Source organism: Rhea pennata, chromosome 25 (genome assembly GCF_028389875.1).
Source record: "Rhea pennata isolate bPtePen1 chromosome 25, bPtePen1.pri, whole genome shotgun sequence".
Taxonomy (NCBI): Eukaryota; Metazoa; Chordata; class Aves; order Rheiformes; family Rheidae; genus Rhea; species Rhea pennata.
Genome location: NC_084687.1, coordinates 5,563,511 through 5,685,808, shown reverse-complemented (window position 1 = coordinate 5,685,808; position 122,298 = coordinate 5,563,511). Strand labels below are relative to the sequence as shown.

At 45.7% G+C, this 122,298-nt stretch overlaps 4 protein-coding genes across 12 annotated transcripts; 3 read left to right on the top strand and 1 right to left on the bottom strand.

Annotated features, from left to right (window-relative positions):
* The first annotated feature begins 19,517 nt into the window (after positions 1–19,517).
* Positions 19,518–45,641, top strand: SLC45A3 (solute carrier family 45 member 3). Its single transcript, XM_062595069.1, has 5 exons — positions 19,518–19,597; positions 37,429–37,863; positions 38,125–38,952; positions 40,476–40,741; positions 44,409–45,641. Exons 2-5 carry the CDS (start codon positions 37,692–37,694, stop codon positions 44,859–44,861), a joined length of 1,719 nt encoding a protein of 572 aa, XP_062451053.1. The 5' UTR covers positions 19,518–19,597; positions 37,429–37,691; the 3' UTR covers positions 44,862–45,641.
* A 4,955-nt stretch (positions 45,642–50,596) lies between these two features.
* Positions 50,597–58,590, top strand: LOC134150893 (Krueppel-like factor 15). Of its 2 annotated transcripts, XR_009960736.1 has the most exons (4): positions 50,597–51,334; positions 51,653–51,847; positions 54,376–54,470; positions 58,183–58,273. XR_009960736.1 is itself a non-coding variant. In XM_062595057.1 (2 exons), the coding sequence occupies exons 1-2, from the start codon at positions 54,483–54,485 to the stop codon at positions 58,358–58,360; spliced, it is 1,134 nt and encodes a 377-aa protein (XP_062451041.1). In that variant the 3' UTR covers positions 58,361–58,590. The 2 variants fall into 2 exon arrangements, 1 of the variants encoding a protein (XP_062451041.1); XM_062595057.1 differs by lacking the exons at positions 50,597–51,334; positions 51,653–51,847; positions 54,376–54,470 and adding an exon at positions 54,483–55,438 and having other exon boundaries at positions 58,183–58,590.
* Positions 58,591–70,023: 11,433 nt separating this feature from the next.
* On the top strand, positions 70,024–99,163 carry ELK4 (ETS transcription factor ELK4). 7 transcript variants are annotated; one of them, XR_009960787.1, is made up of 11 exons: positions 70,024–70,129; positions 79,255–79,470; positions 80,961–81,884; positions 83,050–83,166; positions 84,465–85,267; positions 93,339–93,506; positions 93,631–93,730; positions 94,938–95,000; positions 95,129–95,260; positions 96,418–96,602; positions 99,087–99,163. XR_009960787.1 is itself a non-coding variant. In XM_062595318.1 (5 exons), the coding sequence occupies exons 2-5, from the start codon at positions 79,264–79,266 to the stop codon at positions 84,561–84,563; spliced, it is 1,347 nt and encodes a 448-aa protein (XP_062451302.1). In that variant the 5' UTR covers positions 70,024–70,129; positions 79,255–79,263; the 3' UTR covers positions 84,564–91,777. The 7 variants fall into 7 exon arrangements, 1 of the variants encoding a protein (XP_062451302.1); XR_009960789.1 differs by lacking the exon at positions 99,087–99,163 and having other exon boundaries at positions 84,465–85,230; positions 93,432–93,506; positions 96,418–96,678; XR_009960788.1 differs by lacking the exon at positions 99,087–99,163 and having other exon boundaries at positions 95,146–95,260; positions 96,418–96,678.
* On the bottom strand, positions 93,704–114,584 carry MFSD4A (major facilitator superfamily domain containing 4A). Of its 2 annotated transcripts, none has more exons than XM_062595316.1 (10): positions 114,309–114,581; positions 108,011–108,209; positions 107,622–107,861; positions 101,886–102,054; positions 100,061–100,179; positions 98,822–98,995; positions 96,809–96,956; positions 96,058–96,128; positions 95,710–95,830; positions 93,704–95,018 (listed from the first exon to the last, which is right to left on the bottom strand). In XM_062595316.1, exons 1-10 carry the CDS (start codon positions 114,536–114,538, stop codon positions 94,954–94,956), a joined length of 1,536 nt encoding a protein of 511 aa, XP_062451300.1. In that variant the 5' UTR covers positions 114,539–114,581; the 3' UTR covers positions 93,704–94,953. The 2 variants fall into 2 exon arrangements, with proteins under 2 accessions (XP_062451300.1, XP_062451301.1); XM_062595317.1 differs by having other exon boundaries at positions 93,706–95,018; positions 100,061–100,176; positions 114,309–114,584.
* Positions 114,585–122,298: the final 7,714 nt, after the last annotated feature.

The window sequence follows — 122,298 nt, the reverse complement described above, 5'->3', positions numbered from 1 at the left end:
CCACTTAATATATATATATATATATATTATATTTTTTTTCTAACAAAGTTAACTAATGTTCAGGCTGTGGAAAAATACCTTCCCATTGTTCTCAGTTCAAGTTTTGGACTGTGGATTATTTTGTGCCTGGCAGTTTTGACCCTGTATCTTGTAAAATTATTTTGCTTTCTCATATGTTCTTCTCTAATGGCAGTTACGGGATGCATGATACTTACCTTTGAACTTGTGTCACAATCCAAACACTATGTAAATCCTATACTACTACTGGGATTTTGTAACTTTTTCTATATCTTTTTGTTTCGCTGATCTTTGCAAACACTAAGCCCAAATGGTCTCTTTCTTGATTACTCTGTTAGAAATACAGCAGTTTAAATTTTTACAGATTGAAGAAAATTGTGAAGGCTAACTTTTTTTTTGGTAGTACAAAACATTTTTCAGTAGTGGCAGACGTAACATTTTTAAATGTCCTTTTTAATTCTTTTTTATTAAGCATTTTGATTTCTTGAAGGAAAGCTGTAAAAATGCCTTTCTTTAGGAGCATGAATAGTTCTTCGTGGAGCAGGAAGTTTCATTTGCAGAAAGTGACTTTGAAAAGATTCTCTTCTGTTACACAGCTGTAGTTTTGGAGCCTTTGCAGAGAGGTAAATGGATTTATTCCAGAGTTCAATTAATCTAGTGCCCTGCCCTGATCTCACTCTTCAAATGATATTTTATCACTAACTTCCATTAAATGTCCTTTTGTACATTCTGTTTCTGAATCCAGACTACAACATTGTTTAATATTTGTGTGCAATTCATACTACCTTTAACTGACCACAAGGCTTGATCAGCAAACAAAATTTCGGTTGAGATTTCATGTTAAAGATTATTTGCTTTGGTTTCTGTTTGATCAGCATGAAGATACCAAACGTTAAGCTACATGCATTGTGGGTAAGAGCAAGACTTAGGACAGTCAAGAAGTTTTTAATTTTGTTGTTAAATAGCTTCCTTAAAGCAGAAGAGCGTGCGGGAGGAGAAGTGCACCTTGTGTGCTTCCTGTTAGAGAACGCCTGGAATGCTAGGTAAGGGTTCTGTGCCTGCTCGGCACCTGTGCCACCACGTGGCTGCATCCGCAGGTGATGGACTACCAGGGCAGTGGCAGAAGATGCATTTGATTTTTCCCTCTGGCCCCCCACGCCCACCCCACTGGTGACGGTCACAAATGTACAGTAGACGCTGAGGCACCCAGGTTAAGGAGGGAGGGAAGTAAACTAACATGCTGGAAGCTTTTGGGCTGTAGAAACTGGTGCTTTGCTTTATGTAATTTGTTTGTGAAGTGTTTATTTTTATAACAGATCATATTGTTGAACACATGGTTTTTAAAAACCACAGACTGATCCATGAGTTTCAATATTTGAGAAGTGGATGTTCATCTGTTGGGGGAGGCAGGATATGAAAATGTAAGCAGATGGATGTTTAAAGGGACACTGTCGCAGAATAGCTGCTGGGATATGGGATATGTTAGTTTGGGGGGGTCCCATATATATGTGGAAATATATATTCTTTATGTATATGATCAAAAAGAAAATTTTCCTTGAACTTTGAATACTTTCCTATAATTTTGGGAAGTTTAAATACAAGTTCTGTGCATGAAACTGGGAAGCAAACTTATTTGTTCATATTGTCCATGGTGACATTTTTTTTCTTAATGTACTATGAAGAATTTGAGAGTTTTGAAAGATGACAGTGTCCTTTCAAGAGCACCTCTCCCAAATAAGTGTATCCTTGTTTTAAACTTCCCACTTCAGTAGATGAATGGCATTTGAATGTCTTTTTCATTAAACTCTTTATATTAAAATTGAAACATAATATTTCTAAGTCTAGTCAAGTTCTCACTGTGCTGACTCTATGTATCAACCACTATTAAAAACGACTCTGTAAACTGCCTGCCCCCCTTCAACTGCAGTAAATTGAATGGTTCCATCAGTCTGAGCATGCTCAGTGTGACTGCAAAACACCATTGTGCATATGCTTTGTATATTGGGGCAAGGGTTTTTTATATATATATTTTGGGAGGGGTAGTGGGTGGGATGGAGAGATACTCAAATCAGCTTAAGCCAGAATAATGTGTGTAAAAGCCCCTGAAGTATTTTGTGTGTGAGTGCGCGAGTGTGAGTGCGCGCATGGGAGTGTCTGACATCTTATTCCCTTTGTTTTCTGAAAATTTGTGAGTTTTACTTTTTTTTTTTTCCTGCAGAAGCAGTTGTTACAAAACATTGTAAATAAGAGCTACATAATTTTGTTTAACCATGAACATCATGTCACAGCAAACCCTGAACAAGTAATTTTAGAGGAGGAAGAGACTCCAGGTAGGGCTTTTGGCCCTTAGCTATTAGCAAGGCATCATTAGATGGTATGCAGTGAATATTTGTCTTGGGTATTTGCAATCCCCAGTTGCGATTTTTTTTCAAAAAATCAGGCCCTTTGCAGTTCCCTTCCCCACCCCTTTTTTTGTTTATTCGATTGTTTCGTTTTAATCTGAAGAGTGGTCAGAAGAAGGGGCAGCTACAACTAAAGTTCCATTTCTGCTGGCCCATGATGGCTGTCATCGCTGGGCCTGATAGGATTAACAACTCTTGCAATACCTTGACAACACTGAGATCTACAGCATGGTACTAGGAGTTAAGTTTGAATGTAACATTAATGCTTTATTTAAAATAAAAACAACACTTTTTTTTAAGGGGTTGAAGTGAACATGACTTTGTTGACCATGTTCGTGAATTTATAGATGCAACGTTCATTGGTAGAATTGTGTGATGGTCTTTTGTGCTACTTAATTTTACATATTCCAGTCTCTGTATGTACCTGCAAAGAAAGAAAAAAAAATAACAAAACCTTGCTTTGCTTTTATTGAAGGGTTCCCAGGATTGCATACCTGCTCCTGAGCTCTGTTTTAAGTATGTGTATCCTTCGCTTGTATTTTGTATTTAAAAAAAAAAAAAAAAAAAAAAAAAAAAAAAAAAAAAAAAAACCACACACAAGGAAAAGAACCCTTTATTGTTCAGCATGTTGGAATTGTGTCCCCTCTTTTATTTTTCTCCTTTTTGGAATATATTAAGCAACTCATTCTTCTGTATCTTTTATTTTCTTTTGTAAACTTTTGGTTTTGTTTAAAAATGGCTTTATAAAAGGGCTTTTATAACCCATAAACATGACTTGTGTAATTTTTCTGCTATTTTAAGGTACTCTGTGATTGCTTTGTGTTGTTACTTTTAGCAAAGTGTAAAACTATTCACCTTTTACAATGTCTCCTAGGTTTGAAGTTAATTCCTTTTTAGACCTTAGGCTTTCCCTGAAGAAGCTAGTCAGGTTTTGGCCAGAGCAGTTTGGCAAGTACGATTTAATATTACTACTTATCAGTTATGGGAAAGATTTAAAGAATTAAGTCATCTTGGTAATAAAGAGCACGATCTTTGGTTTCATAAGCTGGTTCAGCCAATGTGTACACTGACTGTTCAGGTGGGTGTCATTTCAAATGCAAATAAACTGACCCGCTGTACTGATTCCTTTCTAGATGTGCCATCACATGCACTAGAGGCTGTCATGCCTAGCAAGTTTGTGTTTTAAGAAATCTCTTTTGGTAGGTCCTACTTACTTTTCCTACAGTCTGTTCTATGTTTTCTGTAATAACAGTTATAGCAGCTAAGATGTTTAAAAAGCATTTGGTCATTGTGAAGTTCCACAGATGTTCTTGGGGCTATATAATCCATCAACCTTTGGCCCTTGCCTGGTGGGATGATGGAGCCAAGGTGACGTTGCAGCGATGGAGCGCAAATGTTGCTTGTGAGCAGCAGAGGGCGAGCCTGGACCTTGGTAATATGTGTCCCACTCCCCCCCTCCCCTCGGAATATCCTGAGCCATCACAGTTAGAGTAGCATTGTAGTAACGCTTGAGTACTCATTTGAGACGAGATGGAAAAAACTTTGAACTTTGTTAAAGGCTGTTCTTAACAAGCGTCAGCTAACAATGTTTTGTCATTGTTGCCTTGATAACTTGGATCTTGTTTGCGTTTTGCTCATGAATGTGTATCTGTGCCTTGAAATTTTTGTTTTATTAAGGTAAATACCTGAAAGCATTTGTTTCTGCTAGAATTTGGGGTGAAGCTTCTTCTGGAATCTTATTTTGTTAGAGTTTAAGCACTTAACGCTTGTAATTCTATTGAGCAAGCACTTTCAACATGTCTTGTACTTGTTCTGATTTAGCAACCCACTTAACCACAAGGACACAGTGGTCTCTGAGCCATTTGGTGGTAAGTACAATTGAATAGGAGACCGCATTTGCCTAACCCATTCATGTGAGCTTATATAGGAGTTTCTCCCCCTACCCCCAGTTGCAGCATAGTGTAGTTAATATATCTGCTTTCAGATGCTGTTGTGAACTGCCATGTATGTTGCCAAACACCACAACAATACTGTATACTTGCAGACAGCTATAAACTGGTGTCTGGCTGCAGATTCTGTTACCTTTGCTTGATCTGTGTTTATTTTATTCTATAGTGTGAGGAAAATCAGATCCTTTAACTTCTGTGTGTTTGGTATAAGGATTTTGCTATGAAAAGTGGTTCTCCAGAGTTCTGGAGCTCAGTGGTTTAGTGCACAGCTTATAGCATTCCTCCCTTTCCTTTTCAAACATGCCAGCCACTTAACCCTGAAAGGTATTCCTAACTCATGGCTGAGATACCTGCAGTTGTGTGTTGCAGTCTTGACGTGGATTCTCTCTCTGATACAGATACAAAGTTACTTTCAGGTACTGTTGCAATGCTTCAGTTTTAAAATTGATTAGTAGTGATGCAATTAGCAGGTACGGCACTTGTTTTGTCCCAAAATTGAATACTACTCTAGTCTAAGAAATGATGCAAGACTAAGATCTGTGAACTCTCAGAGCTACTTTTCTTTACCCTACCACTGATCTATCACTGCACTTTGTCCTATTAGTCCACATGCAGCCTTTGGCTGCTGTTATCCCCAGTATTGCTATTGTACATGTTGAACACTTTTCATCCAAAAGTTCTCTAGCAAATGCTCTGCCAGTGTAGTTAAAAGTTCCCATGTGTTCACAGGGAATTGGTAGCAGAAATGAATGATTTTTTTTGTTGTTGTTGCATTTAATGGATGCATATCTGGAAAGTGTGGGCCTGTGTACAGTTTTGTAACTGCTGTGATGACTGCTGGCAAAATAGAGGGATAATATTTCTCTGACAAAGAATCTGATACTAGCTGTCCAGTTTCAAATTAACAGAATTTTGCCTCAGGAATATCCTGTTTGTATTTCTTTGGTAGTGTTTAGTTATAGGATCAGAAAAAAGTCAAAAGGCGAAATTGAAGACCAGATCCATTTCTTGCAGTACAGCATACTTTGGCCCTGTTGGTGTGACCTTGAAAGAGTAAGATTTTTTTTTCATTAAATGGGAAGGAATTGATTTTTAAAAGCTTCTGTTCTGTTCTTGTCCTCCTTGCTTCCATGTTGAAGGAAACCTGAAAGTACCCAGAAAATTCCTTGAAATTTGAAAACTGGTATTTTTAGGTGCAGTTTTGATGCAGCAGAACACAAAAAGAACCATCTAATTATTTCATTCGTATTTGGGGTCTCTGGAAAGTGCAAAATGGTAAGTCAAGCCAAGATGCCACCAGTAAGTTAAGCTTCTGTAGTATTGGTAAAAAGGCTATCCTGGGTGTACAGAGTAAGGAGAACGTGGTATCTGTTCCATGTGCTTATGTTCATATGTTGATTTTAAAAACACTAAACATCTGTAACCTGATACATGTTTGACTCATATTTGGTCTGGGAGTGCTGCTTGTTAGTTCGTAATAACCACATCCTGGACTAATACACATCTCCAGCGTCAGAGCTTTATGTAGACCAGGAAATGGTTATATATGTGTGTGTATTATATATATTTTTATATATACACATAAACAAAATTTCACTCTCCTGTTTCTGTAGATACAGATCAAGTTGAAGTGCTTCTTCCACTGTAGGTAGGCTTAGAATTCATTCTCTATGAAAGAAAGACCAGTAAGGGACAACTCCTTTCTAAACTGAATACTGAATTAAAATCTTTAGGTCAAATTCAGCCCTCGGCCTTAATCTGTGGTTTCAGTTTGGTCTCCTGCCCCTGCATGATTTTTTGACAGGCAACAAATTTAAGCAATCTTGAACAAAGTCAAAGGAGTGTTTCCTGTTGTATGTCTCTTCCATAATATTTCATTTACCCTTCAAAACTTTTTTGTTTTATATTCAAAGGTTTGCTTTATACAGAATTTGAAATTAAGTATTTTGAAAGGAAAACGATAATTTACTTGAGTAATCTCTTGCCTTTCAGATTGAATAACGTTTGCATTTTGAGTAGATAAGACTTGCAGCAACAACATTTTGTGTTGTCACATTATCTTATTTCCTTAGCATTTCTAACTAAGTAGTTGGCTTTGTGAGGACACTTTGGTTAACATTTTCATTTAGTGGTTTTCCTTAACAATAAATAGGGTCTGTTAACTTTGTTACAAACATTTCCCCTTTTAAACATTTCTGATGAATTGAAGTATTTGTCTCAGAACTATTTTGCCTCAGGTCATATTCTGAAGTGACTTAAGTCCTTTCAGTCTCATTCACATTAAACTAGAACTGGTTTTTGTGCCTTTAATATCACTTAAGTGACTTTTTGAATATTTTCCCATTTACTACCTTTTTTGAGCAAGGACACCAAAAGGGAAAAGAAAATATCTTGGGATATAAGTCCTTATTCTCACTCTTTCATCTCCTTCTCCCCACACTACTAATGCTTTTTAACTGTAAAACACTTAAGTTGCAAGATTTTTTTTTTTTTTTAAACAACTTATGTGACCACTTATATTTCAGTTTCCCAACACTGTTAAAGTCAGGCATAAATATTCCTAACATAAATGGAGCACTTTGAAAGAGAAGTATTGTATAAGTGAAAACTATTACTACAAGGTGAGCTTGTGGGATTTTTCTTTCTTTCCAAAATACAGCTTGATCTGCTTTAAATTCATGGACTTTACCTCCTACTGGCCAGGTCTTTGCTGAATGGCTGTGCTGAGAGTAGGTGAGAGCAAAAACTATGAAATCTGCTGTAAGAGGAGCCGAAACCTTGTACAGCTTGGACCCCAGGACACTTCTGGGAGGGGACACCAGCATGCTTGACCCCTGGTAAATATCTGGCTGAAGATGCAGTGGTCCTGTTCGTGTTAGTGCTGCTTTTGTAGGTACAGCTTCAGGTAGATCCTCTGATGCCCCTCAAGATGGCCAGAAGGCCAGTGATGGAGACCAGTGTGCCTGACAGGCCAATAGGGAGGTAGGCTATGGGGAGGAAGTGTCACCTGGGGCTGCCTGGGAAATGCTGGGGCCATACGTGACAGGTGAAGAATAGTCTGTGGAGCCATTTGAAGAAACATGGGGCCATCCCATAAGATACCATGGGAAATTACTTTTTAATGTAATGTTTCTGTGCCTCAAAGTGATGGTTATTATATCAGACTAGCTGATATAAAAGGCAATTCTATTATTTCTGTCTACATCCTTTTTTTCTTCTTCTTTTTTTTTTTTTAATTATTACTGGCCTGTCTTTATACATACTTCGTTTATATTAGAGCCTAAAATGTGTACAATGTAATAAAAGATTCTTTTTATCCAGGATTTTTAATACACAGTCAATAGGATTTGTTGAGCTGCTACCTGGTTAAATGGTTTGCTCATGAAAGTGCCATGTGGTAGATATAAATGATCTTTTTCTGTTTTAGTTATTTAACTAAATAGCTAAAACTGTAAAGTTATTTTAACAAAAGAGTTGGATAGTTTTAAATACTGGAGCCATTACAACTTGGCTTCTAAGGCATGCTTCTTTGAATTAAGTTCTTATTGCCGTGAAGATATAAAATGAACTGAGGCTTTGGGTCTCCTCAAACATTCTCAGTCTCATTATAGAAGCTGGAAGTTGGCGTATACTCTGTTCTACAGATTGTTAGAGTGGGAAAGTGCTTGAGAAGCAACTTGCTATTTCATCTGAAACTTCTCTGGGATTTTTCTCAAATGGCCAGATCTTTCACTTCTCAGGGAAGTTGTATCTACTGTTACTATCTCAGGTTGCCTTTCTTAGAGAATCACCTCTTCTGAAAACTGCACCACATTGCTCTGTTTTCTTAGGCAGAAATTTTTAGAATCTTTAGCAGATTTCTAAAATGAAAAACAACTAGCTACTCTGTAACTTTACTCCACAAAGAAAAAAAAAAATGTATATGTCAAAGATCTTTAAGGACAGTGAAACCACTTTGATTCTGTCTAACATAGGAGCAGAAGTTTTTCTTATGCAAAATATCCGTTCTGTTACCTCTTTCTGTTTCTAGGCAAGTCTGTTCAAATAAGACTGCTTCAATTATATTGTTGCATATTTAGTCATTTTATTTCCAACCTGACAAGGAAGAGACCAATTTTCTGATCTGATGATAGGACACACATTTGTTCATTTTAATTAATAATGATTTTTAAATGCTTGAAGGTGGTGCTGACACTGCAAAAGATAATCAGGATTTAAATATAAACCCGGTCTTGCATTGTTGGCAGGATAGCTGTTGGCGTAACATTAAAAATAAAAATTTTAAAAAAATCCTCCTCCCCAGTCATATTACAACATTTGTCAAAACCTTTATTTTAATCTCCAGGCTCATCTCTGACCTGAACCTAGAGCAAGGGCTGGCAGGGGGATTCCTTCTCTAGGCATATGTCGTGTCTGATGTCAGGGGCTATGCTTGTAGAAGAATTGCAAAAGAATTAGAGGCTTGTTAATGTAGACAAAGCTTTATCCTGGTGTGTAATAAGCCTTGATAATAAACTCATATTGAATCAGCTGCTTGTTCCAGAAGACTTCTTGTTGGAAAATATTTGCAGCTGACCTTGACACACACACACACACACACACACACACCAAAAAAAAAAAAAAAAAAACTGCCCCCAACTGTCTGTTCTTGGGGATCTTCTCCATGGAACTGAAGAGCAGGTTCTTGATGTCAGCCCCATGCACAACTTCCCTTTTGCTACAGCTGAATGAGAGTAGCTGCCCTTCTTTTTTCCTCTGTAACTTGGGGTCATGGGGTGGAAAAGTTGAGAAATACTCTATAAGATCAGAAAAAGAAGAAAACCTTAAGGCGATTTGTCCTTGTGAGGTTGACTCAGACTGTCTGAATCATGTGCGCTTCTAAGCATGTGTGGTGCCTCTGCAAATGGCTGGAGCACTTTAAAATGTTCTTGTGAATTGTCTTGACAAGTGACTATGGCCAACCAGCTGTTGACTTTTGAGCAACCCTATGCTAGAAGAGGTGTGGTAGTGAACAGTCCTAAGTTAATTTTGGTGGCAGGGCTGCCTGACTTTTTCCTGCTCAGTTGCTCAGGCTTCTACAAGAGAGAATTTCCCCTATAATGATCAAAATGAGCAACAGCTAAATCCACTCCAGAAGAGGTTTCTCTGCCCCTGAAAGAAGGGAATAAGGGAGATAGCAGATTGTCCTCTGTAGCTGATCCCATTCTGACAGTGCTCATTACATCAAATTTGAGCGTTCAGTCTACCGGACAGAAAAAAGGGGACTCTGTCTAGGACTACTGTGGGGGAAGTCTCCAACGATGCTTGCGTGTCTTGACCCCAGGCAATATTCGCATTCTTCCTTTGTTAAATCAGTGATTTGTTGAATGCCACTGACCCTATAGTAGGTCTCCTGGGCTGCTGAGGCTGAGAGTGACTCAGTATTGTCAATAACAGTGCCTAGGAGGGTTCATCATGAAGAAATTTTTGATGTTCAGGTCAAATTCATCCCTGGGATTGAAGATAGTGAGGCTGATCAGGAGGTGAATTAATTATATAGTTATCACAGCATGTTCACTGTTAGTATTTTTTTTTTGTTTGTTTGTTTAAAAATAGCTTAATGTCTTGGCTGGTGCTAGAATACCTCCTTCCTGACTCCTGGAACTGGGACTAGAGCTCGATTCTTCCTAGAGGGCTGTGACAGAGAAAGAAAAATAGCTTTTAGAATGACTAAAAGGAGAGAAGAGAAAGACTGGTGAAGACAGAATCCTAGGATGATGGTAAGCAAATGAGATAGCCGTATTTGTCCCGTTTTGTCATTTTGAGATTTGAATGAAGAACTATGCTTCTTATGATGATTCCTTCTTGTTTTGTTAAACAAAGTAGTATCCAGGTTCTTCCAATCCTGCAGAATCACTTTAATGTGTTTTTTGCAGACAGGTGTATGGCCTCATTCTTCCCCGTCTCTAGTACCTCAGACCCTCTAAGGCAGAATTCATCGTCCAGCAAAGATGCAGCTTATCTAACAGCTGCTTCCAACCAGTGCTTTGGAAAGGAGCATAGCTGGCGTCTGTCTTCTGCAATCGCTTCCTGTCTGTACAGTACAAGCATTTCAGAATAAACATGCTAGGAAATATTTGCACTGTGTGCTATAAACAGGGCATATGTTGTTTACCTTGAAGCAAGTATCTGTCTGCTAGTTATATAATAAAATAGTCAAGAAAGGGGAATTTTATTCTTACAGTTTCACAGATAAGTATTCTTGATCAGCTGGTTTGACAAATATTTATTACAGAGAGTATGGCCAGCATAATCCTATAAATATTTTGTTATTGATTCCCTGTTTCAGGTTTTTTTTTGCTTCATCCAATAATGATGAATCTTGGTTGTGCTCTGCCCTCTTCACTACCACTCTTACAGCTGAACTGCTGAAGCAAATATCCCTGGAAATCTATTCATTACTGTCCTTTACTCCAGCAGTATCGACATCAACACACAGTTCCTTATCACCTGAGTGGAGTTTGCTCTCAGTATAGGCATTAAAATTCATATTTTCAGATACATAACTATTCCAGCAGCCACTTCAGACTGGGAGTGCAGACTTTGTTCAGTGTAGCTGACTGAGAGCTAGTGGATGGGTTGTGTCACCATTAGGTTTGTACCTGCATGTGGTGTTCTGCGCATGGGCATGGGGATGCTTCTGTGGCTGCTCTGGTAACAGAGCCTTGCAGGTCAGTTTGCAGTGATGACAAGTGTGAGTACTGCCTAAAAAAAATTAAACGTGTTTTATTTAGGCTGTCTGCACTGTTTCTTGACTAGAAGGTATGCATTCAGCTACTGGAGAGGTAATTCCTTCTCTCAGCCTGAGTATCTACTCAGGAACTCGGGAACAGCAAGTTGGGGGAGATTTGAGGGGTTCTAGAGAAACTGATGACAGTTCAGACTTCACTACAACTTGACTTCAGAGTATATGGGGCTTTCACCTTCCCATTGCTACCCTCCTTACTGGGCTGTGATCACCCGTTTTGGCCATCTGCTACCTCACAGGGTGATAGATGAGCAGTGTGCTGCAGTGTAAGTGTTGGCTCGCAATCAGCACATGCTTCCCCCATCCCGTTTAAAGAAACAGTTCATCTTCGCAGCTCCTCGTGTGCGCTGCTGCTGTGAGAGATGACAGGCTAGGCAGGAGGCTGGGTGGTCTGATACGAGCTACGTATTGGGACCATATCCCAAACTGTGCTTGGGATGCAAGATTTATTAATTAGTCTGTTTCTTGTTTGTTTTTACTTTCATCAGCTTCATCTCCTCTTATGCTTAGATAGTAAGATCTAGGCCTAGAACCATCCTTTTTTGCATGTGTTTGGACCTATGCTCTGGGAGTGTGCAAGTCTATGATGGAGCCAAAGAATTACTCTAAGAGAACGAATGCTGAGCTCTGTACAAAACTCTGAGGTGGAGCTGAACAGAACTGTCATGCAGGCAGCAGGACCTGCTGATGCAGAAGCTGAGGACATTGATTAGTGGAGTTGTATATCACTGTGTGAGAAAAGAAGGAAAAAAGTGTGGGGCAGAAAAGCCAAGGATACAGCCAGGACAAGCAGCTTACAATGTGAGCTGAGTACAGTGGGATTAAGCACTGCCTGGAGAAAGGGTTTGGATCTATGATAAAAGACACCATTTTTCATTGTTGGGTCCTGCTTTATTCAAGGAAATGGAACTTTTTGTGTCCATTTGCAGATAAGTAGGATTTCATTAAAGAAATTAGGAGGCCCCCAACTGGAATAAACAGAAAGACCTCTTTTTCATCTAATCGCCCTTGTTCAAGAAGGGCTATATTAATAGGTGATTGTTCAGGCAAGGTCCTCAGCCTTTTGCATAGTGGAGCTGCCAGTTCCATCTGTTACCTGCCTTGTGTCCCAGGACCCCGTGGCCAGGGCTCTTTGCTGGAGCTCTCTGGGGAAATTGGCTGGATGGCTCATGGGGTGCACCATTTGCAAGTTGGCTGAGCAAATATGTTGCAGGAAATGGCTTGGAGATGGAACAGGAGCTGACAGTTTCCTTGGCACCTGAATCAGAAAACCCCCTTGCTTTTTATCTAGCTTAGCAGAACAAAAGGGAGGCAAGGAGGAGAGTAGCTTTAAGCTGCAGGTGCCAAACATGTGGATTGATAAAGAGCTAATTTCATAGCTCCCTTTCTTTAACCAGATTTGAATCGAACTAGGCTATTACATGAGGAAGATGTGAACTGGAAATCATAAATTGACACCAGAATTGGCTGCTTTACCCCTTAATGATGTGGCTCTTTGCCCTGAAATAAAATTTACCTTTTGTGGTAAGAGTGGAAAGGAAGTAGACAGGATGTGAGCAATTACCTCATACTCTGATGAGGAAAGCTTGGGGGACATCAGAGGACAGTGGGAGTCTTCCTAGCCTGACTCGCACTGGGACATTGCTGAAGGCTCTTGTTGGGTAATTCTCATCCACCTCAGTCCAATAAATGAGGCAGAGAAGTGATGTATTAGAGCAGAGGCAGCAAAGTGCAGTGTGGTATCAGAGATGCACTGTGAATTGTAGATGAAGGTGGTGCAAAAGGATGCTTATCTTTACAGTGGCCTTTCTAAGTGGAGAGTGGTGTCTTTGGGGTGCAGAGGGCTAAAGAATTCACAGCTGCCAGAGGCAGTTTTGGGGTGCTTGGCAGTGCAATGTTCGTAACTGCCAAGGGGGTTAAAGTTCAGAGCAGCCAAAGGTCTGGAGCGTTCACTCCTAGAGGCTGTGGCTGCTGTGAGACAGCCGGCTGTGTCTTCTGGGGACAGAAACAGAGCCATGCCTTCCACCTCACAGAAGGGAAGCTTGAGCTTACCTGCAAAACAGAGGTGAGTGCTAAAGATTGCAAAAAATGCAAAGCAGTGGTGGAAGAAGAGGATTCAGCAAGGCCGTTGGTCAGTTCCTCTGTAACTTCCCCTTAGTTGTTTGGATTTTGTGCCGCTGTTGTGGTTGGCCGTTTCTGCTTGCACGTTCACAGCAAGGACGTCCCTCCCTGCCAGGGCTCTTCAGTCTCCTGCTGGCAGGGCAAAGGGCAACCGCAGCTCGCTTGGCGGATGGCAGACGTTTCAAAACTCTAGCTACATCCCTGAATGTCAGGGAAGGCAACTGAGCATGTGACATTCTGTGCAGGAAAGGAAGGTGGGTTGGAAGAGGCAAGAGGTTAAGAATGCAGCCCAGAGAACGGCAGGGGGAATGCTAAAATGTTTGTCTTCTGCTCTGTAAATATAGCAGATATGCCTGGATTTCAAACCCAGTTTAGCAAGTCATACACCCAGTTTCACGAGCAACTTCTTTCTTTCTGCATTGCCTGCAGGAACAGTAACAGTGACGCTAAATGGCAAACAGTGGGAGCTGTTCCAGTATCAATAAGGATTTTGACGAGGGAGTGAGTTTGTTTGCTCGGCTGCAAAGGCCTTGGAATCCAGTAAGTGGTACAAGCTGACCCCGTATCCCTACCAAACAACAAGGAAAGCTTTTAAGCACATCCAGCCTTTCCAATATAAGCCAAACTTCGCAGTGTCTCAAAAATCACATAATTACTTAATTCTTGGTATTCCCATTAAAAAATTTTGTCTTCTGTTTTGGTAGTTTATAAACTTGTTTTCAAGTTTATTTCTGAAGCCAAAGGAGGCAGAAGCGGGCTTTAAAACAAACAAGCCATATCCCTCAACCCATGACTACAAGAGATGATGTTTTGGGATTAATTATAGAGAAACTTTTGACAAAACCTGGGAGTTAAAAATACTTCAAAGCCAGGTTAGTGCTCATAGTATGTTTTCCTTGCAGTCCTCCACAGAGAAAATAAACTGCTTGCGCTGTTAGTTGGGGTGACAGTGCTAAGCAAGGAGGTAGTAAACCTGCTGGATGTTGCAACTCCAATTTTTTTAATCTTCAGAATTGGGTGGCTCCTAGTCTGGCATTATTCCAGCTAGAATTAATGGGTTTCTGCCAAGGAACCCCTACTGCAGGCCTTTCACTGGTAGCAATTGCTAAAGTCTGGTGGAAAACACAGTTTCTGTAATCTTCCTGCTGCTGTTTCTCCCTCTTCTCCCAGTTAGGCTGCCTGTTGCAGTTTCTGGACAAGCACGAGAGCTGAGCTGGCAGCCCCAGTTACATCCCTTCATTTTCCTGAAATGCGGAAATACTGCTTCAGAGAGCAGTATTGGTGACCCCTGGAGCGCACCTGGGTCCTGCAAAGCTCCTGAGCTCTGGAAGTTCCTCTCACTGTGGTTAGAGGAGACACTTCAGCTGTTTGGGGTGCCAACCCTTCACACTGTTGGTCTTTTTAGGGAGTCGAAGTGCTCATTTTTGGCACCCCATGTTCTGGAAGTTCTACCTTTGGTGGCTTCTCCTGAAATGCTTCAGACAAAAATACATTTCCTGTTTAGAAAGAGAGAGAAGATAAGCCCTAAAGTGCAGCCGTCTGTTCTGGCTAGCTCAAGTATAAACAGCCAGCACAGCCGGGCGCTGCTTTTGTTTGTTCTAGTGGCTTTTTCTCTTTAAAGGTGCATTAGACACAATTATACACACTCCATTTTCTGCGAGCATCACTCCCAGCTGGCACAAGAGGTCCGAGACTGTCAGCACATCACGAAAGATCCTCCTAAAAGCTTGGAGTGTGCAGGATGAATTCTAACCTTTGTTCTTGAGGGAACAGCATTAAGCACCACCAAAGTATGTTTCTGCTTTGTATTTCTCTAGCACTTTTCCAGCTTGGTATCTGAGTGCTCTGTAAATAGTCGCTTCTAACCTCCGTCCCTGGGTGTAGTGCTGAGGGAAGGTTTATTTTCTCCACTTGCAGAGAGCAAAAGGTTGTGTTACGAGTCAGCAGAAAGTTTGCAGTCAAGTTTGGAACCCACATTTTCTGTAATTGAAGTGCAAGATGGGCTTACAGCTGCTTTTGGCCAGTTTGGGGCTACTGTGGCTTCCAGAGTAAATTAGATTAGCCATGAGATCCCTCTGTGCAGCAGAATTAAGATCTATAGAGGAGCCTGGGACTGAGTATCCCCATCTCTGAGAAGCTGCTGCAAGAGTCCGAGCTGCCATACCACACCCTGGAGCCAGGGTCAAGTTGCGTGCACAGGCGCTCTCCTTGTGCTCTCTGGCTCCTTGCTTTATTTGCCACATGCGATGGGGTCTAGTCCATGTCAAGATTCTAGCAGATACTGTGGGCTCCGCTTGGCTGGGTACACGAGATAGAGATAAGACCAGGGCAAATCTGTGCTGTGATCTAATCGGGCATGAGCAGCTGAGGCAGCAGTTGACTCTCTATTCCCCCTCTTGATAGATTAATCTAATTTGCTGATTCCCATGACGACTCAGTCCTACAGAGTTCTGAGTCTTCTGGCCCTGCTCCAGCAAAGTGATTGCCTCCATTTATAAGCCCAGGATTTTGCCTTCTGAAGCCAGTGATTTGAACAGTCAGGTTCCTACTTACATGGTTAGGTTCCCAAGTATGTGGTCTGATTTCCTCACTTTCTCTTCCCCCTCCCCAAGCTGATCCCGTGAAAGATCTCATAGGACTCTTGCCAAAGTGCTTCTCTGACAGGCCTGGGGTCCTCAGCAGCTGTAAGCATTGAACCCTACAACAGGAAAATGTCTACTGTGCTCTGAAATTCTTGGTTGGTTGGTAAAAGAGTTACAGGAGTGTGTAAGAGGGCTCAGGAAGTGCCTATTCCTTCCAAGCACAGTCTTGTTCAGTAGTGGGCAGTCACTGTTGTCTGGCAGGCCTGAGGGCCGTAAAACTGCAGTGAGGGGAAAGAGGACCTGAGTGGGGAGGACTGGAAGTTCCATATGTTGCCTTAAGTATTTCACTCCCCCAGGTAGAACGTGCCTTCTTTCCCTCTGGCAAAATTATGAACTGACTGTAGAAGGCCTCAGCTCAGTCCCCTCAGGCAAGCATCAGTATCCTGGAAACCGCCACTCCAGCTCTGCATAGGGATATCCATTTGTGAGAAGCGGAGCAGTGAGAAAGCTCTTGTTGCAGCTGTCCCTGTCTGGGACGCTGGCTGTGCTTGCACACAGCTATGCAAGTGCTGTCACTGATGTGCTGCTGCTCCCTTAACCTGTCTCATGTATGTCTCTGACTGGCTGTAACTTCCAGTGTTTATTCCTCCACAGGATTCCTTTTTTTTTCCCCCTCTCCCCCTTCATCTAAACAGAACTGATGCCTTTCTGTCAACTTAAAAGAAAGCATAACCATGGACAAGAGGTAGTAAATGAAAGCAGCGACAATATGTAGAGGAAGGGGCAAAGGCTGTGCAAAGAAAAACCATGCGGAAGAGCGCTGAGTTCTCTGCGCATGCCTCATACCAGGCAGGCATCCTTCAAGCCCCAGCTTGGCATGGCAGTCATCATGGAGCTAGTCCTGTGCAGCAGAAGGGCAAACTAAAGAGGTGGTTTAAATTAAGCTGAAAATGCCCTGCTGAAGAGGGATGAAACAGCTGCATTTACCTGCATTTAGAATCCATGGATGCTTCCTACAGAAAGGCAGAGTGCTGACTGGAATTCCAAGAGGGATTATTGCAATAATGATACCTTGTACCAACTAGAGCCTTTATCAAGGAATTACCAAGTGTTTGTTTGGGTAAATACAGTTATCACTACTTTACTAATGGGAAAATGTGATAGATAGGAAGGTTGAAATATATGAGTAGCCATTAACTTATATGGGGCCTCAGTTTATGGGAAATTCTTCTGGCCTGGTGGTCATAGGTGCTAGGAGTCTATGACTGAGGCATGAATGAGCTAGTGTGGAGTACAGCAGAGTATCACTTGTCCTCATCTGTTCTGTTGTGACCCAGAATCTCATCTTTCATTAAGACATAGTTAAACCCAATTTCTATCTGGTAAATCTAAGGAATGTGACCTGTTAACAGTGAAAGGACTCCTGTCCCTAATCTGGACCACTGATTGAGAGGCACAAACTCTGTACATCTCCAGGAGATCTTGGCTGTTTGGTACTGCTGCTGAACAGAAATGTTCATCTAGCTCGTGACTTTTGAAGGTAATAAGCAATGCTTTCTGTGACCTGCCCCGTTACTAGTGTAGAGTAGATGATATATTAAGCTGCTATTATGCTCTTCCTACTTGCAAAGCAAGGGTTAACAGAACTGGTCTATGCAAACGGTGCTGATGCACTGCAGACAGCACTCTGAAATGAGCAGAGCCTCCGTTTGGTGACTGTCCATGAATATGCACCATCGCAGCCTCCAGGGTTGGTGGGGGTTTTTTGTTTGTTTGTTTTGTTTGTTTTTAAATTGGCTGCTTGTGTTTGAACCAGTGTCACGCAGTGAGTCAGGTAGAGCTGGGAATAGAAGATAGAAGGCCTGACCGCTTGTTGCCTCTCTAACCACTGAGCCCTGCAACGCTAAGCTTCCAGAGCTCAGATACTGCAGGCTCGGTATTTGGGAATCCACCTACTTAATCATATGCTCCAGCCAAGAGTGTATCATTCGGTCACTTCAGAGGAGGGGAAAAAAAAAATACTGGTAGCTATTTGGTTGCTTGTGAATTCCCCTGACTAGAAAATGGGAGCAGCTCTCCCCACCCAAATTTGGGCTCTGGCATTTTACAAACTTAAGCCATAACCTAACTCTTTAGGTTTGTTTTTAAATGAATTTCTAGCAGCATCCGGACTGCCAAAATCTTTCTGCAGGAAACAGCAGTGGCATTTCTCCTTGTCAGCCACCCAGGTGAGTGAGTGAGTTGTCATCGGTTCAAGTGACAACAAATGCAGGTGCTTCTCTGCTTTTCTCATGTAGGGAGAGTCCTTTCAGCAAAGTTTAGGAGGGAACAGCTGCTTATAGTGAAAACAAGACTGTCCTCCTGATCCAAGCTGAGATGTGACAGGGAAGCAGGGTTTTTAACCTTGAAAGGTACAAAGTCACTCAAAGGAGGGACCGTGTGAAGATTAAAAGTAACTAGAACTGCTAGAGCTGGATGAGTTATGTTGCAAAACAGAAAGGCTGAATCTTTAAATAGTGCAAACTTGCACAAGTCTTTTGATGACCTCTCAGCTGAGGAACTGTCCCTAGCATTTGTAAACATCAGTTTAAGAACAGCTGGTTTTGTCAACTGCATTCTTGTCTCATTTTTCCTATCCTCTGCTCCTGACTGTTCACACAAAAAGACATTTGTAGATGCAGATGTTTAAGGAAGGCTGCTCCTTCTAAGGGTGCTCATCTCTGAGGCTGTAAGCACGAATAATAGCATTCATTCTTCCTCCAAATCATTCTGTTCAGCCATTATTGGACAAATTGGAGAGATCTAGTCAGTATGTAGTATCTATGTGAGTGTATAGAATGTCCGAGAAGGAGAATTTATGTGATTTTTAAGCAGTCATCTACCACGAATAATGTCTGGGGGCCAGGTCATGAGCTTCCCAGAGCACAGGATCTATTTGCATACAATCCAAGCAATTACAAATAATGAATAGATTAGGAAAACCAAACAAAACAAGCAGCTACTTACGCTGTGGGTAATTAATTCCCCAGCAAGACAAAAGAAATGTTGTTTTTTGTTTTTTTTTTTCTTTCCCAAGCTCAAGTTAGTGATGTTCTCTCTAGGAGTTCACCGCAAGCGTGCCCGCGGCTCCCTGCGCGCTTTCGCCCCCCCCCCGCCCCGGGGCAGAGCGCGGCCCGCGGGGGAGCCGGGGGCGCCCGGCGGGAGGGAGGCGGCCGGGGGGGGGAGCGGGCAGGGCCCCCGGGCGCCCCGCTCCGCCCGCGGCGGCGCATGCTCCCTGCCGGGCCCCGACCTGCCCATTTAACCGGCGGCGGCGGCGGCGGAGCGGGGGCCGCCGAGGGAGCCCGCGGGCCGCCCGGAGCCCGAGCGGGGATGCGGCTGCCCGGCGGCCGCCCGCGGCTCCGGCTCCCGCTTTGACGGGCGCTGCCCGGGGCCGCTGCAGCGCCGCCGCCGGCCCCTGGACGCGGCTCCGCCTCGGCTGCTGCCCGCGGGCCGGGCGAGCGGCGTTAGCTCGCCGCCGAGAAGCGAAGAGCGGCGCGGGCGGGAGGCGGCGGCGGCAGGTGGGGCCGCGGAGCGGAGCGGGGCGGGCGCGGGGCGAGCTTTCCGCAGCGCTTCTCCTCCTTACAGATTCTCCTTGCTGTCGTGACCGAGGTGATGCTAAAGAGCATCGAGCGGCAACAGTGCTTGGGAAGCGTGCGGTGAACGTGGACTTCCAGAAAGCCAGCAGCCTTGCAGGAGCAGGTCAGTCCGCGCCTGGAATCAGCGGAAGCAAGCACACGACGGGAAGAAATTCTCGTTGTGCCTAACTGTAAGCTCTGCTTAGATTTGCTAGCGGGATAGCCTGTCCCTCTCTTTCAGCTGCAGAGGGAGCTTGAGGAGGCTGCCGCCTTAAACTTGGTGCCTAAATGTCACAACGTGAATATTTCATAGGGTTGCTAACTTTGGTGCGATCGGAGACTTCGATGGTAAAGATGCCTTAATTGTTCGTGGTACAAACCTGTCTCCCCATGACATGACAGTTTCGAGAAGAAGAGAAAAGCATTAGGATAAATTAATACTTTCATGCTGGTGGTGGTCAGACTTAACACTTGATTTTGATGTTTCTGTTAAAAAAAAAAAGGCAAAATTGGAGGAGAAACATTTCAGGAACTGCTTTTCTGTTCCACATCTAGATCCAACAAACTTGTGAGCAGTACAGAAAAATTGACCACACTCAAGCCAGATCCAGTTCTGGTACTGTTGTAGTCCTACTGTTGTAGACGTGGGTTGGAGAGAACGGGATTTGTATGTGTAACAGTAGCATCATTAGGAATTTATAGAAATAGAACATGAGTAAGAACTTCAAAAGCACCCAGATTACTTGGGCACTGAAATCAAGCAGATACACCTGAAAAACACATACTAACCTTTAAATGTTTTCTATTATTTGTTTATTTATCTTCTTATTTTAATGTGTGGCGCTACCTGGACTTTCTTGCATCATGTGTAGCTCCCTGGTAGTTCTGCCACTCCACAGGGAGTGGCTGCAGCAGAGGAGCCAGGAATTTCAGATCCCCAGCCCTGTGCTTAGATTTCAGGCTCTGCATTAAACTCTGGAACTTATTACCACAAAACATTGTGGAAGCCAAGAGCATTGGCTTATGGGATTAGAAATTTGATATGGATAAAAAAAGAATCTCTAGAATTAATAGTAAATTAAATGAGAGCTTTGTAAGTGATATAAATCCCTGCATTTCAATGCATAAACTGGTCTTAGGATGTAGTATAAAACTTCTTGTATAAGAAAAGCTTGAGGTTTTTTTCTACACTGACTGCTGGTGGGTGTATTTCCATACAGCTTGTCATGCACACAGCCTGTGCAATGTTTTCCATGAGACTGTCTTGCCATCTTTTAAAGGTTCTGATTAAAGCACCTGAACTTCAAGGTGTCTCATGACATCTACCTGTTGCTAGAAGGTCAAAGCAACATGGCTCTCTAAAGAAGCTGCCCAGAAGAAATGATAACATTATATGAGAACAAAACAGTATTTTAACAGAATCTTATCTCAGGTTATCATCACTGTAATATAACAGATTAATAGTAGCTACTACAATGTGTTCCAAACAAACTTTATCAGCGCCATCTTTGTGAAAGTTTGCAGTCAATTTCTGTCAGCAGTGAGGTGTACTGTATTCGTGGCAGGAGAAGCTGAAATTGCTGAAATGATTGCTGAGATAGCAAAGATTTTTTTAAAAAGACCAAAGGCTGTATTTTCTAACCTTTTCACCAAATCGTTTATTTCTCTGAAGCTCTCAAGTGGCAGTGTTTTTCTTCTGAGTTACATCTCTCCTCTGACTGATGTCTCCTTATGGAATTTATTTTGATGACTGGACTCATATGGTTGATGGTATCGTGAGTGCTCCCTGAAAGAACAATCTTAGGGGTTCAATTTTGTAGCGAAATTTCCAGTAGAAGCTTTGGTCCAGACTATGGACCAAAGAAAATGGTCCTAAAAGTGTCAAATCTATGGAACAATGAAGCGATGGGGAAAAAACAGCTCTTCAGACATGTGGAGCTGCTTATGTGTCATTTTGCAAAGCCTCTTTGGAAATATCAGCCTGTCTGTGATATGCCCGTTTCACTCGGAGAATCCTAACCCAGTGCCTTTTGTGTTGAGTCCCCAAGGAGCTGTGAGGGCTTTGTGAATTACTTCTGAGGAAAATACAGAAGAAAGGAAAAACACAGATGTGCTATGAAAGTGGTCTTTATACATGATGTTTTTAATCTACCAAATTATATCAGTTTTAATATTTAGCTTTCATAGTTCTACCTTGGTAAGAATCGGCATGGAGAGTTATGCCTTGAGTAGTTTCCCAATTACTCCTTAGAAATATTTTTGAAGGAGTACTGCAGACTGCTGATGTGGCAGAGAACTTGAGAATATGGCTGAGTATATGTATTTCTACCTAGACTTTACTAGTGGTAGGTTTGATCTAGGCTGACTATTTGTCCATTCAGTTTAGGATCTAGGGTTGACCAGTGCTAGGAGCTTGCTTAAATGAGAAGAAAATCAGGTAATGGACATTACAAGGTAACTTGTTAATAGGCTTTTTTTTTTTAATTTTATTTATTTTTTAATAGATGGTGTGTGCTCTTCGGCAGTTTAAATATATTTCATATGCAGCAATGGATATAAGTTAGGCCTCCTCTGACTTCACTTTCTTCAGGGGTTTATGCCATTCTTGTCACAATGATATTGGAGAACTTTTCAGATGAGCCATAAGCAGTGTGAGTAACATCTGTTTGTGTCTACCCTTCACCTTTTTCCACGTTGGAGCAGTTCATCCAAGGAGTGTCTTGTTTTGGTAGTTGACTGTTCTGGGTTGTCTTTAATGTGTGTGTTGCTATCTCCTTATCTTGGCTAAGGCAACATAAAGAAAAACGTTTGACCTATTGGGTGAAAGTTGTGGAGAGTTGCAATGGATTCAAAGCTAGAAGGGAGCAAAAGCAAAAGTACCAGAGAGACTGCAGACAGTGGCAGGGGTGACCAGGCAATAAGAGGTGTAAAGCCTTGTAGTTGTGGAGAAGGAAGTGGCAGATGGGTGTGGAGACAGATAGGCAGAAAGAAAAAACTTTTACGTGGCAAATCTTTCGCCTCTGCTTGCCTCTTCCAAATAATTCCATCATATGATCATGCGCTGTGGCTTCTGCAGGAGGTGGAGGACAATCAGCACAAGACAGCTACTTTTAACTGCAGCAAGCCCTAGACAGCCAAGCTGCAGAGCCCTGTGACCCTTCAGCTGTGCAGCAAAACTCATAATCGAGTTTGTGCTGAGTGTGGCAAGGGAGTCACGAGGAGCTTTTAAACAGTTGTCAAGCGTTTTCAATGTTGACTTGATTAGTTCAATCAAACTACATTTGTCTCTGTCTAAGACTCTGAATGTGTTGAGCCTATATAGTCCTTGAAATCTGTTGGGTTTCTTGTGCTGCTGTTGCTTTTTGCTGCTGTAGGAATCTTTGAATATGATCTTGTGTTACAGAGCTGCAGAAAGTTGCTGATGTGTCCAGCAACTTAGCCATTGGGTTGCTTGTTCAGAAAACATAACTAAATGGGTCTATAAATCACCATTTTATTATTATTTGTATGCACACTGTTCCTTGGAGGTCCTCAAATTTGTGCCTTTCCTCCTTGTTTTCCTATCCTGAAGTGTCAGTTCCTCTTGCAGTTCAAAAATATTTGTTTAACATTTTGCCAGCCTGCATAAGAGGAGAAACAGACCCCCATGAATATTGTCTGGCAAAATAAGAAATGCAGTGTAGGAATGTGGCCCGAATGGCTTCTTTGTCTCAGTGTTGGAGGGAGGCTGGAACGCACACAGCAGTAAGCAGGTGCTTGAATTGTGGCTCTGAACAGCTTTTTTCCTCCTCTTTATGTTTACTGCACATGCAGTAAAAGAAGCTGTTTCTAGTCCAGTTGCCAAGAGCCTATGCCTGCCTTAGATCTAAGGGAAACCTTGCTAGAGTAACACGCAGCACCAACACTGCCTATTTCAGAAAGAATCAACTTTGGGTAAGTTGCAACTAAATTCATGTAATTGCTAATTTTGGGGTAGTCAAGAGACGTAAGGATGGCCTATAGAAAAATAACGAGGTATATTAAAAAAAAAAAAAAAAAATTAAAGCAATGATGGACAGCCTTTCTGGTTTGTGAGGTCTGTTTTGTTCTTTAATCAAGGGAATCGATTTTTTTTTCCCTCCACCTTCATTCTGTTGGAGGCTGAAGTTCTTCATGATTGCTTGCCTTGGTTGCTAGGACTTCAAAAAGGAAAAAAAAAAATATATATATATATATAATGAGTGTAATGAGTGCAGTGACTCAAATCTGTGCAAGTTTTCAGAACTCAGAAATCATTAATATTCTTGTGGAACAGGCCAGAGCCAATTTCAGGAATGATGTGTTCTTAGTTGTGGATAACATCTGAATCTCGCTTTAGATTTATGAGTTAAGATTTTCTGTGAAATGGTGCATGCAATAAAATCCAAGGATCACGCTTTCTTTTTTGAAACATTAGGGGTAACTCCTGCTGGGATCTGACCTGCTGCGTCAAAGAAGCTGAAGTGGTGGTCAAACCTCAAATCTAATGCTATTCCTCCATCTCCTCCCAATTGCCTGTTTCTAACTTAGAAGCAGTGTACTGAACTGGCTCTTCAGTTGGATTTGAAATGGATGTAAACATACTCACTCTGTTCTCCTCCTCCTCTGAGTGGAGACTAAAAAACTCCATGTTACTCGAACCTGTGCGTGAGTTACCTGCTGGTGCTTTTGTGCTGTTTGTGTCAGCGATACTCTGGAAGTGCTGGGCTGTACTCTGCCGTTGGTAAGGAGAGTCTGCCGCAGATCCAGGGTGTCAAGCTGCTCTTATTGCACCCCAAGGCAGAAGGCAATGACAGTCTTTGGTGTGATCTTCTGTTTGAAGAAGGGGAACCCAAGATGTTTCAGGGATCTACAAAGCTTGGCTGAAGCTGCTCTTACCAAGTGTCCTCTGTTAGCGCTCATCCTGCCTGCATGGTGTACTTATGTTGCTGTGCTGGATTCTGGAAAAAATTCTCACTTTGCTTGGAATGAGGCAAACAAAATAAAGGATTGTTCTGCTCATAGAGAAAGCTTCCCTGTAGGTCGGGGCTAGAGACGATTCATAAATACAAAGAGAGGGAGCACAAAGGAACAAGGAGATGACAGTGGCTTTCCAAGGCACTGTCTGTGTGTACCAGGTACTGGCTGTTGGTGCGACAGGAGAGGACTTTGTATGGGCGCTGTTGCTTTTGGACTCCAGAGGTGCATTTGGGGATGTTTATGACAAATGACTCCTATGTGTGAGGGGCGGCGGAAGCAGCTGGAGCAAGGCTAGAACAAAGGGCTGCTGTGCTACGGCCAAGGCCGACTGAGCAATTAATGAGCCAGGAAGGGTGGCTTTTCGTAAGATGTGACTAAAGCTAGGGTTAGAAGTGTGGCTAAGTGTGGTCAGGAGAGGGGCCTGACCATGCATATGAAAAGGAGGGCAGCGAAATTACACAGGGACTGACATAAGAACAGGGGAAGTTCTTGCAACCTTAGTGCTTGAGATCCATCCAACTGGACTGGACAGATCACTGGAGAATGTGCTGTTGGGAACAGTCCTGAGGCAGCCTCGGGGAAGATGATTCAACAGGGCCTCTTTCATCTTTGATTTCTGTGAACACAGCCTATATTTGTGCTGCCCCCACGTACTCCCATTCATCACTGTCTGCAGCCGATGTTGATAGCAGCAAACAAGCCTTTTGGGCAAGAGCAGGGAATGCTAGCTATCCCCTCCGCGAGCAGGAAACCACCGTGAAGGCCAGTTAGCACATGCTGATGTGCAGCTAGAATGGCCTAGCATGCTGCTGGTGATAACCCCTTTCCAGGCTTTTGCTGGGCAAAGGCAGCACTGTGCCTCCTCAATGCACTCTGGCTGTTGGCCCAAGGCAACCCAGAGCACGCTGCGGGAATGCCACGGGGCATTCGGCTTTACTCATAGCTAACTAAACTCTACACCCCAAAATATGGGCAGGAGATAGCCCAGTGTGGAGAGGCCCCTGCTTTTTCTCAGATAATCTGAAATGCATGACCTCTCATTTATCTTCTGCTATTGCACCAGAGATGTTCGGTGATTGCTAGATAACTTCAGTGCTCGGACCTGTTTCCTGCCTGTCTATCTTGATAGATGCTGTCTGTAAACTGTATCAGTGCGAGAAACTAACCGTGTGCAACAGGAGGCCTGGTTCCCACCCCTGCTCGCAGTGCTCTGTAAAATCCAGGGAGCTTTGAACTTGAACTCTGTTAATTACTAAAACACTAATAATTTAAGGTTGATACTCTTCCCAGACCTTAAAATAGAAGCTAGGTGCCTGTTCCTGGAGGATTGCAGGGGAGTAAAATGCCATGTTCTCTTTTTCTCCTGTAGGAATTTCAGCTTTGTCTTTTCAAAAGTGGAAAACTCCTCTTCCAGGTATTCCATGCTGCTGCATGCTCCGTGTAAGTGTTTACAGCTCAGTGCTAAATCCGTATATGCTCAAAGTCCATAATAGCTTAAACTGATAATGAGAATAGGAAAAACAAAAGGCTTTTTTCTTAAATTTCCCATAAAGATCTTTCAGTGAAATTTGCCTTTCTCAAGAAGTAAAATCTACTTGTTTCTTACCTTGACAATCTGAGGAAGAAACAAAACTGTAGAATTTCTTGTTTTCAGACCTAGAGCTCATGACCAGTCAGTGTCAGAGCAGGGAAGACTTTCAGCTGCAGTAGTGACCCGAGCACCTTCATTAACAGCAGAGCAGTTGGTGTGCTACAAACAGAGGTCAGGGCTTGTGCAAAGTTTTTGCTACTTTAGGCAGATAAAACTGCTGTTCTAATAAGAACGACTTCAAGAGTCTTACGTGTGCTCTTTAAATATGACCCTAAAGTGCCCTAGAGAAGCGCTGTCTCTCTCGGTTTGCATGCTCTTCACCTGTCCCTTTGGCAGAGGTGCTGGCCTGTGGCTGCTGTGAGAAGCGGGACCTTACTGCCCTGCGACGGGCCGGCGTACAGGCGTAAACCCACCTCTGCTGGCAGCTTAAGCCGAGAGGGTAGATTGTGAGCACGGGTGGCTGAGGAGCCGGCATGCACGATGGAAAGGGTAACTCTGCCAGACCGGCAGTCAGAGAGGACGGTGATATTTTACAGCAGCTCCCAATCCAAAGTATTCGGAGAGTTTTATTCTATGCTCTCCCCCTTACTCTATTCTCTACCACCTTTCTGGGTGGCCGCCTCTTCCGCATTCGTTCTTGCACCAGCTCCGGTGTAAGCAGTTGTATGATCCCTTCTCAGAGCAGGGGGGTGAAGTTGTTCCCAGGAGAGCCGTGGGCTGTTGCCCTGCTCGCTTGCTTCTCATGCACTCAGAGTCTGATGTGACTGATGGGGGTTCTGTACTCACAGCTGTCTTGAGGCTATTCCTCACGCTGCAAAGGCTCTTTGTCCCATTCAAAGCCATGACCTCATTTTAGAGACAGAAAACAGAGAGGGAGAAACCCACCAACCTGCCAGTGGAGGTCAAAGGGCTTGCTGAGAGATATGTTAGCATCAAACTTCTCCGGCAGGGACACAAATAACTGGAATTGCAGACCAGAAAATTACCATGAAAAAATGGACTAACTACCATGTGATTACAAAAGAGGCCATTAGTTCTGTGTGTGTCTAGGATTCAAAGTATATCCTTTGAGGAAGAGCGTGAGGTCGTGCTCCTAAAACTTGGAGTGAAAGGGACTGTATGGCTGCATGCCTGTTGCCTGATGCTCTCTAAGGATTTCCACGCATGGAGTTTTAGCTGGTTGTTCTCATCCCTCTTTTCTAGGCGCTGGCCTCAGCACTGTGGATGGCAGCAAATGTTACTTCTGGCAAAATGAAGGAAGGTTTGATTTCACTGTTAGGTGGTAGCAGCTTCTGCTGTGGTTAAATTTGTCACAGTGTGAGCCAGCCTGTAATCAGCCTGTTCGGGGTGCTGCTTGGGCTAACGAACACCCAGGCAGCACCTTGGCAGGGCGCAGCAGGTTCTTTCTGGCCAGGGGTCCTTTGATAATCAACTCGATTTGTGGTCTTGCGTGTCTGACAGCCATGGCCTTTGCCCTGGCAACTGATTTTTGCTAGCGTATAAGAACTACCCTCTGCACCCCCAGGCTGGTCCTAAAGACCTGACTGCTGCCATGGCTCTTGCAACTTTCCAAATAAAGCTAGAAATCACAAAACTCTCCTGTGAGAGATGTCGCAGCCTCCCTAGGAGCCACAGTGTGCTGGAGCGTGGAAGATTCAAAGTACCATGTTGGCTTGCTGCTGAGTCAGGCATCCTGTTATGCAGCATCTGCACTTTAGCTGGAAACGAGAAGTTCTGATTTTGATTCCTATTTTCTCATCCCTTGGAAAAAGCGTTGCAAAGTGGACACAATAAAACAGCTAGTGCTTCTGCTTTCCCATGTCTGCTCTGTAACTGCTGGGAAACTTTTCTGCTTCTCCTCAGCGCTAGTGATTATATCTCAAGTTGCGTGTCACTGTTTTGGGCGCTCAGGTGACCTGTGCAGTGGGGCAGCCATGTGCTCTCTACGGGTGGTGACTTTCCATCAGAACTGGTTTGCTCTTCTCTTTGCCGATTCCAGGTTGCTGGGGTAAGTGCTTTATTGTCTGCTTTCCCTGTTTTGCTCTGATAACAATTTCTTCGTTAAAAGGCTTGTAGTAATGTAAACCTATGAAATCCCACATGCTTGCTTAGGCATGGCTGAGGACAGGGGACTTTGTACCTCAAAATAGGGCAGTGATGACTAGCAGAAAAACTGTTGTGTAATTAATTTATTTAGATAGCTGCAGTAGGGGAGAATATTGCTTAAATGTCCAAGTATGCACCCAGAGGCTTCGGAGTGTTTTGTCGAGTGTGATGTTTTCCTTTGGCTTTGCTCTGCCTGCGTGGGCAGCGGGCTGCAGGGCTCTGGGGCTGCGGGAGCCTGTGGGGTGACAGCGTTAGAGCCGCTCGGCAAGGGGCACCGCGGGAGAGGGTCGGACTCCCCTCCGCGACCGGGCGCGGGCTCCGCCATTGGTGCGGTGAGGCCGTGCTCCCCGTCCCTCCCGCGCGGGACCAGCGCGTCCGAACGCTCCCCGGGAGCGCGGCGGCCCCGCGGCGCGGTGCAGCCCGGCGGCCCGGGATGCCCCCGAGCGTGGCCGGGGCCGCGCCGGGATGCCGGGAGCGGAGGAGGGGGCTGAGCCACCTGTTGGATTTTCGCGCATGGGGAGGCCGCTGCCCTTTTTAACAGCGTCCGTCTCTTTTTCCTCGCTCCCTGCTCCTGGTATTCCCTTTACAACCAGCCCATTGTGCTGGGGGTTAGAGCAGCTGGGTGGAGTGTTTCAAGCTCAAGTGTAATTTCAGTGCCTTAAAAGCCTTTGGAGGGTTTTCTTTTTTTTTCCCCTCTTTTTTTTAAGAGGACAGCAACGCCAACACGGGATAATTTGATGGATTACTCTGCGGGGCTGAGGGGCTCTCCTTAATCCCCTTTGTGGGCCTGTTTGACTAGACGCGTAGCAGAAGCCCCCAGCCTCAGGCAGAGAAAAGGCGGCTCAGCGGGGTAGGTTTTACTCACTGACATATAAATACGGGCCCTGGTCATGTGGTGCCGAATATAATCTGTGCCCATTACCACACTGTGGAGAAGGGGGGCACCTGGAAGGGGCTTATTTTTTCCTCTTCCAATTCAATTTACATTTTTATTCTTCTGCTAAAAATAATAGAAGAGGGGGTGGAAAAAATGCTGAATTAGACCAAATACCAAGGTGATGGGCACAGTATTAAAAAAAAATAATAAAAAAAAAAACACTCAAGTGAAAAGCATAACTGGATCTTTCCCCTCTTTCAGCCCTGACCCCAAAACAGGGGCTTCCCTCATGAATAAAAGCAAGAGCTAGGATCTTGCAGTATTAAAGTGGAGCCCTAGCTCTCGCATAGGGCCAGCCAGCCTCGGCTGGCGGCCTTGAATGCTTTATAGCAGACCTGAAGCCAACTGAGGAAAGGGTGACCGTGCGTGAGGCTCTGCGAGTAGAGGTTGAAAACCCTTCTTTGGTTGCAGGGTGTGTGTTTAAGAGTGTCTGAGACTTCTAGGTACTTGACCCTATTTGGTGATTAGATGCTGGTTCTGAGCAGGCAAAGTGGTGCAAGGACTATCCTACTGTATGGCGGGGCAAGTAGCCCCACTGCGGTTCTTCCAGAGGTGCTTTCAGGTCCTTCTGCAGCTGAGCTCAGCCAAGGTATATTTATTGGAGGTAGTCCGTTCTTCATTGCATCGCGACTGAACTTGGCCCTGCAGTGCAGTTGTCTTTTGACGTGTCCCTGATGGAGATGGGGCTGAGCCACAGGCCGACAAGGCAAGATTACAGCCGTGCGGCCTCGGCTCCTGCCTGTCCGCACAAGGCAGCGTCCTGCTCCTGCCTGCATGGGGGCTCGTCTTGGTCCTCCCACTCCTCCCAGCGTGGACAGCAGTGAGCTCTTCCCCGCAGCCTGAAACCCATTGCTGCCGCTTGGCTCCGATGGTGATGAAGTTGGCCAAGCATGGGAGAGTTAATGATACCCGCTGGCGTTGTAGTGTGCACTTCACTGATGTCCATCCCCTTTAGGAGTGCAGCAAGCTCCATAAAGTGTCAGCGTGGCCTCTGCTGAGTCAGTGACCTCGTTAGTCAGGCAGGCGGTTCCTGTTCGTTGCAGGGAGGGGAGGGAGGACAGGCTCCAACTGGCCACTGTTGTTTGCTGCTGTATCTTTTCCTCTGGTCAAATAGGCAGACATGGGAGTGCAGGCAGCCAAAGCCTGGGAGAAAACCTTCTGCCAGGAGACCTTCCTTTGTCTGCCGGAGGAAGAAGCAGGTTGTGGGACAGGAGGTCAGTGGAGTCCGTTGGCTGCCGCGCTTTCTGTTTGGTGTTCATGTTGTGGGTCAAGGGTGAGGATAAAGAGAATTGTTGGCCTGGCCTCAGAAAAGAGCATGAAATACCGAAGAAATGCAGAGTGAAGGGCAAGGGGGACAGATCTTTCCCCTCTCCAGAAAGTACTCCTCTCCATACAACAGGCTGGATGTGGACAATGCTGTTAGCCTGCTGGCTGGGAAAACATCCTTGCCTAGTGCCCCTTCTTAACAAACTTCTTGACCTTTTCATCTGTCTTGTAGGGACATTCATTTGCTGTCCATAGTCTCTCCTTAGTGAAGAATGTTGGGCTAAGGTGGCTCTGGCCTTGCCGACTGATTGCAAATGTCTTGATGGACGATGGGGCTCTTCCCTCTCATTAACTTGGCGCATGGCCTTAGTGGATCTCTTTTTCTGACTGTGCTTTTGCTTTATATGGCTAGTCAAGGGGAGACAAATAGTGACCTGCTTTATGTGCCCTTGCTGCTTACTGTAAGATGCTGTCTGAAGGTGAATGGAATCAAGTATTCAAAATACCCTCAACATAAACAGCCACTTGCCCTCACAGATCCACCTTCGCCTGAAGAAAATGCTGGTAGTGGGGGTGGGGGGGGGGAAGCCTCCCGAAGCTTCTGTGCGCGTGAATGAGTCCCTTGGGCTGGCTCTGGAGCAGCCCAACATTGCTAACGCTTGGGACTAGACGGCCTCCCAGGTCAGGAAGGCTAATGGTAGAGGAAAGGTTATTGGGTGGCTTGTGACCCTTGTCTGCTCCCTGCCAGGTACAGACATAGCCCGATAGCTCTGAAATAGCTTACAGCTCTGAAATGGCTTGCAGCTGTGGCCAAGGCAGCAGGAAGTTGGCAGGGCCTGAGATTGCATCTTGAATTCCTTTTCGGCGAGCTTTGGCTGGCCGCAGGGAAGGTGACTGGCTCGGTGGTTATGGGAGACGGCAGCTTTGTGCAGCAGGTACAGTCTGGTTCAGTGGCCTGCAGAATGAATGCAGGTGGGAGATGCAGCCCTCTGAAAGTCTGGTGCTAGCTGCAGGTGCTTAAAATTTAGGCTCTTCCACTCTCTTTTATTTCTTTCTTTCAGTTCATAAGATAGAGATTGTAGTGAACTGCCTTCAGTCAGTACACATTTGTGTTGTTGTTGGGCCAGGGATCAGTCTGGTTATCAGGACACCAGCAAGTACAAAAGGGCCTGAACTAAGCTACAGCTTTTAGACAGCCCTAAAAGCAAGATAGGTGCTACACAGAAGCAGCTGCAGCAAGGCAGGAAAGAACCAACCTCCATTTCTGAGAAGTGTGAATGTTTCCCTTAAGAACCAAACTGCGTGGAAGATCTGGGATAGGCACTGGGCCCTTCCCATCACTCCAAACACAGCCATAGCACCTAGCATTCGCCCTGGATAGACAGACATATCTTGTGTCTGGGCTGCTGGACAAGGAGGGAAATCTCAAGGAGGAAAAGGAGGGAATCTCAAATGAACTGTGGCACTTGGGTCTTCCTCATTCTGGTCTGAGGGGTTTTCCAGCCACTGCTGCTCTTTCCCTAAGCCAAGCTGCTGAGGCCAATATAATGGAGCCCCTGAGCTCAAAGGAAATGCAGAGTTAATTCAGAGAGACTAAATAAATTGCCGTTCTCCCATCCCTGCTGAATGACCACTCCCTGCTCCCCACGCTGTGAATGGGGTCAAGGAGATTTGGGAGGCGCGGGGGAAGGGGAGGGGGTCAGGAGGGGTCAGGTGAGTTTTCCATTGCATCCCGCGCAAGCCTGCCAGAGCTATTCTCCATGGTGTATTTCACATTCAGCTGCACTGAATGGACACTGATAGCTGTGAAAGGATCTGGCACTGTATGAACAGCCCTTCCCTAAGCGCTCGCTCTTGCGCTCTCTCCCACCCTTTCTTCCAAAGGGCTTCCAGGGAGCAGGGAATTAATAACATTCATAAGGAGCCCCTTGGAAGGTTGGAAATGTAACGTTGGGGTTATGAATGGAAACCCAGTGGCTAACAATACCCTTCGCTCTCCCCTTTCTCTGCTGTCAGTTGGGAATAACTTTCTGCCATGCAAGAGCAAGGAAAAAATGCAGGTCTGTGCTACTCGAGAACTGCTGGACTGGAGCAGCACCCAGCCGAGCCACCTGCCTAGCGCCATCTCCTGTCTCCGGCACTAGCCAATACCACGGCCTGGATGTTTCTCCAAGGAGACTTAGCAGAGGCTGATGTAGGGTAATTTGCTCCCATATAAGAAAGGGCTTAGACAGGTTATTACAGAGCCTTGACAGGTCACAAATGGTTGTTGATTCTAACTCCCTGTTGACCAACCGTTAGTGCGGCTGTTTGGTCTATTGCAGGGTAGATGAATGACAGTCGTAAATCAGAGAAGCTGCTATTTCATTTAGCAATGTCTCTTGTCCCTTCTGCACCTATGTAAGTGACTAGAAAGGTTAGAGAGGCAGGATATGGATTCTTATGAGAAAAACGTGAGCTTTTCTCTATATCCTTTAATCTTCATTCTGTCTAAGCAGTGTTCAGATGCAGTTTCTTTGAATATCTTGTGTTCCAAATATTTGAGGAGATCAGGAGGAAGAGAGACTTCTTTCTGTCTTTGCTTGTGCCTATCCACTAATGCTCCGTGCATAATCCACTTTCTCTAGGTGCCTCTGGCTTTGTTGCATCTAAAGACAAAAGGTGTGGTTAAAAGCTGTTAGCAAGGATACACAAGGCAATATCTGCGTGAAAGGAAGTGGAAGGTTGACTTGTACCAGCCATTGTGTAGTTTCGTGTCAGCGAGCCTGTACATCTGATATCACCACTAAACTCAATCCTGTTTCCGTGTGTGCGTCTGTGCACCTGCTGGTGCTTGTGTCTGTGGGCTTTCTAGAGCAGGGCCATGCTGTGTCTGTACCACATCTACACAGGAAGACATTTGTCAAAACTTTATAGCACATAAGCCGGGAACAAACTCTGACTAGGGGAAATGCTTGAATCCAAATCTGCTGGCCCACTGCCTTAAAATAAACAGACTCCTAGAAGCCATTTTTCTTGACTTCATCTCTCTTCCTCATTACTTTAATCCCTGCGGTGTTGCCACGTCCATTGCGTTTAGCAGATGCAGACTGCTCGGCTTCTTCCCTACCTTCAGAGAATGTAGAGGAGAGAGGGTACAGGACGCAGCAGGGCTTTGAGAGATGCAGTCCTTTCTGCTTTGGTTGGTGTTGCTGAAAAATGGGGCCTCTGTCCCCAAAAAGCCTTGGGTTCCCTCTGCCTGGACAGTGCTGCTCTCCTCTGCCTCTCCACGTCCCCCAGGACCCGCCCTCCTACCTGCTTGCCAGGTGAGCCAGCCTCTCCGCATTGATTTGTTGTTTCTCTGCAGAGAAAGGAAAAGCCATTTCCAGTTTGGTTGGCAAGCTGGAAAACTAAAGCAAAAACCCTGGGTTAAAGATGCTTTGACCCCCCTGGGAAGGGAGAGGAGGAGCAGAGGGAGAGCCTGAATGCTCCGCAGCAGATGATGGCCTGGTGGCTTGAGAGCTCTGTGAACAGTTGTGCGAAGCCCCACATGTGTCTTCCTTGTGCTTCTGCGTACAGGAAGCCTTACTCTGAAGGGCCGGTGTGTCCTGTAGTTGAGGGGGCTGGCTGTCTTTGCTAGGCGCCTTGTTGTTGAGCTCCTTAGAGAAGGACAAATACTGTCACTATTTTTGGGGGAAACTGAGTCAGGAAAAGTGACTTATCTGTCATTCAGCTCTTCTGACCAACTGTCCTGTCCGGCTGTGAAAGGTCTTCCTGTCACAAGATGCCAGATCCCACTGGGCTGGGCAGACTGTGGCCTGCTTACATTGGATGTGATGGTCCTGTAAATGTAATTGTTAGACCAGGATCTCCCAGTTAGGAGGTGCTTTGCCTGAATGCTTCCACATCAGGACAGAGTTACAGGGCACCAGACTCAAGCCAGTCCTCCTGCGTAGTCTGTCAGATAAATTGTCCTGCAAAAGATTAGCAGCTTAAATGAAGTGTTTGGTCTTGCTGCTGAGACTGTTATTTAGAGCCGAACTGACACCTGCAAAACTGATGGGAGCATCTCATTGCCTAATCCTGTGTACTAAAGCTGTCTCTGCTTGCCAGTGCAGCCCCAGACCCCACCACGGTGAAGAGCAGCCCTGGGCAGCATAGTACTTCTGCTGAGGGGTTCGAGTCCTGTTTGGCAAGTTCCTACCCTGCTCAGTGCTCTGCTGATACCCGTAGCATGGAAGAGCTGATTTGTGACGTGCCAGCAGGCCAGCAAGGGAAGGTGACAAGTGTTGACACCAAGGCAGGGCTTTAGGCAAAATTCAGGTGTATATCCAGGTCCTGGAGTTTCCTTCTGAGCTGTTTTGGGGCAGGAGAGGCACAGCACTCGGGAAGAGCGAGCCGTGTCCTTTGTCAGGCCAGCGTAGCAGCCTGTGTTTGCTCAGCACCTTGCGTGAGGGGCCCAGACGCAGGTGTGGCCACGGTGCTAATAACACCCCAGCGTGCTGTGTTGTGCTGTGTTATCGGGAGGCAGGGAGGGCCCTGAAACCAAACCCGCATGTGTACCTGCAGCTCAGTTCCACCTCTGCTTGCTAATTACTTAAGCAGTCTTTTGGTGAAGTGCCGGCTCTGCAGGCAGTAGAGGGATCGCCATCGCTTCTCTGCGCGGAGCAGGTGAGTGCTGGCTTTTGGGCTCCTGTGAGCCTCACAGATCTTCCTTTTCTGTCCCTCTTCCCCTGTCTTTACAGACCAACGCTGTCACTCTGATGCTTTTGCAAGTCTGCACTGGCATGTCTTTACAGCTAAGCCACGCTGTCTGTATTTTGCAGTTAAAATAAAGAGACGTTTAATGGGTTTTAACGGGACAACGTGCAGTAGGCAGTGAGCACTGCATCTCTGTTCTGGGTCTAGCTCAGGGAGAAGGTGGCTCAGTTACTCTTGGCTCGGGAGCCTGCTGCCTCTGGATAACAGCACCAAGGTTTGTACTGCCGGAGCTGGAGGGCTGCAGTTTAAATTCCTGTCCTAAGGCTGTCAGCCAGCTGGGCACTCCTCATAAATGAACAAGGCTGAGACATCCTGTGTCTGTCCCACATCCAAGAAAGGTGGTTGCTGCCCCCAATCACTTCCATGCGGTTAGATTGCATCTAAAGTAATGCTAAGCATATCGGGGGGCCTCTGAGTATTCCTTTGAAGTGATGTCTAGTGATTAAAGGAAAACTGCTGCTATTCTCCCTCTGCATTAACTTCCGATTTGACCTTGGGCAAATCGTTTGAATGCTCACTGTTGTTAAAAGAAGATACCCTTTGTGACAGTCAAAGTCTAAGGGAGCATGGAGGGGGAAGGTTGGTAACTCTGGTAAGAAAGTAATCAGTATTTATTGTGCATAATTAATTGGCAGCCCATCAGCTCCTCAGCTCAGGAGCGGTATCTTTCTCCTCCACAGCAGTAAGAGGTAGAAAATGATGCTTGTGTCTTTGTAAAAACCTCATCACCCCACTTGCAGTTTCACCCAGGTATCTCTTTGTAGGTCTTTTGGCTGATGCTGAGAAGGGAAGAAGAGGATTTGGAAACCCTCCCAACTGCACCTGTCTGCTTCTAACACTTGTGCTGCTGCTGAAGTTAGAGAACACTAATTTGTACAGAGTTTGGTGACAGTACGGTGTTCTAGTTCTGCCCTGTGTGGTTGTGGTAGGGCTGTAGTCCAACATACTCCTGATTCAGTGGTTCTTCAGCGTTTGTCAGGGGTTCCATCAACCTGGCTCGACCCTCTGCCAAGCAGCCGCTCTGGATCCAGGAGAATCTGACCTGCTCCACCAGGCATGACCTCAAGCACTGAGTGCCTCTGTGCTGAGGAGGAAGGGCAAGTGTTTGCCTGGGGACGCTCCCTGTGGAAGTCTTTCCCTTTCCCCTGTAATTGAGACAAAGAATTTAGAGGGGGCAGGGCTGCAAAACTGGATTTTCACCTAGTTTCTCCTGCTGGGATCACTCTCCCCAGATAAGTAAGGAGAACTCCGTATTAGTTAGCCTCTCTAGTATGGAAGGGGTATGTGGGCAGGTAGGTGCTGCAGTCAGGGAGGAAGCAAGCCGAGATAAACTCCACTTGCATATCTTGTGTTCTGCTCAGCCTCCTTCATCCAGAAGGGCCCAAAGCACTTGGGGACTGGGCTGCAGACAGAGATGAGGCATCTTCACAAGATACTTTTAGCAAAACAGCTGTTTGGTTGACTAGAGTAGACGCAGTTCACCTTGCAGGGTTTCTTTCATTTGCAGACTCTAATAACAGCAGGCTCATAACAGGTTGCTAAGAGGCATTTGCTTACTCTACCTTAGTTGCTTAGACCCTGTCCTGATCTGGTGGCCTCTCCCCTCTGAAGAAGGCTGGAGAGGGAGCATGTTACAGGGCAAATAAATGACTCAGACTAATGAGTAAGGTAATTGCCGTTCACTGTTAGACAAGGCTAAACTGGGTCAGGTTTGTTTGCAAAACTGCACGGAGGCACCATCTGTTCTCTGTGCCCCATCTCGGGCTGGAGACAGGGTTTGGGTGAAACTGCTTCCCTGGGAGCTGCAGAGCAGAGGGGATGATGGCCAGGTCATTAAGCAGCAATGTGGGTCTCTGGAGACTGCTCTGCGTGACCACAGGCAAGTGGCTGCAGCCTCGATTCTCTGGGGGGACTCTTAATTGATTTCACTGGGAGATGGGACCTGAAGCCCTTTCTGAAGATCAGACCTTTGTCTCTCTGCTACAATGGCCCGTCTATGAGATGGGGCCGGATGGGATGCTGAGAGATCATTACACCTCCCTTTGCCCCAAGGTAAGATTGGATTTTCCCAAACCATTTCTGACAGGTGTCTGTCTCACCTGTCACAAGCTCTTGGAGAGAAACCGAGCACGAATGTAGCCAGTGTCTTTTAATCCTAGACCTCTCTCAGGTGCCCTCTTTTCAGCCTCTCACGTCTGCCCAGAGCTGGTAAGCCCGTTGGGACAGGGCCTGTCTCTCTCAGCTGTGATGTGCCTGTGCAGTATCTGTGCAGTGCTGGTTTTAGTCCTTTTCTGCACTCTGGAACATGTTGTTTCTAACAAGCTCTCTCTTTTCTCAGAGCACAGCATGTGAACGGAAGGGGGGGCCTCGAACAGGAGCCCTGGCTGCCCACACCTGGACTCAGCACTGCTAGGGCCACATCTTGCAGTAAGAGGAGGAAGAAAAGATGGTTCATTCGCAGTCACTAAAAATGGGAGGCAGCATCCGTCCAGCAGACCAAGAAGAGAAGCTCCAGACCTTGTTGTCTGCCTGTGGGACATCCCTGGGAGTGCCACAGCTGGAGTGACACGACCCTCTGTCAGTACAGGGTGTGAGGGCAGCATGGCGCAGAAAGCATGGATCAGCATGCTCTTCCACAACCGCAAGGCCCAGCTCCTGCTGGTCAACTCCCTGACGTTCGGCCTGGAGGTCTGTCTGGCTGCAGGGATAACCTACGTGCCTCCACTACTGCTGGAAGTGGGTGTGGAGGAGAAGTTCATGACCATGGTTCTGGGTAGGTAGTTTATCTCCTTTTTGAGGTGCTCATTTTCTGCGCGAGTGTGAAGGATAGGGGGCAAGTAAGGGCATGGAGGCTTGCTTGTCTCTGTAGGGTGGTGTGCAGGGATATTGTTATATCAAGGGCAACCTTGCATTTGGAGGAGGCAGCTGTGTGAGTTCCTGAAATGTCCTAGGCTTTTGTTACCGTGCCCACAGACCGGGATGCCAGTGTCCTGTCAGATCTACCCCCTTAACGCCACTGCTGTCTCTTTTCCAGGGATAGGCCCTGTCCTCGGTCTCATTTTTGTCCCAATGATTGGATCTGCCAGTGACCACTGGCATAGCAGCTATGGCCGAAGGCGGCCTTTCATCTGGATGCTGTGCCTGGGAGTCCTGCTGAGCCTCTTCATTATCCCGCATGCCAGCAGCCTGGCCAGCCTCTTTGCCCTCAGCGCTCGCCCACTGGAGATTACCTTCCTCATCCTGGGCATTGGCTTACTGGATTTCTGCGGCCAGGTCTGCTTCACTCCACTGGAAGCCCTGCTCTCAGACCTCTTCCAGGAGCCAGACAACTGCCGCCAGGCTTTCTCCATGTACGCCTTCATGATCAGCTTGGGGGGCTGCATTGGCTACCTACTTCCAGCAATTGACTGGGATGGCAGCTTCCTGGCCCCATACTTGGGTGGTCAGAAGATGTGCCTCTTCAGCCTGCTGGCCATCATCTTCCTCGGCTGCATGCTGGCCACTCTCTTTGTGACAGAGGAGGCCGCTACTCAAGCAGATATTCTGGCCAGCCCAGCACTGAAGGATGCTCCCCCTAAGCCCTCGTCTCCTGCCTGCTGCTCTTGCCAGGTGTCCAGGAGCCTGCTGCAGGCCAGGCATGTGATGCAGGCCCTGAGAAACCTCTGCACATTGGTGCCGCGGCTGCACAGCCTCTACTGCCGCATACCCAGAGTCATCCGGCGCCTGTTTGTGGCTGAGCTCTGCAGCTGGATGGCACTCATGACTTTCATGCTTTTCTACACAGACTTTGTTGGGGAAGGGCTTTACCATGGCGTTCCCAGAGCCAAGCCAGGCACGGATGCTAGACGCCACTACGATGAAGGTAAGAAGTGAACCAGCTGCTCTGAGGCTGCAGGGCTTCCCTATAACAGGAGCATTTAGTGGGAGCTAGGAATGGGCTGAACTCTGCTAGTAATGCAAAATCACATGTTACAGGAAACTGTACACTTTCTGCAGAGGGTTCAGGAAAAAGCATTCCCTTGTAGCCCACAGAGCACTGCACGGTGGACTGAATGGGGGAACACTTCTTTCTCCTCTGAGCTACCAGGCACAAAGCAGCAAAGCCCTGTCCCAGGGCTGAACTGTTACGTGGCAGAAGCAGGTGGCATGCTGACCAGGACATATTCAGATCTGTCTGTCAGCTGTTGATGCCTCTGCTGAGTTCTTTCACTGCTATTTCCTGCTTTTTAAATGAGGGATAATGGTGTTCTCCATCTCTTGCAGACTAAGGGCTGGAAAGACAGGGAGTGCTCAGGAGCAATGAGGTGGGCTTTGCTGCATCTCTCTTACATGCTACTGAGATGTCTTCATCTCACATCTCTACCCAGGAAGTCCTCAGGCAGCTTCCCCTCTTCTCCTCCCTCCCTCCAGTGCTTTCTGATAGGGATCATCACTGGAGCAGTACATCCACTGCCACGTCCGCATCGTGGGATACTGCTAGCTGCAGTGCATTACCTGCTTGCTGTTGTTGCCTGCTGGCCCATTTTGGCTGCTGTGTTGTGCCAGAGTGCTGATTCCAATGCCCAGCCCTTCATTTCCTCTTGCAGATCTACTTCTTATTCTCGGAGGCACTTCCCTGGCCCTCTTCCTCTAGCTGTATAGCTTACCCTCTGAGTTTTCCACTCACTGCCTCTGTGAGCTCTGCAGTACACTGCCTCTTTGTACTGAGTGTCTAACTTAGAGGGAGCTTAATTATTATTTAACACTTGCAATGTAGAGCTTCCAGCAGGTCAGGGCTTCATTGTGCTAGCTGTCATAGAAACCTGCATTGAGTAATGATCCGTGCTCCAAACAGTTAATGGTTTTAATTCCCTGAAATCTAATAAATCTTTGTAAAGGGTAAGGTCCGGATTGCTACCGGATACTGTAGCCACTTAGTGGATGTTTTGTATTTTCCTATTGGTTTAAGCATAATTCTTTGTTCCTTTTGTTCTGTTGCTGGTTTTGGCATCTGATGGCACATCCTGGTTCATGAGCAGGTAACAGATCTTGAGTCTTAAGAGTGGGAAGGTAAGCACAGGAACTTTCAAAGACAAGAATGGCATGTGGATTCCTAACTCTCATTGCCCCTCCGGTTAGCCTGGCGTATCCAGGAGCGCATGTAGGAAATACTCCCTGCCAGTGGAGGGTAGGGGATGTATCCCTGTGTTGCACCAGCCAGGCTACATGAGCTGATGCTGCTCTGCTGTGTGGTACAGTGCCATGCTGTCCTGGCTGTCTGGCACTGTGCCACATTCAGCATGGACTTTCCTGGATTGGACCCTGGAGGGGAGGGAATGATGCCCAAGGATGTCTGGCTGACTGAACTGAGGGCTGTTCCTGTCACCACCTCTGCTTTATCTGCAGGTGTCCGCATGGGTAGTTTGGGGCTCTTCCTGCAATGTGTCATGTCCATCTTCTTCTCGACAATCATGGACTGGATGGTGAAGCAGTTTGGGACGCGAACAGTCTACCTGGCCAGTGTGGTGTTCTTCCCCATGGCTGCCTTCGTCATGTGCCTTTCCCACAGCATCATTGTTGTTACCATCTCAGCTGCTCTGACAGGCTTCACCTTCTCTGCACTCCAGATTCTGCCGTATACACTGGCATCATTGTATCACCATGAAAAGCAGGTAGGAATCTGGTGCGGCACATAGCTGTGGTGACAGCTTGGCCAGCCTCTTTTGCCACTTGTAGCCGGTACAGTCAGCACAGCCCATGGAAGTGTTCATGCATGCCTGTGTTCAGGGGTTTTCCACATACGCCTCTTGATTCCAGGCTGTGTCTTCTCTGAAAATTCATCTGAACTCCATTAATATGAAATGGAGGAGAAAACACAGTTGCACTCCAAGCATGGTATTATATAGCTTTGAATAGTGAGGAGTGGGCAAGATGGAAGAAGTCAGCTGAGGTTGGTGTGTCAGGAAGGACGTCCTATGTCCTCCCTGTTCTGCAGGCTTTTTAGGCTACCTAGTGCAGGTTAGTTAGCGACTCCCATGTGTTTTTTGCAACCAAGTCGCTTCTGCAGTGTGACTAACCTCAGGTATTTTTTTAAAAAAATTATGAATACTCGGCCTTTAGAGTTCCTGCTTTCACATTTTTCTTCCTATTCCCCTAGCTCTAAGGAAAATAAATATTGTGAAACTTTTGACATCAACACAAAAGCTAGCAATCCTGTCTCACAGATGTTATCTTTGCGGAGAAGTCCTAGGAGGTTCCTGAGTTGCACACTGGATTAATAGGAGTTTCTCTTGTGCTGCAAATGCAAAATTAATTTGTGGTTTGAGAGCAGCTCTTTCATCCCAATGGCAGGCGGTTCAACGTGCAGTGAAATAAGTAGGAGTTTTTACCACAGGCATCCAGATGTTCACGTTGAACAAATACTTGTGACCAACCCATCCCAATTTATACCAGGCATCCTGTCAAAATAGGGGTGTGAGAGAGTGTTCTACTTTACAAAAACTAAAGTTTGGCTGGGATCTCCCATGGATGTAATATGAACAGAATGAAAACCAAAACCCACAGGCTGGGAATGTGAAGGCCACATGCCCAAGTGTTTGCCAAGGGTTTGATGGGGAACACTCTTAATACAATGAGACAGGGGTATAGCAGGGTTTGGTTTTGTTGTCCTAGCTTTAAAGTTCCTCCTTCCTTTACCAACTACTTTCCAGCAGGTTGCAGTGAGACCCCACACAAGAAGCAGTCCCTAAAATGCCTTTTGTAGAAAATTCTCCATCTTCTCCATTTCTGTTCTCTTTTCTCTTACTGTGGAATTCTGTCACAGTTTTTGTTTGCTTCCCCTTGTTCCTGCTTCTTCTCTTCCTCTTTCTCTCTTTTTTTTACTTTTTTTTTTATTTTAAATACTCCTCCTGAAGTGAGTCAGCAGAAGGGGCATCCAGAGTGGCTGTTGTTTCCACCCTGTGCGGGATCGTTGGCGAAAGCCTGCAAGGCCACCTCAGCTGGAGCTCCTTGCTTTGCATAGGCTGTGTAAGTTGGTCAATTCTCCTGCATGCCCTCTCATCTTCGCACGGCCACTAAACCTTGTCTAGAACAGGAAGAAGATTTGCATGTTCTAACAGACTTGGAAGCTTGATATAGGATAAATGCATGGTGAGCCTTCACATCTTTTGCATGAAGTTAGGGAAAAGTAGCTAGCTCATTCCCACCAGTCTCCATCAACTCTAGAGGGAGATGAAGCTGCTGATTTAGGTACCATTGTGTTCTGGGGTTATATCACTTTACAAGTGGTGACTTTAAAGCATAAGCTCCCACTAAGTTTGGTCCTACTGAGTATGTGTATAACTGGATTTTGGATTCTCTGTGGTAGCTACTCATACATTCCTGCCAGAACTCGTACCTCTGAAGTCCTATTTTAAATCAGGCTTGAAACAAAACAAAACAAAAAACAAACAAACAAACAAAAAACCCCACCAACAACAAAAATGTAGCATGGGCCTTCAGAGCAGCTGAGCAGGCTTCTGGAAACACCCAGCATCAAATATGAAGGGGCTGGAAATGTGATGCACATCCTGGTGTGGTTCACACAACACCCTTTCTGTGCAGTATTTTGAGTTGCTTTGAAGTCTGATGGCGATAGGAGACACATGGGAGGTTTTTAAGCTCCACATAAAGTATGTGACAGTCCTGGATTCATGCAATTGGGCTTACATTCATAAGCCAAGACAGACTCATGGGGTTGAAGGGTACAGTGAGCAGCTGAGCAGAGCCCACGTAAAGCTTTGGGGAGAGGATTTAGATTTAGCAAAGTTTGTGTCATCTGTTTTCTCTCCTCTGCTTGAATCTGAAACTGTTTGTGTTATAGAACTGCAGCCATGGCCCGGGGCAGCTCGAACAGAGCCTGGCTGGTGCTGACGTACACTAGGGCAGGGCTGGGTGTAGCTGGGCCGGTGCCAAGACTGCTGAAAGCTTTGGGATGGCCTGGAACGGAGCGAGGGTGCCCATACTCCTGCCATAGCTGTTCCCTCACTGTGATCTGTGTCCCTGTCCCTCCTGTCAAAGGGAAAGTAATTCACACAAGGTGTTCTGAGCCTGTAGCTGGAAGCAGTTGCTCTGCTCTTGGATGGATGCTCTTTTCCCCCTTACTGTTTTCCTGGTTCATTCTATCTCACCGTGTGGAAAATGAATTAACATGTCATTTGTTATCTGTACTATCCCATACAGATGAGAGATTGTATTTAAATGCAAATGCCCTGGAGTTTTAAAGTTGGGGCTCTGTAGTGTTTTTGCTGTCCGCACATGACTGTCCATTATTTACTGGTGTTATCATAGAGAGCATTTTGGTCCAAATTCTCTGTGCGAATATTGCTGGAGTGAGCCATGCCCCAGAAATCTCAACCTGAGCAGAGTGGGGGGGGAGGGGGGAGGAAGTTTCCCCACTTTTCCAGTCTGAGTAAGGAGGCTCAGCTCAGGCAGATGAAGCGACTCACTCAAGGTCCCACTTGGCCTCTTGCAGAGCTGTTCCCTGAGTCCCAGTATTGAGCCATCTCGGTTGGTATCGCTTTTAAGTATTCCAGATAGGCAAGAGCTGGCTCCGAACAGTTCATCTGCTCTTAGGGTTGTTTTGCAGGAGCATTCTGAGTTCCCAGTCAACCACCTTGTTAAGCCTGCTGTTTGCCCTGGAATGGACTGTTCAGCCCTTGATATATTCAAGGTGGGCTCTGACCCTTTACTACTGTTTTGAAAGTGCATATCAGCCGATTTCAGGGTGAGGGGAACTGGAGCTAGTGCCCTGTAGTTCATCCCCACAGAAGGGTATGATCTAGCTGGTGGAAAGTGAGATTCAGTTCTCCTCTCCCCACTGTGAGGTAGGAATCAGGCCACTGAACGCCCTGGTGACAGGGAAAGGACCAGGTTCCTAAAGTTCAGCTCATGTGCTTCACACAACTGACTGATTCTCCTGGCACCTAGCGAGGATGTGGCAGCCCAGAGCTCAGAGCAAAACATCCCAAAGTGCAGAGCCTGGGCTGGCTTTGGGCTCCAGTGCTCTGCTGAACCACAGAACTTGAACACAACAAAGGCACTGCTTGGACAAATTCCTCTAGTGAGTCAGGGTTGCTTTGAATCCCATACCAGTCAGGAAAAGGCAGACTGGCTCCTGGAAGCCATCTCACATGGATCAGGCTCATTGCAGGCACTTTCTGCATCTAACAGCCCTTTCCCAACACGTGAAAGCCTAGAGTGTTTTTACTCTTTTGTACACAGCATCCCACCTCCTCTCACCTTGCTTGCTGGGCTCCACCCTTCCTCCTCATTTCTCACCTCCCTCCTTCTTTCCCCTAGGTATTTTTGCATAAGTATAAAAGCAAAGAAGAGGAAGACACATCTCAGTTGGACAAGAAATTGGTCTTCCCTAAAGGCCTCCTCTCCAGCCAGAAGCTACCTTACCAGAATGGATACACTGGAGGCCTCTTCTCCTCTTCCTCATCCTCCTCACCTTCTCCAACTGCCAGCTCAGCTCTATGCGTCAGCTCCTCCTGCGAAGTCTCACTCATGATGATGGTGGGAGATCCGGACTCGGCCCCTGGCCGAGGGATCTGCCTGGACCTGGCCATTTTGGACAGTGCTTTTCTCCTCTCTCAGGTTGTCCCGTCCCTTGTCATGGGGTCCATCGTCCAGTTTACCCAGTCAGTGACTGCCTACATGGTATCAGCTGCTGGCTTTGGCCTCATAGCCATTTACTTTGCAACCAAAGTTGTCTTTGATAAGAGTGACATGGCCAAGTACTCAGTGTGATGTGGAAGGTGCAGAGGCAACACCCGGGTGACTGCATGGCCAAACAAGAAGCGTGCTTATGTTCACATAGCCACTTGTGGGAAGCCTCCTGTTGCATGTGCTCTCCCCATGCTGTTGCTGGGAGCCCTAGGGGTGCTGTTCTTGGGCTGGGGGCAGGCGAGATGCAATAGAGCTTTTCTCAGGTGTAAATCTGAGGCGTCAGGGCATTGTGCTTTGGGCTTTTCACGTGGTGCCTTTATCAAAGGAAAGCACTACACAGGCAGCACCAAAGGGGATTGTAGAGGTGAGAGAAAGGAAATGTACCTTTCCTTTAAAAACGGGTCACGTTTCTGTGTAAATCTACCTAAACTAAGCAGGAGAAACAGTGGTTTAGGAAAGGGAAAAAGCGACCATTGACTATCCTGCTTTCCGGTTGTAGCTGGATCCTCTTCCCCTGCTTGTTCTAGTTTCACTCAGCTTGAGTAATACTTCAGATAGGACATTGGGAGGAGATTTGCCTGGAAAAAGGATGAGTGGCTAAGATTTAACCAGTGAGCAAAGGGGGGGGGGGGGCATATGTGTACACACATGCTTTAGTCCTTCCCAATCTTTGTTCTGGCTGACAGAAACCAATTTAAGAGAAAAGTTACTAAGTCTTGTTTTAGAAAAACAAGTAACACTTCATTAAGACCAGTTCCAAAAGGTGACTTATCTTTTACCTTTGTACCAAGATTCATCAGATGAAAAAGAAAGACTTTTTAACTCTCTCTCTCTTTTTTTTTTTCCTCTCTTAACCAACTATTTTAGCTTTCCCCACATGGTTCTGATTAACTCTGATCTTGCCTTCCTCACAGCTCAGAACTGTAGTCTTTTCTTTTCCAGTGCCTTGTAACAGATCTAGGCTTCTACGCCTGGATCATATGCCTGAATCTTAAAACGATGTAGCAATGTTGCAAGGAAAAGTTGTTCTCTGAGGGTTTTTGGTCCTCTAACAGGAAGGTCTGGCCTAGAAGGCTATCCCAAGAACTCTAGACCAAACATACCAGGCCTGAGGAAGGTGGAGGAATTTGTCCCTGATGACCACTGAACTCAGCAGTAGTCAGTGCTACGGTAGCTACTTCTCGTCAGTCGCTGGCTGTGTCTGCATTCCCTGGAAAATGTGCCCCCAAAGCAACCTTCTAGTCCAGACTCCTTCCAAACAGAAAGGCCTGAGGCTGTGTCTGTGGTTGGAGGTTGGAGGGTACTTTGCAGAGCCCACTGCACCTCAGTATCCAGCGTGTTGGCTGAATTAACTTGTCAGCACACCCAAGCAGCCTGATGGAGACAGTGTCCTAAATAGGAGGCAGGCAGGATGAAACGTGCCTATAGCCAATATGGCAGCTGCTTCCAGAACAGTGTGAGCCTAATTCCTAGTGTTTTGGACAAGAGAAATATATTCTTGGGGCCAGTTGTGCCTGTGGTTTGCTGGTCCCCATTATGCATTTACTATATTACACTCTTAAATTTCCAGACAAGAATCAAGATGCTCATTGAGGTACAGCATAAACACAGTTACCTGATACAGTAAAGCAAAGTGTTTCTTGCTCCCATAGTGGTGGGAGAAAAATGCTCCTGGATTGTTTAGATGGTTTAGCTCACGGACATGAGTCATCTTCCAGCGGTAGAAGGCTGGCTGCAGCTGTATGTGCTTCTGGCAGATCCCATGCCTGAGCTGAGTGGAGCAGCTGGAATAATTCTGCTGATGGCAGATTTCTGTCACTTGAAGATTACCCATACACCAAGTGAGAGTCAAGATCCTGGCCCACAGAGTTCCTTAGAATTTGAAGTGATCCAAACACTGCCAACGATGTGTAGCAAAAGGCATGAATTGGGCCCTTGGAGGCTGGGTTGTAAGTCTGCAAGAGAAGCTTCCCAGAAGGACAATAGTCCTTAGCTTTGGCCGGTCTAAACAAAGTGACTAATACGCTCTTAATTTGCTGTGGAGGTGTGTGGGCAGTGAGATCCACTGAAGGGCAAAATGTTGCTATTTTTGCAAGGTCATGTCAGACTGTTTCTTGGCATGGAAGCAAGGTTACTCCCCTGCTGTCTGCAGATAGATCCTGAGAGGGCTTCTCCTAAGTTTTTTAAACTTCTCTTTCCCGTAAAGGGTGACTATTTTTTGGTTTTTTTTTCCTCTCAAATTATATACCTACCAACCTTCCTTTCCCACAGCAAGGTTTGTGTGCTGCAATGCAGCTGTTTTGGGAATGGATGTGGCAGCTGCTTAAGTATCTGTGGAAATGGTTTTTCTTTTGCCTGTCCTACTGTGGTCTTATCCACTTGAAGCTCTATGAAAAGTTTTTTTTTAGGCAAAATGTTATTGCCAAGCGTGGGGTTTTTCTTGAATGAATGTGCCCACTGATCTCTGTAACCTCTGACCAAGATTTTCTAACAGGTCCCTATCTGAGTGTTAAAGGTGTGTGGTTTTCTTTTGTTTTGTTTTTTGTTTTTTTTTTCCCCACCCTCTTTCCCCTGTATAAAATGTGAGGAGCCATCACACTCAGAGGCTGCTAAGTTGCTCAGTGCTTTTGATAATTGAAACATTTGTTTAAGTGCCTAAAGAGTACTTCCACACCAACCTTCAGGTGTAAGGGTTTGATGATAAAATCCCTGAATGGTTCATTACAAACATCCAAGCGATCCTTGTGAAAGCAGAGGGCTGGAGGATGAGACAGCCTTGTTTTGTAGTGTCCTTTGGTTTGGAACGTGAGAGAACAAGATGCTACGCAGTTCTTGATCCATAGCCTATATCTCTTCAAGAGGACAAAGCTGAAGTGTGCCAGGTTCCCTTGTGGACTTGCCCTCCATGCACTCAGATGGCTTTGGTGCAGCTGTAGCTTAGCCATAGTTGGTGGGCAAGAGTAGGCTTGGGCTTACAATATGTGCAGGAAGACTTTGTGCATGGGCTGGGCTGCAGGACTTGGCATCACTGGTTTTGAACCTGTCCTTAACTGGCAGATCAAGCATCAGCATCAGCTTCTTTTTTCTCCTGTCTCCTTCTCTGCACTGTGTCTGGGACTCAGCAGCCAGCTCTCATCACAAGTCTGGCGTCTGCGTCCAGAACGCTGTCTCTGATGTCGCTGATCATAGGAGAGGACAGACAAGATTTATTCAGTTTTCTCATAATCCCAATATGCTTCAGGGGAGGTGCCTGCATTTACTTCATTTGTATTTGGAGAAGACTACTGAGGGGCTGAACTTCTGATTCCTCCACCAGCTGCCCTTGCTCTTTGCTGCTGCATCCTAGACAGGCACCAGTCATCTCACTTTGACCTGACTGATAACAGAGCTTGTTCTCTTGAGCTCTCTGCTCCAGCTGGAGAGACATGATCAAGTCTGAACCAGAGGCTCCTTATCCATGGGTCCTTTGGCTGTGGTGCTCTCCTTTTAGCCAGTTCAGCAAGTACAAGAGGAGCTACTTGATTATTTACCAACAGACTGTTTGATTTCTATGTGCCCCTCCTGCCCTGGCACCATACTTCCTCGCCCTCCAGCTGGAGTGAAACCCAGCAAATTTGGTAATTGCTCCTTTCCTACTTACCCTCCTATTACGTCAGGAGAAGTCTGCTGGGCCGTCTGCCAGCTACTAACACAGTGGGCAGATGGGTACAGGAAGGAGCGTGTGCCAGGAGCCAACCCTGTCTTTACCAGCCTTGTCCCCTGTGGGAGTTCAGGCCCAGACAGACTCGGGCGGTTTGCCCTAAGAAAGTGGCTGTTTGTGGCAGGAGAGGAAGAGTGTAGACAGCTGCCATGTGTGGTCAGATGCTGCATGGGTGATGGGCAGTAGGCAGGCTGGAGAGCAGCCTCGCTGCCTAAGAGATCAGCTGGGGAGGAAAGACAAGGTAGCAGTCTCTGAGAGAAGGGTGGGGAGAGATCAGGGTAAGGGAGGTAGAGGAAGAGGCGGTTTGGGGGAAGTCTGAGGTTTGGCGCAATGGGAGGGACTGGACGTGACACTGGCTGGGGCTTGGCTAGCTCTGCCCTGAACATGGGCCTTTGGCACTCCGCTGCCCTGGGAGTGGGTTGGAGCTGGCCTCTGTTTGCTGTCTTGGCAGCTAGTATTTTGGATTCAGGCCTGCAGAGCTGGTCTTGCCTCATCCTCATGAAAGCACTCTCAGCACTTCACGCTTGCAGCCTCACGCCGCTGTGACCCCAGCCGTGTTGTGAGCTGGCTGCAGAGGCCTAGCTCAGGTCTGGCTGAGCTGGGGCCATCAGCAGCTACTTCCCAAGGCCATTAGGGATGTTGCCATTGCTGTCCTTGCCATGGTCCAGGCTGTCATCTGGATATTCCTTTTTCTCCAGCTCAGTGCCTTGGGCTCTCTGGTTACCAACAGCCCTTCTTCCTAGGTCAGGCTTGTGGGAGAGGTATTTTCCAGAGTGCATGATGAGAAACTGCTTTCTCTGTGAGGTTGTCCTTTCTGGCTAACCTCGTGTGATTCTGTTAAGAGCAGTTTCTCTGCATCTGCATCACATAGACCAGCAAGGGACACAAGCATGTTCTGGTAAAGGTAAGCGCATCTATTACATGCTGATAAAACCTGTGTGAATGTAGAGATCTCTCTAGGACTAGATTACACTGTACACTTCACAGGTGTTGGTACAAGCTCCTCAGAGGGTGTTGCTGTGAGCTTTTCTGTTTTCAGGTAGTAGCTGCACTGCTCCTTGCTCCTCCCAGGTGAACCACACTGTGCCTCTCCCTTCCTTGTTGCGAGATGGGGATTTGGAGAGCGGTGGGGAGAAGCCAGCTCGCGGTTTCTAGTGCGAGACTTCCGTGGTGAATCTCTAGGTTCAGGAAGGAGGTTTCAATACTGTGTTTTTTTTTTTTTTTTTCCTTGAGATCATATACTGTCTGCAAGATGCTCGTGTTTTATTTATTCAGTAGAGTCAATATTTTGTATACCGTGTAAGAGGAGGGCTGTTGTAAATGTTTGTGAGGAGGAGGAAATAAAGAGGCTGCGGAGCCGGCGGGCCGCGTGGGTCTGACCGAGGGCAGGGCGGAGGCCGCCAGGCGGCGCCCCGAGCGCGGCGCGCCGCGGCCGCGGCCGCTCCGGCGGTGGAAGCTGCTCCCGGCCGCGGGCCGCGCCTCTGCCCGGCGGCGCCGCAGGACGCGCCGCGCTGCACAGCAGCAGCATCTCCGAGCGCACAGCCTACCTGCTGCTTGCAGCCCCGAGGAGAGACCGGCTCTGTTTCTTACCTCTTTCTCCGCTGACTGGGGGGGGGCGGGGGGGGACAACGAAGCGCGGAGCCAGCTGCTGTTGCCTGTGACTTGCTTCGATCCGCTTCCAGCATGAGCATCGCGCCTATTGCGCTGGGTGCTGTACAGACACAGGGGAGGAATTGCTGCCTCTTGATACCCCCAGTAATTCTGTGATACGGTGCAAGTCAAAGTCTTGAACCTTGCAGTGCCACAGTATGTTAGTATCTGCGGATTTTGAAGAGTTGGATCTTTCCCGGTCCCTGCAAGGAATTTCTATATTATCAGCACCTACTTCAGAGACGGTGATGTTGCAACACGGGGGTAAGTGACACCCAGTGGCACACTAGCATATCACTGGAATAGCTAGCTATGAGCTACTCTCTCCAAATGACCATGCACTTTTACTCTGTGTGTGTGTGTGTGTGTGTGTGTGTGTGTGAAAAGTTAAAATTCTCATTCTGCTTAGAAAGTACAGAAATTTTATACTAACTTACTTGGCTTTGTGGCACTTGGCTGTAGAAGGCAAGGCTAATCTCTTGAGCAGATTACAACCAGAAACACCATTTTCCTGTAAGGTTAGACCTTAAACCTTCAAAAACCTTAAAATTGTTCTACTTGGACACGTCTAACCTCAAATGTTACCATCAATGCCTACAAATCCTTTGAGAGAGCAAAGGACAACATGATTCCTCTCTCTGATCAGTGTTTTTATCCCATGCATGGACTAGCATGTGGCCATTCTTGTTACTGCTGTGCTTTTTTGAGTTTTAGGGTGTGTGGCTCCTGCGATGCCGTAAGGTAAAGTAGCTGTTTCAGGATGACCCTGGGTGCCTGCAAAGTATTGCTGCTGCCAGAAGCCTGTGTCCAGTGGCCTGCAAGTCTGTTCCCCTGAATGGCTGAGCTAGGCTCAGGCTGTGTTATCTGTTAAAGGCAGCCCCAAGACTATCCTCAGCCTCTAGTACTCTGCTCCGTGAAGCTGCAGGCTGTCTGCAAATCCACAACGAGGAGAGAAGATCTTAAGCACCTCTTTAACAGTGCAGCATTTGAACAGTATGGCCTTGCCAAAATACTCCTGCTGAAATGAAAACCTGTTTCCTAATGCTAGCAGCAGCCATTACTGTTCCTACCTGCTAGGACATGATTTTTCTTCTCAACAGTTGGAGAAGTCTGGACTGTTCCCAGCATAAATTAATAGGCAATGGCAGAGGTCCAAGGCATCTCCTCGGGACCAGGCTGAGCACTCGGACAAAGCGGGAGACGGGTCAGTGCGAGCCCATCACAGGTAGAGTCCGGGAGCGCTCCTTTGCGCTGCGGGCCGCAGGAGGTCCGCTCCAGCCTCCGGGGTGACCCTCGCGGGGGCCGGGCCGGGCCCGGGCTGCCAATGGGGCCGGCGGCCGGAGCCGAGCCCTCGACGGGGCGGGCCGGGAGCCGCCCCCGGGCAGGAGCAGCGGTGCCAGCAGGGACGGGAGCGGTAAGGGGGTGCGGGGGGCACAGGGGCTCCCCGGGGGCTGCCACAGGGGAGACAGTGGCCAGGGGCAGCCAGGAGTTGGGGGGGTTTTAACATTTTTTTTTCCCCTAGGACAAAGTGAGCTTGCTGAGCCTGGGCTGTGCGCCAGCCTCGGGCTCCTCGGCACCGGGGGCTTCCAGCCTGGTCCGTGGCTCTCTGCAGCTGCAGCCCACCTGCGGTTTTTTGGGGCAGCTGTGTCACACTAACCTCAGCTTGTCCGTGGCTGGGTCACAGCATGGGGCATCCCTTTGTCACCTCTGTTAATGGGTATGCTACAGGCAGCATTGATTGTGAACACCTTAAATACTTACTTAGCATGTTAGTTCTTGTCATCCCTGAAAGTTTTTTCTGAGTCAAGGTTTTGCACTGGCGGCAGGAATGTCACTCGTGGCTCTGAAGAGGTTACACATGCTTTTTGTGTCCGTGTTGTTTAGTGACTGGAGAGGAAAAGTGTAACCCTCAGTTCAGTTCCCAGCTCCTGCCTGTTGGCTGACCTTGGGCAAATCATTTTTTCTCCATGCGCTTAATCTGCACATCTGTTGATTTCATAGCGTAACTGAGTGCTCTTAGAGATTTGAAAAACAGTAAGAATAGAAATGCTACGTGTTGCTTGAAAATCGGGTTGATCTTGCCTTACCGTATACTTCAGTGAAGGCTGAAGTTTGGTTTCTGTTTTCTTGCAGTAGATTGTCTTAATCCATTGGGATAACAGTACTGATGACATGAGTTTTGCAAAAGTGCCTTGGACTGATGAGACACTGACAAGTCTAACAGGTGTTTGCAAAGTCCGTTAGTAATGGAGCACCCCACAGGGTTACACGTTTCCCCTTCCCACTGCCCAGTGAGGTAGGATGTTACTCTTGCCCATCCTTGGACAGGGAGCTGAGGACTCCAGTAATTGCCTCCAGGTTGTACAGGAAATCTGCATCAGAGCAAGAAGGCCTGCTCAGGTCTTCAATCCAAATCTAGTGGCTTAATCATTGGACCATCTTTCCTGCCCTCTGATTATGCTTTTTTTTTTTTTATTTTTATTTATTATTATTATTTTTTTTTACATTGTTAGCCCAACAGAACTGCTCATTCTGTATTTGCAAGGTATGTACTCAATGAAGCTTCTGTGCTAGGGAGTTGATAGTCTCATTCACTTGTCGTGGGGGCATACTGAAGGAATGGAGACTTCCTGAGCTGCTTTGCAAGGAGAGCAAATTGGAAAACCAGCTTTGAAGACTTTCTGGAAGAAGAAAACAGTAGTGTACGGTCGTCAGAGGGGGAGAGACTTTTCTGAGTCCGTGAAGCATATGGAAGGAGGTGATGAGAGAGGGTCAGAGAAGCAGAGACCAGAAAGAGATCATAAAATTGGAACAGGTTAGAGGAAAGGGTGGGACACGGTATTGCTTTGAAAGTGATGGTTCAGAGTATGAGTCTGTGTTGGGATGAAAACCTGAAAGTGGAGGGTGGCCCAAACATCATTCTCGCCTCATGTATGAGTAGTGTTGGCCTCTGCTTAGCATGAAATGCTGATGTAGAGTTGTGCTGGAGACAGATTGTGGGCAGCATTGCAAATGGCACTGAGTAATGCAGCATCTTGCTCTTAGCAGATTTTGAACTATGTGAAGATTGTTTCTTCTTAAAGAGCAGAGCCTTTATATTAAATCCAGAATGCTTCTCAGAAATTTCCTTTCTCAGCTCCCAGGACCCTGAGGAAACAGTGATCATAAGGACTGGCTTGACTGGTTTACAGCTATGCAGAAATCTTACGGGTTCATTTCTCCTGGAGAAGGTTCATAAGTGACTCTGGCACACAATTTCTTTCTTTTGGAAACTCACCGTCTGCACTGAAAGTCTAGAAATATGAGTAGAAAAATTGTGCCTTCATTGGGTGGTTTTGGTGTTGCAGAAGCAGCGCACAGTCCCCAAGCTGCCCTCCTGCAGGGATAGTGCCCTGCTGTGCAGAGCTCGGTGGACACTTTGACACTACATTAACCATATGAGCAGCAGCAGAACCTGTGGGTTTTGATGTACTGAATTGTGGGAGACCAGTCTCTTCAACAGATTGCATGGGTCTAACCTGGAGGTATCATGGTCTTTTTTTAAATCTGTTTAGAAAGGTGATGTTTGTGTCTCAAAGGGCCCTGTTAGCCCAGACAGTCTCTCTGCGCCGCTTTCTAAAGGTGCGACTGCAGCTTGGGTGGATTTTGGCTGGCTTTAAACTTACCCGTTCAGGTATCAGTCGCTGGGGTAACCACAGCAGCATGGCTGCTGGTGAATACTTCCAGTTGGTGCTCGCACAGAGCCCCAGGCATTCTGGCAGCCTGGTTGTCGTGTTATCAGCTCCCAAACTAGTTAGTTGTAATCCAGATTGGATAGGTCTGCATTAGGTTGTGGTTATACCAATGTTTATAGTGTGGAGAAACCGCAACCCTCTCTTGGACCATGATTAGCTCCTCATTGTAAGCCACAAGACATCCTCTCTGCCATCTAGCAGTGCATACCTGCCCTCTGGCAGGTGTAACAGGGAGTTAGGTGGAAGAATGTGAAATGTTTTGTAGGGTATTATTGCCAGAAGAATTTGCTTCTGGGAGGAATCTAGCACTTTGCAGCCTCTTGGATTTTCTTGCAAGAAAATGGTCAGTAGATTTTTTTTTTTTTTTGAACAATGGAATCTTTAAAAATGAGCAAAAACCATTGACTACTTTTGATGTTCTCTTTCTAGTGTACAATCAATCTTATTCAAAGTTTGAGGTTTTATGATTTGTTTTTAATTTGGAAATAACCTTGGTGGTGTTCACTTGCAGATGGGCAAAGACTTTCACAGCCTCAGGAGTCCCAGTTGAGCTCTTGCGAAGGCTTCTGATCCAGCTGAGCCAAGAGCTTATTGTGGACACAGCAAGTGAGTCAACAAATGATCTCTGTGAGTTGCAAAGAGCTGCTAACCTCTTCAGGTTCCTTGACCGGCTCAGCCAGCTCCCCACAGCTAGAGAGCTTTGCCAGTGCTCTACAGAGCAACATGCCACCATCCCTTCTGCCAAGGCCTGGCAGTGAGAGGGCCTCTAGCCACCCAGAAGGCTCTGGCCATCTCCTTCCAGGCAGCATCAACCACTCTGAAGGCACCTCCCTCCACCTGTCCCAGGCAAAGGGGGAGGATGCAAAACCCCAAGTCACTGTCTGTGAGTCTCAGCTCAAGCTGCCTGACTTCTGCAGCAGTCTTTCCCAGGACTTTATTCCCACCCTGGAGGAGATTGAGGAGTTCCTGAGGGAGAAGGCTGAGTTTCTCAAAGATGAAGCAAAAGAGCATCTCCTGCCTGGAGGGAAGCTTGAGATCAAATCCAAGATCAGCTTAGGCACTTCTGGGGAGCAGCCTGTGTCCAGGATAGTTAAAGAAGGAGACATGTTGAATGCTGCCCTGTCTGGAGGGACAACTGATGGTAGTAGTCAGGCAGTAGCTGCTGGAAACATTCCTGTTATCTTCCAAATCCAGCCTCTCCAGGTGGACAGTGGGAGCTCATTAGTACAAAGTGCTACAGGTAGTGTCAGAGTGGCCCAGTTGGTTATCAGCTTGCAGGGCCAAAGTCTGGCCCTCCTTCCTCAGGTCCAGCCTCCCGTGCCCATCTTAGACCAAAAGTATGTCAAAATTGCTCCCCTGCCAGCTGCCCTGCAACCAAGGACTCCAGGAAACATGCAGGAAGTGGAGGTAACCCCCAAGTTTCAAAAAGCCTCCCCTTCCCTCGTCCGCGTCCACAAGTGCACGCACCCAGGCTGCGGCAAGATGTACACCAAGAGTTCCCACCTCAAGGCTCACTTCCGGCGGCACACTGGGGAGAAACCCTACACTTGTGCTTGGCCCAACTGTGGCTGGCGGTAAGTAGAAGCCACAGGCCTCCGTGCGAGCGGGTGGCCCTGCCAAAGGTCTCTCGTTGCTTGTCAGGATTCAGGAGAGCTTTCATCTAGTGAAAATCCAGGCTAAAATTTTCTTTACCAAATGATTTAGAGATGAGAGCTATAAGGAGGACTGGAGGAGAAAAGTTTTTTGAGACAGCTTGGGTAGTTTTCACTTAATCTGAAGTGTTGAACAACTCCAGCTAGAGAAGCACATCTGACCCTCTACCGAACATTCAGAAGTCTCCCTTGAAAAATGAACTGGATGCCTAAATACCCTCTGGCAATCCAGCTCTTCCCAAGTAATTTAGGGCTTTGCACTCTTTCTTTGGCTATTTCAGGACAGTTTCTGTAGTTGGGCTACAAAAATGGCTTTTTCTGTTAATATTTGTCCTAGATAATAGGAATTTGCTGCTTCCTGAGGAGCCATTACATAGTTCTGTGTACATTTAGCATAACTTTACTTTCTCTTGCTGTTTGCTTGCCCTAGTTGCTCATATCCTTCAGATACCTATGGGCCTATAGCATTTATCCATGTTGCTCTACTTCTGTTTGCTCTGTACATGGTGATGGTCGTTCTTTTCTTTTGTCTCCAGTCCCTGAAGTAATTCTGCTTCTTAATCAGTCTTACTACGCTTCTCTGAATTTTTTATGCTTTGGTGTTCTCTTCCTGGTACTGCATACCTGTCCTGGGGGCAGGATCCTCAGTGCAGCCTTTGGCAAGAGGGGTTAATAGTCCTCAGGTCTTGTGTAGCACCTTTCATCAGCAGATCTCAAAGCGTATCACAAAGAAAGCTGGTGCTGGCAGTGCTGAGCTCTCCTGGTCTCTTATGCAATGCTTTGGCATACGCTTGCTGCTGTGTTTACCCAGATGGTGCGTTATAGCTTCTGTCCTGGGGTAGTGAAACTTCAGAAGGTGTGAGACTAAATCTGAATTTTGGGACTGTCTCTTGCCAGGCTGCTGTTCCTTTGCCATCAGCAGTTGTGCCCCTGTTTCACCTACCCCTGCAGCAGATGTCTATAAGCATCAGATCCTTTTCTGATACCAACCAGTGCTGCTGAACATATCCTGCTGCACCTGACTGAGAAGTCCAGGGATGGAAGAAAGGGAGCATGGCAACTGCACGAGCATCAGCCCTGCTCCCTACCTGGCCACCTGCCTTTTCCTCCATCTGATCCCAGCCCAGCAGTCAGCCTGAACAGCTTTTTTCTCTGGGAGGGCAGGGGGGGATGGTGCTTGCGGGTACCACAGCACCCTGTAAGAGGGACCGACCCAGCCTGCAGGCTGTCGGCTGAATTACTGTGCTCTGCCTCACATATTGCCCTGCCCTCCCCCTCCGTGGGAGCAGTTATACGGTTAGCAGCATACACAGCTGCAGATGAGGTTCCCAAGACTGTGCTCCCTTCTCTAGATGGGGCTCCAACTGTAAATTTGTATGTCATTTCCCCTTGCTCTCTTTACTGTGAGGAGCAGAGACCTTGTAACTCTTTTCTTACAGCAAAGCTGGAGAGAAGTCAGTGTTTCTTATGGAAGATCCAAAGATGGCCTTGGGACACGTTTACTTTTCACAAAGCCTTTTTTGAGTAGGCGCAGTGTTTACTATATCAGGTGTGAACTTGAAATCCTATTGCTAGAAGACTGGGGTTATATCTGAAGTGCCTTGCATATGCATGTTTCAGCCAGATCGAAAAACCTTTCCATCTGTGTTGGCTCCTTAGAGGCAGAACTGGGATAAATACTACCCAGTCCTCCTCTCCAACATTCCCTGGATACTCAGACGTGCAAAGCACGCTAAAGTCGCAGCAGCTCCCAGGCCTTGTGATACTGGGACCATTTGAGGCGGCACTCTTAAAAGCTCAGATCAACTTGCTCACTTGCTGCAGGTCCGCCCAGGTGTGGATTTGTTTGTACCAAGTAGAAGATAGGGTAGGAGATTTAAGTGGGGACATGCATGTGGTTAAAGGGATTTTCCAGGCTGTTCAGCTGATCTGCTCCAGGTGTGTGAATTACACAGACAAGCAGCATGAACACTTCGGGTATCTATGTGGCCCTTGTTACTGCATCCTCAGAACAGTAGTTAGCTTGCTTCTGCATGGAAACCTCTGCTCCTCTGCTGGAGGCTGGCTGCATTCACTTTTCCTCCTTTGTGCTTGGTGTTTAAGTCAGCTCACAGACTGCCTCTCTCTCTTCAACCAGCCCTGGCTGACAGTGAGAAATCTCTGCCACGCTGAGAAACAAAGGGATGCTCACAGTTTGCAAGTAGAACCAGTGCTCTCTCAGGAAAAACAAGCCTTCTCTCAGCAGTGATTCCCTTCCTGGCTGGATATGCAAAGTGACAGTAAAGCCTTTACGCCCTGTAGCTACTGCCAGTCTGGGCTGATGCCCCCAAAAGAGGTTTTTGGGGGAAGGAAGGAAGGAAGTAGGTGAACACTGTCCTTTAAGATCAGTGTAAAGACCTGAAGACCTCAATGAGTGAATTCTTTTCCCCCATCTCTGAATTCCCCTTGGAGGTGTGTATTTCTTTCCATTGCCTCGAGCAGGAGCCTGGCGTACCTGTGTGCCTTGCTCTTAGATTGGATAGAGCAGAAGAAAAGTAACTCACCCAGGGTCAAATCAAGAGTCTGTGGCAGAGATGCACCTCAGCCTCCCAGTTGCTAGGGTCCTTGTGTTTCCTGTGCTGTCTGTCAGCGAATGCTGGATCCACCATGCTTCCCTTCTCCTGCAGGTTTTCTCGATCAGACGAACTGTCCCGTCACAAGCGTTCCCACTCCGGTGTCAAGCCTTACCAATGTGCCACCTGCGAGAAGAAGTTTGCCCGCAGTGACCACTTAGCAAAACACGTGAAGATTCACCGTGGCCAGCAGCGCAGCCACTGGACAGTTTGGGGTGGCAGCAGGAGTTAAGCCTTGCTGCTCATCCTGCCTTGTGAGGCTACATTCAGGAGGCCCAGGAGCCAGGCAAAGAAAATGCCAACACCACTGTTCTTATGAAGGGGGGAAATGACTTTCCTTTCCTTTAACAGATGTAGAAGACCCAGTGTTTTACCTCTGTTCAAGGATGGCTTCAGTTCAGGGCCTGTGGTACTGGTACTGTTGTGTGTCTTCTAAATATATGTGATGGAAATCCAAGTTAATCAGGGTGCGTTTGTGTGTGTATGTGTAGGGAAATTGGTGTTGGGGCAGAGGATGGCTTTACAAGGTCTCTTTGCACAGGATCTGCCTCCTGCAGTGTGACAGGTGAGAACTGGTTTACAGCTCTTCATCCCCACTGTGGGGCCTCCCCTGGCTGCCATAGCTGTGATTTGCACTACCATCCTTTAGCCGCTGGCCTGCAGCATTGCCAGGGCAGCTAGAAAGGATTCCTCCTGGCTGGATTTGCTCAGAAACCTGTGAGCCTGTCTGGCAGGTTGGCATGCCAAGGTGGGCAGAACTGCCCAGGTGCATGGACGGGTGTGTGTTTGGGTGTTGTGAAGATGTTGGGTGGATTGAAGGCAGACATTGGCAATGGCTTTCTCGGTGTGATCTACATGCGGTGTTGTCCATAACTCTGCTTTTTTTGTATCGGTGTTTTTTCACCCGACGAGCATGTGGTGCACCAGAGCCCTTGGGAAGTGTGACGTTGCAATAAACGTTACAGCCACAGTGTGAGGAGGGAAGTGTCTCTGCTCAACTTACTCAGTATGGTACATGCTGAAAGTGGATCAAGAGAAATGCAAGCAGAACCAGCAAAGTCCTTTTTCACATGCTAGTGTGGAGGAACATCGGTGTGGACAGACACTGATGTGTACAGACCCCCAGGAGAGCTGTACACACCATTCAGAGGGAGCAGTGTGGCTTGCAGGTGGCTGATGTCCTCTCTGTGTTTGACTTCTGGTTAATCAAAGGCCAACTCCTTGCTACTGTTCCAAGTTCCAAAGCTTCTGCAAACATCTGGGAGGGAATTAGGTGCTTGTACAAACAAAGAATAAGCGTCAGGAGTTTGAGCTAGGTGGTTGTGCCCTTTGCGAAGCCAGGCACTGTGCCCTTTCTACATGACTTTGCCAGCATGCCTCAAGCTGGTGTGTAGTGCCTGTGGGCTCTTTTCAGCTCAGGTGGGCTTGTGGAGTTCTGCTGTTGCCTCACTGCTCTTCCAGGGTAGGTCTTCATGCACTTGTCTCAAGTAGCTCTTGAGCTATCTTTGGTGAGGAATGTTGGGGTATACCCAAAAAAAGGACAGGAAAATGGGCTAAACTCTTTCCCTCTGTAGAGAGAATGTCTGTACAGCAGAAGAGGTTCTTCTCTGATCATTTGAGCCCTTTTTGAGTGATGACTTTAGAGAGAGAAAAAGCCATACTGGAAGGGATATCTATTGTGTCCTACTCTAAGGGTTGGTAGAAGCATTCCAGAATGGGATACCAAACAAGGATCCCAATTTCAGGGCATTTCTAAAAGACATGAAGGGGAGAAAGGGTTTCCCTTATATGCTGGTGCAAACCTGTGTTCCCTGTTCAGTATCTCTGAGAACTGCTGTCAAGCCTCCCTACAGAGAACAGCTTCAGTGGAAAGGAAGGAGGGAGTCCCACCCTGAGACTGCACCTAGGTTTGTACAAATTCAGCCACATGTTAGGGCTTTAGATTAAGTTACTTCCTCTGTGTCCCCTGTATGCTGTCTATAAGGTGGGACTGATAACACTTTTGTGTGAGAAACTTAAGTTTGTGAAGTGGTTTGAAAAATGCATCCCACAGATGTAGTGTCACTGAAGAAGTTTGCTGCTGGTGGCTACTCCTTTCTCAGCACAGCGTCTGGAGCTGTTGCAGCTTTCAGCAGCTAGCCCAGTGTGACTTCAGGGAAAGGAAGAAGGGACCTGAAAGTCCTGGATGTATTGGTAGCCTAGAATATTTTGGGATGGTTAATGCTGTCCCTGAAGGAGATGCTGCTGCTGCTACACAAATGGAATGGGGTACTTTCCGCCAGTGAGGTTCTCCAGGGTGCCAGGGGGCCCTGTGATGAGTAAAAAGGAACTTGTTTCTCCTGCTGCAATGATCACAGCACAGGACCTAGTGATGCTGGGTGCTGTATAAGCACCAAAGAGAAGGGTCCACTTCCCCCATGTTTTTGGCCTCTATGAACAGCAAAAGTTTCTCTAAAGTGGAAACTCTAGTGTGCAGAAATGATGTTTCCACAAAGGAGAGAGACATTACTAAAAGCTGGCTTGGGTTTCGGATTCTTTATTCTGAAAACAAGCAGACTAGCAGCTGAAGGCTTGCTGGCTACCTTCCAGCAGCAGCATAGTGGGGAACCGACTTGTGGCTTACCCAGCTGCAAGAGCTGCAGTGTGAGCTGTAACTAATGGTTCTTCTGTTATGTTTCCAAAGAGCTGGCGTGCATGGGTTGCGTGTTTCTTGGAGAACACCTGCATTGCTTGCTTTCCTAATCCCCAGGCGGGAGAGCAGGGTTTACAATAGACATAGCTGGAGCCATGCTGCTTGACTTCAGATCCAAGCTTTCCCCAAAGGTCTGGGAGGGTTGGTTTTTGGATCCCTGCTCAAGCGCCTTCATCCTTAGCTCATAAGTGGGTAGGTGTGGATTGCCTGAATGGAAAGGAGCTGCCTGCAGCAAAGTTTCTTTCCCGTGTAAGCAGAGTTGTTTAAGACCTGCAACCCTTGTGTTGATTGCTGAGTGTTCTCCTGTCTGGGGAAGGAAGGTGGCTTTTGCAGTGATTAGCTGGAGACCTGTGCCTTGAGCTGGCTTCTGAACCTCCCCCTTGAACTAGGGGAGTGAGTGAGTGTCTCCAGCACACCTCTGCCCAGCCTGGCCAGCCAAGACCAGATGCCAGCAAAAGACGCAACCTAAATCCATGTAATGCTGAAGCTTTAATGATGAGCCAGAGGAGACAGGTATGCGAGAGCCTATTTTTGGTTGGCTTTTGTTTTGGTGGATTTTTGCTTGGCTAGGAATTTACTTCATACTCCCTTTCCTTGAGGGCCCTCTTTGCAGGCTGGATGCCAGCATGACTCATGCCTGTCTTGTGCTTTTATCTGTTCCCCTTTGCTCTTCTCCCTTGCTCCAGACTCTCACAGCACTCTCTGTTCCCTTTGGACCTGCCTCATCCTGCCTCCCTCCATTTGCAGCCGAAGGCGACTAGGGTGATTGCGTGTTTCTAAACGATGCAGCAGGACGCGCTGCGCCCGCTGTTAGTTTGAGGCGGTTCTCTGTTCTCCAGCAGCTCTTTTGCTAAGCAGCTGCCTTGCAGCCCAGGCAGTCCCAGGGGTGTGTTTGCTGGGGAAGACCAGGCTGGGAGCACTGGCGGTGGTGACTTGCAGCTTAACTGATCTGTTTTGCCATTCCTTTTAAACAGACCGCAAAGGGAGGGGAGAGATTTTTATAAAATAAAATACCCTAGATACATATCTCTTGCACAATGTGTATTATAGTCTCACCTGCTTCCCCCTGGGGACTTTGGATAAATGGCTTAGAAGGTTTCTTGTAGGCTCTGTAATTACCAGTCCTTTGTTCCAGTGAGGTTGGAACTCCACACTAGAAACTGGCTTTGCTGAGCTACAAATGAAATCTCTGACAGCAGGAGGGGATGAAGAGTGGGACATTTTTGTCTTCCTATTGACAAAAATAAACTCATGTTGCCAAGAGGTATATCTAGTTCTCGTGTCACCAGGGCTGCTGGATTATAACCGTGATTCGGTCCCAGATGGTGCTGTTAAGCAAACTGGGCCACGTGCCTGCCATGGTTTCCCTGTTGGTGGAGGGGGAATGGGAAGAGCTGGTTGTCTTGTGCTTGAAGTGAAAAGGCTGTCAGGTTGCTAAGCAGGGCTTTTTACAAAATTAAATGCAAGCAGACGAATTGTAGCAGGGCAGGATGTAGGAAAGCACAAAGAGGAATTCAGACAATGTTTCTAAATTTGCAGCTGTGGCTCTGGTTACAGCAGTGCTCAGTGCGGAGCCCTTGATCTGTAGCATCGTAGGTAGCAGGCACCAAAATTCCCAAGCAGCAGCCCAGGCAGTGCTCGCTGGCCAGCGCGGGCTGCCCGTCCCCTCTGTATGAGCAATTAGAGGAGGGCCAGGGCAAATCTTGAGTTTGATTTAAGGCCTGTTTGGAAACGCGTCTCTAGGTTGGCTTGTAGCTCTGTGGGATGTTTTCTTTTTCTTTTTGTCCCAGTAAAATCAGAATTGGATTTTTATTGATGATTCTCCCTTCCCGTGTCCTGTCTTATTTGGGGCAAATGCAGTTCTTGGCCAAGTTTCTCCTTCTCCTGGGATAGTTAAGCAGCAGAATCTGGCTTGTAGCAGTGAGCAAACTGGAGTCTTGAGTTTCCTCAGAAGAACAGGAAGGGGCCTTTCTACACGTGAGGCTGCACAGGCGCCAGCACACTACGTACTCCTGGAAAACAGGCAGACGTTTTCAGGAGCAAAGAGAAGCAGCCCACTGTTCCTTCGTCATGCAGGAGCCAGCCACCAGCTGGGCCAGATCCTTTCTCTGCCCTCCCTCCTCTGGGAGGCCCATGATTAACAAAAGGTCAGACCTTGTAACGTGAAACAGGTGGAGGAAAACGTTTCCAGCCATATCAGCAAGGCTTTAACCCTCGAGTGGCTCAACAGCACTTCTTGGGCCTGAGGCTGCAAGCAAAAGGGACAAGAGCCCTTTGTTTGCTTGCATGCATCCTGGCGTGAAGAGCTGATGTGATTCAAACTCTGCTGGAGCCATGGCTAAGCATTAAAGCTCAAAGTTTCCTTGAAAAGGAGCAGGGTGTATTGTGGCCCTGTGCTGCAGCTAATGCAGTAGTTCCCATCTGATGCCTCTGCTTGCTTCTCCCCTCTGTCAGGCTGTGAGCAGGCACCTGGCTGAGCTCCTAGGGGCTGCTGCCCTGGGAACAGAGAGGTTAAAGGATGCAGTGAAGCCTGAAGAAGAAACGAGCTAAAACAAAACAGCTGGCTCAGCTGACTTGGCCTTGCCGTGTTGGATGGCTTGCTGCTTCACAGTCAGCTTCCAAGGAGGCACAAGTCTTTTCCTAGAAGGCTTAAGGAGGAAGAATGTTGTTTTGTAGAAATAAGACTAAGTGATTGCCTTCTCTTGGTCACTTCCTCTGTAGCGCTTAGTTATTGCAACTCCATATTGGGTGCTTTTTTTTTAGCATGGCCTTCAGACAGATTGTTTTCAAGATTCCTTCTTTCCTAGGAGCTGTTCTCCACTCCTCTCTGCAGGTAAAACAGTTTGCTTTCCAATGTTTTGTCTAGGCTGTGCTGTTGGGAGAAGATTCCCAGCTGATGTGATTAATCACTGTTCAGTCTGCCTCAGGACTCATTACGATGCACAGAATGTGCTTTGGTGGACCGGGGCTGGATGAAGCTCTGTGGGAGAGAGGATTGGAGGTGATGGTATCTAGTCAGTAGAGCCTTCTCTTGCTATTTGGTCCAGGAACTGGGCAGTGGTAAAAGGAAAGGTTTATCTTTCCCTTGTTTCTGGAAAATCCACCTAGATAAAGACTGAGGTTTTTTGGCTTAGGAAGCACATGGTGGGAGGGAAGAATTGGATATGGAGCTTGACACCTGCAAATATGTTCATTTTTGGAAACGTTGGCTTTTCTCTGTGAGTTACACTAGTTTCTCTCTGACCTCCCCCAACTGCAGTTTCACAGCTCCTTGCTTTGGCGCGTAGACCACAGCACAGTCTGCTCCTTCACCTCTTCTAATTCGGACCTTGGGTTATTTGCAGAAATGGCATGCTCCAAAATGGAACTCTAGGCATTAGTCAGATGTTCACGATGGGTCCTAACTTTGTCGCATTGTCACCAGCTATGATAGTGCTGCTGGACCAGGCTAAGAAAAGATCTAGTGAGGTCCTAGGGTGTGGGAACTTCACATAGGGGACTGGACAAAAGTAGGGAAAAGGAAGATAAAACACTGGAAATTAGTCTGAGAGCATTGTGCAATAAACAGAGATCCTCTGGTGCAGAGCTTTATGGCCCAGCTTTCGTAAGCACCGGAAACCACCTCCAGGCTTATTTGGGTTGGTGGAGATATGCTCTTTTGGAGAGAGAGAAAAAAAAAAAAAAAAAAAAAAAAAAAAAAAAAAAAAAAAAAAAGCTTTTCCCTGCTATATCTACTTCCTAGCTGCATAGTGAAGTTTGTACATAACCAGGTAATTCTGCACTTTTCTAAATGAACCCTTGAGTGTAACTTTGAATATTAACAGTTGTTGTGTGACTTGGGCACTGCATGTCTTGCTCAGCAAAGTAGAAGCTGAACTGATTTCTGCAATGAAAACGTGGGCAACTGAAAAGCTGGAGCGCAAAAAGGCTTCACAGGGTCTGAGAAATACACTGCGAGGCTGTCAGTAATGTGAGGAGGGGAACTGATTTACTTGTCCATCTTCTTTGAGGTGCTGCTTTCAGATAGTCTCTTCAGCAAAGGCAGCTGTTACTTATGGGCCCAGCTCCGCGCCTTGCAGCAGTCCGCGTCGCGCAGCATCCTGCAGCACCTTCAGAGCGCCGGCGTTGCTGCGTGCGCAGGTGCTGCTGCGTCCTCGGACGCGGAGGATGGCACCTCTGCGAGGAGCTTGGTGTTCACCTGCCGTAGGAAGCTGGGCCCCAGCAGCCCGTGGCAGGGTCACAAAGCAGCGGTTTTCCTGTGGGCTGAGAGCCTGGTTGGAGGCTGCTCTAAACCTAGTGACAGCAGGATTTCCTGTTGTAAAACCTGTCGGGTTGATGACTAGCACCATCTAGGCCTCGCAGGCAAACTAGCACTCGGGCCCCTTTCTGTTAGAGCTGCTTCTGCACGGAAACGGAGCCGGTTCGCAGCCAAAGAGCTGGACCTTCCCGCTGTGCCTCTCTGCGTAATTTACGTTGCTCTTCTCACTGTGTCCAGGAACCCAGCTTTTTCGTGAGATGCTTCTGAAAGTGAGCAAGGAGCCTCGCATCCCCCCTTTCACCGCCGGGGATACCACGAGAGCTTTAGTACGCAGTGCCGACGCTGCAAACTTTCATGCCTTAGTGAGCCGAGGGGGCATTTAAATGTTAGGCTTCCTGAAAGCGTGTCTCCTGGGGGAGAAATTCATGGATTCTCACTGTGAAACTTTAAAAATGAACAAACAACCCTTCCTTGGTCTATCAGCTTTTCCCTTGTGAATGTACCCTCTTGCTAATGAGGCATGAAGCCCCTTAGTGCTTTCTTGCTTATTTGGTGACTTCTAGATTTCTAGTACTCTTGACCAGCTCGATTTCAGAGTTAGGCACTGTATTAGAACAGGCACCTCTGAACTATGCAACCGGGCTTCATTAGCATCTGATTAGCTGTTGCATAATTTGCTGGCTTTCCTGATGCCTCCACTTTCCCCTTTCCTCCCTTAATTATCTCAAGCCAAATATCATATGACTGTGAAGTCAGACCCTTACTGTAAGATTTCTCTTTTTTGATAAGTCAGTGCTTTTGAAAATCTTTGCACTTCTCTTACTGAGTTTTCCTGTATTTTCCTAGAACTTTTAGTTACATATCACTTCACGACTCTGCCCTTGCCTCAGAACTCGTAGCCGTCTGTCTGGACAAAACTACTTTCAGGAGCCCCGCTCTGATTAAGCCTTCCTAGCAATCCCAGCAGAAATGTAACCATCTGATTTCCTTTATCTGCTGTCTGCTTCCTTTTAAAATGTCTTTGCGTATGAGCTTTTTCTAAACTCTGCAGTGTTGCCAGCCTCATTTTATTCCATTGCTTTGCCTTGTTTATATTTTCACCCCCTGTGATGCTAAGGTAGAAGCACCCCCAGATCAGTCTGCAAACCCATGTTAAGGAAAGCAGAACGAAATGAGTTGCACAAAGTGGGAAATTCACTGTTGCACTAAAAAAGTAAATTCCTTTTTTGACTGTTACTCAGTGGAGTTACCCTCAGCTCGTGCAGCTGTAGCTGAAGCCCTTTAGGCCATTTGGATGCTAGGGTCAGTTTGTGTCTAGCTGTTTCCTCTGTGTAAATCTGCTTGGGACTGCCCACCTCTCAGGGTAGTCTGTGCTGTCTGTTTAGCACCTCTGCATTAGCTCTGAAATGAGTGCTAAGGTAATTAAAAAAAAATATGCTAATTGATTTTGTTGATTACAAGTGAAAACAATGCCAGGGAATAATCTAGAGTTAAGCTGCTGTAAAATCTGGAAACTCAGACTTGCACTCAGAGATGGATCTCTGCTATTTTTAATGATCCTGGTTCTAATTAGAACCTGTTCATTACAAATATCCTTCTGATATTTATATCCCTGATACCAAGATAATGCCTGTACCTTAATTCTGCTCCCTCCCCCCCCCACATTTGATTCAGTGTATATTAATGGAAAAGATGGAAACGAATTTCTCAGCTTCTGAAAAATGCCTTGCAAATTGTGTTAGGAGCCCGTTTCAGTCTTATATGTGTGCTAAAGCACTGGATGTGTGTAGTTGTTATCTGGATGAAATGCAAGTCTCCTGTGAGCAGGGTGCAGTGCAGATGTGTACTCGGTGGTGAAGTGTGTGTTGCTTCAGCAGTTGTTGCTGTTTCTGCTCTAGGAAATGCTTATGTTTCAGAGCTCTATCACTGCTGCCATTCTGCAAGTGATAGTTGGTACCAAATGCTGGAAGAAAATTCCATCCTGTGTACTGGACTGCCAGGTCGTTTATTGCTGCAAAGGCTACAGGGGTTCTTGGGGAAACCACCTGGTTTCAAGAGAACTGCCCTCATGAGATTTGTAAACTCAGGTGCTAGCCCTTTCCCAAACAAAATAATTTATCTCTGCTTGAGATACATACATGCAGATGTTGGCAAACCTCCCGTGAGCAACTCTACTGGAAGGGCCTGACGGAGAACAGGATTTCATTTTCCTCTTTTCTTTTTGCTTTGGTGTGGGACAAAAAGAAAGCTCTAAACAGGAGGAGAGGTGTTGGAATGAAGCACAATATAAAAAGATGCAGAGTGGCACAGAGAGAGGTTTGACCAAATACTAGTGACTTCTGTCTGCACAGATGGCTCACCTGTGAAGTGTTAATTATATTTGCATCATCTGTAGCCTAGATGATCATGTGCAGGTGAGGAGGCTACTGCTAAATGCAGGGTAAAAGGGCCTCCTGAGCTCTAAATCTCTGCTTGCTGGGTCTGTGCTTCCTGGCTGTGGTATTCCCAAGTGAAAAGCAGTATTGACAACCTGGGAGTGCTCTCTGGAAATGATGACTGATGCTTTCCACTGGAGAAAGAAATGGAAAACAACACGTACTTCCACTTCAGAAGGACTTTAATTATTTTGAAAGGTAAAGAAACTGATTAGTAACTTGGAGCTTTTGTGGGGTTTTCCTTTTCCCCTCCTTTTTTTTCTTCACCTTTTTCTTTTCTTCCCTTCCCTGCCTCGTTCTCCCCCCCCCCTTTTTTTCTCCCCTTTTTGAAAGTGGAGTTGGGGAAGAAAATGGAAATCATTCTTTTAATTTTATTTAAAAATTGGTGTTTGACTTTTGTAAATGTTGGCTTGGTGAAAACTTCATCCCTCCTCCAAGAGAAAGCATGCTCTGTGGAAGAACCCTGCACTTTCTTCCCTTTGGTTGTACTCAAAAACCTTGTAATTCTGTTGTGCCAGGATTCCCTTAACTGTATTTCTTTTCTGTGCTTTCATCTTTCTATTGATTCCTCCATGACTTTTGCATGTAAGTACTGACAAATCATTTTTTCTTCCTTATGAGACTTAAATGTGCAACACTGTGTTCCCTGTCTTGTTTATGAATTTAAAAAACTATCTCCTTTCACTTAATTTGGTAGATACTTAACTACATGAAATGGAACTAGCAAAAGGAGGGGATATGGTAATGATTTGAGATTTGTCTTCACTGAAATAATATTAATTGCGGCTGGTAACTGCTCAGGCTTAACTAGACCTTATGTATTTGGAGATGATAGTATTTCCCAAATGAAAATATACATGTTTGTGTTGTGCTTTGCCTTGTAATCACATATCCAGCAGGAGTCAAGTTTGTAAGAAGGCAATCAGGTGAAATGTGCGCAGAATACTTTTTACTAACACATCTAACATCTTAGCGCGCTGTGTCTAGGAAACTGGAAGCTGCATGTTTTGGCACGTGTAATGTTCGACAGTGCAGTGCTGCTTAATTTTATTTTTCTCTGCCAATGGGTGGGAATCCGATGGCGAAGCAGAGCAGTGTTTGTTCATCAGAGGGACGGGGAGAGTGCCACCACCTCTGCACTTCTCCCTGTGCCTGGTCCAATGTGAATGAAACGAGCCCTTAAACTACATCTGTTGAACTGTTTGGTTCTAAGAGCAATGCTTGCCTGGCCAGTAGATATTTCAGCACTTAAAACTGGTGACCTGTAGGCCAAGGTAGTGCCCCTTCGCAATAACCAGTGCCTGACCGCAGCAGACTGGCTTCCTGGCGGCTGTAGTGAGCGGACAGGTTGCCTTCAATGAGCTTCAGCACGAAGCACGTCTCCCGCTGCACGTGCAGTCTCCTGTCTGCCCTTCCCCACCTGCCCTGCGACCGCTTCTGTCTTCTGCTCTGAGGGAGCGATGAAGCGTTACGTGGGGGCTAGGGCGCAGCGAGCCCTGGAGAAGACCTAGGAACAGGAAACTGCTCAGGAAGCCTCGGCTGAGGGCGGTAGGTAGCCTTCAGTGAGGAGTGTCTCTGGTTGGGGGGATTCTTGAACCAACGACTCGGCTCTGCCATGTTCCCTAGTGACAAAACATGATAGCGCCTTTTTTCAGCGAACAAATATTTTTACGTGCGTGTTCCTCAGTAAGCACAGCCAAAAGCAGCAACCCTGGCACTACTGGCGTTCAAAGAGCAATTAGAGTAGTTATCCCTCATCCGGTGGCCTAGGTTCTGTTCCGGGGGGGTGCTGCATTCCTGCTGCTCTTGCTCTGTTACCCCCCGCAGCGTTTTTCTGGGTTGCTTTATGTAAACTTGCTCCTCTCGCAGCTTCTGGATTTTTGCTTTTCTTCCTTCTCACGCAAGGCAACTCCGCTCCTCCGTTTCCCTCCCTCGTCTTCCCCTCTCTGTGCCTTACAGCTCCTCCTGGTTTTATGCTTTGAATACAGTTTGGCCCTCCAAACACGGGGCCTGTTTTTATTGTTTTTATTATTATTATTACTACTATTTTTGGCTGGGACCTGCTGCCGCAGCCTCGGTGCCGGAGCGCTCTGTGGCAGTGGTGACACGATGCAGCCGCCGCTGCCCTCCTCCCTCTTCCCCCCAGCACACACACGCGGGAGCCGCTCGCCCCCTTTCCCCCCTCCCGCCCCCCGGTGCCGCCGGGCCGGGCCGGGCACATGGCTGCGGGGCGGCCTCGGCCGCCGCTAGGCCGCGGAGGACTACGCTACCCACAAGCCCCCGCGAGCGGGAGGGGCGGGCGGCGCCGTCCCATTGCTCGGCGGCGCCCCCGCCGCGCGCGCTGATTGGCCGCGGCGCGCGGGCCGCGGGCCCGTGGGCGGAAGTGTGGCGTACGGCGGCCGCGGAGCCTCCCGCGGCGCAGGGACTGGCGCTCCGCGTCCCGCCATGTAACGCGCCGCCGCCTCCGCGCCGCTGCGCCGCGCTGCTCGCCCGGCGATGGGGGCCCGCCGCGGGGGCGCCGGGCCATGAAGGGTGGCGGCGGAGCCGCTCCCAGCGCCTGCCCGCCGCCCGCCGACCGCCACCGCGACGCTGGGGGACCGGCGGGGCTCCTGCCAGGTGAGCCGGGGGGGGCGGCGCGGCCCGGCACCGCGGGGGGCTCTCGGGACTCGGCTGCGGCCCGGGGGAGCCGCGCGCGGGGGCTCCCGGCGCGCGGGGGCGGCGGTGCATAGGCAGGGTACACGCGTGGGGCGCCCGTGGGCTGGGTACACGCGTGGGGGCGTTCCTGTAGCGGGGGGGTACAGGCGTGGAGGTGTCTGTGGGCATGGTGCACGCGCGGGGGTGTTTGATCAACGGGGGCACACGCGTGGAGGTGTCCGTGGGATGCATACATGCGTGGGGGCGTTTCGCGTATCTAGGGGTTCACCCGTGGTGTGCGTGCACGCGTGGGAGTACTTTCTTGCAACAGGAGGTACGTGCGTGGGATGCGCACACGCGTGGGAGTGTCCGGGTGTGGGCGTGTGCGCGGCGGGGGTCGCCTGTGCCAGGAAGCCGGGGAAGGAAAGCAGGGGGGAGGCCACGAACGGCTGCCGCTCGCCGCGGGGCCTCGCTCTGCCGGCGCGCTCGGGGCGCCTCGCGGGGTCCCGGGCCCGAGCCCTGCCGTGAAGTTTTGCTTTTCTTGCTGGAGACACTTTTTACGCAGCGGTAGAAAATGGAGAAACGTCCCCTTGCGCATCTTTGGCAGCGACTGCGCAGCTGTTTGCCTCGGTGCGTAGTTACGAAGCGGTTCCCCTTTGGCTGTGGCGTGTGTTATGGCTTTAGTTTTAGTGTTGCACTAGGCAAGCTGTCCTGGAGGAGCGTTGGAATAAAGATTGAAGATCTCTGTTATCGTTTGGTACTAATTTATTTGCCTCTGTGTGCTTACGTGAGATTAGAGCAAGAGACTGGAATCGAATACTTGGGGTTTTCTTCCTTGCTTTTCTGTAATCTTTTTTTTTTTTTTTTTTTTTTGAATATTTGTGTACTGATTTCTTTGTGAAATGGGTGGATGCCTACCCACATCAAAAAGTGAGTCCATGAAGAAAGTATGCAAATCCACGAAGAAAGTATGCAAATATAATATAAAAATATAACACGCTGTTATTTTTATTTTTGTATGCATAGACACGCACGCGCGGAAGGTGTGCACATGTTTTACTTCTACAATGCTTTTATTATTTTTACAGACTTCTAATAATCTCTATTGTTCTGTTGCCCTGCCCAGTTGGGGGGGGGGAGACAATTTTTGTAGCTGCTCTTTTTGCTTCTTTGTTTTTAAGCAGCAGCTCCTGAGAAGTACAGGAATCACTTTGTTAGGTGAGTGCCCCGTTTATTGGGTGCAGAATTTAGTAGTTAAAATGTCTTTATCTTCATCATGTTTGGAATAAATGCGTGCAATCCGTGCACCAAGCACAGCCTTCCTGACAAGACTGCGTGTTCGTGATTTTTGTCGGCCTGTTTATTTTTAGGGTCTTGGTGCCTGTTTGTAGAGAATAGTTGTTCCATCGTCATAGCAACCAGGCTAAGTGTATTATAAACATTATTAAAGGAAACCTTTTCCATCTTAAATGAAACTTCCTTTTTATAATAAAGTTAGGGTCAGCATAAAACATTAAGCCTTTTGTTTGAAGTTTGTTCCATAGTGTGGTGCAGAGACCTGACCCCTTATGCATAAACAAGGATGCTTTTACTTTCTGCAGACATATTGTGCCCGTTGAAGCTAATTTATTCTGCTGTTGATAAACATTCCTCTCAACCTGTTGCGTGGCAGATAAGGAGGCAGCAAGTGCAATATAAAGAGGAGCTTCTCTGGAAATAAGGATTTTATGGCTTATTCAGAAACATTCACATCAGTCTTAGAAGCCCATCAAGTAAATGATCAAAGGTATTTGGTTTTAAGTTTGCTGTTCTATTTGTCCTGGAGGCTTCTGTGCTACTTCTCTTTAGTCTCTCATCCCGCCGTAGGAGATTAAGAAAAGGCTGACTCTCGATCACAGCGAGGTAAAGCAGGGGAGTGAGGTCTGCTGCTCATAAAACTGTCTACCTTGGCATGTCAGTCATCCTCAGGCAGAGATGGAGGATCAGAATGATTGTAGCAACTGGAGGAAATACATGGCCTGTGTTTTGAAGTTGCCCTTGTTTGCCATGTTCAAACAGGTTAAAACATTTTTAAATGGGAGGGTGCGCTAGCCAAAATCTTGTTCATTAATAAACCAGACACCATTGTCTAAGTATCAAGATCAAAAAAAATCTCTTTGGCTTGTGTCCTCCTACCAACTTAACCATCTGCTACCGTAACTAGGATGGGAATTCTGATGCTACTGTTGTCCCCAGTGGTTTGTTTTCCATTACTTGTTTGTTAACACAGAAATGTTTTCTTAGGGGTCTGAAAGTGGAGGAGACTAGCAAATAATAACATAGAACAGGAAATACTTATTTTTCACATGGGAATTAAAAAGATGAAACAAATTGCTCCTAAAGCCCAGAGTATTTGCAAACATCTTAATTTCACGTATACTTGTAACTTAATTTCTGAGCCAAGAACACCAAACTTTTTGTGACATTTTGTTTTACATAAATACAACTGCCAAACTTGGAGAAGGATTAAGCAATGAAAGCTATGGAGCAGCTCTTATCATGAGGACATCCGCCAGCATTTCCTTCCCAGGAACTTCCTGCCTTGATAACCGTGGTTTCTCTTTCAGAACAAGCTTATTTTCCAGACTGACTTGGAAACGAGGGTGCAGTGAATACCAGAGCGAAGGGGAAGAGTGGAATTCGCTAGTCTAGGGTGTTTGCCCTTCTCCCCTCTCCCCCCTCAATTCCTACCTGACTTTATTAGAGAAAGTGCAATTGGAATACCTCTTGGGAAGCTACCAGTGTTTAGGTTTTTAATGATGTGGCAGATGCAGAAATCTGGATCTTCAGTTAAGTTCCACGTGAATAGCAACTTCTTCATCTTATATATAAAACAGGCTTTTAACTGATAATTAACCCCTTTTCAGACAGGATGCTGACAAAACAAGTGATAGTGGCAGAAGCAACTTAAGCATCTTCACGATGTGTTGTGTACTTTGGAAAAGAACTAAGTACGTAAGTTTTTTGCTTACTTCCCGTTACACCAGAGTACGTCAGTAGCTAGATACTAGTGCTCTGGAGAGTGCTAATCTTGGAGAGTGGGTTTAATATGTGCTGGGCAGCAGGTTCTTTCTAAAATGAATCAAAATTGATAAAAATACTAAAAGTACTAGTTCCAGTGAGTCACTTTCCCTGGGGCTTGAAATTTTTTTTTTTTGTTATGAAAAATTTATTACTAGTGGGATATTTTTACTGTTGTGCTAATTAAATTATTCCTTAGTTGTATGTTGATAATGATTTAATTAGATGCTTCATCAATAACAACATGTTGCAGTTCTTTCTCTTTATAAAATAAAAGCTGATATTGGCTATTTTCTTTTCTGCTACTTAAGTTTTTCTCCTTTCTTGGGAGGAAAGGAATAGGGAGAAGAAAGCAGCTATTTATTTATTTGTTGACTGGACAAGACACTGAGCAACCTGATCTAACTTTCAAGTTATCCCTGTTTGAACAGGGAGTTGGGCCTCATGACTTCCAAATATCTCTTTCAATCTAAATTATTCTGAGTTTTTTTTTTTTTTTTTTTTCCCCTGGAACAACCATCTAGGGTCTTGTCTACGCAGGAATATTGCACAATGTAACAGGAGTAAATGTCTACAAATTCCTTCTGTTCACACGCCGTGGCCATTTTAATCTATGCAGAAGTCCTGCGAATAGTTTTGTGCAAGCACAATAAAGTCTTAACAGTTCAGGTTTGCTGCAAACATGCAGAGTGCTTCTGTGTTGTACGCACGGCATGCCCAGCTTTCCCATAATTGCGTGTAGACTTAATTTGCTCATCTGCTGGCCCCCTGGATGTCTGAGTTGCAGCTTTAAATTATTGTTGCTGTTCACAATCTGTTTAAAACGGAAGTACTTGTTTAACATCAGTATTCTGGGAAAAGGATTGATTTTATCTTTTTGGTAAATTTTTATGCTTTAAGGTTGGGGTGTGTGTGTGTGTACATGGAACTGATTTTGTTTCTGGCAGTCTCTAAACGGTACCTTTTGTGGCACTGTCACCCTCTATTCACCTTGGCTCTATGCTGCTTTCAGAGTTGTCTTTTGAGAAGTCACTTCAGTGTAAATACCTGGGCAGCTATAACTGTCCTATTTAAATACTTGGTTGTGGTGAGTTTTTCCCCAGATGTAATGGCAGTGTGACATCCCTTCTTCTCCTCTGCCTGGCACCATCCTCTGTTTCTGTGTGGAGTCCTGAAGAGCTTGTGGACCTGGCTGGACTTTTTCAGTCCATCTGGAGAAGTCATCAGTGTGCAGATGTTTCTAAGAGGCTGCTAGAACAAATAAAGGTGAAAGATTACTTGAGCTCTTCACTAGGGTTGAGTCAAAGCACAGGCAGCTTCTGAAAGACCTTGGATATGAGGGGTTAGGGCCGAACCCCTTGGATCCGGCTGCTGCTACCTTTCTGAGGCCTGGCTGACTCGTGCCTTGTGGGGCACATCTAGGTGTCCTTTTCCTTTGCGTGAGCTCAAAGGACTGAACGCTTACGACTGTTTTCCAACCTGGCTGTAGGTCACGGTGGAGATTGTCATATGCCACTTCCTAAGCTGCCTCTCCCGTTTGCAGTGCCAGCCAGCGATTGTACTTCCTTCTCCAAAAGATGTGCAAAGCCTTGAAGCTCTGCAATCAAATAGAGTTGCATGAAGCTTATTATGGCAGAGGCCTGTGAGGAGAAATCACTGAAAAAGATGCTTATCTTGTGTTCTGGGTTTTTGTAAGCTTGAGGCTTCGTGAGGTCAGGGCCTCAAACAAAGCTAAGCAACATGAGAAGGCTGAAGTTTGCAGCATTTGTATTTAGAATACTGCAGCCAAGTTCTGTCAGCTACTCTGTATTCTTCGAGGGGTCATCTGTAGGCGTCAGAGAAGATCTCAAGACAATAATAGTGCTCTATTTTAGCATACTCATTACGAAGTATAACTGCCCTCTGCCTCTAGCAAGTATTTTTTCCTCTTGCTCGAGCGGTGCAGAAGTGGAAAAGCCATCATCATAAACAGCAGTGCTGCAGCTCTAATTCCTTCATTGTCTTTTCAAGTGAGAGCTTTTTAATTCTTCATGGATTCTCACAAGGAAAATAAACTTCAGCAAAAAAGATAGTTTGCAGTGGTGCGCTGCAATTATTGGTGTATTCATCTTGAAGAAAAAGCAATCAAACTACTAGGCTTTTATGCTGACAGGGAGCTATGCTAGGAGATTGATGCCTTTTCTTGAAGGGAACCGTAGATTTGAAAGAAGATGAAATGCTGTTTACAAATCATGACAGAAGTAACATCTTGCCATTGTGAGTATAGAGTAGGAGTGGGCTAGTGGGTTCCTGTCCTCCTGATTTCTTTTAGCTTCTGTAACTAACAGGGCCGTAATGAGAGGGTATAGTTATGCTGTATGTCTGAATAAAAAGATTAAGATGATCTGCTGAATTCCTTCCAGTGCCCATGCAGAAGGGAGGATGCTTTGAGTGTGTGGCCCTTAAAAGGGCTACAGTATGGACAAAAGTCTTCAGAACAGCTGTTCCCCCTGTGACAGGCTGCCAAGTGCTGAATGGCAGCCAACGATGTTCTCAAAACTGGGATAACACAGGGTGCTAAAATCCCTGTTTAATCCGTGCGATTGCAAGGCCTTTTCATGAAAGGAGTCGGCCTTTTTCTGCCCCAGGTGCTGAAGAAGGCAGAACCTTTTTAGCACAGTGTTCAGAGTTGTTCTCAGTGTTTTTCTTTGTTTGACTATACCTTGGCTATACTGATTTTAATTTTACATCTTGTAATGTGATGTGCTTTTTTCTCCCCCCTGCTATTCCCTGAAGAAGCAATGGTTCTTTGATGCATTTTTATGCAATGCCAAAGCAAGCTTAATAAAAATATTAAATGAAATATATGTTCATTCATAATACAACATTGCATCTCATCTACCCATTATCAGTTCCCAGTTACAAATTGCTCCTGGACTCAGTAGGAGCGAGATCCACCAGTGTTCCCATTGCTTTTGATTAGTTTGGGTTATTTTCTGGCATTCCCTTTGTCTGTATATAATCTTTGGAAAGATTATACTGTTTTATACTCCCAGTTATTCTGAGACATCTCCCTATTGTTTCTTGTAGATGTGCACAATAAATAAATATTTAACAGCAAGAGATGGTCATTCTTCTCATAATCAATATAACCTATTCCTTAACAAGTCAAAATTGCAAAAGTCATGTTTTGCAACAACTGAGGATTAAGTAAAATTTTTCCTTCCTATTAACATGTCCAACATAAGACTTTATACAGCAGTGGCAGCTGAGGGCACGTCAGGTATACGTGATAGAGACAATCGTGACACCACTAAAGCCTATGAATCTGGAAATGTCGGTAGTAGTTTGATCAATGTAACATTCCGGTATAGGCATGCAAGAGTGCTGCTGGGAAGTATTCTTCCCAGCATAAAGCTGCAGTATTTGAGATTCAGACACTCTGGACTCTATAAAGAGGAACCATGCTACTATTTTGGTAAATATTCTTTGGAACAACATAGCTCATCATGAAGAAAGGGATTTTTTTAATTTTCTTTTTCTTTTTCATTTTTTTTGGGGGGGGGTGTTGGTTGTTTTACTTTAATCTTTTATATATTCAGTAACTTCAGTTACTGCAGCTGTACTTAGCATTGCTGAGCAGCATCATGTATCTCTAACTTGATGCAGTAACAGCCATAACCTGGGCACTAGTGCTTGACTGCAGTAGAGGTTTGGAGAGTTCTGAGATAATGTTGAAGTACTTACTAAGGAGAAGCACTCTTTTGGAGTTACAGAATTTTAATCCTAGGATGAGATCTAAGCAGATTTCTAGGAAAACAAAGCCTTTGTTGCTCTAATTTTTTTCTGCTAATCTAATTCTGTGCATCAGTCAGTGCTGTTTGGTGCAGGGCTGCGTATGGGTTCTGAAACTGCTGTATGTAAATGTAGCGTGGGAATAATCACCCAGCTTCTGCTCTCTCTGTTAGCACGTATCTGCGGTATTGACAGCTCTGTAGAGTGGCAGAATCACGTCCTTACGTCTACACAGCCCCAAAGGCGCGTGCATCATCCTGACAGACGGCGAGCCCGTGATCGCGGTGCTCCGCAGCATGCCTGGTCCTCTGCGCTGCCCACGGGCAGACACATAGCGTTACTGGCGCAAGTGGATGTAAGTTGGAGGAGAAGTAGCGGAAGGATTTTAATTTGGTTCCCTGACCCTGAATTCCTGTAACTTTTAGCTGGGATTCCACAGTGTGCTGTTGGAAGAGTCTCAAAGCATAGAGTGCAGCAGCGGTTGTTTTCTTAGAGTACAGAGCAATTAATTTGGGCAAGCGTGGAGTTGTATGCACGCGGTAATTAACAAGGAAAGCACCTTAGGCCAGCATAACAGGGTGATGTGGGTGTCCTTCATTTTGAGATTGTTCCTTCTAACTGCAGCAATTTAACTAACTTGATCAATTTAACATCCCTGTGTAGTCATGTAAGTGTGCCATTAGGCGGGTATTCTTAAAAATAGGTTGAAAGGCCTGGGCTCTGCCCCAAAAAAGTACCTGCCCTAGGGCACCTTCTTTAAATAAGAATGTGGAGTCCTGTGTAAACTGTCAGCAGTAATCCTTTTACAGGGCTGACTAAATTCTGAAGCTCTGACATGTAGACTGTTCTCTTCCTTATATAGGGCTCTCTTCTGGTGGATAAGTGCCGGGCAGTAATGGGATTGGAATAAAAGGCTTTGGTAACAAAGTATGAACTGGCAGTCCTGACTGAATCTTAAACCTATCTGTGAATATACGTGTAGTTCAAAGGATATGGGCCTGGGTCCCACTTGCTGCAGTAGCACTTGGTGCATCTCTTTCGGAGCTGAGCCTTGAGAATAACATTTGGTCGTTTTGTGCTGCAGATTCACCTGGATAGAAACCTCTGTACTCTTTATATTGCCTTTGCTGAGCTTGTCTGTGTGGGAGGAATCCAGCAGTTGTGCATATCAGAATATTGCCACTGTAGGTCACCGTCGCTCTTATGCCGGAGTGGTTGGTTTTGTTTTATTTCATTGGAAGAAATTTAAACTATATTGAGAGAAGTCATTCTGTTCTGGAATAAGACGATCCATATAGGATGTTGCGTTAATATAATTTTATTTGTTTTAATTCACAGTGTAGCTTATACTGATATAAATCCCATTGTGCAGACAAAATTGCTTATTATTCTGCTTAAAAATGTCTGCTGAAGTGATGTCTTAAGTAATCAGATATGTTCGGGGTGAAAATGTCATCTCTTCTGCCTTGCCCATCTTTTGATAAACCGTATCTTTTGAAGCCATAACTTCAGTGCTAGTAAATATGCTGGCAGTGCACTGAATCCAACTGACAAATGCTCATTCTAGAAGGTCTCAGCCTAAAAGACTGATGTAGGTAAGATACAACTGGGGATCAACAGAAAATCAGAGGAGAGTGTTCTTAAAAAAAAAAAATGTTTATTCTCTTAGAAAAGGCAGGGATTAAATCTGAAAAAAAATTGAGAAGAGACTGGAGATTGATCCATTGGGTTGAGAGGGCCTCATACAAAGAGGTGGTAGAAATATGAATATAGAAGGAAAATTAGTTTTTTACTGTTTGGACCTACTAGTTACTTAAGCAGTTATTTGATGTGCTATCTGTTCTCTTTTAAAGACAGAGGTTGGAGGTGGGTGCAGGTAAGGAAATGAGGTGAGTGAGGAGGCTGATTTTATCCAGGTGCACCCGAGCTATTTCTCATAAAGCAGTACAAGTCAGAATTGGAGAACATGGAGCGACTTAGAAGTTGGTTTTTTTGGATAATGACTCATAACAACTTACCCAAAGTGACCTGATTTAGTTAAATGAGGCTAAATATAACGCATGTGAAAAGGACTGACATGTGGGAGGAGACGACAGCAGTTGGCTCTCAGCCTCTCTGTTCTGCAGGGAACATCTTTCACGATTGGTGACTAATAATTTTTACTCCTGTTGCCTTTGGAAATAACATCTCTGCTCCGTTAGCACCTTCTAGGGAGAGGAAGAAAATGTGCTATTCCTAACGTGTTGCCTCTTATCTGCCTTTTTGAATTTCAGCTTACTGCTATGGACAGTGCTATCACTCTGTGGCAGTTCCTCCTCCAGCTCCTCCAAGAGCCTCAGAACAAGAATATCATCTGTTGGACCTCCAACGACGGGGAGTTCAAACTGCTGCAGGCAGAGGAGGTGGCCAGACTCTGGGGAATCCGCAAGAACAAGCCCAGTATGAACTATGATAAACTCAGCCGTGCTCTCAGATACTATTATGTGAAGGTAACTGAGCCCGTAAATCCACCTCCAATCTTTATCCCTCTTACCAGCTTCTGCCTAATGAGCTTTGCTTCCTTTTCCATCCTCTTCAAGGAGATAGGTGTCACTTCTGTCGCCCAGGTTTAAGTGAGGTGTGCTAGTTTACTTTTGGTTATGTTTAGTTTTTATTTTCATTTACACCTGGTTCCTCCTCAGTGATAGATTTATAAGGTCTAGGTAGCTTTCTGCAAAATGTTCTCTCTTTTCATTTATATCTTTGCTAATAGGAGCCTTTTTGTGAATAATTATCCCCTTTCTAACCCTTCTGCAAATGCATGTGTCCTTGCAACGGTTAAAATCCTGAACACTCCAGCGTAAGTTAGGGTGAAGGGAACCCCACATGGTCAAGATAGTGAATGCTGCACCATCTTGAGATCTTTTCTGTAGTTGTCCCTACAAAGAGGCTGTCAAAATATGGATTTCTGGTGAGGCAGACCCAAAATCTTCTTCTGTTTCTCTTTGTATTCTGAACTGCACTTATAATGTGATTAGTTGATTGGTCAAGCTAAGCAAGATACTCCTGTAGTTTAGCTAGTGTCTTGGGATGACTTGTGTGAACCTTTCATTGATGTACAGGTAATGTCAAAAATCTGAACTAGAATTACAAAATTAGATTGTTAACCTTTGTTTCAATAACCTCTCAATAAGCCGTTTATCCCACAACTGTTATTGTGCGGGTGTGTGAGGTAAGAAAATAAAACACAGTTTCTGAGGAAACTGTCAGTTTGTAGCAGGTGGTATGTTGCATGGAGTTTATTATTGGGTAGCACAGTTTCTTTAATCTTTGTACTGAGAAATCTTATTGATAACAATTGTACAACAAATAAGAATCTTCTTAGGTTGAAATTGTTGCATTTCAGTTATGGACAAAAAAAGTTTGACAAGAGCTACATTGAAATCGCTGATTAGCCTGTATTTTGCTGACTATTCAGCTATTTAGACTACTCCATTCAGCTATTTATTTTCTTTTATTATCATTTTATTAAGAATAAGAGTGGCTTGATTTGATGCTTTAGGCCTCGATTGTACAAACCTGTAAGCCTTAGTTGTGCAGGTTCTCTTGTGTGTAAGTTAGATTATATTTATTTTACCCAGATGAGTGATCATGACTTAGATGCAGGTAATGGAATATCTTTTGTTTCCTATACGATTTTTTAAAAATATTTTAAACAGAATTGCTCTTCAGTTTTAAGACTATTGTTAGTACATTTGAGGTCAGGTTAAACTCTCCTGCTTCAGTGTTTGAGAGCTCTGGAAATGATACTTTGGGAGCATAACTAAACAGCAAGAATCCAGTCTATCTATCTATCTATATATATATTAAAAAAAGCAGCTTTTGATTAAAGGATACAGGCTATCTAGACTATCTAATTCCTCAGTCTATTTTAGGCAATGTTTGTAGCAAGGAAATTAATCTGCAGAAGAGCTAAAAATATATATCTTCTTACTCACAGAATATCATTAAAAAAGTGAATGGTAAGAAGTTTGTGTACAAGTTTGTTTCCTATCCGGAGATTTTAAATATGGATCCACTCGTGGTGGGCCGTATAGAAGGAGACCCTGAAATGGCTGGTTTTACAGAAGTTAGCAGTGCTTCAAAGGATGTGGAAAACTGTGGGAAGGAGAAGTCTCAGTCATGTGGTAAATCCTCCAGCCGCAATGACTATATCCACTCAGGCTTGTACTCCTCTTTTACTCTGAACTCCCTGAACTCTTCCGGTGTAAAACTCTTCAGGTCCATCAAGATTGAGAATCCAGCTGAGAAACTGACAGAGAAGAAACCTGCTCAGGATCTGACACCATCTGTCATCAAGTTTGTAACCATGCCCTCCAAAAAGCCTTCGTCTGTCCCCCTCGTCTCTGCCACTTCAACACTTTCTGCCACTTCAACTGCTTCTGCCACTTCAGCTGTATCTGATCTTCCAGTGGCATCAGAAGACACTCTTCAGACCTTGGAGACTCTTGTTTTACCCAAGTTAACTGCCCCCGAAGCTCCAGCACCTTTGCCAAACTTAACCACCAGCTTCACCCCAACTCCACCTGTATCCTCAGTTTCTCCCACTCTGCAAGTTCCTTCTACACCACCTTCGCCACCCTTGAGCTCTAATCCTGACCTGGACATTGACACGGACATAGAGTCAGTGGCTTCTCAACAGCTAGAGCAGGCTCAGAGCCTTCAGCATCAATCCCCAGAGCCCAAAGAGCAGGATTCATCTGTGCTGGAGAAGGAATTTGTCAATCACCTCTCCAGATCTAAAAAACCCAAAGGGCTAGAATTGGCTCCTACTTTGGTCATTACAGGCAGTGATCCAAGTCCGTTGGGGATACTGAGCCCTTCTCTCCCAACTGCTTCTCTTACTCCAGCACTTTTCTCTCAGGTAACCAAATTCTATTCCTTAAGCTTCCTTTTTTATTTATTAACTATAGTGGTTATGCTTTAAAACGATAAGAGAGGACAAGTGAAAAATTAATAGTCGGTAGATTATATTTGGAATTCTTAAAATCAGGATGTCACTGCCTCCTTTTATAAAACAGAAGTTTGTTCCAGAACATTTATAATCAGTGTTAGCTTTCACCCTGAAGTGTGCCCAGTGGTATGTCTGCTATACATGTCTGTGCAGTGTTAGCATACGGAGGCAGAGCCCGAACCAGCACCTGCGGGATCATTTGTAAATCTTCCCCGGGTGACAGGGAGTTCTTTCAAAACTCCTAAACCTGTTCCATGTCTTTCAAGTTGATTTTGAAAATCGTTTAAAAATAAACAGAGAACCACTGAGATAATTGTTTAACTGTGTTCTTTTACTTGATTTAGTAGCCATTTGCATAAGACTAAAAGTAATGTGAATGGCTGCCTAACTAGTGTGTTATCACTGTGTGGAAGAGGAAGGCTTTCATTCCTCATGGAAGATTTGGAAAAGAATTGAATCCAGCTAGACTGTTATATTGTTTGATATATGTTTAATCTCTTTCCTTTAATAAACTGGAGTTGGAAGGAAACTATAGGGAAACTGCTGATTGAAAACCAAAACAGCTAAAATAGGGGAAAAAAATCAAGTGTAGTTGCTCTTTTGGCACCTTCTAAAGTATTTGGCGAGTGAATCTGGAAAATCCCGCGTTTTCAGAAGCTGGATGTAAATTTCTTTTATTGTAGCTGACACCCAGTGTCACCAGGTCATGTGTATGCCCAGTGCCGGCTGATTTTAAACTCGTAGATTAAGTTTTCCAGAATTGCTTACAGGTGTCATATAGCGAATTGCACAAGTCTGGTTTGCTGTAGGTTTCAGCGGGATTTGGCAGCTGTTGGGAAAAGAGAGCCAATTGCTAAGAAAGGGGAGGGAAAGCAGGATGATGGGTGCTGTTGCTGTTGGATTTGAAGGGAGGACAAGCAGCCTGGTGGAGGAGGGAGGAATGGGAGTCCCCGAAGTCTGGATCCTACCCTGCACAGCTGTAGGAGTTAGATTACTGTGGCTGGATTTACGTATGCTGTGTTTTACTCACAGTGCAGGTTTAACTGATAGCTGACTTTCTTTGCATGTTTTGCAGACGCCCATCTTGCTGACCCCCAGCCCCTTGCTCTCCAGTATTCACTTCTGGAGTACGCTAAGTCCGGTTGCTCCTCTCAGTCCTGCAAGGTTGCAAGGTGCTAATACACTCTTTCAGGTAAGATCCAGCAAGTCCAGCTGGCCTCTGCCGTTGAGCTGCGTTGTCAGTACCTTTCTCAGAAGAGCTGTAGGCATCAGTTAGCCCAAAAATCTGATGGCAAATTTAGGCCAGTAACATTTACTGCCTAATATGTTAGGCAGTTTTATAGTAGGTATTTCAGGACTTCATCCATACTTAGATTACTTAGCTAATTTAAGTTTGAAATCCTAATAAGTCATTTGTCTTTGAAAATTTCCTTTAATTCAAGGGATCATTTTATAGAGAAATAAAATAGCAATTTCTGTTTTCTGTCCCCTATGTTAGCTTTCATGAGCAAGTTTAATTTTATTGTGATGTTTACTCTGTTTTAAGTATATTGTAAATGTTGATGTTTCAGAAATGTTTTAAATTAATGGTAGTCTGTGTTGTAGTTAGAGATGGAATTTTTTTAGGTCTGTCCCTCCTGTAAAAATTGTCTTCCTCTACCTTTATGGGTTCAGACTTTACGAGAAATGGAACTTGGTGCTCTCTATTGATTCCTGTAATAGTTTGTTACAGCTGCTTCTGCTGAAATACATTAATTAAATCTCACTACTAGTAGGAAGGGAGATTTTGCATTGATGTAATCTCTGTAGCAATGTGTAGCACAGTTCTGCATGATCTTGATATTCTGCTCTCTTCTCCTGTTTAGAAATTCTCAGTTTCACTGTATTCAATGCATATTTTTATTTAAGTAATATATTTTAAAAGTCCTCAAGTTGTAATTGCTGATGCTTTTCCTTCACCTTCTATTTTGGAACTGGAATAACCATATCTGTTGCCTGATTCTGCTTAGACAGAGGATGAAATTTACAGAATTGTCTTTTGGATTTATATCTGTCATCTCCATGGAGATGAAGGGAGTAGCTTATATGTACTGTCAGAATAGGATTTAAACAAAGAGATCTGAAAATCCATTGGATCTGTTTCTCTATAAATAGCTGATAATGAATTGAGGAACAATTTAGAATATTTGTTCCCAATGACCTGTATTAAAATCACTGAATTGTGATCTTACTAGTTTAATACATAGACCATGCTCAGTGCAGAGGTTACAGACTGTGTTGTCCTCTCTGCATGGCTGTACTCGTTATAATAGCTGGATCTATACAGTCTGTGGTGCACTGGCATTTGAAAAATCCATTACTTGGAGGAAGCCAAAGAGATTCCTTGAAAGTGTTTTTGGAGTGTTGTGGGGGAACTTTTATAGACACAGATATGAGAGAAACAGTAAATTAAAGGGCCTCTTTCTTAATCATTTCTGTTTTGTCTCTTAGTTTCCATCAGTGCTGAACAGTCACGGGCCATTTACTCTGTCTGGACTGGATGGACCCTCTACCCCTGGCCCATTTTCCCCTGATCTCCAGAAGACATAGCACATGAACTCACGGAAAGGACATTTTGGCGAGCAAAGGAAAGATATGACACTTATATTTAACCATGTTTTTTAAATGAGCAATTTATAATTCCACAGAGATTATCAACAGTCATACCATTCCCAATTAAAATGCCTTTTTTTGCAAAATTCCCTTTTTTGAAGACCCAAATTGGGAATGTATATGCAAACGCCTTAATAGGAGCCAAAGCTCCAGTCTCTTCCCTTCTTGGTTTGGAAGATTTCACTATGAGTAAAGGGAGTTTCAGTTTGTGTTGCAGTAGCTGAGTCTGCACTGATTGCAGTAAATGGTATCAGAGAAATCTTTTCTTTCTGACTCTTGGAAACCCTTCTGTTGTTCTGCTTCCTGTGCTTGGCAAGAAGAAATCTAATTGTGATTGAAGCTGGCATTCCAGGAAATGCTAGGGAAAGGGGTGTGCACACTCAGCTTTGCCTTGGGGCCCGATAACTTCTGCAGCAACAAAACAGCTCACGTCTTATCTACTGTAAAAACAACTTATCTTTTTGCAGGGAGCAATTTTCAAGGAATGCTCAATGACGGTGTTATTGAGATACAGACAATTTTTGAATGGCACTGCATACAAACAGTTCAGCCTCTCCGAGAAGTGGACTGGTTAGCTTCTGGATGCTTCCCTGCCCTCCCTCCGGTGAGCAGGCAAGGCCTGGAGACACATGAATGGTGGGGTTAGTTCCTTTCAGTTCTCAGATTGTTTGAATGTTAAAGTCCAAACATTTCTTTTGCCAGAAATCTGTTACAAAGCTTGTAATTTGACTTCTAGGAAATTAGCAGAATGATGGATTTTATGTGAGGTTTGGAGGGTGTGTCTGTACTTGGTGAGGTTGCTGCCTGATGCTAGAGCTTCAGACCCAAGCAGTGGGTGAGAACACTAACGTCTGAGCATTAACGTTACTGCTCTTTTCCCACAGACACCTGAAGCGGAAAAGTTCCTTTTCTCCTAGCTCTTATCTCAAGTTTGCTTTAAATTTATTCCTTTTTTTTTGTTTGAGGAAGAACTGAAACCCAGAAAAAGTTAGTCATAGTGTGTACACACAGTTGAGAGGTGTCACACTGTATCAACCTTACTGTAAATTTGTGCTTGCTTATTTTTCTTGGTGGCTTGGTTGTATGGATTAGTACAAGATTAGTTTCCAGAGCCATCTGAAACACTGGTGAAACTAAATTTGTAGATAGATTTTTTTAGAACCTCAGGAGGCCTTTTAAGAGAACTGAGGAATGAAAGAAGAGAGATTCTTCTCACAGCCCCTTGGAGACTGGATGTCTTGGTGTCTTGGCACTGGGCTGTGTGCCCTTCCACTTTGGCCATCTGCTGTCAGGCAGCGACTTCTGCTTGCTACTCACGTATGTACATTGAGTTGGTGATGCAAGATAATCTTCGGCATAAAATGTCCACTAGGAAACAGAGACCATCTCTTTGCTTTGACCTCTTGCTGGCTTACACTGAAGTATTAATGAGCAGAGAAAGATTGTACCTTCAGAGCAAGAGAAGCTGGCGTTGTACTTTTACGTAGTACACCTGTCTTACGGATCAATGGTGAACTCGATTTTCGCGAGTTTTCCCTTTGCCACTTTTGCAGACTCTGAATTTACTTTATTGCATGTATGACGATACCCTTGACTTAATTTACTGCAGTGACGTTATCTTTCTGTATCCTGGCATTGAGATATACAAACCACATAGTATATTTCTGATATGCTACCCTACGTAGTCAGGTGTAATAGTGTTGCTTTTGGGGTGCTGTTCATGCAGAAAGTCCCCTGTCCAGTGGGAGGCTGGAGAAAAGAATATGCCTGTCTTTAAGTGGAGATAGCAGGGAGTTAGCTGATACAGTGAACTGTCTTCCCCTTAGGTCAGTCAGAGGCATAATACTGCTGCACGCTTTAGACATCAGCAGATGAAGTTCCTGTGCCGGTGGCTCTTAAAATGACAATGTGCAATATTGACTTTTTTTTTTTTAATGCAGAAAGAAAGCTGCAGATCGTGATTAAGAGCAGGCATCTGGAATTTTCTGGTTTGCATGACAGTTTATGAGTCTGCTCTAGAAAATATATATAGGTATATATAAATAGCAGCACTTTCAATGGTTGTATTAGGTTGGCCAATTTTATACCCACTGAGTGTGTGGACCTGACAGCAACATTGCAGACTAGGATTAGAATTTAAAAATAATTAATGAGCACTAATGACGTGCAATTAAAGACTTGCAATTTAATTGCTTCCCTTTCCTTGTCCTATGGAGAAAAGCCAAGTTTATTTGTTTAAAAGTTGTGTATGTGCACACATGCACTTAATTTTTTGTAGACTGTATCACTTTGAGTATAGGAACGCAAGAGAACCAAATGCTGATGTAGCTTGTCAGTTCGGCTTGGCCTAGTGTCATGCTCTTCTCCAAGCAGTTTTACAAGATTGCACTGCCATAGGTGGTTGATGAGATACACCTTCATCTTTTCTTTGGGAATACCTTCTTCAGAGGAAATTAATATGTGTGTGTTTGGTTTCAATCTGGAAGTGTCCAGCTTTCTGACAGGAAGCACTGAGAAGATAATTACTTTTGCTTCTTATGCACACGCCTAAGAAAAGTCCCATATAGGATTATAATCTCAGGAGGCAGTGGGCAAAGCAAGTTGAAAGGGTAAGTGAGATGAGGTGGGAGAGATGCTTGCTCACCTTTTCTCCATTACAGCTTCCAGGTTTCCTGAGGTAATACTGTTCTGTGTGTGCTGTCTCACTAAACACACATTCAGTAACCAGTATATAACTGTCAGCTTTTTTGATTTGGCACATTCCTGACAGCACAGTGTTGCTGTGACTTCCTTGGAGCTTGGTTACATGAATTGCTGGTACGCTACCAGCTCACTTCTGGAGTATTTTGCAGCTTTTTGCAGCTTGTTTTTTAATACAGTGTAGGGAAGGTGGGAGTTAATACAGACTCTCTTTTAGTTACCACGTTAGCCGTTTGTAATAAGGATATAATACCGTGTTGGTTTAAAAAAATTAATAGTGCAGCATTAGGAAAACATTTTATTACATTAAAATTCATGTTGCTGAAGTAGCCATGGTATTCTTGAATGCTTGATAGTTTTTGCATTGTGATAGTTGATTCATAGATGATAGTAGAATTAGACTGGATGAGCATGGAAGCTGAACATCTGTCTTGCTTCTAGACGTCTCTCTTCCATGTCATTGCCGCTTTGTAGTAGTACTGCGGAGTTGAAAAGCTTGTGCTGCTGTTGCTGTCTGTGCCATGCCTGGCTTTTTTGCAGGATGCCACTAGCAACATGTGCTGCTAGCAAAGGCAATCCATGGAAAGAAGAAATGTGTTAATAATACCCTGTGGTTATAGAACCATACTTGTTTTGCCTCTACTTGTGTTCAGAGATGTAATCTTAGTAATAAGGGTGATAGAGGAATGTGTTTTCTTTAACAGTAGCTTAAGTCTAGATCCTTGTTTCAGAAAACTGGTCTTCAGCGGTGTCTGCTGAATGTTATTCCTATGCACTGTTTTTGGCACACTGAAGTTGCAATTTTGTTATAGGTCAGGAAGTAATGAAATTCATTGAATTTGAGAATTCATTGTATTCACTTAATGTCCAAAGACTTCAGTATCCATGCAGTCATTGACGTAATGGAGCATGCATTGTATTGCAGTGAAAGGCTTTGGCTATTCAGTGGTTTGTCTAGGAAAACTTCATCTTTTGATATGTTTTCAACCTCAGATAGCTAGCAAATAGATTGTTTTTGTTTTTTTATATAGTGTTCATTTTAACCCCGTGAAGGCTGCTTATGTTTGTATCTTCCTTTACACAGCTTTTAAAAACGCAATCGTTGCTTAATGTAAGAAGACTCCCTCATGATGTCAACTTTCATGCAAGAACTTCTGCAAATTGAGATCGGATAAAAGAACTAGATTATCGCATTGATACAATTTCTCAGGTGAACTGAAATGCAGAGTTCTGATCCACTTCTGTAGCATTTTTCTAGTGCTGCGTTCAGAAGCCTACAGTCCTGACAGTCTACTGGCTATCCATGTTTTATTCATATACCTTTTTAGTTACTTTTTTGCTACTGTTTTATAGCATTTTTTGTATGTACTCATGTTTTACTATACAATTTAACCTCTTCTTTTTTTTAATGCATACTTGTTTACAAGACACATCTCAGTGTTGTATCAAGAGGCTATCTTGGTATTGTCAGCTATGAAATAAACTACATCAGTAGTTAAGGAACATTGTCAAAGTTGACAGATATTTTAAAACTTGATGTTTGGGTTTTGGGTGTCCACAACAATTCTGTTCTGTTTTGTTCCTTTGTTCTCCTATGTGAGGAATGTACATACCTTCTGGCCTCTAAGGTCTTAGGTATGGATAGTTTATTTGGTCTTAATAATTGTGGAGCATGGTAATGCAAACAAAGAGCGTGAGCCCCACAGGATCTTGTACTCAGCAGACAAGTTGATAATCCATTAGAAATGCAGTCACATTGTTTAGAAGCTGATTTGGGACATTTTAATGAGGTATAGCATGTCTTGCTTAAACAGGAATTTTTATGGTTTGATTTCACTTAATTAAACTGTAAGTGGCAATGGCTGCTCGTTAGTCTGAACAGTATTAGCAAATCTGCTTAATGTAGAAGCCTTTGGCTATTGCCATCAGGTTGAGTGGTGATTAATGTGAAATGCTAAAGTTGATCTGCTGAAACCAGAAGCTCTCAGATAAAGATTAAAAGATAAATGCAGTGACAATTGTTTTATGCAGCTCTTCAGGGCTGTTAACTGCGAAAGGCGTTTTCCTGGAATTGAAATCTGTGGACACGGCATTCCACTTCGTTCGAGCTAATAGTTACTGGCTCCATAGAGCCCTTTACAAAAGCTGATTCTGGACAGAGAGACATTTTACAAAATGGAACCAAACCCTTTCTCTGTAGCCTGCTCTTAGTTGTAAGGATGTAGTATTGGAACTGCAAAGCCACAGTAATGGCAGCGCTGCCATATTTCTGTGATCTGTGTTATGTGTTGTTAACACACTTGTTTAAATTCCCTGACTGCCTTGGTGCCATCTGAAGCAGAAGGATTAAACTTTGTCTTTGGATATCTAGTGGATCCTCAACTTAGAAAGTACAGGTTTTTGCCTTTGTGCAAAGAACAAATTAAGAAGGGCGAATATGTTCACAGCAGAATGTTGATCCTTTTTGGAGGATGCAGCTTCGCTGACCGTGACTATGCTTTTTAAAAAAAATGTAACTTGCAAGGTAAGAAAACTGGGCAGGGCCCGATATTTTGTCTTGAATATATTGTCTTGAGTATAATATGTTAATGTATTTCCCTTTTGAGGTAGCAAGATGTCAGCAGCTTCATATATAGTATTCTACAAAAACCAATAAACTGACTAGATTTGATTTTTATTTACCCTCCCTCGCCAAAGAATGTTGTAGACGATTTTGACTGTGGAGCTATTCCAGACATCTGATTAAAAAAGCATACTCTGACAGCTGAAAACTTTGTTTTTTATATGCATTGTTTAACTGAGACTGGAATAGCTCTCTTCATATGAACATAAGTAAGTTTGTACACACCTACTGCTTGTGAGGATGTGTGTTCATTATGTATTCTAGCTTTCAGACTTGTACAAATAGTGCTTACAGTGTATACTGAAAGTAAATGCTGCACGGTGCAGTTGCCACTTTTAAATGTTTTGCACTTGCTGTTGTGGGTTTTTTTGAGGGGGGAGGGCAAAGGGAATGTAGATCTCAAATCCATTATACCACAATGTGTTGCCAAAGGTTATTTATAAATGCAACTTTGACATTGTTATATGCCACATATTTCAAAAAGTGTCTTAAATTTATCTCTGAATAGTTTTATGTTCATGGAACAGAAATTGAGACTCTTCCCCCAAACACATGCTTCTCGGTTGAGACCACGCGCTGCAGAAGGTTCTCATCTCAGAGTCTTGTCTTAGTTTTGTAACGTGGTAATTATGAACTTCTGGAAAACAGGGGTCTTGTAATGGAGACACTGAATGACCTGTGAGCAGCGCAGATAAGGAGGGTAGAGGAGAGAAGAGGTTGGAACGTGTTGTGTTTGGAGCCCGTTTCAGTCCTTGAGCAGTACCTGCAGTAGTGCTCTACTAATAACTGGAAACTTTTCTGTTTTGTTTTGTTCTGTTCTGTTCTTTAAACATAGGAAGGCTTTGTGGATGGCCTCTGCATGGTTCCTAGCGTGTGCTGTGTGCTAGAGGGGTTACAATACCTGGGTTTGCTCTAGGCTCCTTGAGATGTGCTGTGTTTTTTTTTTTTTTTTTTCTTTTTTCTTTTCTTTTGGCTAGCATGTCTTAAATCTTCAGGCTTTGAAACTGCTTTATAGAATTGTGTTGACTTTTTGTTCTGCTGTTGTTCAGTTGCACAGAGTTTTTTATATATGATGTACTAGTTTTAATGTTAATTCTCTGTGAACAGGGTTGAGATTATTCATTGTAGTTTTTTTTTAAAAAAGAAAAGTTGTATTCTGAAACTCCCTTTTAAAATCCTGTTTGTATTCTGTTGCAGTGTTACCAGATGGCCTTATGTACGTCACAGTGTTTTGTGATAAGTACAGTAGCACATTTAATGCTTATTTCCCTCCCCCCTCTGTTTTTATAGCTGAGAAATATATTCTTAATGATAGAGGTGAATAAATGGACAAATTGTAATGACATGTACAGTAAGGACATGAGTATTAGTTGTTCTTCTCTAATGTATTTTAGGACAGCTGGAATTAATCTGAGACTGAAACAGCTCTGAACAGGGATAGTTAACCAGCAAGAAACTTTGTCTTGTTTCTTCTGATGGCAGGTTTGCATTGTGTCCCAGAGGCTTGTAAATCAGATTAGATCTGTTGACTTCAGTGGAAGGGATCTGATTTAACTAGCTGAGAATCTTTTCCTTGCAGTTTTTTGTCTAATGGCTGAGACTGGACTTAAGGGAGGGAAATGTAAGTTAAATTTTAGAGAACTTACTTAAATAACCTAATCAGCTATGATAATATGTGACAGTTGTTGTTCTGTTTATTTTTAAAGTGCACATCTGTTTTGGAAAGTGACTTGCTGATGCTTTTAGTGTTAATTGAATTTTTAAGTTAAGCTGGGTTCATTGAAAAGCAGCAGATGATGTTTGCAGGCTTTTTTTTTTTTTTTTTTTTTTTTTTTTTTTTTTTTTAAATACTACAGCAGCTCTGACATCTTTACATGGAGTAAACTGAGGAGACAATCATGTTGGTTAACTCACTCTTTAACTCTGAAATAGAGTCCATTTTACTTTTCCTGTAAGTTAAGTAGAACTATCAGTAAAATTACATGAATTCAGCAGATATTTTCTATTACTCTTTCCAGAACAGAATTGCATTTAATATATACTACCAAGTCAAGAGATTAAGTAAATTTCTGTTACGGTGTAGTGAATGTCTGCTAACTTCCTACACTAGAAATTTATTCTAGACATGGTCTTTTAGAAACAACTGTAACCTTGCACCGCTTTGGTGCTCTGGTTACGGCTGGGTAAACCTGCCTGGGATAGAGTAGCTTCTCAGTCTAACATCTTTTTTGAAAAGCATACCTTATAATACAGAGTATCTTAATGCCATTGTGTTAAAAAAAAAAATGCTGGTATGTAATGCAAGTACATAAATAGCCAAAGTTTTCAGTAATTGTTTGGTGTTTGTTACTAAATTTGCTTTTATTTAACCTTCGAAGATAACATATTAGGAAGACCTTCAGCATGTTGATAGTATATTGAAAAAAAGTAAGATCAGCTTTACTATAGCAAATATGCAGTTATTTGAATGCATTTCAGGTGTGGCAACAATTCAGAGGGCAAAGTTCTAAGATACAAAGCTTGCTTTGGAGGAGGTGCACTATAATGATACTTCAAAGTATCAAATGCTGCTTTTAAAGAGTGGCATATTGGCAGTTATTATTCAAACATAATGAAGGTCTTTCCTGAGAAATCAGGTGACTTTTCTATTGCTTCATTTTTCTGTGCAAAAAAAAAAAAAAAAAAAAAAAATCAATGTATTGCAATCTTTTTTAAAAATGGGGTGGGAATAGTTAAAGAAAACTATTTTATGTAAGAACTGACAGAGGGATTTGCTTTGTATAATGCAAGCTGGCTTTAAAAAAGCATTGTAGCAAATTATTCAAGTCAATCATATGTTAATAGTTATGTGCAACCAGACATGCAAAACAATTGTATTTTTTTAAATAAATATTTTTAACAAAGTTACTCATCCTTTGACTGTCTTTTCTGTAGAGGAAATTAAAAGTTACAGCTGCAGGGCAGCTCTGTGATGATGAGGGAGCTCATCATACCTCGAGCTAACCTGTCTGCTCACAGAGGCACAGGCTCCCTTACGTCTTGCTGAATGGAGAGTGATGGAGTTGCTGTTGCTAACTCTGTAGTGCTGCACAGTTTTTTGTGCCAGATCAGGTACCACTTGTTTCAAGTTAAGATTTCCTTTGGTGAGTAGCTCCAGGCTACAGAATGATGATGGTAAAATGGAGATTTGCATTACCAAGCAGGCTTTTAACCAAACAGAAACTCTGTTCTGGCACTAGCATTTAGCGAGGTCTTGTCAACCTTGCAAGGATACAAGACTTTTATATACAGCTGCCATCCTCTGTACTGACATGTATGCAATTTCTCTTAGTAAACTTCTGTCAAACTAAACATCATTTTATGATTTCATGCTAATTTCCTCTGTACAGGGATGGAGACAACGCTCTCATAGGGCTCTGTTAATGACAGATTTTATTTTCTGCTGCAAATGACCTTTTTCAACACCACTCTTCTCATCCCAGCTATCTCAAGTGGAATAACAGTGGCATCCTGTGGTGCTAGAGAAGAATTACACCTCATTGTGCACTGGATGTGAGGTAGGAGTGCTAATGACTAGGAATGCACTGAAGTACATTTAGGAGAAAGTCCCTAAACTCGATTGCATTTAACATTCTCTCCCTAAACTCGATTGCATTTAACATTCTCTCCCTGTGCGTTCAGCTTGAGACACAGAAAGTCAATTCAACAAGTCAACTCTTCTGAAAGCTCAGAAATTATACAGAAGACACCTGTGGCTGCTTGTGAAGGTGTTTTATGAAAGGTAAGACACTAATGCTTGGAAAAATAGAAATTCTAAAAACACTTTAAACAGCTGTCGTAATGATTCAGTCTGAATTTGAGAGCCAGAACACTTTGAGGTAGTAGCTGATAATCCTGGGCCAGAAAGAGCTTAAGTTACCTGAGTCCAGTCATGCTGAAATCTAGCAATCAGTCACCTTTAATTAAACACTGCTTTATATACACACATACATATGTACATCCACATACAGCAGTTAAAGCAAAAGTACATGTCCAGTCACTCACTGAAGAAACAGGTGTATGTAGCTTAATGCTCTTCTAAAGCCAATCTTTCTTCATAGCTTGTAATAGGTCATGCGAGGATTATTAAAAAAAAGAAATAGAGTACCTTACAGAAGGCACCTGTTATAGTAAGTATTGCACAGATTAAGCAGCTGGAGGCTGGCTCCCCAATACTTCTGTTTGAAGCTTCAATTGGAAGCTAGAAATGAAACTGCCCTATAAAACACTGCAATGTAGCAGCTAAACTAATGACTTAAAGCAAAACAAACCATCACAATTCATTGTTGACTCTAAAAGCTAATGATTTTAATAATCAAGAGGCCCTAGCATGCCGAGTAAGACGCTGTCTTAGTGAACATGTCTGATACTGTGTAATATACAAGAATTATCAACTGTGCAAATACCGATAGATCCTGCTACCACTGTGCACTTGGTCTGAGTAATGTGATTTTTACTTTGGAAATATACATGGAGATTACATATATACTCCAGTGTTGCACAAAAATGAATTCAAAACCAGTACTGTTCTATAAATTGTAAAGGCTCTTGTAATTCACAGATCAAAAAAAAAGGTTAAGTTCATTGACTCTAAGCCAGGAGATGGTCAAAATCTAATACATGAACAAACATAGACCTCCCCCAGCCCAGGCCAGTTCTCTGATTTGGTATGAAAGCTCACTTACTTACAACAGTAATCATCCTCCATCATACCTGCCATATCATAGCCTTTTGGATACAGGGTCAGTCTGCTGTTTCCAGTCCTTGATGTGTGTGACATGGGCAACTTGTGCTTGTCTTGACACGGTGTTTTAGGGCATTTTCTTGATTCTGACTTGCTCCAATCTAATGTGCTTTTGATTGCAGAGAACTTGCATGATTCAGTCATAAAATGTGAAATCATCCTTAATACTAATGCTTAATTGTGTGTTGTTTTATTGCTTGTCTAGGGCTGGGCCACTTCTTTTAGCGCTGATAAAGTCCAGTGTCCTCCATTACTGCTGGCTTGTCAGGTGAGGCAGCATCCATATCTGCAAAATCAACATTGGTTACTTCATCTGAATGTACCAATTCTATTATGCTTTAAATGCATGTGCTCTCTTAAAAAGAAATGTTGCTGTTCTATCATGCACTGTACTAGCTTATCTGCTTCATCAGCCATGGGAGGAAGGCCTCCATTTCCAGCTCCCCTACCTGGACAAGCTATTTGACTGTCATACAGGAGCTGCTTTTGTGAAAGGTACTTACAAAAGCAACAAGTGTATATAGACAGGTAAGAGAGATCCTTTGTCAGTAATGCTTTTCTCAGGAGCCTGACAGCTACATTGGAGAGAAGACCCAATAGCTTCCTGGATTTTAGCTAGTGAACAGCCCAGGGAAGCTTGCAGAATCCTGAACTAGCAGGACCTAACTCCCTCTTACTAGCTGTGCAGTAGCACAGCAGTGCGTTCACAGCTAGCAGCCTATTTGGTTTACAGCTCTTCTGCAGTCCACAGAACATTCTTAGTTTTCTCCTGCTTCTCCAAGAGAAAAGAAAGTAAACCCAGAGCTATAGCTGCCAAGGTTTGTGGGCAAGTCAAAGCAGGAAGAGGGGACAGGAAGCAGAAGTAAAATAAACATTTCCTTGCATTCTGCTGAAGCGCTGCACCCTGGTTATGTATTGATACATATGGCACCCTTCCCCTCATTATAAAGAAGGGCTGAATGCTGGCACTTTCTTACCTGATGAGGGCTTGGGGTACATCCTGTGGAAAAATAAGAGGAAGGCGTAGAAGGTGAAGGCCAAGCCTCCAAAGATCATCCCACAGACCAGGAAACTGTAGCTGCCCTGATCATGTATGATCTGCAATTAGAGAAGGAAAGAAAAAAAAGGAGGGGACATGTCTTCATAGCATTCAAATACTTGACTAATGTTTGGTAAAATTAATAACAGCTTTACTGTTTGGTAGGTAGCACAAGACTAGCCCAGTGCTCTTTCCCAGTAGCTGTCCAAATAAGAGACCAAGATATCAACTTGCATGTTCAGTCTGTTTCTGGCATGCCAAAAAAAGTTCTTATATGCTTACTTACCGACCCCACCAATAACTGCAGTACCATCTCTCCAATTCCAGCTCCAGTCACTAACACAGTTGTGGCACAACCTGCAAAGAAAACAGCGTAAGTGATGTTGACAGGGAACAAATAATACTGCAGCAGAATCAGGCCATAGCTTTTTTAAACTGCTCTTGATCTCTACAGCATTTACAATACTTAATGGATGTTCCTATCTAGTGCTAAGAATGCCTCTTCCAACATACATGCAGTAGTATAGAAAGGTAAAAGTTTAAACCAAAAAAACCCCAAAATTCTGCCTGTTCTGGCACTCGCCTATGTCTGCATCAATGCTTCCTGCTGAAAAGATTTTCATTCTTCTGTATCACTTTCCCAAAGGCTGAGGTTGGCAGAAACATCCTCTAAGAGCTGGCCAAACTGGAGGATTTTCAGTTCACCGATAACCTGGACCATGTTTTCAAAACAAGCTCTTTGAAAGTGGATATGCTTGTTACTCTACCGGAAACCTAAAGCTGGGACATAGATGGAGCTGCAAGAACCTATCTGGATCACTGCCTGTACAGGTTACTGAACTGGGACTCATGTAGTCTGGTTTTCTGACTGCAAACCTGAAAAAAATAAATCTTCTTCTGAAGTACATCTTGTTGTCTCTCTAGGTACCCCTGAGCAGGGAAGGAGACTTGCTAGGTATAATGGTTATATCTGAGCTCCAGGTCTGGACACTCACTTGCTTTCAGAGTCAGCCAGGTGTGCCCAAATCCCTGCTTACCTTTATACTGCAGTATGTCCTCAGTATAGGCAAGCATGCTGGGGAAAGTACTGCTGAGAAACAGACCCAGACATGCTGTTCCCACAAACAAGAAAACAACACTGTAGGAGAAGATCAAGAGCAGGAGGAAGGTTACAAGGACTCCAACCTGTAAAAAACAGTGTCAGTATGAAGGTAAAATGCTGAGTTGCAATAGATTCAAGTTTGTTTCTTTGTTTTTTTAAATGAGTTTGGAAAAGATAATCTACACTGAAAAATTGATCACAGTCTCTGAAAAAAATGAAATAACTAGCTAAAGCAAATCTATCTGCCTTAACAATATAGTATTTGGTCCTCTTTCTAACAGGACTTAAAGTAACTGTATGATTTTTATGTCTCAATTTCTTAGGTAGACAATCATAACCAGAAAAATATTTTTCAGCTTTTAAATAGAACAATACTACCAGTTCTGTAATATTTAGATATCTCAATCATAAGTAACTCTTACTCAACAGGCTAAAGAATATACTTACTCTCAATACCTGTTCAGAACCCTACAACATCTAAGTAAAGCTAAAGAGCCAACAAAATTTAAACAAACTTGCTATCCCTCTGGTTTACTTTAACACACGTAATAGCAAAAACATTCAAGATAAACTGTTAGCAATGGCACAGAGTCAGCAGAGGGAGCTCGTGCTGTCTGTAATACCAATCAAAGTTATTTTTCTTGATTGTTTAGGCTCTGGTTATGGGTGTGTGCCTTTACACATACAGCAATTTAGATTCTTTTTAAAAAAATCCTGAAGTTAATGACAAGAATTGAAATAGCTTATTACATGTAACAGTACTAACTAGCAAGTTAGATTTTAGTGTTTAGTGATCAGTGTTTAATGGTCAAGTGACTCTCTGTCCTTGGAAGATGCTCTTTCTGTTATGGGAAGTGAGAAGAATTTCATTCAGGGTTGGAGGCTCTTTCCTCTTCTCCCCAAATATTAGCAGCAGCTAAAATAACAAGGAATCCTGTCCTCAGCTCTGTTAGTAGTAAGACTGTGCAGTTCAAACTAGCGATTCAGCCAGTAGTCCAAATCAAGGAGATGCACAGCACTCTGTATCAGATACCTGAAACAGATCTGCTAGCACTGAGCTTTTCCTTTGAAGACAGTGACTATGTCCTGAAACAGGAGGTAGTTATTTAAAATAATAATCGCATTTCACTTGGCTCTAACTCTTGGTATCTGAGCTCATTTTTAAAGTGACTGCAAGCAGGTTGTCTCACCTGTGTCCCATTTGCAGAAGATACTGGGACATTTTGAAAATTTAGGCAAGTATGAACTATCCTGTTTTCTCCCACTTTGTTATATTCTTGGCCTTGTAATATAAACTGTGGAACATATTGTTACCAAAACAACCTTTGGTTTTAAATAAATTGTAAATTAATTGCCTTCTCACTTGGTTCTTTTTGTCTTTTCTGTGAGAAGTGTAAATATGTACAATTCCCTCCGTACTGCATGAATATGTCCTTTCAGGATTCCTTCTCCCTTTTTCAAGTAATTGCATTTTATTAATTTAAGGAGCCTAACATCATACTGATTTTTCTTCTTTGACAGCTGCTACATACTAAGCAGAGAACATACTGAGCTATCTATCTTCTCTTTCTCACAGCTAAGAGGGGCATTAATTTTCCTGTAGTTGCTAGAAAGAATACTGTACAAAGTAAATAAAGTAGGCAGGCACTCTACTAGGTGCTTTTAGAATTCTAATATTTGATTGCCTAAGGAGCAAGCTCAGAAGAGCAGCACCATCAAGTCCTCCTAGCCACCTCCTGCGTTGGGGTCAGCTGCAATCCTGTAGAGGTAGTGATAGAGGAGAGGACTAAGGCCACTCACCCTGAATGACTTGCTTATCCCTGTTTGCCTGGTGCAACAGCTAGCCCAGGTGTGGTAGGAGAGTAGCTGCCCCTTTGCACATCAAAGCCAAAGCTAGACAGTATCCTGAAGGCAAGCAGTAGAAAGACATGGTAAAAAATAGCCTTACCACATTGATGAAGACCATAGTTGCAGGCTTCATTCGGTAGGACACAGGGATGGAGATGAGCCTTCCCAGTGTGATGAATCCCCAGAACAGGCTGGGTAGGTAGCCAGCAACTTTATGTACTACGGAGAGTGGCTCTTCCACTGCGTAGCTGTAAATGAAGCCCGAGTACTCTCCCTGCAGGGAAAACAACACAGCATGTCACTTTGTTTTGTTGACTTACTGACTTTGCAACTTTACTTTCCACCTGTCCTTCACATATCTGCAGTATTGCTGGAGAGCCCACTTACGGATTTGCAGCCTAACCTAGATGATCCCTATTCCCAAGAGTTTGCAGCTGGAGACCAGCTTCCACCAGGAGAAAACATAGAACATAAGCACTCCTATAGGGCAAGACTAACAGCACTACGAGGTAAAATGCATGCAGAGTGCTTAGCTTTAAAAAAAATAAAAATAAAATCCTCCCCAAGGGCCTGTCTTGTCCTTTTGGAATTGCATATGCTTAAAACATACCACATTAAAAACCTGGAGTCAGTCAACCTTGAAGATGGAGGTCCTGGAAAGCTCCAGTATCTGACAGCTGCTTTGTACCCCACTATTCTTTCCAGACCCTATTTAATGCTCCAGTAAGATTCTGCAGTATTTTAACATGAGGGGGCTGACACAAAAATGCTGAGAGAAAAGGAACAGCAACCATAAATGGCCCATTCCAAGAATGAGCCTTCCTCAGCCGGACAGAAGGCCTACTACACTGTAGCCAGTGTGCCCGCACTGCTTTTGAGCCACGACAGAGAGACTGCACCATCCCAGTACATGCCTGTCCTGGATTTTGTGGGCTGAGAAGAACTATCAAACCATTTCTTATGAAACAAAATGATGCTTTTCTTGCCTCCTGGCTGAAATGAGAAAGGAGGAGTCCTCTGCTGCGTACAAGTAGACAATATCAAAACTCCAGCTCTAAACTGGCTAGGTTAGTAGCAGTAGCCATCTAGCTGCAACAACACAGAGCCTAGGAGAAGCCACAAAACCCTCCCAAGAAGCAGGGCAAATATCAGCAAGGCTATGATTAGCTGTGAATGAACTAACTTGGGAACCAGACTGTAACATAGGCAGACCCTCAGGTCCAGCCCACTGCACACAGAAGATGTGGTTGTCTCTGGGTTTAGTCTGTTACAAATGATTTGGAGGGACGAAAGCTATACAGCTTTGCTCAGACAAGATCCCTTGACCAGCTGAACTCACCACAATCCCATCAGTCATGAAGAGAACAAGAGCCCCAGTGATGTGGACTGCGAAGTAGGTGTAAGAAGCCCCTCTGAAGTTTTTGCTTTGGCAGCAGCTAAATAAGTCATCATGACCTGCTGAAAAACAATGCAAAGCAAACTTAGCCGGAACGTCCCCCTGCGGCTGGTTGGTTGCCAGCCTGCAGTGGGGATTTGTTTTGCACTCAGTCGCAGGACAGATTCATGGAGGACTGTGAACAATGTGGAACAATGCTAACTGCTAGCACGATGTCCTTCTATACCTACCTATACACTTTGATGACAAAAAAAGGTATGCATATGGGGGCTGCTGTCCACACACTGGGGTCCTAGCTCACCGGGAAACTTGCTATTTTTCTTACAGCAGTTGTCTGTGCTCCTCTTCCCATTTAGGAGTTTCTTGCTGCTGGCCCTCCTCTTACAGTGAAAAGAAACAAGCCCATTCAACCATAGCACTCATGCTCTGAGCCCCTCAGACAAGGCACCGTACAACCAAACAGGAGAGTCCAGCCCAGGGCAGCTCACATTCCTCAGTTAAACAATATTTAACCAAACAAGCCAACTCTGGGAAAGAGGGCAATAAACACACAGCTATCTTCCTCCAGATAAACCACTGAGAATGACAGCTCCCCAAAGTCAGCTGGGGTCAGGACCCCAGGAATTCCCAACTATCCCATCCTTGTGCTATACCACACCACTTTGCAGTTACACTCCAGGGAGTGCGAAAGACCAGAGCTAAGGTGACAGTGCTTGGAGTCCTGCGCTGGTGAGACAACTGCTCCTCACAGAGATGCAACACGGCACAGGCAAAGATGAAATTCTTGCTACTTCTGTGGGGGAGGAGGGATTTTGCCAGTGTGGGTACGTCTGTTAAAGATCACGCTAATCTACGGCTTCTCAGTCATATTTAAGAGGAAGATGGAGATACCAAGAACATCAAGCTCCATTGGGTTGTATGAAATCAGGCAGCTGGGTTGAGAAAGGAATCATCAGTACCTCAGCCAAGGGCAATGCTATTAGATGAGCAAAACCTTGTTAGACAAGAGAGAATCCACACTGTTAGGTGCACTTATGAATCCTTCTCTGCAGCACCTCACCACATCTCTAGCTGCCTCTACTTTCAGGTATTTATTTTGTTGTTCAGGTAAAGCCACCTCTTCTTTCATAACACTAAACACTCCTTTGATAATTCTAGAAGGTAAATACTTCCAAGATTCACTATTTAGCCTAAGAATATACTCTGATAAGTTTCTGAAAGAACTAGTTACTGTTGTCTGCAAAACAGTGTGTAGTCACAAGTTTAAGAACAAACTATTGCTGAAGTTTAATTTTTCACCTCAAGTAAGGATATTGTTCTTACTCCCATCAGATTTTATAAAAATCAGCTTTCTGCAGAATGCTTGTGACTTAAACTGAACAGAGAAGCCAGTTCAAAACTTGACCAAAAAAACTGAAGGAAATAAAGGGCGCAGCTTTCACACATGCTTAAGTAACTTAGGAGTCAAGGTTTAATTTTGGAGCAGCCTGGAGCAAACCAGCCTAGAATCCCAATGATAGGATACTAACTTCTGTTCATGGGTTTGTGGTCTCAAATTCAAGGGTAACTGGGCACAAAAATCCTGTTTGGATTGTTTGGGTACTCATGAGTTACGTTGGCTTGTGTGGTTTGGAGAGTCTCCTCCTTAGACAGGAGGCAATGGATCTCAGTTGTTAAACTCAGTAGAGAAACTCAGAGATAAAGCTTTTTCTCCCCCTGCTCCCTTCTCTTCTCCAAAAACCAGTTCTTGTAAATGCCTCAAGCTCACCTCTTGCCGTTTGGGGTCTCTGCACGGTGGTGGAGAGATCATCTTTCTCAGCAGGCCGTGTTTCCATCGCCAGCTCATCTGCAGACAGCAGTGGGTAACTGCTGCTGTTGCAGCATGGTACCATCCGTTCTTTGTAGAGCAAGAAAAACACTGCGATGGGGACTGGCAGCTGGGGAGAAACAGAGGCAGTTAAACATGACATAGGACTTGCACAAAACACAGTGCAGTCCCCCAGGAACAAGCACCTTTCAGGAAACTGCACTGGACACCTGTGATAAACGCATCTGTGGTTAATTCACCTCCCTCCCAGAACAGCCTCATGCTGCCCTTTTGTCCGAGAAAGGGCAGACACTGGCAATCAGTAAGAAACCAGCCCACTGCAGGAGCACATGAGGCTTAAGAGACTAGCAGGAAAAGCAGCACACTGAGAACAAGATTCCTGAGCCAGGGTGCTGTCGGGATGTCTGCTGTAATCCCATCGGGATGCCTCGTATGCCCAGCATCTCCTCTGGCAGGGCTGTGCTATGTTTCCCAGGAGGGTCCTGGTACCATTCACGCACGTTGGATGCTGGAACAGAAGGCACCTAAATACAAAACCTCATGAAGCACCAACCTGCCTTTATCAAACAAAATATTAGTGCTTCCAAGCATTTGGCCACGTCTGGCCAAAGAATAAAATGATAATTGTAATTATTAAAAATAACGTAGCTTTTGCCCGAAGAAGTTTGAACAACTTTGATGGGATATCTCTGATTGAAATTCTTTGTGAAGAAAGATCAAGCTGCTCCAAGACCTGCTTTGCCCATCTATAGCCATGAGCAGAAGCTGCTCAGCCCACACGTTCAGGGTTGCTACTGCACTGGCTGATGCGCAGACTCACAGCGCACGATGATCCCCTTTCCAGCAGGATTTCCTTCAGTCAGCACTTTCTGCCTGGTGCTAATGCGCACAAGAGGAAACGCAGGAACCTGGGCTTGTACCTGCCTGGTGGGCCTGTCATACAGTAGTCACAGTGCCAGGTCTCCCCCCTGGCATGACGCTGCCTCGCTGCAGTGCGCCAGGGGATGAGCCTGCATCCTGCTCAGTCCCACGACTTGGTGGTGCCCCCAAACCCAGAGGGACTCATTCTTTTTTTTCGAGAGAAAATAGAGGGAAGTAAATGAAGTTGGGTCTGCCCCTCGTCAACCCTCCCTCTGCAACCAAGCAGTGTTTATTCTGCAACAAGCTGGGGGATAAAGCCAGGATATCCACGAGCAACAGCTCACGCTCCAGCTGCTGAGTTCTTGTTTTCTACATGTCTGTGAACAAGTGTGAGCTCCAGCTCCAACTTTCCTGCCTTTTGCTGGCTTGTGGCATTATTTAAATGTATGGAGAATTCCCTCCCCCCTTGACTGAATTCATTTACGAGGACTTCATTGTTCTGGGAACAATGGGAATAGGAACAGTTAGTTCAGTCCCATGGAAGAAAAACGCATTTGCTTGATAGTTCTAATCCTTCCGGAGGTCAGGACCAGATTTTATTCTTCTAAACTGCAGATTTTGCAGAAAAACCCACACAGAGGGACTGACCATACAGATAACTGCTGCAGACCTCCCAGCCTTAAGGCACACACAATGCCTAGGCAGAAAAGGGCCACAAATCTGCCTTCCTGTTTCCAGTCAAACTGGAGGAAAGCCACTGGTCTCTAGATCACAAGTCCTCATCTCTAAAGCAAGCAGGTCCCCTTTCACTGTATTCGGAGCATGCTGTCTTAAAGGCAGGCAGCACCTTGGGTGCACAAGGTACACCTTTTCTATCAAAGGATTCAGGAAAGCAGGGAAAACCAAAGGTGCAAAATCAAGGGAAAAGAGCTTCCTAGGGCTCCAGGCCCTTCATCCTAAACCAGTTCTGTGTCTTACACAGCAGCCTGTTGGCAAAAAGCCTGGGGGAAAGTCATCCATGACCATCAGGCACATAGGAGAGGCCAGCCATAAATCCAGGGTGTGTACAGGGGCCAGAGCACCCGCGAAAGCAGTTCAGTTGTTACACAGGCAGCTGGAGATGAGCAGAGTCGAACGCAAGAGCTCTGCCAGGGTGAATGTCACAAAGCCAAGGGCCAAATCCATCCCGGGGCGCAGCCTACCTCGACTCCAGGGTGAGGAGCACTCGCGCACTGCCCCTTGCACCTCCCCGATGAGCACAGCTGCAGCCGCTGAGCGCCTGTCCGGCACTCAGCTCCTCTCCCCATCTGCAGTTTCCACGTGCCCCAACCGGAGAGGTCAAGCAGCGATGATGAGCCTCGCTGGCTCCTGGAGGCACTCCACGAGCCAAGACATACAGGGGCAGGGCCGCTGCATTTACGACAGGAACTTGCTACTCAGCTCCTAAGAGCAGCTTTGGTTTTCTTGGGCTGACACATCGGCTGCCTGGGCTGCTTGGCACAAGGCGAGCGGCTCTCTGCAGAGCTATCAAAGCTTCCCACCCCGCCGGGAGCACAAACAGCTAAAACCACAGAAAAGCAGCAGGTACAGCGCCTAAAATTAGGACACCGGCCCTCAAAGCACCTCCCTTCCCCGCAGGGCTGAGTGTGCCCCCTTCCCCATAGCTCAGCACACACCAAGCTAAACATTCACAACTACCATCTCGACTCAGATCCAGCCCCATCCTCTTAACCTGGGTGTTCAGTGCAATAAGCCCTTGCTCATGGGTTATCTTCCCAGGGTAACTCTCTGCTCTGCAGGAACCCTTTCTGGCAGAAGAGCTTTCTTCAGTCAAAGGGGAGAGGGTCATCTCAGCATCATGCTGGGAGCCTGCACGGGAGTGAAAATCAAAATGAGCAGAAAGAGCCCCTTGCTTGCACTTGCAGATCCAGCTTGGTTTGCTGAATCGACGGAGACATTAACATCCTCCCCCTGGCCTTGCAGCCTTTTACTGTTATTCCAAACTCAACAAAATGCTGCATCACGCAGTTAAGTGTGGATATAATTCTAGGATTCTTCTCTCCCGTTTCTATTTCAGTCTCTCCCCCTAGGAGGGAACAATCCTGTGCTCCTATTGTATCCAGGCTACTTTTAAGCAACCTAAGCACAATGGAGCGTCCCACACTTCCCGTGGGAAACCACCTTCCGGACAAACACATCCCTCTCTGAGGAACATTTTCCTGATTTCCAGCCCCTTGGTAAGGGCTGGATGATGACATTTCCGTTCTGTGGGAAACTGAATTTTAAAATGTTTTTGTTCCAAATCTGGATGAAAAGCCAAAATTTTCTGTTAGAATGAAAAATTTTGGCTGGAAGTCACCCAAGCACTTCGTTTTGATATCACTGAAGCATTTAATTTCACTAAAACAAAAACATTTTGCTTCAATAACATTGAAATGACTAGTCTATTTAGTTTTACACATTGCATGTATGCCAAAGTAAAATTGAGACATTTCAACTTCAAACAAAGCAAGAAAATTGCAATGAATCATTTTGTCTCTGTCTTGTCAGAATACACACATTTCTGAAAACTTGGGATGGAATTATGTTTTGCATTTCTTTTTAAAAAAAAGCTGATGGTCCTCGTTTCCATTTCTGTATCTTACTCAATTTCACCCACTTCCATGGGGTTTTACATACCAATTACCATCTCCTTTCTCTGATGTTTACACCTAAAAGAATGGCCATTTCTGGAGCAAAACTAGAGGGTGGTGAGCTCATACGGTGAGCTAGTGGGCTGGATTATTTAGTTTAAACAAGAAATCAAGTCAAGTCTCTTAGCAAGGCATTGGGAAAGACAGCAAGGGCTCCACTTTGGCCAGGAGGCACAGCCAAGAGCTACACATGTGCAGCGTACGTCCTGCCCCCCAGCTCCTCTCATGTTTGTTACCTAATCCTCATGGCACAGAAAGCATCATATTCCTAATGCCCAGGGACTCCCTGCTCTACTTCTGGTGATCGCACTTGCTTTACGTGTGCAAAACCCACCAATTCACATGTAAACGGCACTTAAGCCTGCAGCTCGCACATCAGCTTTTGGACCCTGCGTCCCATCCTGCCCCCATGGACTGCAGCAGCAGCAAAACCACCAGGGGATTTTGCTAGGAACAGAAAGTGGTCTGAAAACCACCCTCTCATCTCAGTGCTCCTGCTATCAGACATTAAACATTGCCTTTAAAATTAAAATAGTTTGCTCAGGATTGATGGGTAAAATAGGTAACACTGGTATAATTAAAAGCACATTTCCCACAGCACACACGGACTCAGAGGTAATTAAAGCTGGCTTCTCCTCCCAGGCAGAGAGCATCCTTTTCGGTGCTTCTGCAAAGGAACTCATCGTGACATCTGCCCAGCTATTTAGGCTGCCTGTTCTCCTTGCCTCAGTGAGTTGTGCAGGCCTTGGTCTAATGAAAGCCACCAGGTTGGAGGCACCATTGTGTGTTTTAGTTAATCAGCAGACAGACAGACCAAGAAAGCACAAAGAAATCTGCTCCTTTTGCCTAGTGCAGGCTAAGTAATGGAAGGTCAAGGGCTGCTTGTTGGTCTAGGACGGGAGAAGGAGCACCATCACAAAATACATTTTAGAAGGAGGAAAATGGCTAAACTTACACAGCTACAGGCAGTGACAGACCATTCTGGGAGTTTCTAAAAACTCTCTGAATAGCATCTTCTGACTGCAAGGTGTTATTTCTCTCAAAAAACATATCTGCAAGCAACAATAAGTGACCTGTCCAAAGTCACACAAGGAGATAGTTGAAAAAATTGGAAAAAACAGCAAGGCTTCCTCTAGTCCCACTGGATGAGTTAAGCACAAGTTCCTTTCTCTAGGCCACTCCAGCCTCATAGGGTTGTGGGACAAGGTCAAAACCAGCCCATCTCACACCGTGAGCCTGGCAGGTAACTGAGGGACAGGGCAGTACAGCAGGGCAGACAGGCAGGGAGAGGTCCTTCCTCTGTGCAGGCAGCTTCAGCCTTCAATTTTACCACACAAGCACTCAACTACACAAGCGAAACAGGCACCAGCTTGGTGGTCTGGACCTTGGGCACACTCGTTATTTATAAACGGACACCAGTGCACCTGACTGCAAGGGCTGCACGGACCAGACACTCCTGCTGCCCTGACAGGAGACCCTTGGGACTGTCCCCAGCAGAAGCTGCTGCGCACGCAGCTTAGCAGGGGATGCTGCTACGGGTTTCAGTAGCAGCGCTCGGGTGCTCAAAATGAAGTTTGCTGCAGAGCTACCCTCGGCATCAGTCCAGGCACGAACGGCACCACTCAGGGCTGATACCTGCTGCAGCAATATGCCCTGCTCCACATCTACACGCACAATTACACAAGCACTCGCAGGGCTCCTGACGCTGGGAAACGACAGCGGCGATTCAGCTAGCACCGCTGCAGATGAACTGGGGACAGGCATGAAGACTGCCAGTCCAGCAAGACTGCGTAAGAAACAAGCTAGAATGAGATTTGGAGGGTAACCTGGGGCTTCAGGGGGTCCCAGAATGGCATATAGTGCCATAAACTGGGCAGAACCACACTACTGCGCATGGTCTGCTCTCCCTGCCGGGCTCCTGCCACGAGCCACTGCTGGAAAACAGACACTTGGCAAAATGAACCTTCGTTTTCAACCAGCACAACCATTCTCATGCCTCCCTCTGTTGCTGGGAATACCTAACAAGCACCAGCATGTCTCTAAACACCAAAAGGGTCTTCAAAGCCAAGAAGCAGGGAGGGGTCCTGGCAGCAGCTTGGGCTGCTCCAGCTGTAACACTTACATTGATGAGGGCCATGATCCAGAAGGCGTAGGAAACGTGCGTGACCACCATGCCTTTCATTGGCAGGTCATAATGAGACAAGTTGCCTGGATGGTGCGGGACCAGGGACTTGCGGATGTGCGGGAGGTTGCTGGAGGCATTGGCTGTGGTGTTTGAGAGGATGCAGTTGGTGTCTGAGAGGAAGGGGTCAGCTATCAGTGGGCTTAGCAGCGCTCCAAAGCCCACAAAGAAATGAAGTGCCTGCAAGAGATGAGATGGACAAATATAGAGGTGAGGTTTACCGCTCTTCCCTGCAGGAAAGCTGTTCAAGCTGCTCACTCCCATAGCCTCCTCTTCCTCGGAGGAGGGAGCAGCAGCACAGCAAGGGGAGATTCAGGCTCCATGCTCACCTGCAGGAATATGGCTGAGTCCTTCTGGTAGATCTTCACCAGCTGCATGTTGGAGATGGTGTCGATGCAACCCATGGCCAGTCCTGCCACAGCCATAACCACAGCCAGTACCACCACATTGTGGCATAGAGGGATGATGGCAAAGACCAGGGAGATTGCCAGTGATGAGGCGAAGAGGGCAAACAAGGACTGAGACAACCTGAGACAGGGAAAAGAAGAAAGATGGGACAGAATTACCACATTGAGACCAGCATCTGTGATGCATTTTGCATTTTCAGCCATGGGTCAATCTATAGTGTATACATTAGCAGGAGATACACTCAGAGGCCGTAACTCCCACTAACGCTGCTCCAGCACATGCTCTTGCTGACAATACAAGGGAGATGCTACACACCTTGCTTCCCCTTCTGTGCATCAACAGTGCAGTTGCAGTCAGCCTAAGGGGCTACCACCTCCAGCTTGGGAAGCAATGCCTCCAACAGGTGGATCTTCCATCCAACTTTAGTGGAGAAGAGAACTCTCCCCTTTAAACTCTTTTTGCAAGTTTCAGACCAGATAAAACCACTGGAAGCACCTAGTCTGATAGTCAGAAAGCTTTTCCTTGCTAACTGGACAGGTCTGGGAATGGAGAGGGACATGGGCAGGTGTAAGCGAGGCCGCTTCACAGCTTTTGAACAGCTCTGGGATATTTCTCATGCCAGGGCTGTGCAGGCAGAAGAGCTGTTAGGAAATCCCAGTCCCTGGCAAGGACACCAGCAGTTCCAGCTGCCTCTCCATGACCCTGTATCACCCATGGACCCACCTGCACACCTAGCTCAGCCCTCTCCTGCCTTGCATGACAGGGAGCCCCAGGGAGCCACGGCAGGTCCCTGCCTTGCCTCTCCCTGCCTTGTGCCATCTTCCACTCTGGCAGCATTAACCCTTCCTCTAGTACAATAGAGCAGGTCACAGGGCTGGTGCTGTTCCTGGTGCAGACAGTCACTTCCCCACCCTCACGGTCCATCGGGGAGCCCAAGGGACAGTCGTGGTGAAGGTAAGCAAGTGCATTACATAACGGGCCTGGCAGCAGCGCAGCCAGGCCTGCCTATCTGGCCATGAGCTGAGCTGGGAGGCTGCTCTCCACGTGAGCAGAGCTAGCCAGCTCGCTGGAGAACGGAGCCCAGGCTGGCACTGCACTGCTTGGAAGCTGCCAAGTCTAGAGGCAGGAAGGAAGGAAGGAAACAGAGACCAGATAGCAAAGCACTGAAACGATTGAGACTAGCAGAAAGACAGGACTATAAAGTCACAGCAGAGAATAAGTAGCACAGACATGTCCCTCCCAACTCAGGGCCCCCAAACACTGGTAGAACCTTCAAGGCCCATTGCAAAACCCAGTAGCTTACAGTGAGTGAGTTGCTAATTAGCAACTGAGGTTCACTGTTGAGGGATCCAGCAGAGCAGTCTGTCCCCAGTAAAGGACTGGTAATGCACCACATCCCTAGAGTTAAATATGTAACCAGTAAGCAAAAACCCCATGGCTCACTCTCGCAGGCTGCTTGTATGCAGTGTCTGCTGCCTGCTCTGCCGAGAGGGAGGACAGGGTTACCAGGATGCCCAAGCTGAAGCCACAGCGAAGAGCCACCGAGGCTGCAGGGCACCACACTACCAGCCCTCCTGTCCTGACCACTTGCCCAAAATGGCCTCCCCTTGGGCATGTCACTTTGACTCTGCATGGCCCTCATTCATTTGCAAACCAGGAGTAATTTGGCCTTCCATACGTTGCTTGTTGCTTACACCGTACTTCAATAGCCCTGGGGAGAAAAATGGCTCAAGGGCGTATTTCCTTTATTCTCGTCTGGCGCCACAAACTTGGTCTGCTTTTATCTTCAGGCGCAGCTTCATGCACCAATCAGCCAGTGCATGTTGGAGGAGTCAATATTTTGCAAAGCTGTAACTGTCAATCTCCCTCCACAGTAAAACAGGGCTCCAGTGTGGGATTTCTGGAGGAGAGGGGGAGCAAAGCAAGACGCACACAGTCATAGAAGGAAAAACAACTAGCAAATGAAAAAGAAGCAGCTTCAAGCCTAGACAGACAAGGCAGCAGCCTCAAGGGTATAGCAGGAACCCAGCAGGAGGGAGAGAGACAGGGGCCCCAGTAGCTGGCGAATCTGAGGCCAGGAGAGATGGCAAAAACATGCACCAAGACATCCCAGAGACGCCTCTTCTCTTCTGCAGCCCTAGCAAAACAATCACAGCACTGCTTGCACTTGGTTAGGGAGCACGTTCATTTTTAGTGTTAAACATTAACTGCCAATTATGTCACGTCCTTAAAAAAAAAAAAAGCACTAAGAAGATCACTTCGCTGTTCCTCAAAGAGCAAAAATTTCTGCCTCTGGCCATAAGACATTAATTACACAACTGCACCACCCTACAAACACCAGTAGTCCACAGGCAAACATCCTGTCTCGGCACACGGCTCTGCTGCCCCCTTCCCTGGCTCTGGTATTAGCAGGGACCGAGAAATCAACCAGCTTCTGCCAGATCACCAAGTGGCCACTTAGTTAAGATGTTGTTGCAGGACACTGCTCAACACCCTGGGAGGCACTGGACATCCAGCCGAGGGGATCTCTTTAGAAACAACCAAGGTCTTTAAAAGCATCTTTGATGAGGCACCTCATGACTTTCAGAGGGTTTTGAACTCATGCCCTGATGACACAAAAATCAACGCACCACCAAAAGGGCTTACAACACCCTTCATGCATGATCAGGCTTCTGGCAATACTGCCCACCCCATCACTGACCGGTCCTCATGTCTGGGCTGAACAGGCCTGCAGTGCAGCTCTGTGCAAACAGCTGCTATCCTCTGTCCTGGGGGAGGCTTCACTTCAGCAGGCTGTGAAATGATTCTTGTAACTTCACAGACTCCTGTTTCAGGAGCACCCAGCACACATCCTGACTGCAACACGAGCCTCGAGGGAAAATCTGCAGCCTCCTGCCAAAAGGTGCAGCCTGATCTCTTCAATAGGATTAGTGGCTAACTTGACTCTGTAGTCACAGCCAGCAAAGCTTCCCCTCTCCTTCCCACACACTGGATATGAGCTGACCCAGTAGGCACTTTCCAACTTTACAGACCAAAGGGGGGGAAAAAAAAAACATAGCGGACCGGGGCATAGGCACTCAGTGACCCTGTCACAGAGCTGTGAGCAGCACAGAGGGGGCCATGAACGGAGAATGCCTTCACATGCATGATGCAAGCTTAAAATCTAGACTCAAACGGGAAAGAAAAAGGGGAGGACAAGGAAAGCAAGGAGGGAGAATGACAGGGGGATGTAGCTGGTCTGAGCCCATCCCTGGATTCTGCAGTGCCAGGTGCTCAGGGTGGATTTTCCAAGGAGCTCACCTCCCACTTTGGTTTCTGAGTCAAGGAAGAGTTGCAAGTATTCTCGGCACTCCCACCTCAACACTGCTGGCTGGATTTCCACGTCCTTACAAGAGATACGAAACATGTCAAGCCCTCCTGAAAATATCGTCTGGGTAATACCAGGAAACATGATTCTTTAGTGTCTTTCTGACGAAACGAGCGTACAGGGCTACTTGCACAGGGCATCAGCTGCTCACGGTGCTGCCTTTGCTCCAGGCATCTCACCTGGCACCGCAGTAGTAATAAGGTTGGAGCCACGGCAGGCACTCCTCTTAAAACCTATTCCCACTCATATAAAAAGAATGATTTTGTGATATCTTGTAAAAAGCTATATTCTTCTGAACCAAAGTTGTAATTAAAACACAGCAAACAAACATGAGTTACCAGAAACCAGCACACTTGGGTTGTGAACCTGATCTTGAGTTGAACAACACGTCTTGCACTTGCACAGGGCGTTGATCTTTCCACTGCTCTGGGTTTGTACTTCTTGACAAGCCATAGAAAAAAGTGGTCAGCAAATCCAAGTCCCCAGTGAAGGCACTGAAGGCAACAGCTTCATTTCTATACAATTTGAGGAAACTCACAACAGCAAACTTTCTTCTTCCTTGAAATCCAGCAAATAGGGAATTTTGGACGTAAGTCCAACAATCCAGGCTCGTACCAAGTTACAGAAGGGAATGATGCCATCATTATGTTCTCTTCTCACAATGCTCCAAGACTCCAGCAGGGCAAAGAAAGAGCTGAGACTACAATTCAGTGTTCACTAAACTTCTCTAGCGAGAGGAACCTGAGGGCTGTTTTGGTCCCACCCACCCCCTGTGCTGCACAATCTAGTAACAGTAGTGCTTTTCCCTGAGAGTCCAAATTTCAGAGCAGACAGCTCAGACCAACATTTGGATTTTAACCTAAAGCAAACAACAAAGTCTGGGTCCTACACACACTGGAAACTAAGCCTAGCTTATACCTAGACCCTATATCAGCTGGGACTGCAGGCAGCTGAGGCTTTGAGAGCCTCTACTAGAAGGTACAGTTTCCTTAAGTGGTAAAGAAGCACTGTCCAGCACTTCCAGCCCAGGGCTGGATGGCCAGGAATACTTGAATTACAAACCCATAGGACTGCCCAGAAATAGAAATCCTTAGCAAAGAGTTCAGTCTGCCCATCTCTGAAGAGGGGATGTTACCAGGAGCTTTCAGAACCTAAACAGTTAATGTTTTTATCCAAATACATATTTGTATATTGCATTGCTCTAGGTAACTCCCCACAAGGACAGTGAGCTACAACTGTCCAAAACATGCCCTCCTGCCTGATAGGGCTGTCACTTCTCCATGGGACTTTCAGACACTTGCAAAAGCCCATTACTCACACAGGCTACAATCGACAGCCACAAGCGCATCCTAGTTCATAACAAGATAAACTTGCTCTTCCAAACTTGCTGCTGCAAAGAGCTAAAAGCTTAGAGAATCTCTGCCCACAAACACCCAAACTGGTTTGCACAACCAGCACCGGCTGCAGGCAGGAAGGTTTTAGTAGGAAACTGACAACAGAAAATAATTCTGCATTTTCCTTCCCAGCTCCTTCAAACATATGTGAAGCAGACTGGGTGCTGGCAAAGGTAGTGCCTGCTGACCCAGCAATCTCAGATCTGTGTCAGACCCAGGGCAAGGTTCCGACGTGCTGTTCCCATTCCCGTGCACCTTACCCAGCACCTCCTCTCCTGGCACAGTCTGCCTGAGAGTAGCTCTGGCTGCTCCACGATGCCTTTGGGCCCCGCACGAACCGGGGGCCTGGGACAGTTCACAGTGCTGGGACAGTAATTTAACAGGCGCTTTAATGCTGTCTTCACTGCCAAGCATTACTCAGTATTGTCCACAATTCACAAGACAAAAATTTAACGAATGCTTAATGGGCATTTCATAACAACAAAGGATTCATACATATATGTATATATTTAACGTGTATATGAGAGAATCTTATATATGATGTGTACAAGAGAGATGCACACTGAGCTAACACCTTACACCAGTGCAGTAAGAATCAGTGACAAATAATCAGCTGATACTCAGTAGAACATAGCTGTCACCACACATCAAACCAGATGCCTGTCTGGCAACCTTTAAGGTTTAGCCTTTGCGTATTATTTATTTTAAACATATCCTGGACAGAAGACTCGGTGCAAATCCCCACTTGGCTGTGCTCGAGCATCTTACTGATCCGTAAAGCATGCTGCTGTCCTCCGCCACACTGTGAGGCTGAAACCCTGCCTCTGCCCTGGCCCCCCGCAGCAGTGCGGCTGTGGGAACCGCTCGCCTCTCCTGTGGGGTCGTGTTTGCTCAGACTCCTGGGGAGTATAACCATGCCTCAGTTTCTGACACCAAGGTTATTAAAACAGGCTTTCAACAATATTTTTGTGTTAAACAATTAGGTTTAGGAAAATATCCTCCAGGAAGCTCTTGCTGTAACTTCATGCTAAGGCTATCTCTGTCCTGAGCGCCAGCAGAGCTGGCAGCTCCTCTCCAAAGGTGCAACACTGTGCAAGCAAGGGAGGACTCGACAGCAGAACTGGGCCCGCACCTCCTGCAAAGCCTCGCGCACCTCCGAGCTGCTCAGGTGAGCAGGGGCTGTGGACCAGGCAATACTGAATGCTCCCCTTGGAGAGAAACACACACACGCATGCATGCACACACACAGGGAAAAAAAAGGTGAGAGAGAGAGAGAGAGAGAGAGAGAGAACTGCAGAGCCAGGGAAAAGAAAAGGGGTGCTGGAACAGCCGAACCCCAACCCGGAGGCGGTCAGCAGCCACCAGGGAGGACCGAGGGCAGAACAGGGAGGCAGGGGAGCACTCCAGGCAGGCAGAGCCCACCCGCAGGAGGTGCGATGAGTTTGCCAGGCGCCTTACGTCCTCTTGAAGACCCCTCCGAGGCAGCTGCCGAGCAGCAGGCAGAACTGCTGGGAGAAGAAGACCCAGGTGATCTGGGAGAGCGAGCTCTGGGTCTGGCAGCGCAGGTCCAGCAGCGTGGGCCCCAGGAAGGCGATGCAGAGGCCGAAGCTGAAGAAGACGCTCCAGTAGGTGAGGGTGGGCTGCAGGTTCCTCCGGAACCGCGCCGACACCCGCTCGTCCCACCACATCCTCGGGCGGCGGCTCGCGGGGAGCCCGCGGCGATGCGGCTCCCGCGCCGCCCGGCCCCCTGCCCCGGCCCGGCGCGGCGCGGCACGGCCGCCTCCCGCCGCCCCGCTCCTCCTTTGCAGGATGTGGCTCCGGGGCCCGCGGCGCCGCGCCGGGCGCTGGCTCCGCCTCCGGGACCGGGGGCCGCCGCCGCCGCCGCCTCCCGGGGCCGGGCGGAGCGGCGCGGAGCCTCCCCGGCGCTGCCCCGGCCGCTCCTCGGCTCGTCCTAGCGGGGACCACGAGGAACCGCTTGCGCATCCCCCTTGCCGATATCCGGGCACCCCCCAACACCGGGGCCGGCCCTAGCTGTGACCCCCCCCCAACACTCCCCACACCGGGGCGAGCCTTGCCACACACCCCACACTCGCCTAAGGCCACCGTAGTGGGAAGGAGCAAATCTGATTCATCACACAACACCGAGCAAGGAAGCCCAGAAATCCCCTTCCTCTGCTACTGACGGTCTGTGCAGTCTCGGTACCAGTAAATAAGTGCAACCGCTCCGGATAGATGCGATGAAAGTTGTCTCTGCCCCTCTAACGGGCAAGAAGCATCAGATGGCTTGGTGTGTGTCTTTTAAAGTCAGAGCGGCTGATGCTTACGCAGAAGGTCTCCTCTAGGGGATGGATTTATAAATATTTCACCTACTTTAGGGAAAGACTAGCAATTTTTAGAACACTCTTTCCAGGCAAACCAGAATTGCTGGAGTTCAGCCATGACAGAGGGCCAGCTCCAGGCCTGCATGTTAGGTACCTTTTCATGCCAGGGGACCCCACACACATACTCACGTGTCCCATGACCCAGGCCTCTGGAATGCTGCTCTGAAGCCTGCAGGTGCTCATTTCCACCTAGACATAGTTTAATATTTAGCTAATCCAAATTGTGCCCAGGTCACTGCTCACAGCGTCAGCAGGAGCCTTCCCTGAACGAAGCAGGGAGGATCTCACCCTCCTCTCACCCAGACAAAGTGAACAAAGTGACTGTCCATGGCCATCTGCAGTAGGGTTCAGCTCAGTACAGAACCAGGTGGGAAATGAAGCCCTGATGGCACGTTTGTTGAAGGGAGAACACCTGTGGTTTAACAAACCTGCACCTGAAACCATTAAGCAATCAAAGAAACAACTCAGCTGCCTGGAGGGATAAAGCAATGCTGTTACCTTATTTTACAGATACGGAAACTGAGGGCTGGAAAGGAATGAAGTGACTTGCTTGTGGATGCAGAATGAGTCATGACTGGAAACAGGGCTATCGTTATATCGTTATATCTCAGCAACCCACCTTGTTAGTAGGCCCTATGGCAGAACACAGGACAGGAGAGGGGCCTGCGAGCTGGAGCCTCAGGCTTTCTCTGCCATGGAATAACGGACTTTGAAAAGTCATACCACTGAAGACTACCTCAGGTTCTCATTCCCCATCCAAAAGTGGGGACAAAACAGCATGGGAGAGGAAGGATTATGATGACAAAGACCCATCCATCAGTGTTGCTAGGAAGGTCATTTTCTGCCCTGTCTGACTGTATGACTGCTCCTGCATGGAGCAGAAGCTACTTGCATGAAACACCAGCTGGCTGCTTTTGTTCCCAGCTCTGCAGGTCATACCTGGCTCCTCATCTTCCATACATCAGGTATCATTCTCCCAAAAAAGGGATGACAGGGGTTTTCTTGCAGTTCCTGCTCCCCATAGTGGTTCTGGCAACAAAGGCACACTCAGAACCTCAACTCCTCCTCGGGCCCTCAGCCCTGTGTCCCCAATTATTTCTGTATGTCTCTGGGCAAAATGGGTCAAGCTCCGTCCTTACTTGAAACCTACTATAGTGTAGCTTGCCAGATATTTTACATACACTCTGCAACTCCCCTGATAGAGCTTGGAAACAGACTGTTTTCTGCAAAACCTGAAATGGCTCAGCCCTGAGAGAGGAAATATATTTACAATTCTTCTGCTGACAGTGACGTGATATGGACTACTCTAAACACGGACAGCTTTGTCTCTGTGATGCCAAATGGCAAGCAAGGAGGCCAACATATTATGGGTGGACAGACACACTGCATCTCTGACGAAGATCAGTTTTAGAGCACCAGGCGGAGTCAGGAGAACTGCAGTCTACTCCCAGCTTCCATTACTCCATCATCATAACCTGATAGCATCGGTACTCTAGGCCTTGATTTCTCCAGCTACAAAATGGCTGTGTGTGGCTTTCCCCACCTTTTTAAATTCATTGGATCCACACAACAGAGAGGCAGCATCTAAACATCAGAGGTTACAGTTACTAGTATAGCCTGTACCCCAGCTACAACAGCTGACCCCACTTTGCTAAGCAATGGCCTAAATGCCAGTACACTGCTTCCAGGAATATCAGGTCATTTTGTCAGGGATAGCACAAACCATGCAAGATATGCTTGCAAATAAGAAATGAAGCGTAGGTGGGTTAGACAGCACAAGAACACACAGATCCATTCTGGCTCCATATACTGAAAGCCAGATCCTCAGAGGTAGCTCATAAAAATGCAAGCCATAGAATTATAAGTATATGCAATACCAGAATCAGCTTCACAAGGAGGCACTTTAGGCTGTTTTTCAAACTGAAATCTATGTTGTACTTGTAATGAATTAAACACCCACATTTCTGTGCTTGCTGCAAACTGCAAAGTGAAATCATGAATGAATGAATAGCAGAGCTGCATGATTACAGACAGCAGCATCAGCCTGTGTGTGCCAAAGCTGCTCAAAAAGATCTGACATGCATTTGAAAAACACCTTCCTTTTGCTTCCTGTGCCCTCACACATTCTTCCTGGTGCAGCAAGTGGCACAGCAGTTTGGTTTTTTTGTGTGTGTTTTAACAGACCCCAATTATACAAGGTTAATCTTTTCAGCCAATGGATCAATTATTACCTATTTAAAATAATAGATCCTGGTTTGCAGTGACTGCTTTATAGAGCTTCAACCTAGAAGCCCCATTTTATTCAGATTTGTTTTTAGGATACTGGCATAATTTCTCTTAGCTCAGTGGGGGAATCAAATCTAGTAACAGGTTTGCTAAGGGCAATTTGCATATGTTTCCCCTGTGAAAATCAAAGGCATGGAGGGATTTTCTCCTTTGCAAACCTGGCTGCGGGGGGTATGGCTGTCCCTACACTGAAGCACACGGGAGCAGGTGGAAGTGGCAGAGTCCGCCAGCTCTGCTCTTCTGGACAGACTTGTCAGAAGAGGGCAAGTCATTCAGTGACTCGGGCTGAGCTTGCCAACAGCGGGACTGAGCCGCACCTGCAGAAACCAGAGATACCAGCTCTCCAGCTAGAAAGGGTGCAGGAAGGCTTGGTGCTCTGGAGGGTCCTGGTTTCCCTCAGCACAAGCTACAGGTCCCACAGGTGGGACTGGGAGAGCAGGTGTTTGGGACGAGTCTCCTTTGAGACTTTTGCCTGTGTTTCAGGTGGCAACTGTAGCTGGGTGCTTGGGGTGAGATACCGTTGATCTGTATTCCCTGTGCCCTGCTCATGGATACACTTCAGCCTGTTCTTTCTCTGGTAACTTTTAGGGACACATATGGATGCTAATTCTGTGTAGCTCCTTTGTCCAGACACTATAAATGGGAAATCTGGGCTGATACTCTGAAAAATACAGACATGCTGTTCCAGCAACCACTTGTGCCAATGTGATGGGCTGAAGAGTTGCACGCTCAGTTGGAAATGGGAACACCAATGCCTTTCCATAGCTGCAGCTTAGCCCAAGAATACCACCATTATGCAAGTTTGATCAAGTAAGAAAACAACCACCGTACTGAACGTTACTGAGGAAAGATGTGATGCGTCTTACAACACAATGTGAACTCTCCAAACAATGGGCTGAATTATTCCTGGCTGCGTACAACACATTCAGCAATCCAGCCTGAATGGGCTGGGCATCTGCAATGGCCCAGCACTAGAGAGCTGTTAACCTCGTGTATGTTGGGGGCAAGAGTTTCAAAACACGCTGTGTTATTTGGAAAGCCTGACTCCACCTCTAGGTCAAACATTATCCTGAGATCTTGGCCTACTTATTACAGATGCTGTAACACTTGTCAAAAAGGAGGAAGTGCTCACCTACACGTTTTCCTAACATCCAACTGAAATAATTCCTTTCCACACACCCACTCCATTTTAGCTGGAATCAATATGCTTCCTCCTTTACCATGCTAAAACTGCAGCACAGTGGCTGTGATCTGTAAGAAAGCCAGTAAAAGATTCCAGCTGAGCCTCCTGAAACACACCTGTAATTTAATAACACACAACTAATCTCATTGAGGACAGTAGATACCACCCCCATTTTGCAGAGATATGCTAAAAGACCCAGGAAGCAATTAATGATGTCACTTGAGCATCCTTGTGAGGCAGGAGGCATCCCTAATGAACATGGAGCTCCTGTCAGGGAGTAGAAAGGTCATGGCTACTGGGACATCTGGTGACATCCTGACTCCAGAGAGCCCCTGGGTGGAGGATGTGGCTGTCAGCTGCTCGGCAGCATTCCTCCAGACCCAACGCTGGTGTAGCAGCAGCGAGACTGGAGGAATGAGTGTGGCAGATGGAGGAACTGGTCTGACAGTTTGTCACTTGGGATCTGCCCATGCCGGTGTCCGCCTGGCTCTGGAGGTGACTCATGCGGGCTGGGCTCTCACCAGAGGTGAAGCCTGGGGAGGGAAGTGGTGCATTGCCCCTTTTTCCTTCTCTGCACCACCCACCCAGCATCAGTGGGCTCCTGTCAGAGGTCTGGCCCTAAACTCCAAAAATTCCCTTCATAGTCCACCTCTGGCTCTTCCCAGGTCCTCTGCATGGGGTGGCTAGGGGTTTTCAGCACTACCTGATGGCACAGAGAGCAGAGCTCTTTTAAGGGGAATAGCTCTAACCACAAGGAAACTTTCTGCTTCAAGGGCTCCTGAGAAACAGGACACTCCTGCCCCTTCCCCAGCTCTGCCCTTGAGTTGGTTTGCAGCCATGGGCAGGACAAGCCACTTCTGTGCTTTATCTGCCTGATAGGCTTATGGCAATATTTGTTTAAGGACTTATGATCCACACAAGGGACTATAGAAACATTTTCCTATTGCGTACGAGTTTCTGAGGTCTTGTGTTTCAACCTGCTGAAAAGGTCAGGTAGAGGGAACCTCTCTCAACAGTAACTCTGTGTCTGGACTGAGAGTTTTACCACAACCTGTGAGCTTAAATCTCCCGAAAAGGAACCAATATGGAAAGCTGCCTCTTATCTGCAGCCCATAGTATTTTTGATTCTCTCAGGGACAGTGCAGGGCCATAGCAAACCACAGGGCAGGTCAATATGGAGAAATTCAGGGCAATAGTGCAGAACAGAAAAAACCCCAAGCCAGCAGCAAGGCATTTCTGTGTCTGGTTCCCAGACACACCACAGCTGTGAAGCCTCGAAGTCACCTACCAAGGCAGTAACTCAATAACCACACCTCAAACTGTAACAAGTCTGCTCTGAGCCAGTCCCTGCAGAGCAGCACACATCAGCCTGGCCCAGGAGGAACCTGATGTCTTTTGTACAAGAAAATAAAAAGTTTTTCTCCCAAAGCACAGAAAAACAGCTGTGGGGAAACAACTTCCTGGGAAAGAAAAAAGAAAGTACTCTCCCCTTTTAAGGTCCAAGCAGCTTTCCTCACCTGCGCACCCCGCAGCAAAGCAACTTACCGCACAGGAACTGGGGAAGGGACCTGCACTCCTGAGACTTCAGTTCTACCTATTTGAAATTCAAAGACAAACTGGATCCTTCTCCTACCAAAAAAGAAAAGAGAAAAATTATATCTTGCATAAAACTATCCTGTACTCATTAGTTTATTGTCCAATCTTGGCTTCAGAGCATTCACAATGCATTTGTAGTGTTAGCCCTAGCAAGAAAATGAGCACATCCACAAAACAGTCCATTTAACATCTGAAATATAAAAATTGAAGTATTTTTATAAAACATTCAGACACAGGATTGACAGATGGATACAATCTTTTATTCTTGTTTTGTATCTTTCCATTTATTCCAGAAAAACTTTCTATAAAAAAATCATTTCTTCTTTTGGAATAAATCTTTAAAATCATTTCTTTTAAAATGCATCTTTCGATCGCACAATGCTAGTTAAATACATTATTGGTATTCTGCAGATGAATCACACCAGAGAACATTCACAGTATGTGTATGCTGGCCACTTGGATATATTTTTCCTGCTGTAGGACAAGTATGATGCTTCAGATGAAAGAAGGCAATGAAAAAACTAGAAAGTGGGTCTCATGGTTTTTATGCCCATTAACCCAAGCCACTGCTAGTGGGCAGTGCTAAAGGGACATCAAAATGTATGTATTCTAAGACTTGAGAGTACAGAAATGGGACAGAGATATAACATATCTGGAGCAATCTGGTCAGACAGAGACCCATGACTTTTGACACGCGAGACAGTGTCACTTTTAACCCTAATTCTCAGGCAGACCTAATGGCCCTTGCAGAACACGGAACAGACACTTCCCATGTGCCAAGTGAGGTTCACAGGAATGGTCACTGTAAATAAGCCATTACTTGCTGTGGGGTTGTACAAAAATGCATTGGCATCAGCTGTCCTAATGGAGAATCTGCCTCTACTTCCATCACACACAAAGAATACACCCCCCCCCCCCATATACTAGGACACACAACCAAACTCACTAAGCCTGTTGATATTATTCAGTCTAGCAAGGTAGACTATTTCTCCGATGTATTCCCATCTGTGTGTTCCTAGTCTGATCCCGGGAATTCTAGGTTCATGTTTTATGATGGCCTAATTTCTGACTAGATAAGTCCTGGGAAAACAAACAAACAAATAAAACCAAACATTTGGGAAGTTTAGGAAAACAGCCTTCTTTTTTTTTCTTTTCCCACCATGTTAAAGAGAAGAAAACACCTATCATCTCCTTTGTATCCAAGATACAATGTAGTTTTGTTATTTAAAATCTTAACATAGATCTGGCAATGGGTTGGGCCAGGAAAGGCGTGTGCGTATGTGTACAGAGAGAGTGAAATGAAATAACTCTGCCTGTAAAGTTTTATTGTTGTCCTACAATACAGACCTTGCTATTGACATTATTTTACTTACATTTCTTTAACTAGCTATCAGTTGGAGAGATGAAAGAATACAGCCTTTCCTGAGGGCACATCCAAAATTCCATTTTCCACCAGAACTGGCAAAAATAAAAATTTCACAAAAAACGTCTGGAAGACAAGCAACAATTTCTTTTTGTCAAAACTCCCAATCTATGAAAAAGCATCAGCTACTTGGCGAAGCTGTTGATGGAGAACCCACAAAATGACTAAATGAAAAAATTCCAGAGAGACATAGTAATTCCCAGCATTTTCATTAGTGCTACTTTAAAAATCCAAATTTGGAACCATCTAGTGCTCCAAATACTCAGAAAAGACAGCACTGTCAGCTGCCGAAGGAAGCAGAGCGCGAGACCATCAGCCAGAGCTACAACAGTGATCACAGAATCATAGAATCAGTAAGGTTGGAAGGGACCTCTGGAGATCATCTAGTCCAAACTCCCTGCTCAGCAGGGTCACCTAGATCAAGCACCTTGGCAAGCTTGTGAGGTCCTCATTCAGTTTTCAACAGCATGCTTGCATGTGGGGATGACAGGAGTTCCCCTCTGCTTGGGAGCTTTTGCAAACCTCTTGGATGTCTCAGCATTTGAGGGGTCTTTGTCCTCATAAACGTATCCCAGGCTC

Excerpts from the sequence above, each read along its gene's own strand:
- SLC45A3 (XM_062595069.1), top strand. The coding sequence starts at position 37,692 with ATGGCGCAGAAAGCATGGATCAGCATGCTCTTCCACAACCGCAAGGCC. Across the intron at positions 37,864-38,124 it reads GTTCATGACCATGGTTCTGG|GGATAGGCCCTGTCCTCGGT; the intron begins GTAGGTAGTTTA and ends TCTCTTTTCCAG. Across the intron at positions 38,953-40,475 it reads TAGACGCCACTACGATGAAG|GTGTCCGCATGGGTAGTTTG; the intron begins GTAAGAAGTGAA and ends CTTTATCTGCAG.
- LOC134150893 (XM_062595057.1), top strand. The coding sequence starts at position 54,483 with ATGATCTCTGTGAGTTGCAAAGAGCTGCTAACCTCTTCAGGTTCCTTG. Across the intron at positions 55,439-58,182 it reads TGGCCCAACTGTGGCTGGCG|GTTTTCTCGATCAGACGAAC; the intron begins GTAAGTAGAAGC and ends CTTCTCCTGCAG.
- ELK4 (XM_062595318.1), top strand. The coding sequence starts at position 79,264 with ATGGACAGTGCTATCACTCTGTGGCAGTTCCTCCTCCAGCTCCTCCAA. Across the intron at positions 79,471-80,960 it reads TCAGATACTATTATGTGAAG|AATATCATTAAAAAAGTGAA; the intron begins GTAACTGAGCCC and ends TCTTACTCACAG. Across the intron at positions 81,885-83,049 it reads CTCCAGCACTTTTCTCTCAG|ACGCCCATCTTGCTGACCCC; the intron begins GTAACCAAATTC and ends CATGTTTTGCAG.
- MFSD4A (XM_062595316.1), bottom strand. The coding sequence starts at position 114,538 with ATGTGGTGGGACGAGCGGGTGTCGGCGCGGTTCCGGAGGAACCTGCAG. Across the intron at positions 102,055-107,621 it reads GGATCATGGCCCTCATCAAT|CTGCCAGTCCCCATCGCAGT; the intron begins GTAAGTGTTACA and ends GTTTCTCCCCAG. Across the intron at positions 96,129-96,808 it reads GGACATACTGCAGTATAAAG|GTTGTGCCACAACTGTGTTA; the intron begins GTAAGCAGGGAT and ends TTTTCTTTGCAG.